This window comes from Tauraco erythrolophus, chromosome W, assembly GCF_009769465.1.
Source record: "Tauraco erythrolophus isolate bTauEry1 chromosome W, bTauEry1.pri, whole genome shotgun sequence".
Classification (NCBI taxonomy): domain Eukaryota; kingdom Metazoa; phylum Chordata; class Aves; order Musophagiformes; family Musophagidae; genus Tauraco; species Tauraco erythrolophus.
Genome location: NC_141497.1, coordinates 4,659,443 through 4,803,621, shown reverse-complemented (window position 1 = coordinate 4,803,621; position 144,179 = coordinate 4,659,443). Strand labels below are relative to the sequence as shown.

The 144,179-nt window shown below is 45.0% G+C and overlaps 1 protein-coding gene across 6 annotated transcripts; it reads left to right on the top strand.

Moving 5' to 3' along the window:
* The first annotated feature begins 47,488 nt into the window (after positions 1 to 47,488).
* LOC147526181 (E3 SUMO-protein ligase PIAS2-like) lies at positions 47,489 to 111,111 on the top strand. 6 transcript variants are annotated; one of them, XR_015222960.1, is made up of 15 exons: positions 47,489 to 47,568; positions 62,746 to 63,211; positions 67,062 to 67,146; positions 67,775 to 67,825; positions 67,938 to 68,028; positions 71,429 to 71,563; positions 95,781 to 95,886; positions 97,226 to 97,299; positions 98,191 to 98,351; positions 99,795 to 99,928; positions 100,367 to 100,538; positions 106,940 to 107,079; positions 108,885 to 108,922; positions 109,751 to 109,810; positions 110,626 to 110,656. XR_015222960.1 is itself a non-coding variant. In XM_086630233.1 (14 exons), the coding sequence occupies exons 1-14, from the start codon at positions 47,545 to 47,547 to the stop codon at positions 110,806 to 110,808; spliced, it is 1,860 nt and encodes a 619-aa protein (XP_086486359.1). In that variant the 5' UTR covers positions 47,489 to 47,544; the 3' UTR covers positions 110,809 to 111,111. The 6 variants fall into 6 exon arrangements, 3 of the variants coding, with proteins under 3 accessions (XP_086486359.1, XP_086486360.1, XP_086486363.1); XR_015222959.1 differs by having other exon boundaries at positions 100,367 to 100,554; XR_015222958.1 differs by having other exon boundaries at positions 108,885 to 109,810.
* The last annotated feature ends 33,068 nt before the right edge of the window (positions 111,112 to 144,179 follow it).

Here is a 144,179-nt window from a genome sequence, read left to right as displayed (position 1 = left end):
ATTGTTGGGTAACAGAACAAATCCACATACGGCACTTCACTCCATTTACCCTCTCTCCAATAAAACAACATTAGCTGTAATATAGTGTTATAACTCAAAGTTCTGTTTGTTGGTCATTTTTCCAGATCCTCTAAAACATATAAAGGCCACCAATGATTACAATATTCAATCATCTGACTTTTACATGGGTCATCATGCAATTCACCTCAATGTGTTAACAAACACCCCAACGGTGATGTTTTTGGTATCTTTTCATCCGATACCAAAATCCTAGAACTTTTGCTCTTAAACAATTTTGCAAATCTGGATGCCATCGCACAACAAAATACTTTAAAAAACAATTATCAAACGAAACACACTAAAACAATCCTAACCTATACCTTATGCTTTATAATTTTTCTGCCTCTTTTACTTGATTAAATCTTGAATACTATATCAGAGGTTTTGCAACAGTAACAGTGAAAAAACGCTATTTACACTATGCAAGATTTTATATGCTGCAAGAAAATGTGTGAGAAGCTCTGTAACAGGAGGAAAATTCTCCCCTAACCATCTATCAAAAGATAGTCGGTAATTAGTATATGCCCTGAAGCACTCACTAAATTAATTTAATTTAATTCATCAAACTTTCAAAATCTTCTATTAATTTTTCTATTTGCCTTAGTGATATTTTGTGGCTTTGCATTCCAGAGACTAATTGTTCTGCAGAAAATATCATATCCTCAGTACAAACACTTGGAATAAATTCTCCTCTCCAATAAAAACAGGCAGTCCTCAGAGACTGAAGAAAAATTACGTTGTTGTGGTTTAGCCTAGCCAGCAGCTAAACTACCACATGGTCACTCGCTCACTCCTCCCCCTCAGTGAGGTGGAGAGGAGAAAAATGTAACAAAAGGCTTGAGGGTCAAGATAAGAACAGGGAGGGAGCACCCACCAACCGTGGCCCCCGGGACAAATCAATATAATTCATTAACGGCTCCTTCAGAGAGGATAACAAGAAACAAAGCCAGATCTCAAAAACATCTTCCTCCCACCCCTCTCTTCTTCCTCCTCCCCCAGCGGCACAGGGGGACAAGGAATGGGGATAGGGGGGCTGCAGGTCAGTTCATCACACATTGTTTCTGCTGCTTCTTTCTCCTCAGAGGGAGGACTACTTACTCTCTTTCCCCTGCTCTATTGGGGCCCCTCCTCACGGGAAAATAGTCCACAGACTTCTCCAATGTGAGTCCTTCCTGCAGGATGTAATCCTTACCCATCAGATTGCTCCAGCACGGGCTTTTCCCACAGAGTCATGGCTTCTTAGGGAACAGCCACCTGTTCCAGCGTGGGGTCCTCCATGGAATTAAGATGCATCTCTGCCTCGTTGTCAGTCTCCAGCAGCATGGTGGGTCCTTCCCACAGAGACAATTCTCTAAGAACTCCCTTAGGCACAGGCGTTTCTGTTCCAGCATGGGGTCTCCCACGGGTTGCGGGTGGATCTTTGCTCTACCATGTCTCTCATGGGCTGCAGGGGGGACGCCTGTGTTGTGGGTTAGGCCAAATCCCACACACAGCCGGTCACTCCCCCTCCCCCACCCCCAGGAATGAGGGAGAGAATTAAAGGAGAAACGGGAAACCCGTGGGTTGAGATAAGAACAATTTAATACAGATGATTTAATACACAGTGTAGATGCTCACCACCCCCTCGTATGCGAAGCCCGTCTCGTCCCGAAGCTGCAATCCCGGATGAACGCGAGGCCCCGAAATAGAGAGGGGCGAGAGAGAGAGAGAGAGTACTCTGAGAGTGGGAGTACTGGGAGAGAGAGAAAGAAAAACACAATAGAGCAAAAGCGCAGCAAGCGCGAAAGAGCAGAAGCGGCGAAAGAGCCAAAGCGCAAAAGCCCTTCTGTCCGGCTGTCCCTCACTTTTATACTGGGCATGACGCTGCATGATACGGAATACTAATTGGCCAGTTTGGCCCTCAATCTTAAGTTCCACCACAAATCACAAGGGGAATCGTGTCCCCCTTGTCCCAACTATGCTCCCCCCTTATCCCGCCGTGCTTCTGCACTCCGGCGCACTGAAAAGTCCTTGGAGTCTCACATACAACCACAAACATCAGCTTGCTCTCAACATTCTTCTCGGAGCGAGCCTCTGAGTAAAACCAAAACACGGAGCTCTTCTAGCTGCTAAAAAGAAGAGCTAACCCTGTCCCAGCTAAAACCAGGAGAAGAGGTTAGAGGTTCTCCTCCCCCTCTGCTCTGCCCTGGTGAGGCCGCATCTGGAATATTGTGTCCAGTTCTGGGCCCCTCAGTTCAAGAAGGACAGGGAACTGCTTGAGAGAGTCCAGCGCAGGGCCACAAAGATGATTAAGGGAGTGGAGCATCTCCCTTATGAGGAAAGGCTGAGGGAGCTGGGTCTCTTTAGCTTGGAGGAGACTGAGGGGAGACCTCATTAATGTTTATAAATATATAAAGAGTGACTGTCATGAGGATGGAGCCAGGCTCTTCTCACTGGCATCCAATGATAGGACAAGGGGAAATGGATATAAGCTGGAACATAGGAGGTTCCGCTTAAACATGAGGAAGAACTTCTTCCCAGTAAGGGTAACACAACACTGGAACAGGCTGCCCAGAGAGGTTGTGGAGTCTCCTTCTCTGGAGATGTTCAAAACCCGCCTGGACGCGTTCTTGTGTGATCTGATCTAGGTGGTCCTGCTCAGGCAGGGGGATTGGACTAGATGATCCTTTGAGGTCCCTTCCAATTCCTAACATTCTGTGATTCTGTGATTCTGTAAGGTCCAACTTCAAAAAATAGAGTATTTGGCATAGGTGGCGTTGTGCTAGATGGACTTGTTGTCGTGTTGGGGCTGGGAGTGATTGTTGTCACTGGTTCAATAATGCCCATTTTAAATTTAAATGTGAGTGCCATGTCACCTTTCTGAGTATTCCAGAGGCAGATTATAAAGACAGGCTGGGTTAATGTAAAATTGCTCCAGCATTCCAGTTTTTTGTTTTCGAGGGCACAAAGATTCTTTGTGAGCACAGAATTATTGGTTCCTTCTACAGTAATTTGAGTCGCTTTCTCATGGATGGTTCCATTGATCATTCGGCAGCCTATTTGGATCCCTTCTCCGATTGTTCCCATCAAGAGGGGAGCCTCATTGCCCCTGTCCCAGCCCCACTCATGTTCTGAGTAGTCACTTCTCAGGCTTTGTTAGTGCGACAGGGAAATGCTTCAGGCCATCCGGAATAGGTATCTGTTAATACTAACAGATATCTATACTCCCCCTTTTCTAGGCAATTCCGAGAAATCTATTTGCCAATTTTGGCCTGGAACACATCCTTTGCCAATGTTTCCAAGCTTTACCCGGTTCTTTACCTTTGAGTTATTCTTTAAACAGGTTTCACATCTCCTAACCACATTTTTCACAGTTTGAAATAAACTTCGGGCTATTATTTGCTTAGAGAGAGAATTATATAAAGCTTCTGTTCCCCAATGAGTTTTGCCATGCTCAGTTTTTATCAACATCCATAGTATTCTAAAGGGAACTATTATTTGATTGTCCTCTACTGTTGCCCATCCTGATGGATTAACCTTAGCTTTTAAATCTTTGATAAGCTTTTTATCTTTTTCATCATATTTTACCTTTTCAGGTAGTGATAAAGATTTTTCTGGGATCAAAGTTAATACCTCACCTTGTTCCGCTGCTTGCCTCGCTTTATGATCAGCCAGTTCGTTACCCACCTCCTTGTCAGTGTTACCTTTTGATGTCCTTTACAATGCATGATGGCCACAGCTGTTGGAAGCTGAACTGCTTCTAAAATTCGCAATATCATATCGGCATGTTTGATACCTTTTCCTTGTGTGGTTAAAAGTCCTCATTCTTTCCAGATCGCTTCATGAGCATGTCCTACACCAAAGGCAGACTTGGAATCTGTCCATATATTTACTCGCAGTCCTTCGGCAAGCTCCAGCGCTCTCACCAAGGCAATTATTTCTGCCCTCTGTGCAGACGTACCTTTTGGGAGAGATCTTGCTTCTATTACCTGATCAGTTGTTGTCACCACATACCCGGCCATTCGGACGCCATTCTTCACAAAGCTGCTCCCATCTGTGTACCAGGTATGATCGGCCTCTTCCAGTGGTTCTTCTTTCAGGTCTGGTCTGCTCGCATAGAGAGTTTCAATTGTCTCTATGCAGTCATGTACGATGGGGTCAGTTTCCTGTTTATCACTCAGGAAAGACGCAGGGTTAACTATTGTAGATGTAATGATTTCCACATCGTCCTGCTCCATCAGGACTGCCTGATATTTTAAAACCTTGACCGTGATAACCAATGTCCGCCTTTCTGTTCTAAAACAGAAATTACTGCATGGGAAGTATAAATGATCATTTTCTGCCCCAGGGTAAACTTGCGAGCCTCTTGAATGATTACGACGACAGCTGCCACTGCCCGGAGGCATCCTGGCCATTCTTTGCTGACTTCATCCAGTTGTTTGGAAAAATATACTACTGCTCACTTGTAGGGTCCCAGCCTTTGGGCTAAAATTCCCAGGGCCACTCCTCGTCTTTCATATGCAAACAGCCAAAAAAGTTTAGTCACGTCTTGTGGAGGAGTTCCTCTCCGAGACTGGCCATAATATTCTCTCGGGTATGGACAATCCCTGCTTGGGCCCCAGAGCGCAAGGTTACCAACTAGATTACCTTTGTCCTTCAAGTTAACTCAATGGCCTTAAAAGGAAATGTAGATTGATTGCCTGCCAAGATGCACGCCTCCTGGATGCCTCTCCGATGACCGCAATGAGGAGACTAAAGGGATGAGCTTATTACCTGTGGTCTGCTAATGCTGCCCTATCACTATAACCCACGAGAGTGTGTTTACGCTAAGCAAGCCAATTGTAGAATGTAGTCGTGTCACGCCATGTTCTGCTATATAACCTGTGTGTTGTTTGTAATAAACGAGCATGATTTCTAACCATATTGGTGTACGGTCATGACTCGGGTCTGTCCACAGTAGGGATCCTGCTACAACGTCTGGCAAGCCCAAAGCAGGGGCTCTCATCAGTTCTAATTTTAATTCTTTGAAGGCTCTTTTGGCCTCGTCAGTCCAGATTAATTGTTTCTGATTGTCTTTTAGTAGTTCATATAAAGGTTTCACTAACAGTCCATAATTATGAATCCATAAACAACACCAACCTGTCATTCCCAGAAAAGTTCGAAGTTCCTTTACCGTAGGTGGTTCTGGAGTCTTGCAGATGGCCTCCTTCTTTTCATTTCCGAGCTGTCGTTGTCCTTTGGAAATCAGGTATCCCAAGTAGATCACTTCCCTCTGCAGGATTTGGGCTTTCTGTAATGACACTCGATAACCACTTAATCCAAGGAAGTTTAATAAACTCACAGTCCATTGTTTACACTCTTCTCTCTTTTCTGTAGCTATCAAAATATCATCCACATATTGTAAAAGAATGCCATTGCCTGGAGGCCTTTCCCAAAGTTCCAATTCCCTTGCTAATTGGTTCCCAAAAATTGTAGGGCTGTTTTTAAATCCTTGAGGTAACACTGTCCAAGCGAGTTGAGTTTTACGTCCCGAATCGGGATTTTCCCATTCAAAAGCAAATAGATTACAGCTTTCAGGGGCCAAGGTGAGGCAAAAGAATGCATCCTTTAAATCCAGAACTGTGAACCATTCATGTGTTTCTTTCAGGCTAGTTAATAAGGTGTACGGGTTTGCTACTACTGGATACAGATCCTCCACAATTCTGTTTACTGCCCTTAAACCTTGTACTATTCTGTATTTCCCATCTGGTTTCTTTACTGGTGAAATTGGGGTATTATATTCTGATTCACATTCAATCAGTAACCCAAACTTTTGGAATTTTTCAATTGTTTCTTTTATGCCCCTTCGGTCTTCCAACCTTAAAGGATATTGTTTTATTCTAAACGTACCAGAACCAGGTTTTACTTCCACCTTTATCGGTGCAGCGTTCTTTGCTTTATCTGGAATCTCAGAAGCCCATACCCCTGGATACACTTGATCTAGGATTTCTTCAATCTCTGAGGTACCCTCAGTTTGTTTTTCAATTTGGATCATAGCCAAAGGAATAAAGGAATTGGTGAATCCCTATTTGTTTTCCAATCTGAAATTTAATTGGCTGTAAAAAGAAAGCCTTTTTCTGCCGGCCAGTGGCTCCTATTACAGTTACAAAATCATGATCTACAGGTATTAGTTCTTGATTCAATACAGAATATGAGAAACCCGTATCTATTAAAAATTCTACCTCCTCATTCTGGTTCCCTAGCTTTAATTTAACCAGTGGATCCGCCAGGGTAGATTCCCCAGGTCCCCGTCATTTAGCTTCAGCAACCACCTGAGGTTTTAATTTAGGGCATTGCTTTCTCCAGTGTCCTCGTTTTCCACAGTAGGCACACTGAATGTTGTTTGGAAACCCCCTCGAGATCCCCGAGGAGGCCCTCCTCTGCCTCTGCTTCCAGGGGGTCCTTGGGGTCCTGCACTTTGTTGTTGTAATGCCGAGATTGTTGCTGTGGCTAATGCTCTACTTAATTTTCTCCTTTCATTGCTTTCTCTGTTCCTGTACACCCTCCCTGCTGCTTCAATTAATTTTTCTGAATCCCGCACTTCAGGCTCTTTTAGTTTTTGGAGTTTTCTTCTGTTGACTGGCCCAAAAACAACGATACCAATTGTTGCTGCCCTACATCAGATGAGGGGTCTAAGGTGGTATATTTACACATCACCAATCGTAATCTGTCTGAGAATTCTGTGGTGGTTTCAGTTTGCCCTTGCTTTACAGCATAAAGTGCTGACCAATTTACAGCCTTTGGGATTGCATTCTCTAATCCAAATTTTATCCAATTTTGATATCGCTCTAATGTACGATAGTCTGTATTATCATCCGGATCCCAATGCGAGTCAGTCAGAGGAACACACGGATCGACTCCCCCTGCCAGCGTTCCGGCTGTAATTTGAGCCTGCACATGAGTTCAGGCTGTTCTTAGAATTAACTGTTTCTCAGTTTCAGTCATTGCATTTAACATTACATCTGTATCTTTCTAGTCCGGATCTTAAGTATTAATTTAAACCAGTGCCAAAACAAGGTGAGGGGGGGCTGTAAATTTATAGCACATTCTTTTTGCCACTCAGGATGATTTCTTAAAGAGAAAAAATATCAGCATATACCACCTCATCCCATTTATAATTTCTTCTGAGAAACAGCATCAATTGCAATGAAGTATTACAATTCCATTATAAGTATTATAAGCATTATAGTTATACTATAAGTATTATAGTATAATATAATATATATTATATATATAGTATTGGTATATATTATAAATATTATTATTCAGCCATTTTTCCTCATCTTCCAATTTATATAACAGCCACCACCGATTACAGTATTTAACTAATGTTTTCTAATTTACGTTTCCTCCCAGGGGACCCCCAATATCTTTCCAATGTGCCAGGACACATCCTAACGAACTCTTTTAAAATTTCCCCGCTCTGTTGGTTACCCATTATTTACTGGATTATTATTATCCCAATCCTGTTGTTACCAAACAAACAACTAGTATTAAAATCACACCTCCTAGATATAACCAATTATCATTAAAATAACACGTTCACTCTTATTTTCAATCGCTTCGTCCATCTCCAGCTGTTTCCCTCGCGGGAGGACAGGACCGCGGATCAAGACTCCGCACTCGCTTCCTACTAAAAGTACGTCTCAGTCACACACACACAAACAGGACAAAAACAAGCTTTACAACTACAACGAAAATATCCAACCATACAAACAATTAATACACCTCTTAGAATCACACAAACAAACACATAGGATTCAATCATTAATATTTCAGCTTCCAGATGGTTTCCAGTGGGACTGGAATCCACAATTGTAGTCACTTAAATAACCAAAGTGTACTTTTAAGGCACCTCTGGTGCGACTGGAACCCACAATTGTAACCAAAGTATACCTTTAAGGCACTGGCTGCCCAGTATACGCTGTCCTGCGCACCTCTCAGCTTACGGCTTACGGAGAGCTACCCCGAGTGGGACTGGAACCCACAACTGTAATCGCTCCCATAACCAAAGTATACCTTTGAGGCGCTAGCTGCCCGGTATATGCTGTCCTGCTTACGGCTTACGGAGAGCTACCCTAATGGACTGGTTCCCAACCCAAAAGAATACCTTTTCTAAGATGGTCCTTGTCCTTGTCTGTTCCCACAGTGATCCGATTGAAATCCCCAGGGGCACCCAAGGGAGTCCTGTTCTCAGCGAGTCCTGCAGCCGAACAGAGAGGGTCCCATCTGGGGTGCCAAGTCTGATACCTGAAAAGGAAACTGAACTTTCCAAGACTCGTTCTGGAGTTTTAGAAAGCAGGTATTCTTTATTGCAGCGCTGGGTGCACGGGGGATTTCTCCTCCTAGCGTGCACACCCAGCTTCTGGACAGAAAATTAGTTATACACTACAATCATGCATAATTCATAACATATTTACATATTCTTAAACAATTGATTAATTTTCTCTCGCTTTACATGCAAATTACTTCACATGCTCAGTTTTCCTCCTCCGTCCCTTTCTTTTGGGTCTGGGGTGTAATTAGGGTAGGTGGTCTGTGAGTCGGTGGTCACGACCTCCCCCTGCTGGAATTACCTTTTCCCCCAAGTCACTGCATGTTCACAGTTCAGAAAAAGATGAGAACAAAGTTTATGCAGTTTCTGGGATGTTCCCTCCAAGGGCAGACAGTTCTTGATAAAGAGTCTCCCTTTTAATCACTCCTGGCAGCTTCAAGGATGGTCATCTTGTTAGTTTCTTTAGGTATGTGTAAATCACCTACTGCTGACTAAACCCTTCATGAAACTTTTACACAAAAACTTTAACACCTTTATTGTTGGGTAACAACACAACCTAAAACTTGGTCTCTGGTCTCAGAATCCCTCCCAAAATTACCTTTTTATGAGCAATCCTGCCCTACTCATGCACAGTGGGAACATGGATTTGTGTATGCATGCACAGCACCCAACACCTTTCTGGGAAGGATTTTTAGCAGTCCTGCAGTGCAGCTCATCTTACTCTAGTTGAATTTGACCAGCAGATGGAAACAAAAGAACAGGTTAAGAAATTTAGCAAACTCCTGCTGCTTCTGGGCTTCCTCAAGCTCGACCCATGGAGGCATGGTGGGGGAGTACAGCCCTGACTTATGGAAAAGGGAGCTGAGGGAGGAAGGGATATGGACTTGTCTCCTTTTGCTGTATCTGCTCCTGACATGACCATGCAATGGGCTCGGATAGGGACTGAGGAGAGAAAGGGGGCCAGCCTGCCCTGCCCTAGCGGACAGGACAAGCACTTCTGATACCATAAGAGTCAGCAGAGAAAAACCCTCTAAGACTTATTTTGAAGTTTTAGAAGGCAGGCATTCTTTATTGCAGCGCTGGGGATCATTCCTCCACAAGTGCTCCGCCAGATTCACAAAATCGAAGGGATTATATGTTACACAATCATACATATTCATAGAATTTCTGAGAACTAATTTACTTAAACATGAGATTTCCTGGAAATCATTAATATGTATAAATGTCCATCTTGCATGCACAGTTGTCTGCCTCGGTGGTCTTGGAGGGTCTTGAATAATCTTCCTCATGTCACTGAAAATCCAGACAGAAACTTTCTAACACAGTTTGCAGTGTTAGATAGCGACATTACTTTATTGCGGCACCGGGTGCATGGGGGATATCTCCTCCTGGCATGCACACCTGGCCCCTGGACAGAAACTTAGTTATGCACTACAATCATACATATTCATAACATGTTTACATATTCATTGTTATTCTCTTAAACGATTGGTTAATTTTCTCTTGCTTTACACGTAAGTTACTTCACATGCTCAGTTCTCTTCCTCCGCCCCTTTCTTTTGGGTCTGGGGTATGTTTAGGGCAGGTGGTCCATGAGTCGGTGGTGGCGATCTCCCCCTGCCGGAATTACCTTTTCCCCCAAGTCACTGCTGCACATGTTCACAGCTCAGAAAAACATGAGAACAAAGTTTATACATTTCCTGGGATGTTCCCTTCAAGGGCAGACAGTTCTTGATAAAGAGTCTCCCTTTTAATCACTTCTGGCAGCTTCAAGGATGCTCATCTTGTTATGTTCTTTAGGTATGTGCAAACCGCCTACTAAACCCCTCATGAAATTCTTACAAGTTTTAACCCCTTCATTGTTGGATAACACTCACTTGTCCATTAGTTGACCTTTTTCTTGATTCTGCGCAGTGAGAATTTTTCTACCGGCTTTGGACGGCACATTTGAAAGAACATTTGTTAGCAGCTTCATTATCTACAATTCTTTGATTATCTTCCTTTAACATAACCAGTGTTGCCTCAGTAGTCTGAATTATGTGCAAAAGGGTTAAAAGGCTATCACCTTCCCAGAGAGTGAAAAGAAACACGGTCTAATCAGCTAATAACTTCATTTGTGTCCTTGGTTGGGGATCTTTTTCACTTCATTCCTGCAAAAGGAAGAGAAATGAGAAGGGAGGACCGTGTAAGCCCCTACCCTTAAAGAGAGCCAGGACCACCATCCCGCCGATGAGCCTAAAGAGCTCCAAGCCCTGCACAACCAGCTCCCTCTCGATCGCCATGGCACCACCACCGCCTCCCCACGCGCCTGCGCACCGCTCGTCGCGCATGCGCGGAAGTGCACCGGCGCGGTTTCCATAGCAACGGCGACGCGCGGCCGCCCGGCCTGCCAGTTCTTACCGCCTCCCTTGCCTGGTAGGTGGTTCTCAGCGTTTGGCAGGAGAGCTCCATCGGGGAGGGCAGCAGACTCGGCCACGGGCGAGTACAGTCCGCGAGGAAAGTCACAGTGAACTCCAAACAACACCCAAAGTCCGCACTCCACGGAGGCCAGCGGGCGCCATGAGGAAGAAGCCCGCCTCACCTCCCTCATGCAGCCAATCGAGACACCGGAGAGTGAAAGATTGCCCGAAGAACTGCCCAATCACGAGTGGAGCAGGGTTGGTCATTTAAAGGATGGTCCAATCACGGTGAGGAGGAGAGGTGGGGCTGACAGTATTGCTGACCAATCGTCTCTAGGCTCACCTGAGCAAGGAGGCAGAGTCGTTTGTCAAGCTGAGGGGTTGGAGGTGGTCTAGACCAAATCAAGCCAAACCAGCCTAGCCTACTGTTAAACATGTCCAGCTCACCCGGACAGGCGAGGTGCGTCTGAGAAGAAGCAGAGTGCGATTTGTCCCTCGCATCAAGGATGGTGATGGGCCTTAAAACGGAGGTTGCTGGTGCTGAGGGAACATAGGGCTGTGAGAAGGGCCCTCTTCAGGGCATCTGAAAGCCGTTGTTAAACTTGACTGACTGATTGCCATAGCCCCCTAGGTTGGTGATTTACTGTTGGGGTGATTTGTGCCTGATGGAAACTGTTTCTTCTCAGTCCAATTGGAGGAGAACATTAAAAAAAAAAATCCTGAAAATACATGGAATGAAGGTGTCGTGGTTTAGCCTGGCCAGCAGCTCAGCCACCACTCAGCCGCTCACTCACTCTTCTCCCTCAGTGAGGTGGAGAGGAGAAAAATGTAATGAAAGGCCTGAGGGTCCAGAAAAGAATCATAGAATGGTTAGGGCTGGAAGGGACCTTCAAAGGTCATCTAGTCCAACCCCCCTGCAAGGAACAGGGATATCTCCAACTAGATCAGGTTGCTCAGGGCCTCATCCAACCTGGCCTTGAACGTCTCCAGGGATGGAGCATCCACCACCTCTCTGGGCAACCTGTTCCAGTGTTCTACAACTCTCATGGTAAAAAATTTTTTCCTAATATCCAATCTGAATCTACCTCCCTCTATTTTAAAACCATTACCCCTTGTCCTATCACAACAGGCCCTCCTGAACAGCCTCTCCCCATCTTTCCTGTAGGCCCCCTTGAGGTACTGGAAGACCGCTATAAGGTCACCCCAGAGCCTCCTCTTCTCCAGGCTGAACAGCCCCAACTCTTTCAGCCTGTCCTCATAGGAAAGGTGCTCCAGCCCTCTTATCATCTTCGTGGCCCTCCTCTGGACCCTCTCCAACTGGTCCATGTCCTTCTTATGTTGGGGGCTCCAGAACTGGACGCAGTACTCCAGGTGAGGTCTCACAAGGGCAGAGTAGAGGGGAAGAATCACCTCTCTCGACCTGCTGGCCACGCTCCTCTTGATGCAGCCCAGGATGCGGTTGGCCTTCTGGGCCGCAAGAACAGGGAGGGAGCACCCACCAACCATGGCCCCGGGCAAAACAGACTCAGTTTGGGGACAAATCAATTTAATTCGTTACAAGTTCATTCAGAGAAGAAAAAGCCAGATCTTAAAAACAACACCTCCCTCCCACCCCTCCCTTCTTCCCAGCTTTCTGTCTCCTCCCCCAGCAGCACAGGGAGACAGGGACTGGGGGGAGTTGCAGGTCAGTTTGTCACACATTGTTTCTGCCGCTCCTTTCCTAGAGGAGGAAGAGGAGTCCTTACACTCTTTTCCCCCTGCTCCAATGGATCCCCTCCTCACAGGACAGTCCACAGACTTCTCCAATGTGAGTCCTTCCCGCAGGATGCAATCCTTACCCATCAGATTGCTCCAGTGCAGGCTTCTTCCCCACAGAGTCACGGCTTCTTAGGGAGCTGCCACCTGCTCTGGTGTGAGGTTCTCCATGGGGCTTCAGATGCCTCTCCATCAGCCTTTTACAACTTCCTTCAGGCATCTCTGCTCCAGTTTGGGGTTCTCCAAGAGCTGCAGGTCTTGCAGCTCTTAATCTCTGTTCCACCATTAATCTCCACAGGCTCCTTTGTCCCCATCTTAAATAGGACATTTGCAGAGGTGCTGATTGGCTCAGCCCTGGCCTGAGGGGATGGGGGGGGTCTGACCTGTCCAACCAGTTTTGAAGCCGAGAGGGGGAGGAAGCTTTTCACAGCTACTTACAGGGGCTGTTTCCACAGCCCCTCCTGCACAGCCAAAACCCCATCACATAAAGTCAGCACATTAAGCCTTTCACAGCCACTTACAGGGGCCATTTCTGCAGCCTCTCCCATAAACCCAGTACAGGAGGTTAGAGCATGCCAACGGCTTGCTTGGTGACAGACACAACAGGGCACAAAGTGGGACAGCAATGGTCAAAATGAGGAAGAGCAATCTTCTGCAAACACCCTGTCTTCTGGTATGTGAGCACTTACCAGTCAGGCAGCTGCAGGTGCAAGCTCTCCCCAAGTCCTGCCTGTTGGAGACCAACAGCTACTCAGTTCCACCAGCTGTTCTTGGACAGGGTAACTACCAGGTTCTTCACATCCATGCCATGCTATGCTTACTTAGCATCCTAAAACCTGTGTTCTCCAGACATCCAGACCTTCCTCCAAATGCTGTCTCCTCAGTATAACCGTCAGTACCCCAAAAGGCCTTAGCCTTTTGGTGCAACCTTGTTCCTACTCAGGAATGCTTCTCCAGCCCTTTTCTTAAACCTTCCCAGTCAAGTATACACCAACATAAGCTTTCTGTTCTCTCAAACTCCCTTTGCTAAGTATCTCTAACTGCACATACCTCTTATTAGAATCCTTCTCTCTTTCCTTTCAATATGTCCCAATCTCAAAGATGTCCTAAGCAAAACCATGACTTCAGTGTATGTTAACAGCTCAGTTACTACAAATGTAATGTACTTTTGTCCTGTTAAACATGTAATTTAATACATATCTTTTTTTATTAAATTTGTCCCATAAGACATGAAGCTTTCAAAGTAGATCAGATTAATGTTCCTGAATCCAACTTAGGTCCTCTCCTACTAGACTTTGTGTTTAATTTTGTGGCCTTAATGTGGTAGTAGAGTAGGTAATGCGTTTGTTTTCCATTATTGGGTGCTCCTGGTTTATGGCTCTGAAAGAGAAGTTCCTATAATTGAAATTAGGATCCAACCCATCCCAATTAGGTTTCCAAGATCATATCACTACTGTTAAGAGAATAGCCTGGGTTCTTGGCTTAGCTTGACTGGAGAGAGTTTTCTACCATGTCTCTTAAAGGGGTAGTGGTATCTTAATATGTGTTTTGCTACTGTTTTGATGGATAAAGAGAGAGAGTCTTCAATCCTTAGAATACAAACTTGAGGGTAATTTTCACCATATGTTTGTGAATGAATCTTTTAAACTGTCCTTGGAGACAAACTCACACTCACAGTCACGGAGGCTGTGTTCAGGACTGTGAAATCCCCACGAAAGCTCAGGTGGTTAAATCTGCAAGGGCAGACTTCTGCAGCTGAACAGTGCTGGTTGGCAGGATCAATGTGTCCCCAAGCACACCCAACAGCCTACAAAGAAACCTTGCTAGGGCACTCATTGCTGCAGTGATATCCTATCAGATGGGAGTACAAGTTGGCTGCCTTGAAGAAGGGCAGATTGTCTGCTCCTCTGATGGTTAATGCTGGGCTGAGTTTTAAAGCTTGTATTGCAAAATCAGAAAGGCCTCAAGGGGAGAGCATGGGAAATGCTTTAGGAGCTGCAGCAGGGGGTTGTGAGAGAAGGAGGAGGGGAAGGAAGAAGTATTGGAAGTAGAGGTGCAAGAAGAAGCAGCAGCAGCAGAAGTATTGGAAGCTGAAAGAATGTCTGACACTTAAGGTAGGTTTCTTAAAAGTTTGGTGGAAAGAGAAATGTTGGAAAGGTTGAAACTTTGGTAAGCTGCTAAGGTGGCCTGGTATCTGAGGAGTGTAAATCTGGAGTTGATGTGTGTGTGAGGATTTTTGAAAAACTAGTGGGATTTTGAAGAACTAGAGCAAAAGGGGAGACTGATTCTAGCTACTGGAAAATCCAGAAGAGGGAGATTTGAGAGAAACCTTGGTGTGGGGATAACAGAGTGGGAGAGGATAGGTCTATGCTCTATGTTTTTGTGGAGTAGGGACCTAGGAAAAAGCTTGAGGAAGACCAGAAGTATGGAGTACTTGTTTTTTTCAAGGGTATGGCGTCAGTGATGAGAAAGGTTGTGATGGAAAGCTGGGGGAAAACAAAATATAATGATGAGAAGAACTCTGAGGAACTCTTTTCTTCAAGCAAAAAATTAAGATAAGCTAATACATAAACTTTTATTATCTTATGCATGTGAGGTGTTAAAACACAAACTATAATCTATTTGCTCTTATCCCAGTGGATATTGGGGATGAGATGAATGGGAAGGTTGAAAGATGTGGTTATGAAGTGAGAGGTGAGTGTACATGAGAAAAAGAAACACCCGGCTCTGGTGTGAGTTTGAACATTGATGTGTTTCCCAGTTGTCGTGGGTTATGTTGAACCGCCCCACACACAGCCGGTCACTCCCCCTCCCCCACCCCCAGGAATGAGGGAGAGAATTAAAGGATAAACGTGAAACCCGTGGGTTGAGATAAGAGTGATTTAATACAGATGATTTAATACAATGTAGGTGCTCACCACCCCTCGTATGCGAAGCCCGTCTCGTCCCGAAAACTGCAAATCCCGGACGAACGCGAGGCCCCGAAATAGAGAGGGGCAGAGAGGGAGAGAAAGAGAGAGAGAGAGAAAGAAAAAAAACCAGCAGAGCAACAGCGCAGCAAGCGCAAAAGAGCAAAAGTGCAAAAAGAGCAAAAGCGCAAAAGCCCTTCTTCCCGGCTGACCCTCGCTTTTATACTGGGCATGACGCTGCATGATATGGAATACTAATTGGCCAGTTTGGCCCTCAGTCTTAAGTTCCACACAAATGACAAGGGGAATCGTGTCCCCCTTGTCCCAGCTGTGCTCCCCCCTTATCCTGTCGTGTTTCTGTACTCCGCACACTGAAAAGTCCTTGGAGTTTCACTTCCAACCACAAACATCAGCTTGCTATCAACATTCTTCTCAGAGTGAGCGTCTGAGTGAAACCAAAACAGGGAGCTCTTCTGGCTGTTAAAAAAAAACTCTGTCCCAGCTAAAACTGGGACAGTATCCACCCCTTATTCCATACCATGCATGTCATGCTCAAACCTTACATATATACTATTCCCTTAGCCATGGGTCATCCCTCCAAAATGTGTCTTCATCTGTTACAACAGTCTCTCAGGGCAGGAAAGATGACGTGGAATTCGCTCAGTCGGTAGAACGGATGACATGTAGTCTTTGTTGCGTGTGGCGCCTGGAGCTCGTAGTTGGTGTATCCGGCCGCTGTCTGCAGGTTGAAGATGTTGATCTTGAAGAAGTTGCTGGTTGTTTGGAATCAGTTCTGATTCTGACGAAGTTCATTCTTCATTAACCTGGATGATTCTTAATATAATGACATTAGTACAATGTGACAACCATAGTGATGATGGTATGCAGGGACAGGGTTATTCAGCAATTAATATCACACAATTCAATTCATTTTATCATCTATTTTCACCCAACATCAAATCCCCTTGAGGTACACATCGGACTTCCCCGTCCTTCTGCATCACCCACCAAGTACACCCAGGTCCCTGAGCAAAAGCAATCCCACGAATGGGTTTACCTTTACCCGAGGCAGGAATAACCCAAACTGTCTTCCCGAGTATATTCCTCATGTGCACTACAGGGACTTTGTCTCCTTCTACAGTACGTAGAAGTTCTGATTGCGCAGGACCAGCTCGATTGGCAGATCCTCTAGTGTTAACTAACCAGGTGGCTTTTGCTAAATGCGTATCCCAATGTTTGAAGGTTCCACCACCCATTGCTTTCAGTGTGGTTTTTAGCAATCCATTATATCGTTCAATCTTCCCAGAAGCTGGTGCATGATAGGGGATGTGATATACCCACTCGATGCCATGCTCTTTGGCCCAGGTGTCTATAAGATTGTTACGGAAATGAGTCCCGTTGTCCGACTCAATTCTTTCTGGGGTGCCATGCCGCCACAAGACTTGCTTTTCAAGGCCCAAGATCGTGTTCCGGGCGGTGGCATGGGGCACAGCATAGGTTTCCAGCCATCCAGTGGTCGCTTCCACCATTGTAAGCACATAACGCTTGCCACTGCGAGTTTGTGGAAGTGTGACATAGTCAATTTGCCAAGCCTCTCCATATTGATATTTCGACCAACGCCCTCCATACCAAAGAGGTTTCAACCGCTTGGCTTGCTTGATTGCAGCACACGTTTCACATTCATGGATCACCTCTGCAATGGTGTCCATAGTTAGGTCCACCCCTCGATCACGAGCCCATTTGTATGTGGCGTCCCTTCCTTGATGGCCTGAGGCATCATGGGCCCAACGAGCTAGAAATTTTTCACCTTTATGTTGCCAGTCCAGATCCACCTGAGCCACTTTAATCTTGGCGGCCTGATCCACCTGTTGATTGTTTTCATGTTCTTCTGTGGCCCGACTCTTGGGTACATGGGCATCTACATGTCGTACTTTCACAATCAGCTTCTCTACTCGAGCAGCAATGTCTTTCCACAACGGGGCAGCCCAGATGGGTTTACCTCTGCGTTGCCAGCTGCTCTGCTTCCATTGCCGTAGCCATCCCCACAGGGCATTTGCTACCATCCAAGAGTCGGTATAGAGATAGAGCATTGGCCACTTTTCTCGTTCAGCGATGTCTAAAGCCAGTTGGATGGCTTTCACCTCTGCGAACTGGCTTGATTCTCCTTCTCCTTCGGTAGCTTCTGCGACCTGTCGAGTAGGACTCCATACAGCAGCTTTCCATTTTCGATGTTTTCCTACAAGGCGACAGGACCCGTCGGTAAACAGAGCGTATTTCTTCTCATTGTCTGATAGTTCATTATAAGGTGGAGCCTCCTCAGCACGTGTCACCTCCTCCTCCTCTGGTGACATTCCAAAGTCTTTACCTTCAGCCCAGTTAGTGATCACTTCCAAAATTCCTGGGCGATTGAGGTTTCCTATCCGAGCTCTTTGTGTGATCAGCGCGATCCACTTGCTCCATGTGGCATCAGTTGCGTGGTGTGTAGACGGGACGCTCCCTTTGAACATCCAGCCGAGCACTGGCAATCGGGGTGCCAGGAGCAACTGTGCTTCCGTACCAATCACTTCAGAAGCAGCTCGGACTCCTTCATATGCTGCCAATATCTCTTTTTCAGTTGGAGTATAGTTGGTTTCGGATCCTTTGTATCCTCGACTCCAAAACCCAAGAGGTCGACCTCGCGTCTCCCCTGGCGCTTTTTGCCAGAGACTCCAGGTGGGACTGTGAAATATGTTCCTTTGATTCGTGTCAATATGGTGGTAAGGAGCGGGGTGTGCCTTATTTAAGAGAAGTGATTATCTTAGTTTAAGATCTCTGTGAAATGCAAAAACATAAACTTGCGAAATTCCTCATGATGCTGCTGACCGCCAGAGTGACACACAGGATGCTCTGGCACTGCAGAACAAAGAGCTCTGGTGACAGTTCATCGTGATGCAAAACGAGATAAAAGGAAATGGTGAAAAGGTAGAAAAGGATGGAGAGCATAGATGCTGGGAAACTCTCTTCAGGTGGTCACCTTCAGCTCCAGGATTTTTCAGTCATTTAAAATACCCTGTGACAATACTGTTAATAGCTGCAGCTGCTTTAATATTGCTACTGACACTGTTGTACATATGGGTTTGGCGTGTATATTTTCAGTGCACAAAGTGTTATATCAATGGGGAAACTTATGCAAGTGAAAGGATTTACTTGATCTAATAAAAAGGGGGGGGGGCTGACAGAGGGAATATAGAAATACTAACAAAATCACATAAGAAGGTATATATTAGTTATTGTTTAAATATTAAATACTAACAAGTTAATTGTTTAAACACTCAATACTAACTGCTACACTAACTGCTGTATGAATTATTGCTTGCCTTAATTAAAGTGTGAAGTCTCAGTCCCTGCTGGCTGCCCAGGGAGGAGGTTGGTGAGAGAGATAAGACAGATGCCAGCAAAGTCGTAACTCAGGACCCACACATCTGTAGGGAGGAAGGGAGACAAAAACTAGCCTATGAGGGCAAGATAAGGACTAACAAGAACTACAACCAGATGTCCACTCAAGGACGGACCAGGCTGGAACCGGTTTGGTTCTGCAAACGCAGCCAAATCGGGAATTTTAGAGAAGAGGTGAAAAGTGCACAGTGAGGAAGACCTACGGCCTTCATCCTGAAGACCCCTGCCCACGTGAGGAAGACCTCCGGCCTTCATCCTGAAGACCCCTGCCCACGACCATCAGGAGGCGTGTCGAGGAGGAGCCTGAGGCGGATCCTGAGGCGGGGACTATAGAAATGATCTCATGGGAAAAAACTGACCTTTTTGGGGGGGCTATGAATATTCTTGTATAAATACAAGAAAAACTGCCACGGCGGGTGTGCGTCTTGGTGGAGCGGAGACTCCCGGCGCACCCAGCGCTGTTTGCTTGCCTTTATTCGCTTAATAAATTGTAAACTTTGATTGGAGTTCTGTTTGGGACTCACTCATTTATCACAATTGGGGGCTCGTCCGGGATGGTCTTAGTTCCTGAAGTCTGACCTGATCTAGGAGGGGCGCCTCACCATTTACTTTTTTGGTGACTCCTGGTCGGGTTGGGTCGGGACTGACACCATCCTGAACCTGAATAGAAGCAAGCAAAGAATTTTATTTTTATACGAGCTCAGCTCCCTTGCCGGCTTCAGTAGTTTTGTTTTGCCCGTAATTCTCTGCGCGCAGACCCGAGCGACCGTTTGGTATAATCCCAAACGAAGACAGCGGAGCTGTGAGTAACGCCGCGTGTGATTGTGGTGTGCGTATACTGTTTGGTTCGATCCCGAACCGACCGTGCGTACACCGTTCGGTTATATCCCGAACGACAATCCGAATGACGGAGTCGTAAGAAGACGACGGAGGTGTAAGTATTTAAGGCGTTGATCGTTCGGTTGGGTGGGATACGGTTGCCTGTGTGTGTATGTGTGTGTGTAAGAGTGTGACTGAGACGGAACGTAGTTCCGAAGCGAGTGCGGAGGTCTTCTAACCGCGGTTCCAATCTCCCGCGAGGGACTTGGCCGGTGAAGGACCGAAGCGATTCCTATAGGACTCGTGGGTGGGTGATAGATCATTAACCCCCTGCCAGACACTCATACCAGCAACCAAGGGCTGTAGGAATTGTCACACACTCATATCAGCCACCAAGGGCTGTAGGAATTGCCACACATTCATACCAGCAATCAAGGGCTGTAGGAATTGCCACAGTAAAATTCCTAGATGGGTCAAAACAAGTCAAAGACCCAGGATCAGGAAAAAGGGAGCAAATTACCAGATATACCGGTAGAAAGTCCATTAGGACTAATGATCAGAAATTGGGATGAAAGGGGCCCCAGAAAAGAAAAAGATAAATTAAAATTGATTCACTATTGTATGATTACATGGCCAAAAAAACCTTTAAAGCCACATGTTTTCTGGCCCGTTTTTGGATCCTTTGATGATTGGATTTGCGAAGCTTTAAATATATATGTTAATTCAAAAGAACCTTTCAGTCAGGAGGAAAGCGAATATGCAAAATTATGGATCAGGACTCCAGGTCCTTTTTCAGCCCCAATACTTACATTAAAAACGGATAAAAAGTTCGAGGAAAAAAAAAGGAGATAAAAGCAAAGAAAAAAAAAAGGAGACGATAAATGGGAGCCGCTGGATAATTTACCGCCACCATATCTTAACAATCCGCCTCCTGTGGTGGTTTCCCCCCCGGTGGCCGTAATATCCCCATCAGAACTGTCTATACCTCTGCCACCTCCACCGACAGCACCGGAGCTGGAAAAACCCCGGCTGCTTGTACAAGAAGTAAGATTGCCGTACCCAAGGGAGCCTCTTTATATCCTTTACGAGAGGTTCCTCTCGGGGGTCCTCAGGGGGGTATAGGGTTCGTAGCAGTCCCATTAAATACCACAGACATAAGAAATTTTAAGAAAGAAATGGGAACCCTATTGGATAATCCCCTCGAAGTAGCAGAAAAATTGGATCAATTCCTAGGTCCTAATACTTATACCTGGGAAGAAATACAATCCATTTTAGGGATTTTATTTACTGCTGAAGAAAAAGGAATGATTAGACAAGCTGGAATGAGAATTTGGGAAAGACAAAATCAAGCAGGACCCCCGGGAGACCAGAAATGGCCTAATGTGGATCCCCACTGGGATCATCAACAACCCCAGGGGAGACAAAACATGAGGGATCTGAGAACGTTGATCATACAAGGAATAAGGGAAGCGGTTCTCCGAGGGCAAAATATTAATAAAGCATTTAATGAACAACAAGGGAAAGATGGATCTCCAACAGAATGGTTGGAGAGGCTAAGAAAAAAGCCTACAAATGTATTCAGGAATTGATCTGAATACAGTAGCTGGGACCGCATTACTTAGAACGCAACTTGTAGCTAAATCCTGGAAAGATATTGATACCTGAAAAGGAAACTGAACTTTCCAAGACTTGTTTTAAAGTTTTAGAAAGCAGGTATTCTTTATTGCAGCGCTGGGTGCACGGGGGATTTCTCCTCCTAGCGTGCACACCGGCTTCTGGACAGAAAATTAGTTATACACTACAATCATGCATAATTCATAACATATTTACATATTCTTAAACAATTGGTTAATTTTCTCTCGCTTTTCATGTAAATCACTTCGCATGCTCAGTTTTCCTCCTCCGCCCCTTTCTTTTGGGTCTGGGGTGTAATTAGGGTAGGTGGTCCGTGAGTCGGTGGTCGCGATCTCCCCCTGCCGGAATTACCTTTTCCCCCAAGTCACTGCATGTTCATAGTTTAGAAAAACATGATAACAAAGTTTATGCAGTTTCTGCAGTTTCTGGGATGTTCCCTCCAAGGGCAGACAGTTCTTGATAAAGAGTCTCTGTTTTAATCACTGCTGGCAGCTTCAAGGATGGACGTCTTGTTAGTTTCTTTAGGTATGTGTAAATCACCTACTGCCGACTGAACCCTTCATGAAACTGCTACACAAAACTTTAACCCTTTTATTGTTGGGTAACAATTCCCCCCTTTTCTTTATCCTTGCGAATTCTTTCGCAAAATTTCATATTGTTCATGTTTAAGAATTGTGAGTAGTACCCAAACTCTCCTAGTCAACTTGGTTAATTGGTATCAGAACATAAAGTTTACAATTGTTAGTATTGTTACTGCTACTAATACTACAAGCAAAGGATGTATTAATAAGTGCAGCACTCTAGTTGCTGATGGTGAATACCCTATAAAAATATTCCACCAATGATGTTCTCCATCTTTCCTCACTCGTTCCAGGACGTGGTGTATTTCTTCAGCGTCGTCTTAAGTCTTCATGTTGCACCAGTCTTTTCAGCAATGCTGAGTTCATTCCAATAGGGGTAGGCCGCAGGTCATGATACAATGTATAGTTAGATTTTAGTAATTGATAAGATGTGATGGGAGCTAAATAAGTAAAATCGCATCCTGTGATAGTTACAAAATTACAGATACAAAGGTTAGAGTGATCATTCATATTTCTAGTAATGTTATCTACCAAAATGGAATTACAGGAAGTTCTTAGGCAAACACAGCCATTACCTATATATACAAGTACAGTTTTAGGTTTTTCGTCAGGATGTATCTCAAAGTGACAAACATTCTGTTCAGTGTCAAGACAGATGTCTTGAGCTCTGATGGTATTGCTTTCACAAATGAATCCTTGTTGCCCTTGCACAATGCATGTGCTAATGTCAATTGTTTGCCATTTATTCTCACTCTTTCGTGCCCACACTCTGTGTTCCAAGGGATACAGTGTAGTCCCATTGTGATTTAATCCTAATGCAATGATTGGATATATTGTGTATACCGAAGCATTGTGTATAGTTAACACAAAGGCTGTGACCATATCATTTTTGGGATCATAAGTAAAATTAACTAACTGCCACCAAGATTGGAATCTTTTTCAAAATTACTTGCCTTATCCCATATCACTTTCCGAATCTCATTGGGTAAAGTGCCTTCTTCACCTTCCTTTATAATCATAGCTGTTGTGGATTGAATCCACGATTGAGCTTGGATGCAGCTGAGAGCTAAAGAGATATTGTTTTGGGCTGCACCAAATGCATCTATAATGGACTGATGGTCTTTTTCATTTATGTTCTCCCACTGAGGTAATGTACGTGATAAAAGCCACTGTTCACTTCCCAGAGCCAAAAGGGAAGATCGTAAAGGATGTTCCAACTTGTTTAGGTCACTAGTTATTGTAACCAATTTATTCATTAGGACCTCAGAGTCTATATTATTTAGAATTCCCATTCCTGTTCCCAGGATACCGGTAACATCCCTCTTCATTCGTTTTTCGGAGAAGATATTTCGTCTATGTAACCACATTTTCCACCCCATGTAAGAGGTTTTCAGAAATGGTGAACAGGCTGGCTGGATACTGGAGATGTTACTTTGCATTGACAATTCAACTCGTCTGAGGGATCGTGACGGGTTAAACAATATCTGCTGTTGTCCTGTATTCTGAATTACGTAAGGTCCAATTTCAAAAAATAGAGTATTTGGCATAGGTGGCGTTGTGCTAGATGAACTTGTTATCATGTTAGGGCTGGGAGTGATTGTTGTCACTGGTTCAATAATGCCCATTTTGAATTTAAATGTGAGTGCCATGTCACCTTTCTGAGTATTCCAGAGGCAAATTATAAAGACAGGCTGGGTTAATGTAAAGTTGCTCCAGCATTCTAGTTTTTCATTTTCGAGGGCACAAAGATTCTTTGTGAGCACAGAATTATTAGTTCCTTCTACAGTAATTTGAATTGTGTTTTTATTAAGTGATTCATTTTCTACACCTGCCCGCTTGCTTGGGGTCGATAAGGTGTATGCAATTTCCAGTCAATTTCTAAAAATTTACTAACAGATTGCACTACTTGTGATACAAAATGCGGCCCCCTGTCTGAAGAAATTACTTCAGGGACTCCAAACCGAGGGATGATTTCCCTTAGCAAAACTTTAGTCACTTCTCGAGCTTTGTTAGTTCGACAGGGAAATGCTTCAGGCCATCCGGAATAGGTATCTGTTAATACTAACAGATATCTATACCCGCCTTTTCTAGGCAATTCCGAGAAGTCTATTTGCCAATTCTGACCTGGAACACATCCTTTGCCAATGTTTCCAAACTTTACCCGGTTGTCTGCCTTTGAGTTATTCTTTAAACAGGTTTCACATCTACTAACCACATTTTTACAGTTTGAAATAAACTTCGTGCTATTATTTGCTTAGAGAGAGAATTGTATAAAGCTTCTGTTCCCCAATGAGTTTTGCCATGTTCAGTTTTTATCAACATCCATAGTATTCTAAAGGGAACTATTATTCGATTGTCCTCTACTGTTGCCCATCCTGATGGATTAACCTTAGCTTTTAAATCTTTGATAAGCTTTTTATCTTTTTCATCATATTCTACCTTTTCAGGTAGTGATAAGGATTTTTCTGGGATCAAACTTAATACCTCACCTTGTTCCGCTGCTTGCCTCGCTTTACGATCAGCCAATTCGTTACCCACCTCCTTGTCAGTGTTACCTTTTTGATGACCTTTACAATGCATGATGGCCACAGCTGCTGGAAGCTGAACTGCTTCTAAAAGTCGCAGTATCATATCGGCATGTTTAATACCTTTTCCTTGTGTGGTTAAAAGTCCTCGTTCTTTCCAGATCGCTCCATGAGCATGTACTACACCAAAGGCATACCTTGAATCTGTCCATATATTTACTCGCAGCCCTTCAGCGAGCTCCAGCGCTCTCACCAAGGCAATTATTTCTGCCCTCTGTGCAGACGTACCTTTTGGGAGAGATCTTGCTTCTATTACCTGCTCAGTTGTTGTTACCGCATACCCGGCCATTCGGACTCCATTCTTCACAAAGCTGCTCCCGTCTGTGTACCAGGTATGATCGGCCTCTTCCAGTGGTTCTTCTTTCAGGTCCGGTCTACTTGCATAGACAGTTTCAATTGTCTCTATGCAGTCATGTACGATGGGGTCAGTTTCCTGTTTATCACTCAGGAAAGACTCAGGGTTAACGATTGTAGATGTAACGATTTCCACATCATCCTGCTCCATCAGGATCACCTGATATTTTAAGAATCTTGACGGTGATAACCAATGTCCACCTTTCTGTTCTAAGACAGAAATTACTGCGTGGGAAGTATAAACGATCATTTTCTGCCCTTGCGAGCCTCTTGAATGATTACGACGACAGCCGCCACTGCCCGGAGGCATCCTGGCCATCCTTTGCTGACTTCGTCCAATTGTTTGGAAAAATATGCTACTGCTCGCTTGCAGGGTCCCAGCTTTTGGGCTAAAATTCCCAGGGCCACTCCTCGTTTTTCATATGCAAACAGCCAAAAAAGTTTTGTCACATCTGGTAAGCCCAAAGCAGGGGCTCTCATCAGTTCTAATTTTAATTCTTTGAAGGCTCTTTTGGCCTCATCAGTCCAAATTAATTGTTTCTGATTGTCTTTCAGTAGTTCATATAAAGGTTTAACTAACAGTCCATAATTATGAATCCATAAACGACACCAACCTGTCATTCCCAGAAAAGTTCGAAGTTCCTTTACCGTAGTTGGTTCTGGAGTCTTGCAGATGGCCTCCTTCCTTTCATTTCCGAGCTGTCGTTGTCCTTTGGAAATCAGGTATCCCAAATAGATCACTTCCCTCTGCAGGACTTGGGCTTTCTGTAATGACACTCGATAACCACTTAATCCAAGAAAGTTCAGTAAGTTCACAGTCCATTCTTTACACTCTTCTCTCTTTTCTGTAGCTATCAAAATATCATCCACATATTGTAAAAGAATGCCATTACCTGGAGGCCTTTCCCAAAGTTCCAATTCCCTTGCTAATTGGTTCCCAAAAATTGTAGGGCTGTTTTTAAATCCTTGAGGTAACACTGTCCAAGCGAGTTGAGTTTTACGTCCCGAATCGGGGTTTTCCCATTCAAAAGCAAATAAATTACGGCTTTCAGGGGCCAAGGTGAGGCAAAAGAATGCATCCTTTAAATCCAGAACTGTGAACCATTCATACGTTTCCTTCAGACTGGTTAACAAAGTGTACGGGTTTGCTACTACTGGATACAGATCCTCCACAATTCTGTTTATTGCTCTTAAATCTTGTACTATTCTGTATTTCCCATCTGGTTTCTTTACTGGTAAAATTGGGGTATTATATTCTGACTCACATTCAATCAGTAACCCAAATTTTTGGAATTTTTCAATTGTTTCTTTTATGCCCCTTCGGTCTTCCAACCTTAAAGGATATTGTTTTATTCTAACTGCACCAGAACCAGGTTTTACTTCCACCTTTATCGGTGCAGCGTTCTTTGCTTTACCTGGAATCTCAGAAGCCCATACCCCTGGATACACTTGATCTAAAATTTCTTCAATCTCTGCGGTACTCTTAGTTTGGTTTTCAATTTGGATCATAGCCAAACTTAAAACTTCAATTAATCGATCATCTTTTACTTTGAATTCTACCTTACCCTTTTCGAAAATTATTTGTGCTTCCAATTGCTCTAATAGGTCCCGTCCAAGTAAAGGTTTCGGAGATTCTGGTAAATAAAGGAATTGGTGAATCCCTACTTGTTTTCCAATCTGAAATTTAATTGGCTGTAGAAAAAAAGCCTTTTTCTGCTGGCCAGTGGCTCCTATTACAGTTACAAAATCATGATCTACAGGTATTAGTTCTTGATTCAATACAGAATATGAGGCACCCGTATCTATTAAAAATTCCACCTCCTCATTCTGGTTCCCTAGCTTTAATTTAACCAGTGGATCCGCCAGGGTAGGTTCCCCAGGTCCCCGTCATTTAGCTTCAGCAACCACCTCAGGCTTTAATTTAGGGCATTCCTTTTTCCAATGCCCTTGTTTTCCACAGTAAGCACACTGATTTGATCGTAACGTTGTTTGGAAACTCCCTCGAGATCCCCGGCGAGGCCCTCCTCTGCCTCTGCCTCTGCCTCTACTTCCAGGGGATCCTTGGGGTCCTGCACTTTGTTGTTGTAATGCCGAGATTGTTGCTGTGGCTAATGCTCTACTTAATTTTCTCCTTTCATTGCTTTCTCTGTTCCTGTACACCCTCCATGCCTCTTCAATTAATTTTTCTAAATTCCGCACTTCAGGCTCTTTTAGTTTTTGGAGTTTTCTTCTAATATCGTCTGATGACTGACCCAAAAATAACGATACCAATTGTTGCTGCCCTATTTCAGATGAGGGGTCTAAAGTAGTATATTTACGCATCGCCAATCGTAATCTGTCTAAGAATTCCGTGGGGGTTTCGGTTTGCCCTTGTTTTACAGCATAAAGTGCTGACCAGTTTACAGCCTTTGGGATCGCGTTTTCTAATCCAAATTTTATCCAATTTTGATATTGCCTTAATGTGCGCTGGTCTGTATTATCATTCGGATCCCAGTGTGGGTCAATCAGGGGAACATACTGATCGACTCCCCCTGCCATCGTTCCGGCTGTAATTTGAGCCTGCACTTGAGTTCGGGCTGTTTTTAGAATTAACTGTTTCTCAGTTTCAGTCATTGCATCTAACAGTATGTCTATATCTTTCCAGTTTGGGTTTTGATTTTTAACTATGACTCTTAATGGATCATCTCTGTAATTTTTAACCTCTTCCCTCCAGGTGTCCAAATCTCCCATATAAAAAGGGACCTTAATTGTCATCGGTCCTGCCGGCCCCATAGCTTCTCTAAGTGGTGCCTGGAGAATTGGTCCTGTTTTACTACGTGTTCGGGCAGTAATCGGAGTTGATTCCCCCTCTGCTGCAGGGGGTGATGTTGGTGTTGATGCAGGGGGTGATGTTGGTGGTGATCCCCCCACTGCTCCCCCTCCTGAGTTACTGTTCCCATTGTTCCCATCAGGAAACCCCATGGGTAATGCAGGAGGTGGTGATATATAATCTTCAATCCTTTCCTCACTTTCCCGATCTTTTGCTTTCAAACACCTTTCTCCAATACTACATGCTGAACAACATCGTTTCAGCTTTCCTTGTTCCTTCTTTTTATCTTTCTCTAGTGCCAAAACAAAGGGGTCTTTAGGAACTAAATTTATACCACATTCCTTTTGCCACTCAGGATGATCTCTTAAAGTGAAAAACATATCAGCATATAACACCTCATCCCATTTTTCATTTCTTCTGAGAAACAGCATCAATTGCAATAGAGTATTATAATTCAAAGTTCCATTATTTGGCCATTTTTCCCCTTCTTCCAATTTATATAACGGCCACCACTGGTTACAGTATTTAACTAAAGTTTTCTTATTTACATTTCCTCCTGGGGGACCCTCAATATCTTTCCAATGTGCTAAGACGCATCCTAACGGACTCTTTTTTAAAATTTCCCCGCTCTGTTGGTTACCCATTATTTGTTGGTTATTATTATCCCAATCCTGTTGTTACCAAACAAACAACTGGAATTAAAATTAAAATAACACGTTCACTCTTATTTTCTATTGCTTCGTCTATCTCCGGCTGTTTCCCCTGCGGGAGGACAGAACCACGGATCAAGACTCCGCACTCGCTTTGTACTAAAAGTACATTTCAGTCACACACACACAGAACAAAAACAAGTCTTACAATTGCAACCACAAAAAATCCAACCATACAATTAATACAACTCTTAGAATCACACAAACAAACACATAGAATTCAATACAGGATTAATATTTCAGCTTCCAGATGGTTTCCGGTGGGACTGGAACCCACAATTGTAGTCACTTAAGTGTGTTTTTTTTTCTGTTGTTCTTAAGGCGCCTTTGGTGGGACTGGAACCCACAATCGTAACCAAAGTATACCTTTAAGGCACTGGCTGCCCGGTATACGCTGTCCTGCGCAAGTCTCAGCTTACGGCTTACGGAAAGCTACCCCGAGTGGGACTGGAACCCACAACTGTAATTGCTCCCACAACTATAACCAAAGTATACCTTTGAGGCGCTAGCTGCCCGGTATACGCTATCTTGCGTACGGCTTACAGAGAGCTACCTTAATGGACCGGTCCCCAAACCAAAAGAATCAAAAGAATACCTTAATACCTTCTCTAAGATGGAAGGTGGTCCTTGTCTGTTCCCGCAGCGATCCGATTGAGGCGAGGAGTCCCTCCGGGGAAATCCCCGGGGGCGCCCGAGGGAGTCCTGTTCTCAGCGGGTCCTGCAGCCGAACAGAGAGGGTCCCATCTGGGGTGCCAAATCTGATACCTGAAAAGGAAACTGAACTTTCCAAGACTTGTTTTAAAGTTTTAGAAAGCAGGTATTCTTTATTGCAGCGCTGGGTGCACGCTAGGAGGAGAAATCCCCCGTGCACCCAGCGCTGCAATAAAGAATACCTGCTTTCTAAAACTTTAAAACAAGTCTTGGAAAGTTCAGTTTCCTTTTCAGGTATCAATATAAGAAAGAAATTAGAAAAATTAGAAGATTGGCAGGAAAGAGGATTAGAGGAATTACTTAGGGAAGCCCAAAAAGTCTATGTTAGAAGAGATGAAGAAAGACAAGCGGCAAAAGCAAAAATCTTTGTAGCAGTGAGAGAAAGTCAGAGGAATAAAGCCCTGTCTGGGGAAGTAAAAATTAGAAAACATACCCCGGGGGCAGCCGGTTAAAAAAAAAAAAAAAAAAAAAAAAAAAAAAAAAAAAAAAAAAATCACGGTTCCCATTTGTTACTACTGTAACAAGAAGGGACATGTTCAAAAGACTGCCGTAAGCGAGAACAAGATAAAAAAAAAAAAAAAAATGTTTAAGGAAGAATAGGGGTGTCAGGGGCTATATATTCTGGGGACTTCAACATCAACAGAGCCCTTGATAAAATTAACAATAGGTCTCCATAAGGAAGAGGTTCTATTTTAATAGATACAGGGGCCAAAATATAAAGAAAAAGGAATTAGAAAAGTAGAAATGGACCCCGTAAGCGTTTACATAATAAATCTACATCGCCCGATTAGAATCAAGCAATACCCTATACCCATGGAGGGTCGAAAGGGGTTAAAACCCGTAGTTGACGGACTTTTAGAAAAATGAACTTTGGAACTATGTATGTCACCTCATAATAAACCCATCCTCCCCGTAAAGAAACCGGATGGGTCATATAGAATGGTGCAAGACCTGAGAGCTGTAGATCAGCGAACAATCATTAAATTCCCTGTGGTAACAAATTCTTATGCTTTACCGAGTCATACACCCCCCCCCCCAAAACATACTAGGTATAGCGTAATAAATTTGAAAGATGCCTTTTGGGTCTGTTCTCTGGGTGAAAGATCCAGAAATTATTTTCCCTTGGAGCGGGAGCCCGGCTGCCCGCGGCTGCTCGCGGAGGTGGCGGCGGGGCCCGGCGCGGCGCACGGCCCCCCCGGGCCGGCCTGACGGCGGCCGCGGCCCGGCGGGGATTTTCCTTCCCGGCGCGCCGGCCGCGCTCGGCCCGCCCCGGGGCCCCTATTGCCGCCGGCGGCGTGACCGGGGCGGGGGCGGCTTTGTGGCGGCCGCGCCTCCCCGTGCGCGGGCGGAGCGGGTCCGGGCCCGTTCGGCTCGGCCCGGCCGGCGCCGGGGGCCGCCGAGCCTGAAGCTATTAAAACACATTGGGGGACAAAGGCATTAAGCGATCGTTTCCTTAAACAATTCGGCTGTAGTGGGATTTACGAAATAACAAAGCAAATTGCACAAAACTGCGTAACTTGCAAAAAGATAAATAAGAAAGTGTTTCGGCAAGTGGCTTCGGGAAAAAGAAAAATAGCTTACAGACCTTTCGAGAGAATGCAGATTAATTTCACTGACCTGCCTAAGGCGGGAAGAACAGAATATTTATTAGTACTAGTAGATCATTTAACACGATGGGTAGAAGCTCACCCTGTAGCACGAGCTGCAGCACAAATGGTAGTAAAAATTTTGTTAAAACACTTGATACCTCGATATGGGATAATCGAGTACATCGATTCTGATCAAGGCACACACTTCACTTTTGAAATAATAAAACTGTTATGTCAATCGTTAGGTATTCAATGGGAGTACCACACTCCATGGCATCCACAAAGTTCGGGAAAAGTGGGAAGGATGAACAAAACAATAAAAAACAACAATTGGCTAAATTAATGAGTGAAACTCAAATGCCTTGGACAAAGTGCTTAGCTTTGGCACTTTTAAATATAAGAACAAAACCACAGAGTGAAACTGGATTATCACCATATGAAATGTTATATGGTATGCCTTATTCCCAAGGAATGCCCTTGGGAAATAATGTAATTGAGGATCATAATATCCAAAAATTTATAATCATTATTGGAAAAAGATTAAAAGAGTTAAGAGAAATTGGAACGATAGCTCAAACACCGCCTTTAAAGTTTGCAATTCACACAATAAAACCGGGAGATAATGTTTTGATGAAAACGTGGAAAGAAGAAACCTTATCTTCCCTTTAGGAGGGACCTTTTCTTGTTTTATTAACCACAGAAACAGCTGTAAGAACTGCTGAAAAGGATGGACACGCGTAGTGAGTAAAGAGTCCAGTAAAGAAGTGGAAAATAACATCTGAACTGGGAGGAACTAAGCTAACCATCTGATGAACTTAAAGAGACCTCCACTGGAGAAATATAAGCTAAGTTACTGTGGGAATTTCATAGCGGTAACTCCAATAAAGTTTAGCAGGAGGTAATATTCCTATAAGCCTCTGGAGAGGAGTTGGCACTTGTGCCTGATCATTGTTTAAATGCTGTTGTTTGTTTGTAAGTGTTAAGTGTTCTGCGCGTTTAATATTTACATAATAGTTCAAATTTTTCGGAACATTCACTGTGGAGCTACCACTCCCTTAATATAAATAGGGAGTAGGACAACAAAACTAAGTATAATATACCAATTAAAAGAGCTAACCTTGTAACCCCTGCAGGTGCTCAGAAAAAGACCACCCCTTCAAGATTAAGGAAGAGGGCAAGACCGGACAGGGAATCAGTGGTGCGGCTTAGAAGGTCTGCCAAGGGCTGCAACCCCTTCGGGCTGTGACCGCCGACCACTATGGCCCTTACCGGACCTCTTCTGAGCCTATATGGGGTGAGTTTCCTGACTCAGGCTGCAGCAAACAATTACAGCCAATGTGTGGTCACTACCAGAAGGGGACGGGTAAACTCCCAAATCTTGGTATATCATACTGTTTATGAATGCAAAGCTCAGAAAATAGGAAGCTGCAAAGAAGAAAACAGAACTGTATGCTATGATCCAAAGGAACTCCCTTATCAATATTGGATGGGAGTAACGACAAATTCAAAAGAAGGCAGACTAATTGGAACAAGTAAGGTAATAACTGATTTGAATACTCCAGTATTGATAACTTTTGACACCTGTGATGCTATTGATGACGACTTGTATAGTAATTGTGGTAACATGGGATGGAGAAAATATTGCAATCAAAGTGAAAAATATATATGTCCCAGACCTAAGACATCCCAACCATCTAATTGTTATATCAACAATTGGGATTATCTTGCCAGGAGCTATTACTATTGTGGGGGCGCAGGTTAAACTTGTGCCTGTTGGAGTACAGCTCCCCCATGGGGATGGCCCCAACAATGTAAGGGGACTCAATTAAAAGCAGAAATTAAAAAAGGAACGGTTGTCTCCAATTGTACAGCCCATTCTTGTAATCCAGTTAACCTAACTATTAGAAATCCAAAACAACGGAAAGACCAGGACATAAGAATTGGACTGTTAATTTATGGACCTGGGGAAGATCTGGGAGCTATTTTTACACATAATAATTAAAGAAAAGACAAGGGAATCAATACAGCACAGATTATTATTCAACGCCTTCTATCATGAAATGAAAAAAGGAGTAAAATATGAAATTCCCACAATAACTAAAAATTTATTTGTAAATCTTGCTGAGAATATTGCTAAATCATTAAATGTAACTAATTGCTATGTTTGTAGAGGAACAAATCAAAGTGAACAATGGCCATGGGAGGCCATGGAAAGCAATATAAGTAGTTCCCAAATATGGAAAAAATAGAAAAGGGAAATAGGAAACAACAATGGGTACTCCACACAAGTATAATTGGAAGGAGTTGCTGGCAAAATCTAAAAGATAACGGAAAACAAGTAGGTAACCTGGAGTGTGAAAGAGGTTACCTATGAAATAAAACTTGAAATAATTGGAGTAAGTGGGGAAACCCACTGGAAATTAATAATCAATTTAAAAATTGGACCAATGGAACCAATATACCAAATGGTTAGCCAGCTCCTGAAGGTCATTATTGGATTTGTGACAAATTAGCTTATGCATTTTTGCTGAAAAATTGGACAGGGTCCTGAGTATTAAAAACCGTAAGACCCAGTTTTTTCCTGTTACCCATAAATCGGGGAGAGTGACTGGGAATTCAAGTGTATACAGAAACCGATGAGTTAAAAAGAAAGCGCTATAAGCGGAATTTGCAAATTGGAAAGATAATGAATAACCACCTGAGAGAATCATTGCCTGTTATGCTCCAACTACACGAGCAGAAAATGGATCTTGGGGTTACAGAACTCCAATATATATGCTGAATAGGATAATAAGATTACAAGCAGTGCTGGAGATAATAGTAAACAAAACTGGGGATGCACTTGGATTAATTGCTAAACAACAAACCAAAATGAGAACGGCTTTGTATCAGAATCGCCTAGCCTTGGACAATTTGTTGGCACAAGAGGGAGGTGTATGCGGAAAATTTAATCTTAGTAATTGTTGTTTGGCAATTGATGATGACGGAAAAGTTATAGATGAACTTGTAAAGGAAATGAAAAAAGTAGCTCACGTCCCAGTTCAAACTTGGAATGGAATCAATCTAGGAGAATTAGGGGGATTTTTTGGAAATTTCGTGAATGGTGATTGGCTAACCAAAATTGGAATAGTTATACTAGGAATATTCGGAGGATTGTTAATAATTCCATGTTTGATACCTTGTGTCATTAGGCTAGTACATTCGGCTATACAGGGAATGCAGATATCTGCAGTACCTGTTAATTCGGAAACACAAAAAGGAAAAACTCATTCCCTGTTAGTAATAAAAACAAAAGAAGCCAAGGGACCGACACCTATTCAGCAAGTGTTGACACGATTGGAAACAAAAACACGAATCAATACCATCAAAAAAGAAAATGAGGGATTGTGAAATATGTTCCTTTGATTCGTGTCAATATGGTGGTAAGGAGCGGGGTGTGCCTTATTTAAGAGAAGTGATTATCTTAGTTTAAGATCTCTGTGAAATGCAAAAACATAAACTTGCGAAATTCCTCATGATGCTGCTGACCGCCAGAGTGACACACAGGATGCTCTGGCACTGCAGAACAAAGAGCTCTGGTGACAGTTCATCGTGATGCAAAACGAGATAAAAGGAAATGGTGAAAAGGTAGAAAAGGATGGAGAGCATAGATGCTGGGAAACTCTCTTCAGGTGGTCACCTTCAGCTCCAGGATTTTTCAGTCATTTAAAATACCCTGTGACAATACTGTTAATAGCTGCAGCTGCTTTAATATTGCTACTGACACTGTTGTACATATGGGTTTGGCGTGTATATTTTCAGTGCACAAAGTGTTATATCAATGGGGAAACTTATGCAAGTGAAAGGATTTACTTGATCTAATAAAAAGGGGGGGGGCTGACAGAGGGAATATAGAAATACTAACAAAATCACATAAGAAGGTATATATTAGTTATTGTTTAAATATTAAATACTAACAAGTTAATTGTTTAAACACTCAATACTAACTGCTACACTAACTGCTGTATGAATTATTGCTTGCCTTAATTAAAGTGTGAAGTCTCAGTCCCTGCTGGCTGCCCAGGGAGGAGGTTGGTGAGAGAGATAAGAGAGATGCCAGCAAAGTCGTAACTCAGGACCCACACATCTGTAGGGAGGAAGGGAGACAAAAACTAGCCTATGAGGGCAAGATAAGGACTAACAAGAACTACAACCAGATGTCCACTCAAGGACGGACCAGGCTGGAACCGGTTTGGTTCTGCAAACGCAGCCAAATCGGGAATTTTAGAGAAGAGGTGAAAAGTGCACAGTGAGGAAGACCTACGGCCTTCATCCTGAAGACCCCTGCCCACGTGAGGAAGACCTCCGGCCTTCATCCTGAAGACCCCTGCCCACGACCATCAGGAGGCGTGTCGAGGAGGAGCCTGAGGCGGATCCTGAGGCGGGGACTATAGAAATGATCTCATGGGAAAAAACTGACCTTTTTGGGGGGGCTATGAATATGTTTGTATAAATACAAGAAAAACTGCCACGGCGGGTGTGCGTCTTGGTGGAGCGGAGACTCCCGGCGCACCCAGCGCTGTTTGCTTGCCTTTATTCGCTTAATAAATTGTAAACTTTGATTGGAGTTCTGTTTGGGACTCACTCATTTATCACAGGACCATTCTCCCCGGCTGCGGTGTAGAGCACGTTTTTGACATCTTGTCCTGTCCGGACTGGTCCCAGGGCTACCGCATGGACTATTTCTTGTTTAATTTGTTCAAAGGCTTGTTTTTGCTCTGGGCCCCTGTCGGAGGACATCTAAGGGTTAACGGACAGGTGAACAATCCAGCCTTTCTTGATGACGTATGCTGGAATGCGGAAGAGCTGTAGAGACGTGGACAACCCCCGGATGCGGAACGGAAAATGGACGCTATAGGGACGCTGCTTCCTTCAGTACAACCAATCACACGAAGAGGCGGGCTATTTGCTTGCAAGGTTATAAAACACGCTGAATGTAAATAAAGGGGGGTTCACTTGTTTGATCACATTGATCGTGTCAGGTGTCCTCATTTTCCCGCAATTGGCGCCCGAACAGGGACCCTCAGATTCCTCACGACAAAGTTGAGAGACTTGGCGAGGAAGAGGGTGGAAGACCGGTCGAATGATCCGCTGCCCCGGCGGAATGAGCAGTGACCTGCGTAGTCACTGAGTGGAAAAAGGTGCACCTTGTTCTAGTCGCTGGATCGACGCTGGAATCTCGCCTAGGAGGATAAGTGAGCGGCCGGGGAGACAGATGGGGTTAGATAAGCAACAAGAGGCTATCCTAAATCTGCTCCAGCATATGCTCTCTGTGAGAAAATTTAAATATGAATCCTTGGCTCTTAAAGGGCAGCTATTGTGGGCTTGGAACACAGACTTGATCCCCGCAGTAGGAGTCGCTTTTGAACTCTCTACGTGGGAAACCATAGGCAGAGAGCTATGGGATGATATCAGCTCGGGGGGAGCGGGTGCGAAGGAGGCGAATAAATATGCTACCCCGTGGAAGTCAATTAAAGAAGCGTTACATAGCATGAAAGCCGAACGAACTGTTGCTACTGCTGTAGGTGCTGTGGCTCCTGAAGCTGCTCTCAGTACAATAACTGGCATCGTCTTCATCCTCCATCTCTTTGGGGTAGTCAGAGTCGTCGTTGTCCTCCTCCTCCTCTATTATCTCCTCCTCCTCTTCACTCTCATGACGAACACTTCCTCTATCTTTTCTACGCGAATTTCTGTGCCTCTAGCACCACCCATGCCTTCTGCTACTAACGTAGAAACCGCAGATTTGGGAGAAAAAAGGGACCCTATAGGGACCACACCCCTAAAAAAGGAACTGCGCCACAATGGCGGCAGCCAAAATGGCGACAGCACGTTTGTTCAACAAAGGGTCCCGGAAGAGAAGGCAGAAGAACTACAAAGGGGTGTGGAAATAGGTGGACCATCTTGTCGACCTAAGTCCCGCCTCTATCCTGACCTCACAGAGCCCCGCCCAGAGCCCCCCCAGCTCCGCCCACAGCTCTGCCCAGAGCCCCGCCCAGAGCTCTGCCCAGAGGCCCCCCCCACAGCCCCGACCAGATCCCCGCCCAGAGCCCCGACCTGGGCTCCGTTCAGAGCTTCACCCAGGGGAGGAACCCATGCCCCCGCTGATTTCATTGGGAGAACAACAGAAAAAAGAACTTTTTGAAGAAGTTTTGCGACAAGTTATGGACAAGCTGTCGCAATTGAAGACATCAGATGCCGATGACAACAATAATCCACAATATTCTTCAGATACTACAGTCCACAATACACCTAATCCTTTTGCTACACCTTTGTCACCACCGATGCCTATGCAACATCTATCTGTGCCGACTGCCCCACCGCCCTTTGCGCCACCAGACGAACAAGAGAGAAGCAGGAGATGGAAGGGAGTTATTCGTGAAGCCTTAATCGAAGGAAATTTTTTGCCATGTGCCTTTCCCATTATCACAGACCATGGGGGAATTAGAAGGTGGGAACCTTTTGACTGGAAAATTTTAGAAAAGGCGCGTTCTGCGATATCACAATATGGGCTTCAATCCGGTTATACTCAACAACTGTTACAATTTATTTTCACAGCAGATGTGCTGATACCACATGACTCACAACAAGTTGCTAACATTCTTTTGTCCCCTTCTCAGCAGCTTTTGTTCTCCAGGGCCTGGCAGCAACTATGTGACCGTGAAGCTGCACGACCTCGGCAGCAGGGAGACCCTCTATATGGTGTTCAAGCACAAATGCTGATGGGTCAAGGTCCTTTTGCAAACACGAATTTACAACAAGGCTTTCTGGCAGAAGTATTGCAGTTGTCACAGCAATTAGCTTACCAAGCAATGATTTCAATTAGAGAACCGGGGAAAGTATATTCTTTTGCAAATATTAAACAAGGCCCCCAGGAAAGTTTTCCTTCCTTTATTGATCGTTTACATCAGGCTGTTCGAAGTCATCCTGATTTGGACGATACAATGAAGGAACAAGTCTTTAAAATGTTTGCCTTTGAGAATGCCAATGATAAAGCAAAAAGGATCATAAGCACATTACCTAGAGATGCCCAAGTGGCAGATATGTTAGAAGTTATAGAACGCACCACTGGTCCTGCATCTCTAGTTGCTGCTGCGGTATATGGTGCTATTCGTCCTCTGTTAGAGAAAAAAGGGGGAGGAGCCAAGCGAAAGAAATGCTTCAATTGTGGGAAATTAGGCCACTACAGAAACCAATGTAAACAGCCACAACAACAGCAGCAACGGGGTAGCAGGAAATGGTGCAAAAATTGCAAAATGGATAATCATAATACCTACGAGTGCCGGATGCAGGGAAACTGGAAACCGAGCGCGCCAGCCGCGCGCGCGATGATAGTAAATCAGGGGGCGACACCATTGTCAAGTCTGAATTTAAGCCAGAGCCAAAGTCAGGAATTTGTTCCCTCCGTGCCGCCACCGCAGGAAGTGCCGGAGTGGATGTGGAAACCGCAGTAGATTCAACACTCGTATCTGACAAGGTAGTAGTAATAGACACAAACGTAAAGGGACCACTAGGGGAGGGGTTATCAGCTTTACTAGTTGGTCGTTCATCTACATCACGTCAAGGCATTTTTGTTCTACCAGGAGTTATTGATGCAGACTACACAGGGATTATTAAGATCATGGTTTACACGTTAACTCCACCTGTTTTTATTCCAAAGGGCAGTAAAATTGCTCAATTAGTGCCTTTCCGTAGCTGCGTGCCTTTATCTGATGATGTTGAACGAGGAGAAGGAGGATTCGGCTCCACTGGGCAACCAGAGGTATATTTTGCTTTGGATTTGAAAAGGACGAAACCCGAAATGATGGTAACAATGTTAGGGCCAGATGGTGTTAAAATAACAAGGAAGATGTTAATTGATCCAGGTGCTGATGTCACAATCATAGCTGCACACAATTGGCCGGCCCATTGGCCGACCCTTGATTCACAATTAGGAGTATTTGGTATTGGGGGAACTCAATCCACCAGAATCAGCCAATATGTGATTTCATTCATTTTTCCAGATGGTGCGCAGGTGTCTACTAAGCCATATGTCATGAATACATCCATCACATTGGTTGGTAGAGACTTGTTGAGCCAGATGAAAGCACAGATCGTGACCCGGCCTTTTTAGCTGCGGCCACTGGGGAGCAGCCTGTCCTCAAATTACATTGGAAAACGAACGACCCAGTGTGGATTGATCAGTGGCTGCTCTCCCAAGAAAAGCTGCTCAAAGTTCAGGAATTAGTATACGAACAGTTATGTGCAGGCCATATTGTGCCATCAACAAGTCCCTGGAACACCCCAATTTTCATAATACCAAAAAAGAGCGGAAAGTGGAGATTGTTGCACGATCTACGTGCAGTCAATGCAATTATGGAGGACATGGGAACCTTACAACCAGGTTTGCCGTCCCCATCAATGATTCCAGAAAAGTGGAAGTTGTTAGTGATTGACTTAAAAGATTGTTTTTTCACAATACCATTACATCCAGATGATGCGGAACGTTTTGCATTTATGGTACCTGCTGTAAATAGAGCCGAGCCAGCAAAAAGATATCATTGGGTTGTGTTGCCGCAAGGCATGAAAAATTCACCTGCAATATGCCAGATGTTCGTTGCATGGGCCTTAGATCCAATTCGGAAGAGATACCCGCAGTACTTAATATATCATTATATGGATGATATATTGATTGCTGGGGAAAAACTTGAAGCCAAAACGCTTATACCTGAACTTATTACACAGCTGGAAGGAAAGGGACTAAAAATTGCTCCGGAGAAAGTCCAAGAAAAGGCACCGTGGCATTATCTGGGATGGATTATCACAGAATCTCAGATAAGACCACAAAAGATTGAACTGAAAACAAACATTAAAACATTGTCGGATGTGCAAAGGCTGGTCGGTGAAATTCAGTGGATACGTAATATTTGTGGAATTACAAATGATGACCTAAGTCCTCTAATTCAGTTATTGGGGACAAGCAGCCATGCAAATGAATCTAGAGAAATTGGACCAACCCAAAAAATAGCTTTGCAAACAATTTCAGCGAAATTAACTTCTCAATATGAATCAAGGTTCGTCAAGGATGAACCAATAACATTAGTAGTTGTCAATTCTAGTCAAAAGAGAAAGTATCCATTTGCTCTTTTTATGCGATGGGACAAATCAAAAAAGGACCCTTTATCAATTTTGGAATGGGTTTTCCTACCCATGCAACCGCACAAAACTGTCACAACAAGAATAGAATTGTTTGCCCTTCTGATAATGAAGGGACGGACGCGTCTATTAGAAATAGCAGGGAAAGATCCAGAAATAATAGTATTGCCAATCGCATCTGTCTGGCTGGAATGGAATTTGCGACACTCTTTAGAATTACAGACGGCACTATGTGAATTTTCAGGTCAACTATGTAATCAGTTTCCTGCTCACAAAATGTTAACGTTTTTGACTGACCAAGATTTTGTTTCAACTCCACAATTGTCAGAGGTTCCTGTAGAAGGACTTAAAATATTCACTGATGCAGGACGGAAATCAAAAAAAGCTGTTAGTACGTGGCAATCTTTATCAGGTGCCTGGGAGGAACATGTTATCGTAGGAGGCCCGAAGGACTCATTACAGACTCTCGAACTGCAAGCAGTGGTATGGACATTTTCAAACTGGACTCAACAACCTATCAATATTGTTTCAGATTCATTATATGTGGCAGGCATAGTACGTCGATTAAAACGGGCTATGATAAAGGCAATATCTAACCCAGTTTTAAGCAAGTTGTTAGGTCAGCTGTTACACTTACTAAATATGCGCTCCCACCACACTTTAAAGACCATGTTGTTAAAACAAAAAGGGGGAACTCAGGGCTGGCTGCCCGGCGATCGATTAATGAAAGCGCTGTATGTCCTGAACTTTTTACGACTGGCGGGAAACAGTGATGAGCCGCCTATGCTGGTACACAGTAAAGGAATGAGCTCATTCTGGAAGGAAAAAACACAAGGCCTAGTAATCTATAAAGATTTAAAAACAGGGAAATGGGAAGGACCAGTAGAATTAAAAGTAACAGGCAGGGGATATATGTGTTTACTTACTGGAAACGGACCACTGTGGGTTCCGGCGAAGTGGGTAAAACCATATATACCCGAAGCAAACCATTTGTTACCGACAGGAAATGTAAGACCAGCTAGGACTTCTGAAACTACAGATAGAGATAGGGAGATCCAAGATTTTACAGATCAAGCAGAAATGACAGAGATGCCAGATGAGGAGAATGGCTCACAAGATTCGTAATAGAAGATTTCATATTGATATATAAACTGTTCTTATGTTTTTAATTGTTTGGCATTCTATGTGTGTGAAAGTTGCTTGTATATATGCTTTGTGTGTTTTCTCCGATCGGAAGGTGTATGGATTCCACCCGTAGCTACTGGAAGGAAAAGAATTGACTGGTACCAAATTAATGACAAAGAATTACTGGACTTAGTTGTGAGCGCGTAACTTTGAAAAAGGAAGCTGGGAGGATTGTTATTGAACAACATGTTGCAATTCACAAAAACCGCTGTTGGCTGGCAGAGCACATACTGGGCAGCCTTGTTGCACGCACTGGCCATGCGTGCAGCAACGCCGTGTCAGTACCTTTGTCATAGACTCTGCTGAGGGTGTAAAAGGGATGGCTCAGAGCGGAGCGGAAGGAGGCTGCAGAGCACACTGTGTGGATAATCAGGGGACGCCCTGAAGGTGCAGCGCCTGCCTCCCTTCTCCGCAATGACCCTGCTGATTGATACCCTCCTGCTCAGCGGAATCTTGGGCATAGTTGAAATGGTAAGGCTCCCAGGAAGGGAAACAATATGCTAGTAACTGCTTCTGCAAGGCTGTACCGAAAAGAAATGTCAGCAACTGCTTCTGCAAGGCTGTACCAAAAAGATTTGTCAGTAAGTGTTTCTGTAAGGTTATGATAGAGTTTGACAAGGTATTTTTCCTTTTTTCTTTCACATATAAGGGAAGAATTATGTGTACACCTGGAATAGGCGAAGCATGCATGTTTGTAATAGCTAGTGTATTCCAGAGTAGATTTTAGGCTTCGACATTTCCACCAGAGTGAAAAGCCTTCTATTAGTTTTAGTAGCTAACACAATGTTTCTCTTAATAACTTTTGTCTGTTACACTTGCTAACGAAAATGACTGAATGGGTTGTAAAATAAGTCTGGATTGTTCAAAAACAAGAAGGGGGATGTGTCGGAGGACATCTAAGGGTTAACGGACAGGTGAACAATCCAGCCTTTCTTGATGACGTATGCTGGAATGCGGAAGAGCTGTAGAGACGTGGACAACCCCCGGATGCGGAACGGAAAATGGACGCTATAGTGACGCTGCTTCCTTCAGTACAACCAATCACACGAAGAGGCGGGCTATTTGCTTGCAAGGTTATAAAACACGCTGAATGTAAATAAAGGGGGGTTCACTTGTTTGATCACATTGATCGTGTCAGGTGTCCTCATTTTCCCGCAGGCCCCATTCAAAATTATTCCTCTTTCGGGTTATTTGGTAGAGGGGTTTTACAATCTGGCTGTAGTCAGGAATATGCATTCGCCAGAAACCCACAATGCCTAAGAAAGCTTGTGCTTCCTTTTTGTTGGTTGGTGGGGACATAGCTGTTATTTTATTAATCACGTCCATCGGAATCTGACGACGCCCATCTTGCCATTTTATTCCCAAAAACTGAATCTCCTGGGCAGGTCCCTTGACTTTACTCTGTTTTATGGCAAAGCCTGCTTTCAGAAGGATTTGGATTATCTTTTCACCTTTCTCAAAAACTTCTTCTGCTGTGTTGCCCCATACAATGATGTCATCAATGTATTGCAGATGTTCTGGGGCATCACCCTGTTCCAGTGTGGTCTGGATCAGTCCATGGCAAATAGTGGGGCTGTGTTTCCACCCCTGGGGCAGTCGATTCCAGGTATACTGGATGCCCCTCCAAGTGAAAGCAAACTGTGGCCTGCATTCCGGTGCCAAAGGAATTGAGAAAAACGCATTAGCGATATCAATTGTAGCGTACCACCTGGCTGCCTTTGACTCCAGTTCATACTGAAGTTCCAGCATATCTGGCACGGCAGCACTCAATGGTGGTGTAACTTCATTCAAGCCACGATAGTCTACCGTCAGCCTCCACTCACCATTGGACTTACGCACAGGCCATATAGGGCTGTTAAAAGGGGAGCGGGTCTTTGTGATGACTCCTTGACTCTCCAGTTGACGAATCAACTTATGGATAGGAATTAGAGAGTCTCGGTTGGTACGATATTGCCGTCGGTGCACTGTTGTATTAGCAATTGGCACCTGCTGTTCTTCGACCCTCAGTAACCCCACAGCAGAAGGGTCCGTTGAGAGACCAGGCAAAGTAGACAGCTGCCTGCCTTCTTCTGTCTCTACTGCAGCTATGCCAAAAGCCCACCGATACCCTTTTGGGTCTTTGAAATACCCTCTCTTAAAATAATCTATGCCAAGGATGCACGGGGCTTCTGGGCCAGTTACAATAGGGTGTTTTTGCCACTGCTTTCCAGTTAGGCTCACTTCAGCCTCTAACACAGTCAGTTGTTGAGACCCCCCTGTCACTCCAGAAATAGAGATGGATTCTGCCCCTCTGAAGTTCGATGGTATCAAAGTGCATTGGGCACCAGTATCCACTAAAGCCTTATACTTTCTGGGGTATGATGTGCCAGGCCACCGAATCCACACAGTCCAGTACACTCGATTATCCCTCTCCTCCACCTGGCTGGAGGCAGGGCCCCTCTAATGCCTGTTATCATATTCATCAGAGGAATCAGCAGGATTGGAGTCAGGATGGCTAGGAGGATCAGCCCTCCCATTTTGACTAGTGGACTGCTCACTGTAGACTGGGGCAACAGCTGTCCTGGAGGAATTGGAGAAAGTTCTATTCCTGTTGGTTCTTCCTCCCAACTGGCGTACCCTGGCCTCTAAAGCGGAGGTGGGTTTTCCATCCCACCTTCTCATGTCTTCTCCATGATCACGGAGGTAGAACCATAGCTCACCCCGTGATCTGTACCGTCTCTCTTGTCTCTCTCGAGGAGGGGAACGCCTGGTTCTGACAGCTGAAATTCTAGAACGTTCAGGTGGTGGGAAATCTACTTTTTCTCTTAATTCTCGGACCTCTTCAGACAGCTTTTCCACAGCCGCAACACAGGTTCGTATAGAAGTGTCATCATCATATCGTCGGAGGTAGGTGACCAGATTACCTACGGATAGTGGTGCTTCATCGTCCCCGAAGTCCATTATTGCCAATGAGGTGGAATATGCGGCTGGCGCACTCCGTATAATCTTCTGCCACATTGGTCGTGTGCACCGGACGTCATCTGGATCTTCGAGTCTTGGTCCGCTTCTCGAGTCAAGATAAATCAACTCTCGCACAGCCAGTTCTCTCAGATACTGAATAGCTTTTTCTATGTTGGTCCACTTGCTTACATTACATGGCACCTCGTCCTTGTAGGGGTACCTTTCCTTTATGGCTGCCAGGAGTCGTCTCCAGAGGCTGCGGACTTGTGTCTGCCTTCCAATTGCTTTATCAATGCCTCCATCCATGGCAAGGGCTCCCAGCTGCCTAGCTTCACTACCATCTAACTCCAGACTATTGGCTCCCATGTCCCAGCATCTGAGCAACCAAGAGACAATGGGCTCACCTTTAAGGCGGCCATAATCTTTTCGAATATCTCGCAGCTCGCTCATTTTTAGAGATCTGGTGGTTATCGTCTCATCTATGATGTCACTCCTCCTCCATTGAGATTTCCTCTGGGGCGAAACAGAACGCTCCCGCTTCATTTCTCGTGATGGCCCTGGTCGCTCTTCATCATCATCATCATCCTCTCCTCTGCGTTCTGACTTTCGCAGACATTTCCTTGGTTTCTCTTCCTCCAATCGTTGTGATGGCCCCGGTTGTTCTTCTTTGTCTGGTTGCTTTGATGGTCCTGGTTGCTCTTCCTCATTTGGTTGTTGTGATGGCCCTGATTCCTCTTCTTCGTCGTCTAACTTTTGTATACATTTTCTTTTCCTTACGGGGGCAACTGATACCGTTGTAGTCTGAGTAGCTATAGTGCTTGTCATGGGAGTTGAGATGGCAAGCACAATAACCCGAGAAATAAATTGATATACACCCCTAAATGGCCGATTGATTTTGAATATATAGATAATTAAACATATATTCAGGAGACCTTGCAGGACAATCAAACCGGTTAAATTATTCCAATGATGTTCGGCATTATCAAAATCAACGTAAGCTTTTGTGAATGAAAAGTCACCGGTATAATTGGCGATGATATCCGCCAGGTGACGCTCAAAATTAATAAACGAGTTCCACATCACCATCCCCCTCTGCACCGCCGAATACAAAGACTGAGCCAGTCCCAGCACCGATGATCTTATCAGAGTTACACCGTACAGTATAGCAAAACCCTTAATTACCGATAACATACTTTTCATGCCGGTCCAACACCCAGAGCCAGAAAACCGCATAAACATTCCGCCTAACATCATATAGGGTAGATAAGACAATAAATTATGAATGTCCGGTAACATGTACGCAAGCATAACAAACAGCATTCCGGCCAGCCACATCGTTATCTCAACCCCTTCGTGCCCCACGTTGGGCGCCAATTAAGACTGTCGTGGGTTATGTTGAACCGCCCCACACACAGCCGGTCACTCCCCCTCCCCCACCCCCAGGAATGAGGGAGAGAATTAAAGGATAAACGTGAAACCCGTGGGTTGAGATAAGAGTGATTTAATACAGATGATTTAATACAATGTAGGTGCTCACCACCCCTCGTATGCGAAGCCCGTCTCGTCCCGAAAACTGCAAATCCCGGACGAACGCGAGGCCCCGAAATAGAGAGGGGCAGAGAGGGAGAGAAAGAGAGAGAGAGAGAAAGAAAAAAAACCAGCAGAGCAACAGCGCAGCAAGCGCAAAAGAGCAAAAGTGCAAAAAGAGCAAAAGCGCAAAAGCCCTTCTTCCCGGCTGACCCTCGCTTTTATACTGGGCATGACGCTGCATGATATGGAATACTAATTGGCCAGTTTGGCCCTCAGTCTTAAGTTCCACACAAATGACAAGGGGAATCGTGTCCCCCTTGTCCCAGCTGTGCTCCCCCCTTATCCTGCCGTGTTTCTGTACTCCGCACACTGAAAAGTCCTTGGAGTTTCACTTCCAACCACAAACATCAGCTTGCTATCAACATTCTTCTCAGAGTGAGCCTCTGAGTGAAACCAAAACAGGGAGCTCTTCTGGCTGTTAAAAAAAAACTCTGTCCCAGCTAAAACTGGGACACCAGTGTATTTGAAAGAAGAAGAGAGAAGGCTTTGTTCTGGCCTGTGCTGGTGTGTGCTTTAATGATTTAAGAGATCCTAAGCTGCAGATTGCCTCTTTAGTCTGATATTGAATTGTAGGGAAAAAGAAATATTTGATGGACTTGGGAGTTGCACTCGCACAGCAATATGGCAGACAGCATGCTTTATTTGGCTGCAAATTCCTGGTTTTGACTAACAAAAGGGGTTTGAAATTAATAAAGTTCTTATGTTTAAATCTTCAAGGAAATTGCTATTATAAGACCAAGCACAGGACCAGCTATCTGTGGTTATGGTTAAAAACTTTAGTAGAACTAAGGGTTTATTTTGGACTAGTTGATAGTAAATAAAAAGGAAAGCCTGCCTCAAAAGGCTATTGCAAAATTACTACTAATAATGTTAATTATTGAGTTCCTATGTGTCCAGATCTTGTAGCGATATTGAGTGACCATAGCCAGTGTGTACGGTAGGCATCAGTATCCTCTATAAAAGCTCAACTATTTGTTCCCAAAATTGTCTGCCAGAACCCTCCTAGCAGAGCTTGCTGCTGACATAGCCTGTTTCTTGGTCCTATAAGAAGCTCCTGGTTTCGTGTACTCATATTTATTCTGTGATGTCTTATGGTTGTACTTACCACTCTGAATACATCAATCGTGCAAAAACTTTAATGAAACTGAATATTGTGACTAGGTAATTATTGTGACTAGATAATGACCTCTGACTGCTTTTGAAAATATTTTTCTCAGCTGCACCTCGATGTTTATTTTTCTGTAAACGTCTCAACATTTCCCTTACAGCAGGAAACCTATTATCCAGTTTTGAAGCTTACTGCCGGTGACATTTTTGCTTTATTTTTTATGAATAAAATGTGTCACATCATCATTATAATACAAATTATGAGAATGTTTTTGATTAGATGGATAAAATTAAGCAAGCTATAAAATCACAGTGCAAATCCAACCTTTCCGTTTAACACACTCCAATGGCAAGAATGTATTATTTGCTGTTCTTCCTTTTTGTGAATATAATAATTCTGTTTAATCGCTGAGTGAGCATGTCCTCCGCGGTGTTAATTCTGGAGAGAGGGAGAGCGGCAGCCTCGAGAGGTGCGATCCCGCCGGGTGCTCCCTTCTCGTGTTAATGTTCCCGGAGCGCTTGGCTTTCATGAGAGGCTTTGAGATGCTGCCGGATCCCCGCTGGCTTGAGAAGCTGCCTCTTCCCTACCGCTCCGCGGGTTTGGGCCTGCGGGGGTCGCGGAAGGGCCGGGCTCGGTAAGGGGCGCTGTGGCCCGGTACCGGCGGAGGTGCGTGTACAAAAAAAAAAAAAAAAAAAAAGTCCCTTTTTCCCTCACTATTTCCCTCAGGGACGCCCCGCTGGGCGGAGAGACGGCCCCGCAGGCGGGCGAGCGGCCCCGGGAGGCGGCGCGGAGTCACCCCTATCTCCTCCACCTGGGGCCGCCCTCCCCCGTCACGTGCCGGAGGCGCGTACAGGGTGCACGATGGTGGCGGCTGGGCCTAGCAGTGGCGGTAGCAGCGGGTAGAAAATGGCGGATTTCGAAGAGCTGCGGGTGAGGAGGGAGAGAGGAGGTGACGGCGGGAGAAACGCGGGCCAAGATGTCGCCTGGTCGTTCTCGTGGTGGGGAGGCCCCTCGCCAATCCCCCTTCTCCGGCCTTTCCTTATGGGGAGTTCCCGCCGCACCACTCGGTGCTTGCCGGGGGAGGGGGAGTTGGTGAACTGTCAGCGCCTCTCGCTAAGGCGGCAGCCTGTAACGGCCCGCCGAAAACTACCGGGGCCTCGCGGCTGCCTGCGCTTTCCTCAGGGAGGAAGCGCGCCCACCCTGAAACGCGGTTGGGGGGCGGCGGGAGCCGGCGGCGCTGCTGCTGGCTCTGTCTGTGAAAGACCATTCCTGTCACTTCCCTGGGGGTGGGGTGTTTGGCGAGCTTGCTTTCCATTTCCTCCGTGTGGGTTGTGCTGTTGGTGGGGTTCTTACCCCCCTGACGTTTTGAAAGCCGTTTCGGCTGTTGCATGCAGCCCGACCGGGCGAGAAGCCGAGCCCCGGCCCGGTGCCGGAGGCTCGCATGGCGCCTGGCGGAGCTCCGCGCCCTCGGGAGAGCACAGCGCCGTGGTGCCCTTACTGGAAACCGAAGGGAGAATGCTGAATAATTACTGAATTTTTGAAAATACTAATAATTATTGAATTTTTGAAAATTTATTAACCGCTTTCTAACCGGGAAGACTGTGCCTGTGAAGCATGAAATCAGTATTATTTCTTTTGAGAACTGTTTTATCTTCAGTTGAATGCCTTTTGTATTGCACTTGTGGACTTTCTGCCATAGATTTTTCAGTGGGGGATGGCCTTTCATGTCTTAAGGTGTATACACAAAGAGCTGACTACATCGTTTCTGTTTTTCCTTATGTTTTTTGAACAATCTGCGAGTCTTTGTTCAGAAGGAGAATGTTGTCTTTCTGCAGCATCCACACCTGCAGGAGTACTGCCGAGGGAATACTACATGCACACTGGACACCTTCCCCCCACCCCCTCTCCGACCTAGACTTTCCTACAGAAGGAATAAAAGCCAGTTAAATAGGAACCACTGTGAGTTAGGCTTTAGTGTAGAGAAAGGTCTGATGGCTGAACTAACTGTAGTCTGACCAACAGTGGGAAATATGCTGCAATCACCAGAGAATTTCCTACACTAAGACTTTTTCCAACACTAACTGGGCTTGGGTTGAAGTAGATGTAGTGTAGCTGAGGTGCTCAGTTATAAAAAGCTCACAGAAAGAGTTGTGTTTATTTGAGGGCAACAGTGCTCTATCTCAATCTTAAGTTTAAGAAGGGTTGGCTTATTTTTTCTTGTTAAATGTGTGTTGGTTTTGTGTTTTTTTTTAAACTTGTTTGTGTTTACACATTTTCTTGTTTAGTGTCCTCACTCATTTTCATCCTTCTTTACAAGGTCTCTTAAAGGGTGTAGCTAAGTAGGTGGCTAAACCCCCAGCATGAACTTTGTAGCAGAGAGAACTCTTTGTATAGTTCTTCTCCAGGCTTGAGTCAGAACTGTGATATGTGTTTTTCCAAAGCGCTGTAATCACTTATGCATGAGTATTGATAGAATCTGTCTGGAAATTGGGTACCTAAATACCTTTGAAATTATATATGCACCTGAGTTGTTTGCCAAAAGTAACAGGAAGTATGGGGGAGGAGGAACTGGGTTTCAGGCCGACTACAGGACTGTCCTTTCTTCACTCAAAATAATAGGTATCAGTAATTAAAAAGAATACTAGTCTGAAGAAATGTCTTTTGATGTTTTCATTCATCTTATTTGTAAACTGGAGTGCCTGTGAAATGAATCTGCTAGCCTGGGGTTTCTCTAAATGTCTATTCAACGTCCAGCTGATAATAATTCATGGTCCATTTTGGGAAAGGTCTAGATATTTTTTTGGAAGAGAATATAGTAGACTGCTTCATGTCTTCAAGGCCTTTACTGCCAATTTTTTTTTTTTTAAGAGGATACATTTGGATGTGTCTGCTTGAATACCAGGCACTTGGTTTGCAGGTTTAAGTTTGTTTGGTTTTTTTTATTATTTTTTTTTTTCAGATAACCAATTCTTCCTGCTTTTGGCCAAAGAAGGGAGACACCTTTTCCCCCTAATAGATAGGAGTGACCTTACAATACTGCCATAAAAATGTTTTGTACCTTGATCTTTAAAGCAGTGTTTTTTCATGCTCTCTTGTTGATTGCAATTTTCTGTAGTATGTGATCTCTACCTGCCTTATAAAAGGCTGCTACAGCAATTTGGAGAGTTTAATTTATTTTAGTAAATCATTAAGGACTGACTAAAGGCAGGAGGTCAGGGTTCTCTCTTAAATCCTGTTTTTGAGGGAAACATGCAGGGACAGCATTTTTCTATTCTCAGGGCAAAGGATTATTTTAATATTTGTTAGTACCATCCCTGCCATCCTCTGGATCTTCAGAGTAAAAGTTCTGAGGAGCTATGACCAAAGGGATATAACTGAGAGGCTGTATTGAAAGAAAACAAAGAAACTCAAAGGAACCTGCTGTAACATCATTCCTTTTGGAAATCTTCAGTTTTGTTAAAGGATTTAGAAGTAGCTGTAACCACAGTCGCTACTTGTCAAAATATTGGTGAAAATGTCCAGTGTAAGGCTTGTCCTTCCAGACCTTCAGATTAGCCCTTAATTAGTAGTGTTTATTGAATTCTATAGATTAACAGTTTCTGGAATATTAGGGAGTTGATGAGAAGATGTAGTGAGCACAACTGTATCTTTCTTGTATTTTGAGATACAGTTTCCAGACCTGCTGTTCACAGATGCGTCTTTAAACATGGCTCATACCTTTATCCACAATCCTCGTTCATGAGCAGCCCAATGGATATCAAAGGGATTACACAGACATAGAAGGATGTGAAACAGAAGTCAGCAGTCTGGTGTGGAGGCCAGAGGTGGCATGTGAACACGTTTTTGAACAGAATTGGCCCAGGAGTGGCCAGCTTCTTCTGAGAGCCATCTGTAAGAAAATGATTCCAGCTCCCAACAAGTTCTGAACTCACTGAGATTTGGCTTGCAGCTATGGTTTGCATCCTGGCAAAATACTGCAGATAAGAGGATCAGTCATATATTATTACTGAGAGAGAGAGAAAAAAACATCTCTTGGGTCCCTTAAGTTTCTGCTGGCATCCTGACTCTAATTTGGAAACAAATAATAGAGTGTACACTATCCTTGAAACATTGCAGATCCCTAGTTTAGAAGATAACAGCTTCAGTCTCATAGTTTGTATTTAATTGGGTTTTGAAGTAATGTGTTAGTTTCATCTTTATGAAAAAAAAAAAGCAGCCCTTTATAGGCAAATGAATATGTCTGTAACAAAACTAATTTGTGTGACACTAGTGGTCAGTTTCATGGCCATTGTGGGGAAAAAAAACCTCCTTTTAGTGAGAAGAGATGGAAGTGTGCTCATATGTCCTATGTGGAAGGGGAGATTATGCAAAATTTACTGGAAAATCAGGGTTTGTAAATGCTGAAAGTCCATCCCACTTTTAATTTTTGCTCTTGCACACCCAGTGCTGAAGTCATGCAACTCAAATAGGAAGAGCAATATGGTTCAGATACTATATTAAAATACAGAAATTGAAGTCTCATTCTTGTATGTATTGGATCTCTTGTTCATACCAGATTTAGTGTCTTTCCACTCCTCTTGCTTTATTTTTCCAGTCTGAATGGACAGCATTTACCTGTTTGCCAGGTAAAGCAGTGCTTAGTGCTAAATTGTTAGCCAAGAAGAAAACACTGAGAGCTATTTTCATGTGTCCTCTTAAAGCTCACTGCCAAATACTCTGTTGTACTCTGTTTTATTTTAGCTGTGTTAATAACATTGTATATGCTAACCAGTTTGGGGATTTGATGTAGAAATCAAATTCCACATCTTGATCTGGAGTAAACTTAAAATGATGGACAGAATAGATATCGAGAAGTTTCTGTTGGTGATGTAGTGATCTTTAGGTTGCAATTAACATTGAGTGTATTAAATAAGATAACCTCTGATAAAATACTGTTAATAAGCTATGATGATATACTGTTATCTTGTATCTGTATGTAATTTCCCTGTTCTTTCTAGATGCATAGTCACTTTTTCAGACCAGCGAGGCTTATTGTGGTACCTTAGAAGTTTGTTGTATCTAGAATAATTAACAATTAATGGTTGTGCTGAGCTACAGTGATGGAGGAGAGGAAGGAGATAATATAGTTTATGGTACTTAAAAAATGAGGCTGCGATGAAATGAGTCTAGCTGTTTTGTGTTCACATAAGACACTCAAGTATTTGATTTAGGATTTTCACTGTTATATTAAGTGCATGCAACTTTGAATACTAATGCCTAATTTAGGAGCCAGGCTAAAGTTAGTCCAAAGAAAAATCCCTATAATACTGAGGACCTGATGGTCATGCAGTTTGTACCAACTGTTATGTTCTTCAGAGCTGCTCTTACTGTGCTGTACTACTTATACAGATTTAACTAGTGACGTCTTTGTTCTTTCCCAGGACTTGCAGTTTTTTATCTATAGTTACATCAGTTTTCAGAATATGTTTATACTTGTATTTAGAGTCGGCATAGATGTCTGCAACCATCCCAAGACACAACTTGCTCTTTCTTAGCAGTATTACATGTTTCTAGCCCACTGTAAATCAGCATGTATGCAAATTTATTGCAAAAGATGTCACAAATGTGCTTCTCTGCTATGAGTGTCCAGAAAAGGGCTTAAAGTCAGGAGTGAGGATTTGTGGGGTTGGTCCTTGGTGCGTTCCCTTCCCTGTATAGTCTTCAGCCACTTCAGAAAACATCTGGAAGCCAGTGTGGCTGAAGCAGAGCTTTTAGGTAGAGACTGATTAGACCTTTTGAGTCTACTTGGATTGCTTCTGCAGGTTCAAGTGTAGGGTTTGCTACTTGAGCAGTTGCAGTTGCCCTAGAAGCTACAGTCGTTGGTGCTTATTGTAGACACATGTCAAGAATTTAACAGGTATTCTTGATTACCCTTCATTCATATATGTAAGTACAATGACTGTTAAAATTGCAGGTAGTTTTGGCAGGGGGAGTGTGGAGAATCATGTACCTCTTGTTTGAGAGAGATGTTTGATCCCTTTGCTCTGAAACATGCCTGCCCTTAATTTCAGTGGTGCGTCAGCATTTCCTTGACTCCTTAACATCATCATCATCCTTGTGAAATGAATGCTATTTCAGATTGTCACATTATGACACAAGGTCAGGTCAACAGAGATCAGGGAGCAATTTGACCAGTCTACGGGCTTCCCAAGAAAGACGAGACCCTTGTACCCGACCTGCCTGCACCCCTGGGCAGCCCACTAAGTTGGAGGGTGTTCACCTGACCTGTTCAGGGACCTCACGGGCAGCGCAATGGGCCAAATTGCTTATATTCTCTATATCAGTTATGGAGTTTCCAGAAACTTATATTTTTATATATATATGATACATTTTGTTACATATGCTTGTGACAGGATACAGATTCAAAGATAGCTGGTGATAGCGAAAACAGATTTGATTTGGAATAATATAAAACCAGAACTGATCAGTGATAACACTAAATAGCTGCAAGGTGTTAGTAACTAAGCGCGCGTAACACAGAGCTCTTACCCAATAGGCGTCCCTATGGGGGGAGAGGAGAGGTCCAGCCCGTTGACTGATCCCAGACGTTTCTATGGGAGTCTTCTCCCTAACATCCCCTTTCTCTTTCGCCATTTTATACTATTTCTTTACTTTCAGGTGGAGCTTGAGTGACTTTAGTCATACATACTCTTGCGCAGCCTGGAGGTGGGTAGCTTTTGAGGTGGAGGTGTATTTTGGTATTATATTGACGTTATAATGAGCAAAGTTCAGCTTCAGGACACGATTTCACCATCATTGCCGAGGCAGTAGTTGCGATCCATCTTCCTTGATAGTAAATATGTGGTTATCTTCGCCAGACATTCTTTATCCACAATAACAGGGATGAGCTGTGGTACCTCCGTACCACTCTGCTCCCCACATCACAGATATTGCGCATTCCGTCTGACTAGATGCAGGCCTTGTCCGTTCCAAATGCGTTCTGTTCCTGGGAGCAGCAACTGTGTCTTATCTCAAGGCTGCTCTAATATTGCAGCTCATGTTAAGATGTAAGCTGAACTTTGGGGGACAATATTCTCCCATTCCTCTCCAATTTCTGTTATTTTTCCACACAGATATACCTGTGGCTTAATGCTTTAGAACAATATTTCTGCTTTTGAATCATGGTTGCTATAGTTTAACAATAAGAAACAAAAACCCCTGTGAAACTTCTTATGACCTTCAAGTATGAATTTCTGGGGGAAAAAAAGTTTCTGGAATATAAAAGTACTTGAATTATCCAGTCTGATTTCCTTCCTTGAAGTTCTGTCAAACTATTATTTGTGTTCATGGTTAAACATTAAAAATAAAATGGCTTTGGTCTTGTGTTAGAAAAGTTTTATTGGACTATGCAACTGTAAAGAACTTAAGAGAAAATTGATAGCATTTACTTGACACAGCTTGAATATCTAATCTTAATTCAGTGATGTGAAAAGCATGTTAATAGCTAGGCTGCGGTCTTCTGCAATATTGCTGGAACCTCAAAAGAAAATAACTTGGTAGAGTTTGTTGGAAGTAGGGTCTGTCTTGCACCATGATTATAAATGCCTCTTGAGCATATGTTATGCCTTTGTAAAACCTTGTTGACTATAACAAGTGTCCCCTTTGATATACCTGTAAATGGAGTAATAAGCTAAAACATGTAGATCAGACTAGCTGTGTTTTCACACGCATGGTGGTTGTTGACTTAAAGGCAACGTAGAATCAGCTTTAGGGGGGAAAATGTTGCAAAAGCCATTGTTTAATTACTTCCAGTAAAACTCACTTTTGCAAGGCTTTTCAGAAGCATATGTAAGATTTTTGTGTTGATGGACAGAACTATGTATTTTTTTTATACTCTCAAGCATTTTTAATGAAGGTGTCAATTTAAAATCTTGTTGACTATGGTATTGAAGCCAGCCTGTGTCTTCTAATAAAATGAAATCCATCTTGTAACAATGCTAGTTTGTGAAATTTCCACATAAAATGTTAGCTGTTTCAAGGCACGATTGACTGCACATTTCACCTTGATTAACTTGCAGGAATGCACAGAAGGCAGTAGGTAGGGTAATAGACAGTATTTTGCAATACATGCTGTTTCTTTAATATCAATGTAAAGGATTGTTTTATTCATTTGCATTCTGGTTATGGAATCCAGAATCATGCTTATATCTGAAATAAAGGAGCTGATGTTGCTATCAAGCTTATGCAACTATCTATGGAAGCATGCAACATGAAGTTCTCAGTAAATTCTTGAATATCAGTATTATCTCTTACAATTAACACAATTTCTCTTTTATGTGGCATGACACAGCTGTTACAGTACTTCAAGCTATTTTTTATGAATACTGAAACACTTTATTTTCTTCACCCTGTTTGACAGTGAGACTAAGGAAAAGTAGCAGGAGAAGGCCAGGTGGAAACTAACCTCCAGCAGTTTACAAACTGGATGGAGGTCTGTCTCTATCTCCTCTTTCCTTGAATTGTTTTGCTGTTGAGAGAAGTTGCTGGGATGAAATTAAGGTGACATCTGTTGTTGGTCTCTTCTTCAGAAGTTAGGGTGAGCCACTCAACACCTTGTGTGATGCTGCTTTCACTGGCAATTGCATCCGTCTTGCACCATTGATAGATGGGATGTTGGGGAAATAACAGTCTGAAGACTGCTGAGTTAGCTCCCTGATAGCTACTTGATAGAAGCATCACCATACCCAAATTGACTGTCTGGAAATGTTGAAATTCAGTATGTGAAATAAGATACTCTCACCTCCTCAACAATGAGGAAAGGGTGTGCCTGATGAGAGTACTACCATAGTATTTTTAGATTATTGTTCTGATATGCACGGATAATGTGGCCCTTGAAAAGGCAGGTCATGGTTGCTTGCTCCTGCTGTCTTGTAATGGCACAGGTTGAGTTTTTATCTGTCTCAGTTCCCTGATCTGTCTTACTGTAAAAACGATTCTCTCAACATTGAGAGAATAGGGAGTAAGCAGCTGGGGATGCAGAGGGAATTCAGACCTTTTTTGGTGGCTGACTGCATGGTTATAGCATAGTTGTGTTAAAACCTCAGTTGAGATCAGATCTATGTTAGAATACATGGGTGTAAACTCTGTAACGGCATAGTAGAGATTGAGGAAGGTAACCGCAAAACACTGCGTTTTGAGTTGTATCCCTTCTGAAATCAACACCCAAAGCTTTAAATATTGTATATTGGATGACTAAGTCAGCAATGTGCTTTTGAACCGTTTTTAAAAATACCTTCTGTTAGGGCCTTTATCTGCCAGTCCTTGAGTCTGTATGGTACAGCAGTGCAGATTAAAGTCAGATGTTCTTTCATCTTTAAAACTTATCCTCCTTGTTATGGTAGAAGAGTCCTACAGAAACAGGAAGGAAGTTGCTTAGAAGGCTTCTGGACAATTTTATACCTCTCTGAAAAGAGAGCTTGCTCACAAAAACGTGAGATGATGTGCCTATGCTAAGTCATACTCATACCCTAAGTTACTCATTCCCTGGAGGGAAGAGTGGCACAAGAAAGCTGGTTAATATTCAAGGATCACCTCCTCCAAGCTCAGGAGCGGTGCATCCCAACAAAGAGAAAGTCAGGTAGGAACACCAGGAGGCCAGCATGGATGAATAAGGAGCTCCTAGACCAACTCGGGCACAAAAAGAAAGCCTATAGGGGGTGGAAGCAAGGACAAATAGCCTGGGAAGAATACAGAGAGATTGTCCGAGTAACCAGAGATCAGGTTAGGAAAGCTAAAGCCCTGATAGAGTTAAATCTGGCCAGGGACATCAAGGGTAACAAGAAAAACTTCTATAGATATGTCAGTGATAAAAAGAGATCTAGGGAAAATGTAGGCCCTCTCCAGAAGGAAATGGGGGACCTGGTCACCCAGGATATGGAGAAGGCTGAGGTTCTCAACGACTTCTTTGCCTCAGTCTTCACTGGCAAGAGCTCTAGCGGCATGGCCCAAGTCACGGAAGGCAAAGGCAGGGACTGTGAGAATGAAGAACCGCCCACTGTAGGAGAAGACCAGGTTCGAGACCATCTTAAGAACCTGAAGGTGGACAAGTCCATGGGACCTGATGAGGTGCATCCACGGGTCCTGAGGGAACTGGCAGATGAAGTTGCTAAGCCACTATCCATCATTTCAGAAGTCATGGCAATCTGGTGAAGTTCCCACTGACTGGAAAAGGGGAAACATAGCCCCCATCTTTAAAAAGGGGAAAAAAGAAGACCCAGGGAACTACAGGCCAGTCAGTCTCACCTCTGTGCCCGGCAAGATCATGGAGCAGATTGTCCCGGCGACTATGCTAAGGCACATAGAAAATAAGGAGGTGATTGGTGACAGCCAACATGGCTTCACTAAGGGCAAATCGTGCCTGACTAATTTGGTGGCCTTCTACGATGAGGTTACAGCATTGATGGATAGGGGAAGAGCAACTGACATCATCTACCTGGACTTATCCAAAGCATTTGATACTGTCCCACACGACATCCTTGTCTCTAAACTGGAACGACATGGTCTTGATGGATGGACCCCTCAGTGGATAAGGAATTGACTGGATGGTTGCACTCAAAGAGTTGTGGTCAACGGTTCAATGTCCACGTGGAGGCCTGTGACGAGTGGTGTTCCTCAGGGGTCAGTACTGGGGCCAGTGCTATTTAACATCTTTGTTGGAGACATGGACAGTGGGATCAAGTGCACCCTCAGCAAGTTTGCAGATGACACCAAGTTGTGTGGTGTTGTGGACACGCTGGAGGGAAGGGATGCCATCCAGAGGGACCGTGAGAGGCTGGAGAGGTGGGCCTGTGAGAACCTCATGAAGTTCAACAAGGCCAAGTGCAAGGTCCTGCACGTGGGTCGGGGCAATCCCAAGCACAAGTACAGGCTGGGTGGAGAATGGATTGAGAGCAGCCCTGAGGAAAAGGACTTGGGAGTGCTGGTGGATGAGAAGCTCAACATGAGCCGGTGTGATAGTTTGATGGGGGGGGTGTTCTGGTGGCAGGGGAGGGGATTTGCTCCCTGTGCCACCAGATCTGAGTCCCATCCCCCCCCTGGGGAGGTTGAGCCAAATCGGCGCCTCTGCGAATTGCCCTATTTAAGTTGGGACAAAGGGGCGGGAAAGGGCTTTTGCTCAGGAGCGAGGAGAGAGCAGGAGGGCGCTGCCCTGGCTCCCGGCCGGGCGGCTGCCCGGGCCCGGGCCGGCGCCATGTGCTCAAGATGGCGCCGGGGAGCCGCATGGGGGACTCGGTAAGCGCCCCGCTCCCGGGGTGCCTGCCGGGCCGAGCTCCCCCAGAGAGGATTAAGATCTAAGAGAAAACAACCACAACGACTGGGTCAGCCAAGATGGAGCAGGAGGAGGTGTACTGGAGCTGAGGCTTCCCTTGCAATTGGTGTGAAGATGGCAGGCGGCCCCCCTGCAGCCAGGGTGTACTCGGCGGAGCAGAAGCCCACTCGTGGCCCGTGGAGAAACCCACGTCGGAAAGGAGATGCCTGAGCCCGGGAGAGGTCGTGGAGCAGGGGATGCGCGACCAGGTACTGTTAACAATGGGGCATGGAATGCACGACGAGGTCGTGGAGGCATCTGGAATCCATGGGACGGCCGACGCGAGTGGCAGCAGCTCCCTAAGAGGCCGAGACTGGTAAAGCCCAAACTGGTGCGATCCATGGGGAGGATTGCAATCCTGCGGGCAGGACTCATACTGGAAAAGTTTGGGGACTTTTTCTTTGTGAGTAGGGGATCCACCGAAGCAAGGGAAAAATGGTGTAAAGACTCCTCCTCCTTTAAGAAAGGCGCGGCAGTGAACAACATGGATGAACTGACCTGCACTCCCCCATTCCCTGTCCCCCTATGCCGCCAGGGGGGAAGGTAGAGCCAGGAAGGAAAGAAAATAGGGGGTGGGGAGGTGTTGTTTTAAGATCTGGCCTTGTTTTCTTTTTTCTCCTCTCAAGTAACCGGTTTCGTTCCCTTGTCTCCTGTTAAGTAACTGTTAATAAATTGTTTTGTTTTATTAAGAAAGCCTGAGTCATGTTTTGCCCGGGACTATGGTTGGTGGGTGCTCCCTCTCGGTTCTTGTCTCGACCCTCAGTCCAAAAACCACGACAGCTGGCAATGTGCGCTGGCAGCCCAGAAAGCCAACTGTATCCTGGGCTGTATCAAAAGGAGTGTGGCCAGCAGGTCGAGGAAAGTGATTCTGCCCCTCTACTCTGCTCTCGTGAGACCCCACCTGGAATACTGTGTTCAGCTCTGTAGTCCCCAACACAAGAAGGACATGGAGCTACTGGAACGAGTCCAGAGGAGGGCCACGAAGATGATCAGAGGGCTGGAGCACCTCTGCTATCAAGATAGGCTGAGAGAGTTGGGGCTGTTCATCCTGGAGAAGAGAAGGCTCCGGGGTGATCTTATAGCAGCTTTCCAGTACCTAAAGGGGGCCTACAGGAAAGCTGGAGAGGGACTTTTTACAAGGGCATGTAGTGATAGGACAAGGGGCAATGGATTTAAACTGAAAGAGGGCAGATTTAGGTTAGATGTAAGAAAGAAATTCTTTACATTGAGGGTGGTGAGATACTGGAACAGGTTGCCCAGAGAAGTTGTGGATGCCCCATCCCTGGCAGTGTTCAAGGCCAGGTTGGATGAGGCTTTGGGCAACCTGGTGTAGTGGAGGATTTCCCTGCCCATGGCAGGGGAGTTGGAACTAGATGATCTTTGAGGTCCCTTCCAACCCTAACCATTCTATGATTTGTAGTAGTGTGGGAAGAAGATCACTGCTTCTTGCATAGTGAACTACTTTATTTCTGTTTGTTTTGTTTTGTTTTTTTTAAATGAGAATCTTTCTGTTTACGAACTTTACAGTTCAATCCTCAGTCTTCCACAACTAACTCCGATAACCAAGTAAATAGTATTATTTCCTTTGAAGAGATCTTTGTGTCCCATGGTGCCAGAATGTGATACAAAAGGGACAGGAAGTTTTCTGTGATGTTCTAGAATAATTAGTTATGTTGGTTAAACAGTTTGTTAGTATGATATAATGTAGCTTTTTAGAAAGTGTCCACCTTGCTGTGCCATCCTTTCAAGAGTGAAACCTGATGTACCTGTCTCTGTTCATGCATGCATTTAACACGCTGCACAAAATAAAGGATGTTTCAGAATAAACTATGCAGAACTTAAACAGTTGTTTATTTTATTTTTTAAAATGTGTTGGAAGACAGGTGATAATACTGATTCATCTGTTTGATTGTTTGTTTTTTTTTTTCATGAAGTGAGACAGATATTTTGTGTTAGAGCTTATGCTTCTGCCTGTGAATTTAAGATAGCACTGTGCAGGTTACATTAAGATTTTGTTGTTGCTGTTGTTTGAGTGTGGAAACAATTAGAAGTCTTTGAAATCATTAACGCAACCTAACTCAACCTTCATCCTGGACACTTTGTTTCTTCACTTTAACTATACTCTTGTGTCACTGTTCTGAGTTTATGTGGTAGCGTTTTGGTAGCAGGGGACAGGCTGCAGGGATAGCCCCTGTAAGGAGCTGCAAGAAGTTTCTCCAGCTCCAAAACCAGTGGGACCTGTCTCTGGCCAGGGCTGAGCCAATCAGTGCCTCTGTGAATGACATATTTAAGAAGGAGACAAAGTGTCGTGGTTTTAGGCTGATCCAGCAACTAAAACTCACACAGTCTCTCCTTCTCCAGTAAAGTAGAGAGGAGAGAAAAAAAAAAACAAAGGGACTGAGGGTTGAGACAAGAACAGAGGGAGCACCCACCAACCATGGTCCTGGGCAAAACAGACAGGGCTTTCTCAAAGCAAAACAGTTTATTAATGATTACTTAGAAGGACAAAGGGAAACAAAACCAATTACTCGAGAGGACAGAAAGAAACAAAACCAGATCTTAAAACCGACACCTTCCCCCCCCCGCCCCCTTTCCTTTTCCTCCCGGCTCTACCTCCTCCCCCCAGCAGCACAGGGGGCAGGGACTGGGGGAGTGCAGGTCAGTTCATTCCGTGCTGTTACTGCTGCTTCTTTCTTAAAGGAGAAGGAGTCCTTACACCCTTTTCCCCTGCTCCAATGGATCCCCTACCCACGAGGAAAAATCCACAAACTTCTCCAGCGTGAGTCCAGCCCACTGGAAACAATCCTTCCCCACAGATTGCTCCGGTGTGGGATTTACCACAGTCTCGGGTACTTAGGGAGCTGTAGCCACTCGCTCCGGCATGGGTCGTCACGCAGACTCCAGATGCCTCTCTGCCTTGTCGTGCACCCCAACACGACCATCCTCAGGCTCAGGCATCTTCTCCCCACGGGCTGCGAGTGGGTCTCTGCTCCACTGAGGCCGTCCTGGTTGCAGGGGGGCCGCCTGCTATCTCACCACCAGCCGCAGGGGAAACTCGGCTCCGGCACACCTCCTCCTGCTCCATCATCACTGACCTGCTGTTGATGCAGCTGTTTCTCTCAGATCTCAGTCCTCTCCAGGTGAACTCAGCCCAGTGGGCACCCTGGGAGTGGGGTGCCCCCGAGTTCCCCAGCTGGCTCCGCTGCCACCATCCTCCGTGGGCGGTGCCGGCCCGACGCAGGCAGCTGCCTGGCCGGGAGCCAGGGAGCGGGGGCAGTGCCCTCCTCCCTTCTCTGGTCGATCCTGGGCGAAGCACCTTTTCCGGTTCCCTTGTCCTGACTTAAATAGGGCAATTCGCAGAGGCGCCCTATTGGCTCAACCCCGAGGGGGATGGCAGTCTGATCTGGTGGCCAGAACTAAGCCTAACCCGGTTCCAAAACCAGGGAGGTCGCAGGGACCAAAACCCCTCTCCTGCCACCAGAACCACCCCCCCCCCCATCAAACCATGACACAAAGAAACCCTCTGAGCCATGCAGGGCCTGCAGTGAAGAAAGAGGGGAGATAGAAGGAGGGGGATGGACCCTGGCCCCCAGCCTCCCAGGCAGGTGGCTGCCTGCGCTGAGCCACCACCACTCAACTGGTGATGGCTGCAATGGTGCAGCTTGGAGAGCTCTGAAGCAACCTGCTCCCAGGGTGCCCACTGGGCAGAATTTATTCCTGCTGAGGCTGCTGAGATTTGTCAGCCTGGTGTGGCTGCAGCAGAGAGAGGACTGAGATGTGAGAGAAACAACTATGCAGGCACTGAGGTCAGTGAAGATGGAGCAGGAGGAGGTGTGCTGGAGCTGAGATTCCCCTGCAGCCTGTGGTGAGATGGCAGCGGCCCCCCTGCAGCCCATGAGAGACACGGTGGAGCAGAGACCCACCTGCAGTCCATGAGGAACCCCATGCCAGAGCAGAGATGCCTGTGCCCAAAATAGTTCATAGAGAATTGTCTCTGTGGGAAAGGATCCCACGCTGCTGGAGACTGACAATGGAGCAGAGATGCATCTGCAGTCTGTGGGAAGGGACTCCATGCCAGAGTGGGTGGCTGCACCCTAAGAAGCCATGACTCTGTGGGAAAAGCCTGTGCTGGAGCAATCTGATGGGTAAGGATTGCATCCTGCGGGAAGGACTCATGTTGGAGAAGTTCTTGAAGGACTGTCTCGTGTGAGGAGGGATCCCATGTTGGAGCAGGGGATGAGTGTAAGGAGTGCTCCCCCTGAGGAGGAAGGAGCAGCAGAAACAGTGTGTGTGTGACAAACACCTGCAACCCCCATTCCTCATCCTCCTGCACTGCTGGGGGGAGGAGGTAGAGCTGGGAAGAAGGGAGAGATGAGGGGGAAGGTGTTTTTAAGATCTGTCTTTGTTTCTCCTTATCCTCTCTGAAGTAACTGATAACAAATTAAATTTTGTTGTTCCCAAGCCTGTTTTGCCCAGGACCATGGTTGGTGGGTGCTCTCTCCCTGTTCTTATCTCGACCCTCAGGCCTTTTGTTACATATTTCTCCTCTCCACTCCATCTAGGGGGAGGAGTGAGTGAACGAGCAGCTGTGTGGTAGCTTAGCTGCTGGCTGGGCTAAGCCACAACAGTTGGGTAAGGATAGTACTTAAGATGACAGGTATGAAACTAGAATGATGGAAGTTCAGATGCTTCATCATGCTCCTCAAAAAGGCCTAAATAGGGTGCTGTTGTTTCACCTGTGCTTGTCTCTGTTTTCTTTCTAGAATATGGTGTCAAGTTTTCGTGTTTCTGAACTACAAGTGTTGTTGGGATTTGCTGGGCGTAATAAAAGTGGACGGAAGCATGACCTCCTGATGAGGGCATTGCACTTACTGAAGAGTGGCTGCAGCCCAGCAGTTCAGATAAAAATCCGAGAATTGTATAGGCGTCGGTACCCAAGGACAATTGAAGGACTTTCGGACTTATCAGCTATAAAACCTGCGATTTTCAATTTGGACAGTAGTTCCTCTTTTGTCGAGCCTGTTGCTGGCATTCACTCGCTCCCTTCCACTTCAGTCACGCCTCAGTCTCCTTCCTTGCCTGTCAGTTCTGTGCTCCTCCAAGACTCTAAGCCTCACTTTGAGATGCAGCAGCCATCCCCTCCGATTCCACCTGTTCATCCCGATGTTCAACTGAAAAGCCTACCTTTTTATGATGTGCTTGATGTGCTGATAAAACCTACAAGTCTAGGTAAGCATTTAATAGCTCTGCAGATTGCTTAGTACTGTCATAAGCAACACATTTCATGAATTAAGTCCAGACTTAAATTGATTTTTGCAGCTGGGGAAAAGTGGAAAGTCCCTTCCCTTCTTTTTTTTCTGCCTTTGCCCTCTCTTCACCACCTGTCCACAAAAGCGCCAAGCCACACTTGAGAAAATAGTGTTCTCTTCTGTAAATATTATATGATTAAAGATCTTTGTCTTTTTGAATATTAAGTAATAGAGTAGAATAGTTCAGTTGGAAGGTACCTACAATGATCATCTAACTACCTGACTGCTTCAGGGGTGACCAAAAGTTAAAAGAGTAATAGTTAAGGGCATTGTACAAATGTCTCTTAAACACTGACAGGCTTGGGGCATCAACTGCCTCTCTAGGAAGCCTGTTCCAGTGTTTGACCACTCTCTTGGTAAAGAAATATTTTCTAATGTCTAGTCTGAACCTCCCCTGAAGTTATTTTTGGCTGAAAGATTTCGACCTGAAGTCTCTGCATGGTATAAATGGGGAACACATCTGTCGGGGCCAATAGGAAAAGGATTTCAGGGTCAGTAATTAATGAGTTGCAACAACATAAGGAGAACAAGTTTGCTGGTTTGTTAGTTTGCATTTATCTCACTGCAACAATTCTGCAGGTTCTGGCATCTGACACTGAAATAGATACTTTGTGCAACAAATGTTCAGTGTTATACTCTATTTAGTGAAGGTTTCTCAGCCTACCAGTTGTTGCCATACTCTACATTAAAATGTAGAATGGACCTTTGTCTTCCAAATAACCCGAAGTCTCAGTTTAGCTTCCTCAAATGCCTCACTCTTAAATGTGTTTAATTGTTTAGAAATGTTTTCTGTCTTGATGTTCAACCTGTCTTACCTTACATGGTAGAAAATGTTCCCTAGCTATTTAGCAATATTGTTTAGAAATGCTTCAGCATTTTGCAAGCTGTTTGCGTCCTCTTAAACATTTTAGTTTCTTAACTGATAATAGAGTCTCTTAGGTTGTGACTTGTACCTCAGTGAGGCATGTACTGATGATTGGTCATCCTTGAGTACCTAAAGCAGCAAACATTGCTAACAATGCCTGTTGTCACTTCTGTTTGTGTGTCATGACACCCTGTTAGAGAAGAGTTTAATATCGAACCTGTGTATTGGTACAATAGCTGCTGTGGTGTTGGATAGCTCTATGGCTCATGCTACCATTACCTTTATAGAGATAATCTGTCAGTGCCATGATGTCCTGGCTAACTCCTGCTTATGTTCACTGTGTGCAGTAGCTGAGTATCTTAACTAGCTTCCTGAATTATTCTGTATTATGGAACAACTGTTGGCTCATAGTTAACCAGTTTGGTTGCCAGCCACATTGTCACCCTGTCCCATATAACGCAGTGTGTACTCTGCATTATATTCCCCACCTGGAATACTGCGTTCAGCTCTGGAGTCCCCAGCACAAGAAGGACATGGAGCTGCTGGAGCGAGTCCAGAGGAGGGCCACAAAGATGATCCAAGGGCTGGAGGACCTCTCCTATGAAGATGGGCTGAGAGAGTTGGGGCTGTTCAGCCTGGAGAAGAGAAGGCTCTGGGGTGATCTTATTGCAGCCTTCCAGTACTTAAAGGGAGCCTACAGGAAAGCTGGAGAGGGACTTTATATAAGGGCATGTAGTGATAGGACAATGTTGCTCACCAGCCTAAGCTGCAGCTCCAAGGATGTCAGTGCATCTCCCACAGCCAGGAGGAAATGGCCTGCCTTTTGTAGGCAGGGCCTAAACCTTAATTAGGTAATTACCAATTCAAGCCAGCTGGGTGATAGCCATAGGACAAGGGGCAATGGCTTTAAACTGAAAGAGGGGAGATTTAGATTAGATATAAGGAAGAAATTTTTCACTCAGAGGGTGGTGAGGCAGTGGAACAGGTTGCCCAGAGAAGTTTTAGATGCCCCATCCCTGGAAGTGTTCAAGGCCAGGTTGGATGAGGCTTTGGGCAACCTGGTGTAGTGGAGCGTTTCCCTGCCCATGGCAGGGGGGTTGGAACTAGATGATCTTTGAGGTTCCTTCCAACCCTAACCATTCTGTGATTCTATTTCTGTTATGCAGTTACCTTTTGTTTTCTGGTCAATGATATGTAGAGGTGGCAGTGATATGCTAGAAATTACAGCTGTTTTCCTCAACCTTGGAAATGATCCTTTTTTCCTGAAAGGAGAATGCTTCCTTAGGGGTGTCACTATGTTAGAGGTGCCTGTAAATTCCTCTTTCCTTTGAAGACTGAAGGCTCTTTGTTGCATGTTGCCTGGTTTTCATAGGAGTGAGGATTATCTAGTCCTGTAACATTTGGGTTCTCTTAGGACATGGGTGAGGGGGACAAGATTAATTTAACTGAGAACTTGCTTGCCTTCAAACTCTTTCCAGAGCACAGTACCTGAAGGTGACAGCAGCCAGAGCTACAACTCAGATCTGTGTGAGGAGGAGTGGGGAAATAAGATATGAGGAATGGCTTGATATGCAAATAATGGATCCTTTTGATGTTAGAAGGATATGAACATTGGCTGAAAAATCACTCTAACGTGGATTCACAAGCAAATTTGGAAATGAGGCTTTATTTAATGTTTTTAGATTGATATGGATAGCTTATTGTCCCAATCACTTGAGTCTACTAACAAGTTTTTTGTGTTTGAGAATTAAGGATTCAGAAACCAAATAGGTCAGAGAGCTAGGAGTATAGCTCACTTCACTGTGACTCTCTTAAAGGGATGAGTAGGTATTTGCACTAATATGAGAACATAAGAGCAGGTGTAGGTGTGGGGTTTAATTTTAACCCACACTCAATAACAAAATATCTCCAAAATTATTTTTTGCATGTGCTCAAGTATTATTTTTAAAATATAAAACGCTGTCTGTGGGGTGTGTGCATGTACATATGTGTACATTGTAGCTGTTTTGAATTATTTGAAGATCTTGATGTGTATATTTGCTCCACCTGGGTTCTATTTCATGTTTGTGTCCTTTTTGTGTGTGTTTTCTGGGCATGGAGATAATCTTCTGAGTGTCACAGTATACAAGACAGTCTAGCTCTTCCAAATTTGCCTGGCTTAGTTGTGTTATTTTTTCATTTGTCCTCCTTGCTGGTTACTTCAAGCTGTTGGACAAGTCCAATCTACCTTTATTTCAGGTCAAGATTTCTAACTTTTCAAGTGAAACGAAAGTAGAAAAGTAATATGTACATACTATGAACCCTTAATACTAAAATATTACTGCTTCCCATCACTGACAGACAAGATTCTGATAAGAAAGTTGTATGTATTTATTTTTTTGCCAAATGCTAGTGAGAGGTAATTCCCAGACACGAAGTCTAGCTGGCTTCTCTGGCATTAGGAAGGGTTGTACTCCCTCCCTTCCTCTCCAAAGGCATAGTTACCTTTAGCTGTTTCTGAATCGAGTAATTTTCCAGCTGTCTATTAATATCTTCTGTTGCACATTCTCTTCTTGTAGTACCTTCAAATAGTTGTAAACATCTTCTCTATGGTACTCTTTTCGTCAGGTATCCAGTGTTATATTTTGTTGTGTGTTTGTTGGAACCTTTCTCCCTTGGGAGAAAGTATTATAATGTGGCTTGCCAAGCTTCTTTAGTACTGAAGTGTAATGTGATATTAAGCCATTTGAATATAGTTGAATTAATTATTTTTTCCATTGTTTTCCTGTTGAGTTACATGCAGTTCAACAACAATTTGATTATATTGACTTGTGCCTTGTTCCAGGAAAAACTAAATTTCAGATCCTGTTTTAATCAATGATTTTAATCATGATTAAACCTCTTTTGTGTCTCTTTTTTTTTCTAGTACAGAGCAGTATTCAGAGATTCCAAGAGAAGTTTTTTATCTTTGCTTTAACACCTCAGCAGGTCAGAGAAATCTGTATTTCCAGGTAAGAAGTAAGAGTGTGGCATAGTGTAGGTAAACACTTCTGCAAAATTTCAGGAGAAAGTGTGAGTGTTCTGGTTTGTTTTATGCATTGCTTACGCTTGCAGATGCGAAGTGATAATCTTCACTGAAGTTATGCTGAGTTTCTGTTCTGTTCAGGAACTACTGTGCACAGAATTTATGTGCAGTTGGGGTAAATCCTACACCACTAAAGAGTTAACAATTGCTCAATTCCAAATAATTGTGACTTAGAGAGGTGGAAAGTTTTTCTTCCCTGCATGTTTCCTGGCTGCAGGAATGGAAGGCTGCTTTTATCTTTTGTCCCAGAGTTTGTGTCATTACAAGACCTATGGTATAAGCCAAGAGAATTCATAGGATTTTTTCCTCTCTGGCAGCATCATATTTTATTGTTACTATAAACTCTTGACAGAGGATGATGATCCTAAAGTCCTGCTTAACTTGCAGTAGCTAAACAGAGATGTCGCTCGTAAGACTTGTTCATAGCTCAACAAAAAGAAAAATAAGAGCAAAGTTTAGTGATGTTGGGGCAGATGTGCCAACTCTTTCTGCACATGACTGGAATATGAGATCTGCTGTCTAAATGAGTACTTCTCTTTTTTTCTTTGTCACAGAGACTTCTTGCCAGGGGGCAGGAGAGATTACACAGTCCAAGTTCAACTGAGGTACTTTTTTCACAGTGTTAAATTGGCTAATGTAACATAAGTCTAGATGTTTGTGGAGACATATAAATGTAGTGACATTTGAAAATGACGCTTTCTCTTTTGGGGGATATAGGTTATGCCTAGCAGAGACAAGCTGCCCTCAAGAAGATAATTACCCTAATAGTTTGTGTATTAAAGTAAATGGGAAGCTACTTCCATTGCCGGTAAGCCTGTATGTATTTGTGGCTTTGACTTGTGCTGTGTGTGTTTTCTGTAATGTTAACTTGCTAAAACAATCAAGTTGCTTATTGTTATCACTCAAATTTCTCTGGTCACTAATATTAGGCATATGGTTTGTACATTTGCTGTGCACGATAGCCATTACTACTATTAATCATGTTACAGCCACTGCATAGATTGTTTTAGCTACCTATAGCAAAACTCATTTGTTGCAGTTAACACAACAAAATATGTCAAAAACAAACCAGTGTCTGCATGAGGAATCTTCCTCATAGGTCTTCAAACTGAGTTTGACTTGATTGGTAGTAGTCCTTGCTGTTTGGGCTATCTATATTTGTGATTGGCTTGAGTACCTTCTTGTGTACAAGTCTGTATGCTGCTCTGCATCTGTCTGGTTAGAGCAGAATTCATTGCAGGGATGAACAACAGGCATGTTTTTGGGTTCCTAGCATTTGTTAATACTGGAACAGAATGGTATTGGCAGTCACACGCTTTATTAGTGTCTGATGTTGCAAAAGTTAGTATGTAGGCAGGGTCACCTCAAGGCTTGAATATATACAAAAAGAGAAAAGCACTCTCATTCTTGAAAAATCTCTGAAACAGGTATCTCTGTGCAATAGAAAAGAGAGAAACTCTTATGCAACCCATTCTGAAATAGTTCTGGAAGCTATAGAAGATGGAAAAAGTAGTAGTACAGATTTTTTTTCAGCAGTGGGTTTGGAAAAATGCTGTGCGGGGAGAGGAGGTGTGAAACCTCTTTTCAGAATGTTTGTCACCTTCTTGGTGTGTCATGTGTGTTGTCCTGTACCCTCCCTCCTGCCATATATGACCATGACTGCTGCTTTTTTTTTCTTTTTTGCCTCTACTCAGCTTGAGACTCTCTAGCTTCTTTCCCCCCTACTTCTTTAACCATAGCATCACTGTTCTGTCTGTCTTCAGTATGTAAGAGGATTTCTTTCATATGATTTCTGGTCAGTATTTTCTGCAAATGCCAGTTATGTTCTCTGTGATAAACTTGCAGGATTTTTTCCTTTCTTCTGCAGATTGTCTTCCTTTATTTAAGCAACCCACTAAAAAGAATTGGGTCTCATGTTATCCCATGGACATCAATGTCTGCTGTTTCTCAGTCTTGCTAACATAGTTTATGCCCTGCTATGCCATGTTATGCTGTCCATTTTGTGTGCAACATACATCAGTTGTAGCAAAAATTGTTTGTAATCTTGGATCCTTGCTTTGCTTTAGATCTAAACCCTGCACATCATAAAATTACTCTCTAATCTATTAATCAAAAGCTTTAGGTGAGAAAGTGAATTAATTACTATTGTCTTGGCAACTTCCTTTCCTCTTCTCTTTCAGTATGAGCTGAATGACAAATATAGTCTCAGTCTGAGTGCTCCTGCAAATGTGTGTTTTTTTTTTTTTATTGGTTGGTTGCTGTCTGTATCCCTCTCATAGTTCCTTTCTGTTGTAGGAAATGTAAGATAACTTATTTACCTCAAAGACCACTCTTGTCCAACTCAGTAGTGTTGGTGTTAGGTAATTAATCAGTGATGCCAGCCTCTATTACCAACTTGTACAATTTTTAAGTGAGTACTGTTCTGTATTTCCCTTGTATAGCAGTTCATGCTTCTGCAGAGGTCTGTAAATTTTTCTTGGTCATCTCCTTGGCTGTAATCCTTCCCAGAAACTTCAGAGAAATGCTGCCAGTGTGCCAGTACTGTTTCAGGTTGCGCCAACTCACGTTAACATGGTGTTTTCTTGTATTTCTGCAACTATCTGTGTCCTCCTCTTATAGTGTTGGTTCTGACTTAAAAGGAGTAAATGTAGAGCCTTGCATGCTGGTGTCTTGGCAAGTAAGAACGATTTGATACATAATGTACTACAGCAGGTGCTTCTCCTGGTGACTTTTTTTGTAGCCAAGACAAAATGCAAAAGTCCAGAAAGGTAATTTGTTTTTCTTCCCAGGGGACCTCCATAGACCACTGCAGGTCTCTTTCAAAGGACAAAATCAAATATATCAGGGCATAGCCAGGTCAAAGGGCAAGCATACTTTCTGTTAGAGATTTTTTTTTTTTTTTTTTTTTTGCTCTAGCAGATTCCACTTGCTTTGACTAATATGATTCTTGCAAGAAGCATGGAAGACTTAAAGACCCAAATAATTTTGGCACTTGCTAGCCACTGGAATCGCAGCCTAACTAAACAGTGCTAGACCATGCTGGTTGTGATAGGCAAGCAGAGTGCTCTTTACTTAACTCCTAGAAGACTAGGAAGGGAAGGTTTTAAAGCGTTCTAAGAGTATGAGATTGAATCTGATCTCAAGGTCACTGCTCTGTGGATGAAAACATCAAAAACTTGACTGAAATGAAGTACATGAGCTGCTGAGTCTGTCTCTGAAAAAGAAAAAAAGTTAGGAAATATAAGAGAACATGCATCCTTGCTCTCTTGAAAGCAAAGCAGCTTCATTTTAGGTTGGAGACAGCAGGATTATTGTGGCTGGTAGAATATGTGTGGAAATACTCTCCTAAATATTGCAGGGATGGTGTGTTTGTCCACATAAGCTCATTATAAAATCACCATAGTAGAGAAAGGCCTACTACAGCAAAGCAATTGGGGGATATACTCTATAAATGGCTGCAGCTGTTATGTCTGATTAAAGAAATGACAAATCATTCATTCTTTTAAATGTGAAATTGTCAGCAGTCCTCATACATCTGCTGCCTCTATGTTCTGTGGTAAAGCACACATGGTAAGGTTCCTGATAGCTACTGGGTCACTCATCTGGGCTGAGAACCATTTTAGAGAGTGTTCTTCAGTGATTGCTGTCTGCTGCTCTGGCCTGGCAGACCTGCCTATAGAAGCTCTGTGTCACTGTAAGCAAAAGTCCTGTCTGAAATTAATAAAAGTTAGTGATAAAGCACAGCCATGGTTTGGTTGTCAGGTGAAACGTATGGACTAGTAATAGAGCTGCTTTGGAAATCTAGGAAATGATGTGGCAACTGTCGAGTCCTCCCTAGATTAAAGGCAGTGATGATCCTGTGGTATACTTGGCTAATGAGTGGAAGAGGCTTTTTATGCATCAATATTGCTTTTTACTCTTCCATTAAACTTACCTGGACCAAAACTGTGTTCTCATCCACCTTTTCAGCACTTCTGTAAAACCACTTTAAAACCTAAAAAGACTTGAAAATTGTGGCTGACTTATGGTATTAGACTGTCAAAGACTGATATTTCTCAGAGTAAATGTAGAACTTAGTCTCCAGCCTAGAGAGCCTCTAGGTTTACCTGCTTCCCATAGATCTGTTTCAAACAGATCTGTTTTCAAAGTCTGTTTCAGAGTACAGCAGGGAAACTTGGTAACACTTTCATTGCCCTTTCTTCCTATAGGGATATGCTCCACAGCCAAAAAATGGAATTGAACAGAAGCGACCTGGGCGCCCCTTGAATATAACATCTCTAGTTAGGTTGTCATCAGCAGTGCCAAACCAGATTTCCATTTCCTGGGCTTCTGAAATTGGAAAGGTAAGTTGTATGTTCTGTAGGATGTGGAAAGTTGTCTAACCTCATCTAGCATTCCTTCTTCCCCACTGCTTGATGTTGCTGGCAAGGCATATGCCAGCAAGCGTTTAGCATTAGATGGCTGAATGTGCTGAGTTTATGTGGTGGAGTTTTGGTAGCAGGGGAGGGGCTGTGGAGATAGCCCCTGTAAGGAGATGCAAGAAGCTTCCCTGGTTTCAAAACTGGTTGGACTGATCTCTGGCCAGGGCTGAGTGAATTGGCAGCTTTGTGAATGTCATATTTAAGGAGACAAAGAAACCTGTGCCATGTGGGACCTGCAATGAAGAGAGGGGGGACGTGGGGGGCTGGCACCCCCCCTAGCCTCCCAGGTGGGTGGCTGCCTGTGCTGGGCCACCCCCACCACTCAACTCGAGATGGCCACAGTGGTGTGACTTGGAGAGCCCCAAAGTGCCCTGCTCCCAGGGTGCCCGCTGGGTGGAGTTTGCTCCTGCCAGGACCACCAAGGTTTGTCCGGCTGGCGCAGCTACAGAGGAGAGAGAACTGAGGTCTGAGAGAAATAACTATGCAGACATCAAGGTCAGTGAAGATGGAGCAGGAGGAGGTGTGCTGGAGTTGAGATTCCCCTGCAGCCTGTGGAGAACTCCATGCTGGAGCAGAGATGCCTGTGCCTAAGGGAGTTTGTAGAGGATTGTCTCTGTGGGAAGGACTCCTTGTGCTGATGTGCGGAAACAGACTCCACAACTTGGAAAGTTGTAAAGTAGGTATGTTTATTGCAGCGCTGGGTGCACGGGGGATCGCTCCACCACAAACATGCACACCCACCGTAGCAGTTTTCTTGTATTTATACAGACATACTCATCACCCCCTCCCCAAAAGGGCAGTCTCTCCCAGGAGATCATTTCCATAGTCCCCGCATCGGGATCCACCTCAGGCTCCTCCTCAACATGCCTCCTGGTGGTTGTGGGCAGGGGTCTTTGGGATGAAGGCCGTAGGTCTTCCTCACTGTGTGTTTTTTCACTTCTTTCCTAGAATTCCTGTTTTGACTGAGCTTGCAGAGCCAAATCGGTTCCCAGCCTGGCCTGTCCTTGAGTGGACATCTGGTTGTCTCCTACTTGTTATTGTTTGAAGACAAATGTTAGTTCTTGTTAGTCCTTATCTCTCCTCTTGGTCTTTTCTTTCTCCCTATGGGTCACGAGTTACAACCTTACTAGCATTTATTTTGTCTCTTTTACCAGCCTTCTTTTCGGGTAGTTAGTATTTCAAAGCAGGGATTAGTATTTGATAACTTCTAACATTCCACAGAGCTATTTCACAGAGCTATGTATTTCAGAGTCTTATGTAGTCTTATGCCTACTCCTATACCTATCCCCTTATCAGTGCTGCTGGAGACTGATGGTGAAGTAGAGATGAATCTGCAGTCCATGGGAAGGGGCTCCATGCCAGAGCAGGTGGCTACACCCTCAGAAGCCATGACTCTGTGGGAAAAGCCTGTACTGGAGCAATCTGATGGGTAAGGATTGCATCTTGCGGGAAGGACTCATGTTGGATAAGTTCTTGTGAAGTGCGGAAACAGACTCCACAACTCGGAAAGTTGTAAAGTAGGTATGTTTATTGCAGCGCTGGATGCACAGGGGATCGCTCCACCACAAACGTGCACACCCGCCGTAGCAGTTTTTCTTGTATTTATACAGACATACTCATAACCCCCTCCCGAAAAGGGCAGTCTCTCCCAGGAGATCATTTCCATAGCCCCCGCCTCAGGATCCGCCTCAGGCTCCTCCTTGACACACCTCCTGGTGGTGGTGGGCAGGGGTCTTTGGGATGAAGGCCGTAGGTCTTCCTCACTGTGTGTTTTCACTTCTTCCCTAAAATTCCTATTTTGGCTGGGCTTGCAGAGCCAAACCGTTTCCCAGCCTGGCCTGGCCTTGAGTGGACACCTGGTTGTCGTCTCCTGATACGGGGATAGGTATAGGAGTAGGCATAAGACTACATAAGACTATATTAGCTATTATTTCTATGGATAGGTATAAGAATAGGCATAAGACTCTGGGAAATACATAGCTCTGTGAAATAGCTCTGTGAATTGCTAGAAGTTATCAAATACTAATCCCTGCTTTGAAACACTAACTACCCGAAAAGAAGGCCGGTAAGAGAGACAAAATAAATGATGGCAAGGTTGTAACTCGTGACCCATAGGGAGAAAAAACAGACAAAGAGGAGAGATAAGGACTAACGAGAACTAACATTTGTCTTCAAGCAATAACAAGTAGGAGACAACCAGGTGTCCACTCAAGGCCAGGGAAACGGTTTGGCTCTACAGGCCCAGTCAAAACAAGAGTTTTAGAGAAGAAGTGAAAACACACAGCGAGGAAGACCTACGGCTTTCATCCCAAAGACCCCTGCCCACGACCACCAGGAGGCGTGTCAAGGAGGAGCCTGAGGCAGGGGCTATGGAAATCATCTCCAGGGAGAGACTGCCCTTTTGGGGGAGGGGGTGATGAGTATGTCTGTATAAATACAAGAAAAACTGCTACGGTGGGTGTGCACATTTGTGGTGGAGCGATCCCCTGTGCACCCAGCACTGCAATAAACATACCTACTTTACAACTTTCCAAGTTGTGGAGTCTGTTTCCGCACATCACTACTTGTTATTGTTTGAAGACAAATGTTAGTTCTTGTTAGTCCTTATCTCTCCTCTTTGTCTGTTTTTCTCCCTATGGGTCACGAGTTACAACCTTGCCATCATTTATTGTGTCTCTCTTACCGGCCTTCTTTTCGGGTAGTTAGTGTTTCAAAGCAGGGATTAGTGTTTGATAACTTCTAACAATTCACAGAGCTATTTCACAGAGCTATGTATTTCCCAGAATCTTATGCCGTCTTATGCCTATTCTTATACCTATCCATAGAAATAATAGCTAATATAGTCTTATGTAGTCTTATGCCTACTCCTATACCTATCCCCCTATCAGTCCCTCCTTTTCTATTAAATCAAGTAAATTCTTTTACTTGCCTAAGTTTCCCGATTGATATAACGCTTTGTGCATTGAAGATACCCTTCGAAACACACACCAAATCCATATGTACAGCAGTGTTAGTAACAACATCAAGGCAGCTGTAGCTATTAACAGTATAATAACAGGATGTATTAGATGATTGAAAAATCCTCACCATCCAAAAAGTGCTTCCCACTATTTATGTTCTCCATCCTTCTCTACTCTTTTTACAATTTTCTTTATCTCATTTGCATCATAATGAACTGTCAGCAGAGTTTTCTGTCCGCTATTTCTAATTTCTCCAGTATTTGCATTAAACCAGGATGCTGTAGCAATTTCTTTGTCAAAGTTAGACTTGTTCCTATAGGTGTGGGTATTAACTCGTAGATCAATGTATAGTCTGATTTTAGAATATGATGGGATGTGACAGGAGCAGAATAATGCAAGTCACATCCTGTGGTTCGAGTGAAATTACAGATGCAGAAGTTTGAATGATTTTTAGTGCTTACTTCCGTTTCTTCTACAAATATGGAGCTACATTTTGTTCGTAGACATGCACAACCTTTCCCTGCATATATTATGATTGTCTTTGAGCCAACATCAGGGAGAATTTCAAAATGACACACCTTTTGATCAGTATCAAGACAGATATCTTGTGCTCATATGGTATTACTTTCACTTAGAAATCCTTGTTGTTCTCGCACAATGCAGGATTTTAGATCTACTGTTTGTCATCTGTCTCTTACCCTTTGGGCCCATGTTCTGTGTTCGAAAGGATAAAGCAGGGTTCTGTCATGGTATATCCCCAAAACTATGATGGGATGGATTACAGTTGTTAGAGCATTACGAATGGTTAGTACAAAGGCTGTAACTGTGTGCATGGTGGGGTTACAAGTAAAATTTACCATATTCCACCAGGATTGAAGCTCTCTTTCTTTACTTGTGGCACCATCCCAGACTACCTTTCGGATTTCAGTGGGAAATATCCCTTCTTCTCCTTCTCTTATAATAGAGGTGATACTATAGTATCTGATTGCATCCATAGTTGGGCCTGAACACAACTCAGGGCTAGTGAGATATTGGCTTGTAGCCCGTCAATCACATCTACAATTATATTGTGGTCTCTTATGTTTGTTTGTTGCCAGTCTGGTAAGATTTGTCATGCTAACCACTGGTGAGCTCCTAAAGTCAATAACGAGGATTGTAAGGGCCATTGCAGTTTTGACAGATCTGTAGTGACAGCGGCCGGCTTGTTCATTATGACTTCTGAGTCTATGGTATTCAGAACTCCCAACCCTGTTCCTAATAGCCCCGTCAGGTCTCTTGGTTTTCGTCTTTGAGAAATACCTTTCCTCTTTCTTAGCCAAGTAGTCCATCCTTCATAAGAGGTTTGTAAGAAAGGAGAACACAACGGTTGGATTTCTGAAATGTTAATTTGCATTGATAACTCAACCCTTTTGAGAGACCATTCTGGGTTGAATAACACTTGCTGCTGTCCTTTGTTTCTTGTTACATATGGACCAATTTGATAAATTTTGGGTTCTAGCTTAGGTACTGGCATAGGTCGTGTGGTAGACATATCTCTTTACAATGTGTAACTATCGCAGCGGGCATTGTTGTAACTGGCCCAGCGTTTATTTTAAATTTAAATGAGAGTCCAATAGCACTGTTGGCTCAGAGACAAGCCACTTCAGTGGTTTGCACTAGTGTGAAATTATGCCAACAATCTAATTCTTTAGAAGCACATTATTTGTGGGAGTAATTGAGATAGTACTTTTAGTAATTTGGGATGCCTTTTTATGGGTGGGGCAACTAATAATTTGGCATCCTACTTTGATTTTTTTTTTTCCCTACATTTCCCTGAAGTTGGTGAATTCCCTTTGTATCCTTACTCCATTCTTGTTTTAAATATTCTTGATTTCCATACATAACCACAGTAGATAGATTTAAACCTTCTCGAGCAGAGTATTTCCCCATGGATCCAATATACCTACCAAGGCCACTTGTCACGGACTGCCTGTATCCTCTCACAGTGGGTCGCAACCAAACAGCTGTTGCGACCACGATGTATCTCACAATCAGAAGGCTGATCCAAACTCGCTATTATCTCACTCCAGCAGAGAGCTCTGACTCACACTCTCCAGGGGCTCCTACCACTCCAGTCTCCAGGAGGGAACTGCCCCCCTCCCTCTTGGGAGTGCCCCGCCTTTAAACCTCCCATAGGTCACGTGGTCTCCAGCTGACCGACGTGATTCACAGCACCTGTCTCGACAAGGCACAGGTGCTTCCCATGTAACAGCCAGGAACTTCCTTAACAACTCCCTTTTTTTTTATTTTTGAAAAAAAGGCATCTCATAGCTTTAGGGATTCCATCATTCTGATTCCGTTTTTTTGTCGCCGTTTGTCAGATACCTTGGGGCAAAACCATGGGGGAGTCATTCTTATATTTTTTTGTCATACCAGGTCAGCGGTGGATATATCCACTGTTCTGATGAAGTTGGATACATCCACCCCGGCTGTTCTGGCTGCTTAACCTGCGGCTGCCGTAACATTCCCTCAGGGGTCTTTTCTGGATTGGTCTGCGGCTCCTGCGTTGCTCCCGCAAAGAGCTTGCTAGGGCTGTATGTCACGTATTTCTTAGTTCTTCTTTTGTCATTTTTTGACCAGCCATTGGTGTAAATCCTTGATCTACAGTTTTTTGCAAAATGGCCCATCTTTCCACATTTATAACACTTCAGTTTCTTATTATATGAGGCCATCAAGGTGGTGGCTAGTACAGTCATTTCATGCTCTACAGACCCGACCTTAGCACACGCAATGACCATTTCCTCTAAAGAGGGGTCCCCTGGCAGTACTTCAATAACTCTTCAGCAATCAGTGTTGGCATTATCCCTTGCCAGTTGTTTTGTCAATAGGGCCCGTAGACTGCTGTCATATATTTGTTTTTCTATTGCCCCTTGCAACCTTTCTACGAACTGTAGAAAAGGTTCCTTGTTCCCTTGTTTAATCATAGAGTATCTCACTTGGGGCTCCGCCATTTCTGTGGTGCGCATGAGGGCCTGCATCCCTATTTGTTTGAGCTGCTCAAGAATTTGGGGATGCCATTGGGCTTGTATTGCCGGATTGCTAAATACTTGACCCGTTCCCATCAGGACATCTGTACCAACAGCATAGCATGGGTCGCCTTGAGGTAACTGTATATTGTGTAGTGCCTGACGATCGGCCAACTGCCTCCAAGTGCTCATAAAAATGGAGCGTTGAACTGGCTGGAACATAACCTGAGCCAGATGTTGAAAGTCATACGGCACCAATATCTCTAGGTTTAGCAATCGCAATAATTGTGTTGCTGCTGGGGAATTTGGCCCATATTGTGCTACTGCCTTTTGTATATCCTGTATGACTTTCCATGACCAGCCCAAGTGTTGATTGGGCTGGTTAGAACCCGGGAGGGCCAGTTCCACAGGGAATACACTCGGCCTTCCCCCCATTTCCATCATGGATAATTTTTTATTACTGACTGGTAACCCCAAGACTTGAACCAAGTCCCAGTCCCCAGCCTCTATTGCTTTCATTTTTACCTTGTTCCAGAAACGGACTGGGTCACGAGGTTGAACTGTCGCTGCAGGGGTTCCCAAGGGATCAGGTTCCAATAAACAGACAGATTCTAGCGACTTTTCCCCTGGTGGAGAAACCAGTGGTAACTCCCCAGCTGAGCTGTCACTTGCTTTGAAAGTTTCTCCTAAAATCTCTTTTACTGCAGGGGGGGTCATGGCCTGCTGCAATATCTCCACTACAGCTGCTAACTGCTGGGATACTCCTTGCAGTATTGTCACGGCCTGGCACACTAGTGCTGGCTGCATAGCTCATACCTGTGTCATATATGTTGCTGGATATGAAGTTGCCAGGGGTGGGGCCATTAGATCAAGCGGCGGAGCCGTAGGCGTGACACATCCTGAGGAGGAAGGGGGGGCTGCTGGGGCAAAGGGTGGGGGGCGCTCCAATATCTCCTGCAGGGTAGGGCAGAGTTCCTGCATAGTCCCCGCAACTTTATTGATCTCCGTGAACAGCAAGGATACATCTAATTCGCTGTCCACACTGTCTGGGGCCAGTCCTCGTTCAGACAGTTCATTGTTTCCTTCATACCCTTCGCTCACTGATGCATAGTCTGTTAATTCATCTTCCTCCTTTTCTGCCACCCCCTTTTGAATTATATTATCCAGGGCCCTCCACGTACACAGCAGGTCAGTATCAGTTAAGTCCTTTTTTCCAAGGACTACTTCACAAAGTAGCTTATATCCCAACCTTTTCCAAAGTTCTAGGTTAAAGGTGAAAGTAAGGCTAACCAGGTCTTCGTGTCCCACTGCCCAGTTAAGTAAATTATATAAATCTTCATTACTTATATTGGCCCCCGCAGCCATTCCCGCAGATTTAAGGAAAGTGAAGGTCTGATTTTCCTTTACAAAGTTTTGTCCCATTTTCCGTTCCCAGCAGCTCACCTTGTTCCAGATGTCTAAGTCGAAGCTGATCAATTCACAGCTCTCCTGCTGCTCTCAAGCTTCACTGGGCTCTACCACACTTCATTCTGCAGTCCAAGTAGTTCCCATTCCAACAAATCACATCGGGGTCACCAGATGTCACAGACTGCCTGTATCTTCTCACAGTGGGTCGCAACCAAACAGCTGTTGCAACCACAATGTATCTCACGATCAGAAGGCTAATCCAAACTCACTATTATCTCACTCCAGCAGAGAGCTCTGACTCACACGCTCCAGAAGGGGAGTGCCCCGCCTTTAAACCTCCCATAGGTCACGTGGTCTCCGGCTGACCAACGTGATTCACAGCACCTGTCTCAACAAGGCACAGGTGCTTCCCATGTAACAGCCAGGAACTTCCTTAACAGCCACTCAGTATCATTCTGGCTACAAGTGCTTTCCCACCCCTGAATTATAATTATGACTGTGAGAAAAGTAATTTCCCTGGTTGGACTTGCGTGACCTTCCATGGAGATCTATGGACTCTTTACTCTGGTGTGATGAATCCAGGCATTCTGCTCCTTGATCTTGATTGCTGTGTAGGAGGTGAGGAGTACTTGGAATGGTCCTTCCCACTGTGGTTCCAAAGTTCTTCCTGCAAGAGACTTGACATATACAAAATCTCCAGGTTGTATATTATGTACAGGTCCATCTAGACCTCTGCTCCGAGTTCCAAATACATGTTTTTCAATTTTCTGAGTTGTTTGCTTAATGCCACCATATAGGAAGTCATAATTCCTTCACCAATTTGTGAAGACACCCCCTTTTGTACTCCATAAGGCCGCCCATATAAAATCTCAAATGGGCTCAGCCCTTCTTTTGCTCTGGGTTTGGTTCGTATTCATAAAATTGCCAGAGGCAGAGATTGGGGCCAAGCCAAATTAGTTTCCTGTCCCAATTTAACAATTTGTTTTTTAATCAAATGATTCATTTTCTCTACTTGGCCACTCGATTGTGGCCGATATGGAGTATGTAATTGCCAATCTATTCCTAGATGGTGACTAATTTGTTGCACTACCTTAGAGATGAAGTGTGGTTCCTCTGTCTGAGGATATTACTGCTGGGACTCCAAACCTGGGTATTATTTCTTGGAGTAATGCTTTGGTTATTTCTCGAGCTTTAGCTGTTCTACACGGAAAGGTTTCTGGCCAGCCTGAAAAGGTATCAGTTAGTACAAGCAAATATCGATACCCCCTATTTCTAGGAAGTTCCGAGAAATCAATTTGCCAATGTTGTCCTGGAGCATTCCCTTTCCCAATTTGGCCCATTTCTGGCTGTGCAATGGTCTTTGGACTAGTCTGGAGGCAGAGATCACATTGCTGACTTACTTGTCTGACAGCGGTATACAGATTTCGAGCCACTATACTTTTGATAAGATATTTGTATAATGCTTCCACCCCACAATGGCCTTTCTTGTGTTCTTCTCGGGCTAATGGCCAAACCATATAAGAAGGAACTATAAGTTTTCTGTGTGGTGTCATGGCCCACCCATCCTTATTATATGATCCTTCTAGATCTGTAATGAGTTTACGGTCATCTTTTGTATACTCTGGCTTACCTTCTAAAGATATGCATCCATTGGGGATTAATGCCCCTTCTACCTGTATCTCTTTTCTAGCAGCCTGTTTTGCCTCTCTATCCACCAGTTCATTTCCTCTTTCCAATTCTGTGCTCACCTTCTGGTGTGCCCTGATGTGCATAATTGCCACTCTTTCAGGAAGTTGTACTGCATTAAAAGTTTTAAAGTCTCTCTGCATGCTTGATAGCTTTTCCTTCAGCTCTTTCTAGAGCTCGAGTCAGGGTTATGATTTCAGCTTTCTGTGCCAAGGTGTCAGTTGGTAATGGTCCCGATTCTATTACCTTTTCAGAATTGGTGACGGCGTATCCCGAATGTCGCATTCCACTCATAACATAACTGCTTCCGTCTGTGAACCAGTGTTCTACCCACTTCATGGGGGCATCTTTGAAGTCAGCGCTGCTGGAGTGCGTCGCCTCAATTGTTTCGAGACAGTCACGATTCACTCGTTCTCCAGTGTTCCCACTGAGAAATCAAGCTGGGTTAACAATGTTAGTAGTTATAATTTCAACATCATCCTGTTCGGCCATGATGGCTCGATACCTCAGGAACCTCTGCGGGGAGAGCCAATGTCCCCCTTTTGCTTCAAGGATTGTGGACACCAGGTGGGACACGAAAACAGTCATTTTCTGGCCTAAGGTAAACTTCCGGGCCTCTTGGATATTCAGGATGACTGCTGCCACTGCCCTCAGGCAACTGGGCCATCCTTTTGCGGCAACATCCAGTTGTTTGGAAAAGTACGCCACAGCTCATCTGCATGGTCCCAGGTCCCATGCCAGTATCCCTAATGCTATTCTCTGAGAAAAATGGTTTACTCACATCAGGAAGTCCCAATGCTGGCGCTGACATGAGGGCTTTTTTCAGCTGGTGGAATGCTCGGTTCAACTCCGTATCCCACTGGAGGTAATTTTGGCTGGATGTTACTGAAGAGTACAGCAGTTTAATAAGCAAGCCATAGTTGTATATCCAGAGCCGACACCACCCCATCATTCCTAAGAAAGTTCGTAGCTCTTTCACGGTCTGTGGTTGGGGATCTGGCATATGGCTTCTTTCCGGGCTTGACCCAGGAAACGCTGACCAGCACTGATTTCATACCCAGGATATGTAACTTGTTGCAATGTTACTTGTGCCTTTCTCTGAGAAACCCAGTACCCCTGGAGCCCAAGAAAATTTAGTAAACTTACAGTCCAGATGACACAGGATTCTCTGGTCTTGGTCGCGGTAAGGAGGTCGTCTACATATTGTAATACTTTTCTTTCTTCTTGTGGTGGTTCCCATGACTCTAGGTCTTTTGTTGGCTGGTTCCTGAAAATCGTAGGGCTGTTCTTAAAACCTTGTGGCAACACGTCCAGGTGAGCTGGGTCTTTCGACCACTCTTGGGATTTTCCCATTCAAAAGTAAAGATTTTTCTGACTGGCTTCATGGAGAGGGAGGCAAAAGAAGGCATCTTTTAAATCTAAAACTGTAAACCAAGTCAAATCAGGAGTCAGAGTGGTTAACAGGTTATATGGATTAGCAACCACAGGGTATTGATCCTCTGTTATTTTGTTTCTATGATTGGATGAATCCCTTCCCTATCTTCCTTTTTAGTGGGTATTGTTTAATTCTTACCGCTCTGTGTTCGCTTTTCAAATTTATTACCACTGGCTGGGCATTTGTGGCACATCCCGGAACATCAGTTGCCCAAACTCCTGGATACACCCGGTCAGTGATTTCCGTGTCGATTTTCCTTCTGTGGGAATATTAACTAAAAGCAAGCTCATTATTTGTACATACTGATGATCATTTACATCCAGAGTAATTTCACCTTTTTTGAATTTTATTGTGGCTCCCAATTGTTCTAATAGATCTCTTCCCAAAAGGGCTTTTGGGGAGTTTGGCATATACAAGAATTTATGAATGCCCACTTGCTTACCCAGTTTATATTTTAAAGGTTCAAAAAGTAAGCCTTTTCACTCTGGCCAGTTGCTCCTTTTACTACAATGTAATAATTTCCTAAAGGCATTAAGGCTTAACTTAAAACGTATCTAGTAAAAATTCCATTTCCTTTTGTTCCTCCCGTAGCCTCATAGTGATCTTTTGCAAGATCCCCGGCAGTTTTTATGACTAATTGTTTCTTTGTCTCAGTTAACATTCTGACAATAATTGCCTATCATTCCAATCAGGGTTGTGCTGCTTTATTATGATTTTGGGTGGTGCTTACTGGATCGCTGTGATATTCCTGAGCAGCTGTCTTCCATTCCCTTAAATCATTATAGGAAAATGGTACCTTAATTCTTATTGTCCCACCATCCGGTCCTACTACTTCCCGGAGGGGTGCCTGCAGAATTGTTGCTGTTGGCTACTCTGTTGCTGCCGGCTGTTTTTTCTTAGTGCGGGAGGATATCGGGCTGTCTGGAGGAATAGGGGTCTCGTTTGAATCCTCATTCCGCTCCTGAGACTGAGGGGGAGGCTTGAAAATATTGTTTAGATCTTGTTCTGAGTCCTGGTGGGTTTTACTTATTCTAGTACACCTTTGTCCAATGCTGCAGGCTGAGCAGCAGCCTCTTAATTTATTTTTGTTCTCCCTCTTGTTTTCTTTTTCTAATGCGAGGACTATAGGATCTCGTGGAGGCGTTAGTCCGCAATCTCTCTGTCATTCAGGGTTATTTCGGAGAACAAAGAGCATATCTGTGTATTTAACTTTATCCCATTTTTCTTCCCTTCTTAGGAACAACACATTAATTGTAAAAACGTGTCATAGTTTAGTGTTCCACCCTCACTGGGCCATTTAGCTTCATTTTCTAGCTTATAAAGCAGCCACCATTGGTTACAATATTTGATTAGTTTCTTTATATTCTCCATGCCTCCTTGTCCCACTATATCTTTCCAGTGTGTTAATACACATCCCAAAGGGGATTTTTCATAAGGTTTACTTTTTCCTCCCCCCATTTCACTTACTTTCTCTTTACTCCATTTCTCCCTTTTAACTGCACCTTAATATTCTGTCTGATGCTCATGTGAATAATAATACAATTTTTAGTTTGTCACTCGCTTTGTCCGTCTCTGGCTGTTTCCCTCATGGGAGAACTGAACCGCGGATTCAGACTCTGCACTGGCTTTGTGCACAATTACACGTCTCACTCACACGTGCACTTTTACGATATCACATGCTTCACTCGTCTCCGGCCGCTCTCCTCGTGGAGAACACAGAACCATGGATCAGAATGCCACACTTGCTCCACAGCCGGGCTGCGTCTCACTCGCTTAAACACTCACTCAGTGATTAATCACACAATCACACATTTCAGGGCTGGCCCAGCAAACTTATACAAACATTAAAAGGCCTTATCACATGCGCTGATGTTAGATGATATAAACTTTGAATGGTATAAACTTTACGAAATACACGGTACCAGATTTTACAACAGATAGCAGTATATAGAGATTTCAAATCGTCCCCGTTGCTTTCTGACACCTCTCACCCTTTTCAGGGTATAGGGCCAGGTGTGGCTGGAACGAAATGTCCTCTCTTGTTACTTGCACAAAACACAGAACGACAGGAACAAGAGAACGTATGACAGAGCAGATAACAGACAATTACCAATCCAGCTATTACCCCTCCTGCAGCTGCCAATATTCCATAAGCCATATGACTGTGAGGTTGTGCTACTTACCCACCCCTCTGTGTCAGACTCAGTGTTCGGGCGCCCGAGTGAAGTGGCGAAACGGCGCCTCACCCTATAGGGAAGTAGCGACAGCCTCGGAGTTTGCTCGATCTACCCCCAAGATCACTAGCGGCCTGCCAGTCCCTGGTTCTTGCTGGCCCAGTCTCTTGATCTGGATTCCAGCTCACCAGTCCCTGATTTCAGTCTCTGGTTCTTGCTGGCACAGATTCCAGCTCACCAGTCTCTGATCCTCTAAGGCAGCAAACTCCCCAGGGCCCTCCTTACCGCAGGGCACCCTGCCCTGCCCGGGGACAATGCTGCACGCCGGACATATCCACACGCTTTACCAGCAGCCCCACACGCCGGACGTCTCCGGCCATTCTTACCCAAACATACCATTTGTCCGCGGCTCAGGAAGTCCTTGTCTGCCTCTGGGTAATCGGCTGAGGAGAGGAGGCTCCTCCGAGGAAAGTTCTCGGGGCGCGCTGAGGGGCGTCCGCTCCGCAGTCGGCTCCACAGTCGAGCAGAGAGTCTCCTGGATGGCTCGCCAAAACCGACGTGCAGAAACAGACTCCACAACTCGGAAAGTTGTAAAGTAGGTATGTTTATTGCAGCGCTGGGTGCACGGGGGATCGCTCCACCACAAACGTGCACACCTGCCGTAGCAGTTTTCTTGTATTTATACAGACATACTCATCACCCCCTCCCCAAAAGGGCAGTCTCTCCCAGGAGATCATTTCCATAGCCCCTGCCTCAGGATCCGCCTCAGGCTCCTCCTCGACATGCCTCCTGGTGGTCGTGTGCGGAAGCGGGATTTGAAGACCCCAGAGACGACTCAATATGAGTTAGCTGCAGGAATCTCGTTTATTGCGCAGTTCTTATTGCTTATATAGACAACTTTTGTCAGTCATCTTGAGACCACACCTTTTCTACAGCATTATTGGATGATACATATGCTTGTCGTGTTTAACAGGCTATTTCAAAAAACACCCGCCTAGCGAAGCTCTGCTCTAAGCAAACACTACTCCCTTATCATAATGCATAGTTTTCCTATCCTTAACTTCAAGGGCATTCCGCCCCTGAGGCCTAACTTCCCAGCTCCCGTCTTTATTCACACAGGGTTTTCTTCGTGCAGTCTCTTCAAAGATCCACACTCCAACAAATTCCCCCTTTCTTTTCTTGCACGAATAAAACCCTGTGTAGGAGGCTGGCAATTCCAGTTAATAGCATATTGTTTTGGTACAGCCTTGCAAAAGCAGTTTCTAGCATACTACTTCCCTTTCCGAGGGCTTTACTATTTCCACTATACCCAAGATTCCGCTGAGCAGGAGGGTGTCAATCGGCAGGGTCGTTGTGGAGAAGAGAGGCAGGCACAGCACCTTCAGGGCGTCCCCTGTTTATCCACACAGTGTGCTCTGCAGCCTCCCTCAGCTCCGCTCTGAGCCATCCCTTTTCACCCTCAGCAGAGTCTATGACAAAGGTACTGACACGGCGTTGCCGCACGCGTGGCCAGTGCGTGCAACAAGGCTGCCCAGTATGTGCTCTGCCGGCTAACAGCGGCTTTTGCGAATCGCAACATGTTGTTCAATAACAATCCTCCCAGCTTCTCTTTTCAAAGTTACATACTCACAACTAAGTCCAGTTTGTAATTCTTTGTCATTAATTCGGTACCAGTTAATTCTTTTCTTTCCAGTAGCTACGGGTGGAATCCATACACCTTCTGATTGGAGAAAACACACAAAGCATATATACAAGCAACTTTCACACACGTAATACACCAAACAATAAGAAAACATAAAAACAGTTTACATATCAGTATGCAATCTTCTATTACAATTCTTTTGAGCCATTTTCCTCATTCTGCGTCTCTGTCATTGCTTTACGTTTCTTGCTGGTAACCAGTATGGACCTGTGGGAAAGAGAACACAAGCATACCCTCTTCCCCATGTAAGCAGAGGCACAGGGCCTTCCCATGAGTTGAGCCCAGTTTCTTATAATATACTGTTGTTTTTTCGTACAAAAATGGCACTGGGTTTAAAATTATGATCCACAGCCGTAGTATGTTGCCTAGAAACAGACGAATTAAGAAAATTTAAAACATATGTAGCTTTGTCTGAGGATTCTTGTGGGGAAATATATGGAAGGCTCCCCCTTTTTTGTTTTTCCTTTTTATTTTTTTTTTTTTTTTTTTTTTTTTAGAATCAATTACCCTTTTGAGTACAAACAATCGTGATTTGTGGTGGATGATCATCATCTCAGCTAGTGCACATAATCCTCGTGATGTAAGACCAAAGACACTAATAGGAATTAAATGCACCAACGTGTCAGTGATTACTGTTGACCAAAACATTTAGCTGCCAATATCTCTGCTTTATAGTGTTCCCAGCCCACATTCTGACACGCCTTTACTAAATCTGCAATCGTTTTTGCCCAATTTCCGATAAGATCAAGAGCTCGTTGGCAGTCTGTGTTAGCATTTTCAATGGCTAACTGGAATATCAACACATCTGCAGTAGCCGGATTTTCTGTTTATCTCTGAACTGCCATTTGTAGCTGATCAAGGAAATGCTCATAAGGTTCCTGTGCTCCCTGCCGAATGGAAGCAGAGGAAGCCTCCCCTGTCCCAAAAATCAGGGACATGTCTTAATGCTCTCTTAGCCAATTCAGTCAGTTGTTGGAAAGCCACTTGCTGTAACCCTGCCTGTGCCTGATTTTGACATGTGTGACATTTTATTCGTCCCAAAATATTTAGCTCTCGATTTAAGAGATTTAACACCTATAACACTTTAGCTATTGTTTCATTGGGAGATTTCCCCATCATTCTTGTTTTAAAAGCATATTCTCCAAAGTACCATGTGCGTGTTCTATGATCGGTTGCCCAGTAGGATTGTACGGAATACCAGTAACATGCTCAATACCTTATGATGACAAAAATACATATGTCTGATAAGAAGTGTATGCCAAAGTTCCTGCGAGCGTAAACCACGAGGACTAACACCATTCAGTGGTGGCACGATCATATTTTAACAGCTACTACACAATTGTACGATTGAGCGGGCTTGCTCTCTTGTTATACCAAATTGTCACCTAATAGCATCAGCATTCTGATGGTAGAAGTCATGCAAGATGTTTGCCTGCACGAGCGAGTTTGGTACCAGAGCTGCACTCGTGAGAGGCTCAGCTCGCCTGTTCCCTTCTGCTATAGGCCCTGGCAGCGTGGTGTGCGCTCGCAGATGTACAATGGAATACGCATGTTTACGGTTTTGCAACACTGATATTAATTGTTGAAATTGCTGGAACAAAGGAGGATTAGTTATTCCCCGCAATGCCGATCGAGCCGATCCAAGTTAAGATGTGCTGTCTCTTGGTACAACCTGGGCCCCGGGCCTCAGCCGGGCGGGGGGGGCGGGGCCAAGCGGCCGCTCTCCAGGCGCGGCCGGCGGGGGGGGGAACGGGGTGGGGGACGGACGGGGACGACGACCCAGCAGCCCTGTGCCGGCCGCCCCCCTTGTTGTTGCTGTTGTTGTTGCCGCGTCTCCGTCCCTTCCAGCCGCGGCTCGCTCCGCACACGAGCGGCAGCGCCGAGGCAAACGCCGCGCCCGCGGCCCCGGCCGGCAGCAGCAGCGGCGTTCCCGGGGCGCGGTGGGCGGCGCGGCGCGGGGGTCCGCTGTACCGACTTCGTTGGAAGAGGGGGAAAGGAATAAGTCTGTCTGTCGTTCGGGGCCCTGGATCAAAAGGATTCGATGATGACTTTTCCAGGCCGGCAGCTCCGCACAGCTCCTCTGCCGGTGGGGCCGCGGGGGAGGCAGGGATGGGGCTGCTGGCTCTGCCGGTGCCAGCGGGGCTGCCGGGGCTACCGGGGGAGGCAGACGCTGATGTTCCCTCGCCCTCGCTCTCTCCCGCCGTGCCCTTCAAGGCCTCGAACACAGCACACCAAGCTGTCAGCTGTTGCTGCAGGGCAGCATCCCCACGGGTGGCTGCGTCCCAAAGTTTAACGTCTATAGTGTCCCAAGTCCTTGTCATGTATATATTTGAAGAATTTGCCTCTGGTATGTGAGCTGATACCCAAACCAGGAGTACCAGGAGTTTTATCAAGTCAGAACTGTTAATGGTGCTGTTCTGTTTCTCTAGCACTTTTGTCAACACCTTAACTACAGACTTATGTTCTGTTAAAGCCATGCTTCCCATCGTTCCCAGTTGCTTACCTCCTCCTGTTGAGGCAGGTGTCGCTTATTTTTTTTCTTCGGTCGCTTACTTCTTCTTTCTTTTGGTTCCTAATTCGTGACAGTAGATCTGCTCCGGCTTTCCTCTATAGGCCGCCTGTAGTCACTCGTCCTTCCTTCTGCGAAATTAGCACACTCGTTCAAAACAAGTATAGGGTCCCGAACGTGAGGTTAGCTCATTGTCCGAGAATATCCCGAACGTGATTTTAGCTCATTCTTCGGGAATGTGTCGAACGTGAGCTTGGCTCATTCTCCGGCGCGACAGTGGATCCACTCTGGCTTTCCTCTATAGGCCGCCTGTAGTCGCTCGTCCTTCCTTCCGCGAAACACTCGTTCACGACAAGTAATAAATATTCCGAACGTGAGTTTAGCTCATTCTTCGGGAATCTCCCGAACGTGAGTTTAGCTCATTCTCCGGAATGTCCCGAACGTGAGTTTAGCTCATTCTTCAGGTATATCCTGAACGTGAGTTTAGCTCATTCTCCGGGTCCCGAACGCGAGTCCAGCTCATTCTCCGGGTATACCCCGAACGTGAGTCCAGCTCATTCTCCGGGGCCGTGGCTTGCCCCACGTTGGGCGCCACTGCGGAAGCGGGATTTGAAGACCCCAGAGACGACTCAATATGAGTTAGCTGCAGGAATCTCGTTTATTGCGCAGTTCTTATTGCTTATATAGACAACTTTTGTCAGTCATCTTGAGACCACACCTTTTCTACAGCATTATTGGATGATACATATGCTTGTCGTGTTTAACAGGCTATTTCAAAAAACACCCGCCTAGCGAAGCTCTGCTCTAAGCAAACACTACTCCCTTATCATACTGCATAGTTTTCTTATCCTCTACTTCAAGGGCATTCCGCCCCTGAGGCCTAACTTCCCAGCTCCCGTCTTTATTCACACAGGGTTTTCTTCATGCAGTCTCTTCAAAGATCCACACTCCAACAGTCGTGGGCAGGGGTCTTTGGGATGAAGGCCGTAGGTCTTCCTCACTGTGTATTTTTCACTTCTTCCCTAAAATTCCTGTTTTGGCTGGGCTTGCAGAGCCAAACCATTTCCCAGCCTGGCCTGGCCTTGAGTGAACACCTGGTTGTCTCCTACTTGTTATTGTTTGAAGACAAATGTTAGTTCTTGTTAGTCCTTATCTCTCCTCTTTGTCTGTTTTTCTCCCTATGGGTCACGAGTTACAACCTTGCCATCATTTATTTTGTCTCTCTTACCGGCCTTCTTTCTGGATAGCATTCCACAGCAGGGATTAGTATTTGATAACTTCTAACATTTCACAGAGCTATTTCACAGAGCTATGTATTCCAGAGTTTTATGCAGTCTTGTGTCTACTCTTATACCTATCCATAGAAATAATAGTTAATATAGTTTTATACCTATCCCCCTATCAGTCTTGCCAGGCACAGAGGTGAGACTGACTGGCCTGTAGTTCCCTGGGTCTTCTTTTTTCTCCTTTTTAATGATGGGGGCTATGTTTCCCCTTTTCCAGTCAGTGGGAACTTCACCAGACTGCCACGGCTTCTGAAATATGATGGATAGTGGCTTAGCAACTTCATCTGCCAGTTCCCTCAGGACCCGTGGGTGCCCCTCATCAGGTCCCATGGACTTGTCCACCTTCAGGTTCTTTAGATGGTCTCAGACCTGATCTTCTCCTACGGTGGGTGGTTCTTCATTCTCCCAGTCCCTGCCTTTGCCTTCTGTGACTCGGGCTGTGCAGCTGGAGTTCTTGCCAGTGAAGACTGAGGCAAAGAAATCATTGAGAACCTCAGCCTTCTCCATATCTCGGGTAGCCAGGTCCCCCGTTTCCTTCTGGAGAGGGCCTACGTTTTCCCTAGATTTCTTTTTATCACTGACATATCTATAGAAGTTTTTCTTGTTGCCCTTGATGTCCCTGGCCAGATTTAACTCTATCAGGGCTTTAGCTTTCCTAACCTGATCTCTGGTTGCTTGGACAGTCGCTCTGTATTCTTCCCAGGTTACCTGTCCTTGCTTCCACCCTCTGTAGGCCTTCTTTTTGTGCCCGAGTTGGTTCAGGAGCTCCTTGTTCATCCATGCAGGCCTCCTGGTGTTCCTACCTGACTTTCTCTTTGTTGGGATGCACCGCTCCTGAGCTTGGAGGAGGTGATCCTTGAATATTAGCCAGCTTTCTTGTGCCCCTCTTCCCTTCAGGGCTTCATCCCATTGTACTCTACAGAGGAGATCCCTGAAGAGGCCAAAGTCTGCTCTCCTGAAATCCAGGGTAGTGAGCCTGCTGTGCACCCTCCTTGCTTCCCTAAGTATCTTGAATTCCACCATTTCATGATCGCTGCAGCCAAGGCTGTCCTTGAGCGTCACGTTCCCTACCAGCCCTTCTTTGTTGGTGAGAACAAGGTCCAGCAAAGCATCTCTCCTCGTGCTTCCTCTACCACTTGGAGAAGGAAGTTATCATCCATGCATTCCAGGAACCTCCTGGATTGCCTGTGCCCTGCTGTGTTGTCCTTCCAACAGATATCAGGGTGGTTGAAGTCCCCCATGAGGACCAGGGCTCGTTAATGTGAGGCAGCTCCTATCTGTCTGTAGAGGGCCTCATCTACTTGGTCCTCCTGGTCAGGTGGTCTGTAGCAGACCCCTACTACTATGTCCCCTGTCCCTGCTCTCCCATTAATCCTGACCCATAAGCTCTCAGTTGGGACCTCATCCATCCCCAGGTGCAGCTCCAAGCACTCCAGCTGGTCTTTGACATAGAGGGTAACCCCTCCTTCTCTTCTCCCCTGCCTATCCTTCCTAAAGAGCCTGTACCCTTCTATTGTGACGGTCCAGTCATAGGATTCATCCCTTCACGTCTCCGTGATACTAATAAGATCATATCCCAACAGACGCGCACACACTTCTAACTCCTCTTGCTTATTCCCCATGCTGCGTGCATTGGCATAAAGGCATTTAAGTTGGGCCCCAGATGAATCTGACTTCCTGGCTGGAGCGGCTGGAATTCCCTTCTTCTGTTCTTCAGGTACTTCTAGCATATCTTTATCAATCTTGATATTACCCCCCTCCCCCTTTGAATCGAGTTTAAAGCCCTGTCAATGAGCCCTGCTAGCTGTTGCACCAAGACCCTCGCTCCCCTCTGAGAAAGACAAGTCCTATCTGGTGCCAGTAGGCCTAGTGCCATGTGGCCCATGCCATTATCAAAAAAGCAAAAATTGTGGCGATGACACCAGCCACGGAGCCACTTATTAATCGACTGAATGCACTTGCTTCTTCCAGTGTCATTGCTCTCAACTGGAAGGATGGACGAAAATATTACCTGTGCTCCAGATTCTATGTTTCAAAGTGAGATTTCAGTATAAACTTGTATACACTAAAATGTAAAAAAAAAAAAATGGAGAGAAAGCTCATGTTCAGAAAATAAATGAAGGGCAGTACTGACAGCAGAATTGCTTTGTGTGGTTTTGTTTGTTGTGTTTGTTTTTGGTTTTTTTTCCAATACAGAGGTGAGGGGAAATATCTAAGCCATTTCTTCCCAATCATAAAGCACAAGAATCTTGAAATTACTGCAGGGTTGTACGTTGTGGTCTCGGCCTCCGCCTCTCCTGCTGACCCCTGCTTTCTTTCTTCCCTGTATCTGCCAAAACATATTCTCATGGAAGCAGATGAATTGCCATGAGACGTATCAAGTGAGTTCTCTGGTTTAATGTTGGTGCCCTGCTCTAAGTATCAGAACTTGTATAGCAAGCTGTCACTATTCATCCTCTAAATGAGACCCTTGGGGGCAGTGTGGAGTGGCAGTGGGCTCACATGGAAAGGGCTTATTGGCATATACTTGACTGAGCAAAGGAGGCATTAATCCCACAGAGATGGTCAAACTTGACGGTATAGAATTCTTTCTGTAGACAATAAACAGTGCAGTGTATGGTCATTATTTAAGGCAGAAAAAAAAAATCTGTTTTTTCTTAATGGTTTCCCATGCATTTAGATAACTATCTGCTCATCTAGGTAAGAATTTGTTTTTTCCTGTAGGGTGGTAAAGGAGGAGCAGGGCGCAGTAGGTGGTGGTGTTTAAAATTCTTGTGCAGGACCCAGACAGTATAGGAGCCATATAAGATGGCTGGCAGGGAGTAGAAATAAGAGATTGTAGGTTGTGTTTGTTATACAGATGAAATCATTATTATTCTGCAGAAGTGGGACTTACAGAATTTTCTCTTCATTAGTGACCTTGAAGATAGAGTGAACACTGAAAAAAAGCTGGCAAATGGTGTGAATTGTTGACCTTCTATGATGAGGTTATAGCATTGGTGGATAAGGGAAGAGCAACTGACATCATCTATCTGGACTTGTCCAAAGCATTTGACACTGTCCCGCATGTCTCTAAACTGGAGAGACAGGGATTTGATGGATGGACTACTCAGTGGATAAGGAATTGGCTGGATGGTCACACTCAAAGAGTTGTGGTCAACGGTTCAATGTCCAAGTGGAGGCCAGTGACGAGTGGTGTTCCTCAGGGGTCAGTACTGGGGCCAGTGCTATTTAACATCTTTGTTGGTGACATAGACAGTGGGATCGAGCGCACCCTCAACAAGTTTGCAGATGACACCAAGTTGTGTGGTGTTGTGGACACGCTGGAGGGAAGGGATGCCATCCAGAGGGACCGTGAGAGGCTGGAGAGGTGGGCCTGTGAGAACCTCATGAAGTTCAACAAGGCCAAGTGCAAGGTCCTGCACGTGGGTCGGGGCAATCCCAAGCACAAGTACAGGCTGGGTGGAGAATGGATTGAGAGCAGCCCTGAGGAAAAGGACTTGGGAGTGCTGGTGGATGAGAAGTTCAACATGAGCCGGCAATGTGCGCTGGCAGCCCAGAAAGCCAGCTGTATCGTGGGCTGTATCAAAAGGAGCATGGCCAGCAGGTCGAGGGAGGGGATTCTGCCCCTCTACTCTGCTCTCGTGAGACCCCACCTGGAATACTGTGTTCAGCTCTGGAGTCCCCAACACAAAAAGGACATGGAGCTGCTGGAGCAGGTCCAGAGGAGGGCCACGAAGATGATTCAAGGGCTGGAGCACCTCTGCTATGAAGACAGGCTGAGAGAGTTGGGGCTGTTCAGCCTGGAGAAGAGAAGGCTCTGGGGTGATCTTATTGCAGCCTTCCAGTACTTAAAGGGGGCCTGCAGGAAAGCTGGAGAGGGACTTTTTACAAGGGCGTGTAGTGATAGGACAAGGGGCAATGGATTTAAACTGAAAGAGGGCAGATTTAGATTAGATATAAGGAAGAAATTTTTCACTCAGAGGGTGGTGAGGCAGTGGAACAGGTTGCCCAGAGAAGTTTTATATGCCCCATCCCTGGAAGTGTCCAAGGCCAGGTTGGATGAGGCTTTGGGCAACCTGGTGTAGTGGAGGGTGTCCCTGCCCATGGCAGGGGGGTTGGAACTAGATGATCTTTGGGGTCCCTTCCAACCCTAACCATTCTATGATTCTGTGATGTCATGGTTTAGGCCGACCCGGCAACTAAACTCCACACAGCCGCTCTCTAACTCCTTTCCCAGTGAAGTGGAGAGGAGAAAAATATAATAAAAGGACTGAGGGTCGAGACAAGAACAGAGAAGGAGCACCCACCAACCATGGTCCCGGGCAAAACAGACTCGAATTTCTCAAAGCAGAGCAATTTATTGAGTCACTTAAAAGGACAAAGGGAAACAAAACCAGTTACTTGAGAGGATAAAGAAAAACAAAGCCAGATCTTAAAAACAACACCTCTCCCCCCTCCTTTCCTTTTCTTCCCAGCTCTACCTCCTCCCCCAGCGGCGCAGGGGGGCAGGGAAGGGGGGAGTGTAGGTCAGTTGTTACTGTCGCTTCTCTCTTAAAGGAGAAGGAGCCCTTACACCACTTTCCCTTGCTCCAGTGGATCACCTACTCACGAGGAAAATCCACAAACTTCTGCAGCGTGAGTCCTACCCGCAGGATGCGATCCTTCCCCATCGGATTGCTCCAGTGTGGACTTTACCACAGTCTCGGATTCTTAGGGAGTTGTTGCCACTCACTCTGGCGTGGGTCGTCACACGGACTCTGGATGCCCCTCTACCTTGTCATGTGTCCCATGCTCCATGACCGTCCTCAGGCCCAGGCGTCTCTTCTCCGGTGTGGGCTTCTCCAGGGGCTGCGAGTGGGTCTCTGCTCCACCGGGTCTGTCCTGGCTGCAGGGGGGCCACCTGCCGTCTCGCCACCGGTTGCAGGGGAAACTCCGCTCTGGCACACCTTGTCCCATTCCATCTTCACTGACCCGGTTTCTGTGTGGCCATTTCTCTCAGATCTCAGTCCTCTCTGGGTGAACTCGGTCCAGCGGGCACCCCGGGAGTGGGGCGCTCCTCGAGTTCCCCAAGTGGCTCCGCCACGGCCATCCCATCCTCAGCGGGTGGTGCCAGCCCGGTGCGGGCAGCTGCCAGGCCAGGAGCTGGGGCATCGCCCTCCTCCCTTCTCTCCTCACTGCCGGGCAAAGCACCTTTTCTGGTTCCTTTGTCCCGACTTAAATAGGGCAATTCGCAGAGGTGCCCGATTGGCTCAACCCCGAGGGGGATGGGAGTCTGATCTTGTGGCCAGAGAAGGGTCTGACCCGGTTCTGGAACCAGGGAAATCACAGGGAGCAAATCCCCTCTTCTGCCACCAGAACCCCCCCACATCAAACCATCGCATATGAATTAGGGAATAGTAGTAGATGCTAAGGAATGTGACCAGCCTCAGAGGAGTGGATATGGTGTAATGAGGCTTGGCTTAAAAGTGCAGAGCAAGGTAAAGAAAAGGTACAAATAAATTGGTGCAGCTGTGTGCCATTCGAAGGTATTGTTTTTGCACCTGAAAGAGTATTAATCTTTTCTTTTGTCACATAATTGTCTTTGAGCTCCCTCCTAACAGATTGACACTGGAAGGATTTAGGAGACAAATATGAAAAGTTCTTAGAAACTGCATGTATGAGAAGGTGTGTCACCAGTCTAAATCATCTTTCCAAGAAAACAGCCCAGACTGTCTTTTGGTTGTGGAGTTTTTCTTTGTTAAGTCACAACTGGAGTAAGATAATTGGACTTGATTGGCAGGAGAATTCTGGCAGAGTATCGGACTCTTTCACAGTAATGAAGTAATCTGTCAATGCTTTTCATAAATATTAAGCAAAAAATCAGCATGTTTTTGTTTTTACTGTATGCTACAACTAGTGTAAATAGTAATCTGTTATCATAGTGGAAGTACTATATGAAATTAATATTTAATCTTTAATCACTCTTTTTGTAGAATTACTCCATGTCTGTCTATCTTGTTCGTCAGCTCACTTCAGCTATGCTTTTGCAGAGGTTAAAAATGAAAGGTATCAGAAACCCCGATCACTCCAGAGCACTGAGTAAGTCAAATTAATATGCCTGTCTGTACTTTTTGTGAGGGTGGCTGGTAGCTCTTTAAAACTGGAGCTGGTAATAGGGGATTTGCAGTGTTTTGAAAGGAAAGTTCATGCCCAGAGTATCAAAGGTTCACTTTGCTGTTGCTGAGGCATCATGTGCTTTTTCAGTGAGGGTCCCTGAGCTGGTAGGGAGGCACACCTAGAGATCCCATCTGAAATGTTCTTACGGGAATGCTATGAGCACCACTTACTGTGGTGGGCTGTGAGGTGCAGGTAGGGTAGATGCCCTAAATATGGGTTCTCTTCACTTGCATATGATGCTGATTGTCTTGTCTTTGTACCTCACTCACTGATGATTATTTTATTTATCTCTCCGCATGTCGGGTTGAGTTTGTTCTACTAATTGTTGTGGCTGTTTGTTATTGCATCTGCTGCACATCAAACAATCTTGTGATGCAGTGTTTGCCAGTTACTTATCAATGGTGAAACCATTGTTGTTTGATATGGCTATGAACTAGTTTCCTAGATGCTTATTTTTATTTTGTTTAGATAGCTGGAAACAAAGTTGTTTTGGGTTAGGCTGCTCCAGCAACCAAACCTCACACACAGCCAGTCACTCACCCTCCCCCACCCCCAGGAATGAGGGAGAGAATTAAAGGAGAAACGGGAAACCTGTGGGTTAAGATAAGAACAATTTAATACAGATGATTTAATACACAGTGTAGATGCTCACCACCCCCTCGTATGCGAAGCCCGTCTCGTCCCGAAGCTGCAATCCCAGACGAGCGCGAGGCCCCGAAATAGAGAGGGGCAGAGAGAGAGAGAGAGTACTCCGAGAGTGGGAGTACTGGGAGAGAGAGAGAGAAAAAAGCAATAGAGCAAAAGCGCAGCAAGCGCAAAAGAGCAGAAGCGGCGAAAGAGCCAAAGCGCAAAAGCCCTTCTGTCCGGCTGACCCTCACTTTTATACTGGGCATGACGCTGCATGATATGGAATACTAATTGGCCAGTTTGGCCCTCAGTCTTAAGTTCCACCACAAATCACAAGGGGAATCGTGTCCCCCTTGTCCCAGCTATGCTCCCCCCTTATCCCGCCGTGTTTCTGCACTCTGGCACACTGAAAAGTCCTTGGAGTTTCACGTCCAACCACAAACATCAGCTTGCTATCAACATTCTTCTCAGAGTGAGCCTCTGAGTAAAACCAAAACATGGAGCTCTTCTAGCTGTTAAAAAGAAGAGCTAACTGTCCCAGCTAAAACCAGGACAAAAGTACATACACTGGTGAATCAAGATTAGCATTTTAAATAATGATGTCTGTGTATAACTTCTTAATTTATTTCAATAGTTAAAGAAAAACTAACTGCAGATCCTGATAGTGAGATTGCCACAACCAGTCTCCGGGTATCCCTGATGTGTCCTGTAAGTATGGCTGGAAATTACCATATACAGATTTGTATTTTCATCTTTAGTGCAGAGTTGGGCTGCTTTTAAAAGGCCCCACTTTAGAAATGTCACTAGCTTTTGTTATATACTGATTCATTAATATAAAATTAGTGGGGAGAAGAGTGCATCTACAAGCACCTGATTGTAGCAGCATTCAACCAACTATGGTTTAGAACTGTGAATGCCTCAGTTATAATGCAGTCAGAATCAAGTTGCTACTCGTGTGTATAGTGAGGTCTTTAGAAGGAGTAATCTTGTATATTGAGGCATTGAGACTAATTAGACAGGGTGACAATAATTAAAGGATACAGTGATAAATAAAACTTTGAATTTCCTCATCTTGGTGGTATTGCTTATATTGCCAGCTACTATAACAAACAAAAAAAATTGTTCATTGTGTAACAAGATAACACTGCCTTGGGGCTTCTCTTCCCAGGTAGAAACTGGCCTCGTGTTAGTGACTGGTCCGTGAAGTCAAATGTTAAAATGAGTATTATGCTGTTCTGAGTCTAACATAAATGGAGCTCACAAAACCCCTTGAAATATTTGGCTAAAAGAAAATTATAAAAGCGAGTGTTTCAATAGGTCTTCTAATAAAAATAAAATACTAGAAATAACATTACAGGCCCATTAGAAATGTTTCTGACTGTTTTCAACTCAGTGAAGACTTTAAGTAGCTTCATTGTTCCTTTTAAGTGCACTATACATGCTTTGATAGGGTGGATTTGCCTGCAGTGACCTTAGCACTGGGCACCTCTCTAGTGAGAAGAGAGTTACTTCACCAACTGCCTCTGATTTCATCAGTTAGCCATCCAGGCCTGCTTCACTGTCTTCTCTTCTGACACTCTCTAAATGCATCTCCTGCAGCTGGGGAAAATGCGATTGACAATCCCATGCCGGGCTGTTACTTGCACACACCTGCAATGTTTTGATGCTGCTCTTTATCTTCAAATGAATGAAAAGAAGCCTACCTGGATCTGCCCTGTCTGTGACAAAAAGGCAGCTTATGAGAGCCTAATACTAGATGGGTAAGAGACTGGGTTTCCAGATTACAGAATTACTTAAGTTTTTTCATTATGCACTTGATAGCTACTTTTGTGACTTGAGGTTTAGCTATTTCATACTGTCCTGGTTTTAGCTGGCTACTCAAACCCCGGCTTCTGGTGCTTGGCACAAACGCAGGTGCTGTACTCAAGCCCCTGTGATAAGCACTGTAGCTACTCAGACCGCATTATTGGTTGTCCCACATTGGGCACCACAAAGGACTGTTGTGATTTAGCCCAACCAGCAACTAAAGGCCACACAGCTGCTCACTCACCCTCCCCCACCCCCAGGGGATGGGGAAGAGAATTAAAGGGGAAAAGGGAAGGAGAGTCATGGGTTGAGAAAGAACAATTTAATACTGCTACTACTATATGAATATATATATGTACAAGGATAAATATATACAAATGAGTGATGTACGGTGTAATTGCTCACCACCCCTTTCACGAGGCCCGTCTCGTCCCGAACTAACGATCCCGAAACAGATAAGTCCTGACATTGCAATCCTGAACGAGTGAGAGGCCTGAAAAGAGAGAGAGAGAGCATTCTGAGAGTGAGAGCCCTGGGAAGAGCAAAGGCCTTTCTTTCATGTTAACCCTCATTTTTATACTGGGCATGACATTGCATGATATGGAATATTCCATTGGCCAATTTGGCCCTCAATCCTAAATCTAAGTACAAATCATAAGGGGAGTTGTGGACCCCCTGTCCTGACCATGCTCCCCCCTATCCTGTTGTGCTCCTGCACACTGGCAAGAACCCGGCAGCTGAAAAGTCCTTGAGACCTCAGTGCCAACTATAAACATCAGTGCGCTATCAGTGTTCTTCTCATAACGAGTCTCAGACTAAAACCAAAACACAGAGCTCTTCTAGCTGCTAAAATGAATTAACTCTGTCCCAGTCGAAACCAGGGCACATACTATTTTATTTGTCAAATAGACTGGGAGGAACCATTAGACTCTGTTAGTTTCTTTTCCCATGAAATGAACTACATAAACATATCTCCTAACTGCATCATCAATCTCTCAAGCCTCAGTATATCTCCTCTGGAGAAATCCAAATGTGACATCTAAGGATAGGTCTCCCTTTTACATTAACCTATCTGAAGCTATTAACTTTAAAATTTTAACTTAAATTTATAAGCTGTGTCAAACTTTGAATCAAAGGATGATGATTTCTGCTTCTGTATGAAAATCTATGAATTGCAGTAATGTTGGAGTGGAATGTGGGTAGGTTGGAATACTGTTTTAGGTCTTGATGTCTGGATATCTGCAAAGGCTGTAATTACAGGCTTTCAGGTAAGATGAACTAGGGAGAGAGTACATGCAATGGGTCAAAGGTGATAATAATTAACTTTTCAACTGTGTTTTTTTTTCACTTGAAAAATTTCACTTGGAATCAAAATTGAAACCACTCAACTTTTTCAGGCTCTTTATAGAAATTCTTAATGAATGTTCAGATGTGGATGAGATCAAATTCCAAGAAGATGGCTTCTGGTGCCCCATGAGGCCAAAGAAAGAAGCTGTGAAAGTCTCAAGTCCACAGTGCACCAAAATAGAAAGTATGTACATCTGGGTACTGGTTGCAAACAAACAAAAATTCTTGGAGACTTAGTTATAGCTGGGATAACGTATATGGATGTTGATGTTTTTGTGGGAGGTTTAATACTTCCCAACTTATTTTCATTTAAACTTAGAGTTGTATCTGAAAGTGTGCATTTGCAGGTTTTGTCTTTGTTTTTTATAATAGCACTTAAGAAAACAAAAGGTTGATCTTGTTTTAGGTCCTTAAACTGATAAGTTAATCTTAAAGCTTGTGCTTTAATGTTCTCAACATGATACAGAATGCTACTAATAAAACTCTTCCTGGGCCATAACATTCTCTGTAATGGCCAGGAAGATGAGCTAAAACAGGATTTGAGTTCCTGGTTCTGTTGCAAATAGAAACTGCTGATGTCAACAGCCTTTAAAAAACAGTGATATCTTATTTTCTCATTTAGGTTCCAGTGTTGTTAGCAACCTGTGTTCTGTGATGGTGGCCAATGAGGTAAACAAGAAGAAAGTTGATGTTATTGACTTGACAATAGAAAGCTCTTCTGATGAAGAGGAAGATCCTTCTGCCAAAAGGAAGTGCATATTTATGTCTGAAACACAAGGAAGCCCAACCAAAGGGTTCGTCAATTTTAAAGTTAGTTGTTATTCTGTAATGTCTCAGATAAACTGATGTGTAGATGAATGGACTTGTAATCTCTCCACACTTCCAGAAGAGAATTTCTAGGGCCTCTCCTTGCAGAAGGTTGTATTGATACAGTACCTTTGTACAGGTAAAACACTATTAAATAGTTTTACATCTCACAAAAGACTTATTTTGACTGTTACTGTGTTTGCAGGGATATTTCTCCATAGAAAAGGAAGCTGATTTAAGCTAATGGACAGGATTCTTCTGAGAAAGCAGATTATGCCAAGTGGAGGAGCTTTATGCATTCTTGCTAAGTTAGTGTCATCTTAAAGGCTTTTCTCTCGCTGTGTGTTATACCCTTTATCTAATCTGCTCTGGTGCCCAGGAAACCAGGCTGCGTTGTGTGTTTCTTTCATCCTGTCAGTCTTGGAAGGGAGGCTCTTTGCTGTTTTGAATCAAGACAAGCTTTTCCTCCATTTCTCCATTAAACTCTGGAATGTCTTGGATGCTGTTGTTGGCCATGGTTATCAGTCAGCCCTGCACCTTGGTTAGCACAACCAATGACTTCTCAAGTCTTCTGTCAACTTCTCCATCTTTGTAGTCATGCCTGACTTCAGCAGCAGGCTTAACCAGCTTCTTTACTTTTGTGCTGCTTTCCATCTGTCCTAATCTATGTAGCTCAGCTGCCGTTACTGTTTGTGGCTTCCATAAAGTTCTTGCTCTTGGCCCATAGGGTGCAGGAGACCTGCAGGGAGAGAGGGGCACTGGTTAGGCTCACCAGTAGTCACTGCTTCATGAGGCAATTCCAAGTGTCAGCTTTTAGTAATGGCTTATTGATTAGTCCTGCTGCATGCATGAAGTGTATGTCTGTGTCTCTCAACATAGTGGCTTATGTCTTGTACTAAAATAATAACAAAACCAAACCCCTTCTGTTTTGCCAGCTCTTGAAGTAATGAGCAGGTGTACTGTGTGTCTAGTCCACAGGAATGTGTGGTCTTTGGTGAGCAAATAGTTGGTCATCTTCAACAACTTTCAGCAGTGATACTGAAATGCTGTTGCTTGTTGTGAGGACTGTGGAGGAGTCCTTCTGCAAGAGACTCTGTTTCTTATTTTTATAAGAAAAAATAGCTACAAATATATCTCTTAATGAAGTTTCAGAAGGCACCAAGACTTCCTTCCATGCTCCTGTGTTTGTCCAAGATGGCTACCTGCAACCATAATTGTAGAAGGACTGAATTTTCTTGTTGATCTGTGACCAATGTATTTTCCTTACTGTTTGGGTATGGAAATGGTATGTTTTCATTCTTCAAATCCAAGTCAAAGCTAGGCTTTTGGGGAATAGCTTATTTCTTGTAAACAATGTTACCTGAATGCTAGTTTTGGCAAAACTGTGGGGTATCTTCCTGTAGGCAGAAGCAATGTAGGCTGAAGTATAAGAGGTTCTTGAGAAGGGAGAGTCTGAAATCCAAGCTTCTGAAATCAGAAGTAGTATAAATGCACCAATGCAGCAGTTTGAGGAGGAAGATGTGAGTGGATAACACTCATGGCTGGTGGGCTGGAGAGAGCGATGTGGAGCAGCTGGGAGTGGGTCTCTGTCTGTTTCCCCCTGACTTGGAGTTTATGAAAAATTTTATGCATGTGGCTGGTGCCTGAAAGCCTGTGGTGTTGTCTGTAACAGTGCCGTGAAGTTGTCACGTTTTGAGGTCAAAAGACCAGTCTATCAGCTCCCAAGTCAGGCGAGACCCTTGAGTCCGACTCCCCCTGCCCTCTCTTGGCAGCTCAGTGAGTTGGAGGGTGATTCGTCTGACTTATCGTGGGATCCGTCACTAATAGACAAACAGGAGGTAATTTGGCCAGTATACCAGCTCCCAAGTTAGGCGAGACCCTTGGGTCCGACTCCCCCTGCCTTCCCTTGGCAGCTCAGTAGGTCGGAGGGTGATTCACCCACTTATTAAGGGATCGTCACTAGTAGTACTATGGGCCCACTCCTTATAATAATTCAAAAGTTTCCGGAAACATGCATATATATTTTATTTGTGACAGAATACAGGTTCGAGGATAGCCGGTGATAGTGACTGACTACAAAAACAACTTTAATTGAAATACTGCAGTGATAATATAAAACGATTACTGATCAGTGATAATACTAAATAGCTAGCAAGATGTTAGTAAGTAATTAAGTAAGTGCACATAACACAGAGTTCTTACCCAATAGGCGTCCCTATGGGGGGGAGAAGAGAGGTTCAGCCCGTCGACTGATCCCAGACGTTCCGATGGGGGGGCTTCTCCCTAACATCCCCTTTGTTTGCTGCTATTTTATACTTTTTTCATATCTTTTAGGTGGAGCTCGAGTGACTCTAGTCATACATAACTTTTATTAGGATTGGTGTAAATTTCTCTCGTGAGGGGTGTTCACAAATTAGGATTGGTGTAAATTGCTTGTTTGAGGGGTGTTCGCAGCTCGGAGGTGGGTGGAGGTGTGACTTAGTAGCTGAAGGACACAATTTCGCCATCACTGCTGAGGCAGCGGTTGTGATTCACTTCCCTCAATGGCATTTTTATGGTTATCTTTACCAGGCGCCTCTCATCCCTGATAACAGGGATGAGCCGTGATACCTCCGTACCACTCTACTCCCCATTTCAAGGGTATTCATAGAATCATAGAATCATAGAATGGTTAGGGCTGGAAGGGACCTTCAAAGGTCATCTAGTCCAACCCCCCTGCAAGGAACAGGGATATCTCCAACTAGATCAGGTTGCTCAGGGCCTTGTCCAACCTGGCCTTGAACGTCTCCAGGGATGGAGCATCCACCACCTCTCTGGGCAACCTGTTCCAGTGTTCTACCACTCTCATAGTAAAAAATTTTTTCCTAATATCCAACCTGAACCTACCTCCCTCTATTTTAAAACCATTACCCCTTGTCCTATCATAACTGGCCCTCCTGAACAGCCTCTCCCCATCTTTCCTGTAGGCCCCCTTGAGGTACTGGAAGACCGCTATAAGGTCACCCCGGAGCCTCCTCTTCTCCAGGCTGAACAGCCCCAACTCTTTCAGCCTGTCCTCATAGGAAAGGTGCTCCAGCCCTCTTATCATCTTCGTGGCCCTCCTCTGGACCCTCTCCAACTGGTCCATGTCCTTCTTATGTTGGGGACTCCAGAACTGGACGCAGTACTCCAAGTGAGGTCTCACGAGGGCAGAGTAGAGGGGGAGAATCACCTCCCTCGACCTGCTGGCCACGCTCCTCTTGATGCAGCCCAGGACGCGGTTGGCCTTCTGGGCTGCAAGAGCACATTGCCGGCTCATATTGAGCTTCTCGTCCACCAGTACTCCCAAGTCCTTCTCCTCAGGGCTGCTCTCGATCCAATCACCACCCAGTCTGTATTTATGCCTGGGATTGCCACGACCCAGATGTAGGACCTTGCATTTGGCCTGGTTAAACTTCATGAGGTTGACACGGGCCCACCTCTCCAGCCTGTCAAGGTCCCTCTGGATGGCATCCCTCCCTTCCAGCGTGTCGACGGCACCACACAGCTTGGTGTCATCGGCGAACTTGCTGAGGGTGCACTCCATGCCACTGTCCACGTCACCGACAAAGATGTTGAAGAGGGCCGGGCCCAACACGGACCCCTGAGGGACGCCACTCGTGACCGGTCTCCACTTGGACATTGAGCCGTTGACCACTACTCTCTGAGTGCGGCCATTGAGCCAATTCCTTATCCACCGAGTGGTCCATCCATCAAACCCATGACTCTCTAATTTAGAGAGAAGAATGTCGTGCGGGACAGTGTCAAAAGCTTTGCACAAGTCCAGGTAGATGACATCCATTGGTCGACCCTTGTCCACCGATGCTGTCACCCCATCGTAAAAGGCCACCAAGTTGGTCAGGCACGATCTGCCTTTGGTGAAGCCATGTTGGCTGTCACCCACCACCTCCTTGCTCTCCATGTGCCTTAGCATGGTTCCCAGGAGAATCTGCTCCATGACCTTGCCAGGCACAGAGGTGAGGCTGACCGGTCTGTAGTTGCCCGGGTCCTCCTTGTTCCCCTTTTTAAAAATGGGGGTTATGTTCCCTCTCTTCCAGTCATCGGGGACCTCGCCAGACCGCCACGACTTCTCGAATACAATAGCCAGTGGCTTGGCAACTTCATCCGCCAGTTCCTTCAGGACCCGCGGATGGATCTCATCAGGTCCCATGGACTTGTGCACCTTCAAGTTCCTCAGATGTTCTCGAACCTGGTCTTCAAGTACAGTGGGCGGTGGTTCATCCTCACAGTCCCTGCTAGTTCTTTCCACAGCTTGGGTGGTAAGACAAGAGGCTTTACCATTGAAGACTGAGGCAAAAAATTCATTGAGTACCTCAGCCTTCTCTATGTCCCGGGTAACCAGAGCACCAGTATCCTTCCGGAGGGGGCCTACATTCTCTTTGGACTTCCTTTTGTCCCCTACATACCTATAGAAGCATTTCTTGTTGCTTTTTATATCCCTTGCCAAATTCAATTCCTTCAGGGCTTTAGCCTTCCTCACTTGATCCCTGGTCACTCTTACAGCTTCTCTGTATTCCTCCCAGGCTATCTGTCTCCGCTTCCACCCTCTGTAGGCTAACCTCTTCATTTTCAGTTGGTCCAGGAGCTCCTTGCTCATCCACGCCGGCCTCCTGGTCTTTTTGCCCGACTTGTTCTTCGTCGGGATGCACCTCTGCTGAGCTTGGAGAAGGTGCTCCTTGAATGTGGACCAACTTTCCTGGGCCCCTTGTCCCTCCAGGGCCACCTCCCACGGCACTTTGCCCATCAGGTGCTTCAAGAGGCCGAAGTCCGCCTTCTTGAAGTCTAGGGTACAGAGCTTGCTGAATGGTTTCCTTGCTGCCCCATGGATCTTGAACTCCACTGTGTCGTGGTCACTGCAGCCAAGGCTATCCTTAAGTTTCACATCGCCCACCAGTCCCTCCCTGTTGGTGAGCACAAGGTCAAGCATGGCACCCCTCCTTGTCGGCTCCTCTATCATCTGCAGGAGGAAGTTGTCATCCACGCATTCCAGGAACCTCCTGGACTGCCCGTGCCCTGCCGTATTGTCTCTCCAACAGATGTCAGGGTGGTTGAAGTCCCCCATGAGGACCAGGGCTTGTGACCGCGAGGCTGCTCCTATCTGGCTATAAAGCGCCTCATCTGCTCTGTCCTCCTGGCCAGGTGGCCTGTAACAGACTCCTACCGTAACGTCCCCTATCCATCTCCGTCCTCTAATCTTGACCCATAAGCTCTCTGTCAGCTCCTCCTCCGACCCCAGGTGAAGCTCCACGCACTCCAGCCGGTTGCTGACGTAGAGAGCAACACCCCCTCCTCGTCTCCCCTTCCTGTCCTTTCTAAAAAGCTTATACCCCTCCATGTTGACACTCCAGTCATAGGAGTCGTCCCACCACGTCTCCGTGATGCCAATAAGGTCGTAGCCCTGCTCATGTACACGCATCTCTAGTTCATCCTGTTTATTTCCCATGCTGCGTGCGTTGGTGTACATACACTTTAGCTGGGCTCCCGACAAAGCCGACTCGCTGGCTGGAGTGACAGGGGTTCTCTTGGGTGGCAGCATAAGTTCATTTGAACTTATTTGAACTTATTGCGTGGGCCTTGTTCGTTGCTTCTTGTCCCCGATAACAGGGCTGAGCCATGATACCTTCGTATCACTCTACTCCCCATTTCAAGGATATTGAGGCCTTGTTTGTTCCTGAGAGCAGCAGCTGTGCTTCATGTCAGAGCTGCTCTAATATTAGCTGAATTCTGGGGAACAATATTCTCCCATTCCCCTCCAATTTCAGTCATTTTCCCACAGAAGTAATCGGGCAGAAGGTGGGGATGCAGAAGGGTTTTAACTGGTTGCATGCTCCTGGAGAACTGAACTTAACTTGGACTCAGGCTGTGAGTGAAGATGGGTTTGATGTTTAACTCCCACACGTGTAATCTATGCTACAGGGGCTGAATAATGGTCAGTCATGCCCTTGGCGTGACAGGTTAGCACCGAGGAATAGTTATGTGGAAAAACTTGAAATGAGTGCTCTCTTCCTGGCTCTGGCTATCTGCACATCTCTCCCAGGGTACTCCACAGATACAGATATCCATTTCTGTATCTGAATGGTAGAGTGTTATAAATGACTCCAGCACTGTACTTTGTTTTAATGCCAACTTGCTCTTATGTCACAGCTGCTGTTGAGAGCCAAGATACAGTCATGTTATTTTGAAGACTTTTATGAAAGAGGAAATTAGAGTGGAATACTGTGTAGTGAGTAGCCATGCTATAGTTATGTTGTTACATATTGACCTTGTGAACGAGAGTGCACGGCAGTGCATAATTTCTTTTCTGTAACTAACAGCCCGGTTGTTTGTAATTTCCCATGCTATTTAACAGGGTTCTCATGTATCAGCCATCTACTGTCAGAGCGCCCAGCGTGACAACGGTCAATGCTGCTGCTATTCCTTCTTCATTAACAGACTACCCAGTACCATTCCATCATCCATCAATATCCAATATTTCATCAGACTTGTCAGGTAGGTGGTGGATACTTTTAACCTATATTCTGACAGCCTTATTAATTTGCGGGGCGGGTAAAAATTGGAGAGTTGATCAACTTTTTTTTTTTTTAACGGAACAAGACTATATGCAGTATTGCACTGATGTGATGTCTAGACAAGTCCAGTACAGGCTGTCTTTCCAGTTTCAGATTGCACTTTGCAAGAGTGATGTGAAAAACATTGTTTCTGGAGTACAAATTGGTACTTTGGAATGGCAGCCAGAAATACTCCTTGCTATATTCAGTTAGACTTTGTGTAAACATTCAGTTGTTACTTTTTGTAGATGCAAGGGAGAGTAGCTGCTTATTTAAGTTATTGAGGTGTGATGGCATTGACCAATCCCAACTCTAGATGTAGAGATACTCTGCTAGCTGATTCTAGTGGTGCTCTGTCTAAACTTTATGAAAAAAGTTGAGGTGAGCTACAATATGTAAGCTGACCTCTATTGACTTTCTTTACCTAGACATACCCTAAATGCCTATGATGTATTCTTCAACACTGCTGCTAAATATCAGACAAAAGGTGGGGATACTGATTGTTTTCTATCCTGGCTCCTTGAAAAGAACACTCTATATAGGACTCTGGGGGTTCTTTTTGCTGGCTATAATGAACCCAGAGCCCAGGAAATGGTGACTTGTGGTGACAGGTGTCACATTGGCCTTCTGTACTTCCCTCTTCCCGCTTCATTGCCTGTCTCCATTTCTCCCCTGCAACATCTCTGGGTTTTTTCCTCTTCTTTCAGCACCAGTTTGGCAATGGGATGGATATCATTCCCCTTGTTTCTCTGTCCATTTTGATTCCCTTACTGTTCCTTCCCTCCACTTCTCCTTTGTTAAGAAATTGATTGTTTTCCCAAATTGGATAGGAGAGTAAGCTGAGAGAACAGAAGTCTAGAACTGTTTTGTCCATCTCTATCAACTGAAGTTCTAGAAATGTGCAAGAACAAAAGAAGTTGTCAATTCTGTAAAAGCAGCTGAGCTTAAATCTCCTTCAAAATTTTCCTCTAATGGAGAAGAGGAGAGATGCCACTGGCCAGAACAGATTTGGAGGTGAGGGGGGAGGGAGGGAGGAAGCTTACCATTTCTTTCTGTTGACATAGCAAACACAAGGCCAATATTTAGAAACAAAACAAAAAAGGCTGTAATTTCTCATTGGTTTCATAATTTTAAATATCTTGCCTAAATGCTTACATGCTAATGATGTGTAAGACGGATGCTAGTTGTCATTACTCTTAGAAGGATATACCTTGAACTACTTGTAGTTTCCTCTTCTTCATTCCTTTTATTTGTCTAGACACAAAATGGGGATGATATTAGAAATGTTTCCTTATTGGCTGCCTGTGGGTGGAGGAAGAGACCTGCTGCTTGTTTTTGGACTTGTGCATGTTGTGACTTTACTTCATTCCAGCATCTTTAATGTGATGACACTCTTAATGTCCCAGTTTGGCCAAGTCAGGTACAATATGCAGTGAAACTTGCATTATGAACCAACAGCTCCAAATGGCAACCTCCATCTAAGCAACCACATTGAACCACCCTGCAATATCCAGTGAATAATACATCATTATGTCATTCTCATTCTTAAAAAGAGCTACTTGTACTAGATAACTCGTTTTTGCTGCTGCCTGAAGTAGTTGTTGAGAGTGGTGTCACAGTGGTATATTCCATTTAGAAACTGTGTAACAATTGCAAAATCTGTTCTATGACCACAAAAAAGTTCCTTAAAGTTGTGTATGAATAAAAGGCGCACGCATCAATTTATTATCCTTCTTTTCTTTCTAGGTCTGGATTTTCTTTCACTAATCCCAGTTGATTCACAGGTATGTTTCTCAACTGCTATGGGGTTAATTTCCAAGTCTGATTTTTGTGACATACTGCTCGGGTAACTATCAGGATGCTGTCATCATCCATACCATGTTTGCAGTCCACTTGCTTAGACCTAACCACAGACCAGGAAAATCCATTTTTCCAACAAGAGGTGGTAATGAAGATGCATTAAGGATTCAGTTTAGCCTCACTATGATAAATCCAGGCATGGAAACTTGCTCTTTATTGATAGCTTGCCTTTCTAAAGTGGATACTTGCACAGCACTAATTTGAATACACCCATCATGTACTTCACACTCGTAGTTCGTACTGTGTATCTGTAGGCCAGATTAAGCTCTGTAAATATACTCCACTGATTGCTGTTTCTGTTGGTTTTGATATTAGTAGGAGATTAAGTTTTAAAGAAAAAATCTTCATTAATTTAATGGGTACATGACTGAACACTTTTATAATAAATCCCTCCATGTAACGCCTAAACCCCATTGGCTTTGGATTATATGGAAATTTTGTAGGTCAAAAGTAACTAGACAGTGCTTTTCCTTCCCTGGAAACTTAAACTTTATGCAGTTAGGGAGAATGATTCTTACTGTAACTAGATTCTTACACAGACAGACTACAGCCTTGAAATGTGAGGGAATATTGGCTCCCTAACGAAGACAAGAGGATCTGAAGTAGACCCTCTGTTTCACCTCTGTCACTAGAAGGCGACAGTAATAGGAATCTGCTGTAGAGTTGACTTTCTGGTGCCTTAAAAACAAAGGATGAACTTCCTCCTTTTCTTTTCACTTACTGCACCTTGCAATACTCTGCCTGACCTTGAGATCTGAACTGCCAAAAGTGGGAATAACAGAAGCTTGTTCATGTGGGAGACTTGGAAGCAGGTATGCTGCTATGAAGTGTCCCCTTTAGACAGTTCAGACAGTTCAGGCTCAGCTCCAAACACATGCCCAAGATTGGAATCCACAGGGTAAGAGAAAGTAAGGCGTGTTGAACAACGTGTGTTCATGGAGGTGTCTTATATTACCCTCTTTGGCAGCTGGCGACCTTGTTCTGTTTCTAAATGCTTAGAATGTTCAGCTCTGGCTTGAGAAGGCTTGTCTTCCACTTCAGGAAATTGAAATCAACTTAGTAATTTTTCTTAATTAGACTTGATCAGGGCTCATTTATCACTGCTAAAATGTTTAGAGACCTGCATGTATCATTGCAGGTATATACTATGAAAATGTTGATTAGTATAGCTCCTGCCATTTGAGGGGATGAAATTATTCTAACCTCCATCAAAGTAGCAAAAAGCATTCTACTACCTTTTGTGATGAAAGGAGCCTGAAATAGGCAGTCGTGCCCAGTAGCTATAGGCAGTGAACATTCTCCAAATGCTAAGGGTTGTGGGTGTTTTTTTTGTGATCATTATGTGGTCATGATAGTGTTCCTTAATGCACTAGTAAATGCTCAAGCTAACTAGTTAGTAAGGATAAAAAAAAAAAGGGGGGAGGGAGGATGAGGGAGAAGGGCTTGTGGCTACCACCTCTGCTTGGCTTACTTGCTGGTTTGCAGAACTCTGGTTCTTGCTTTGCATGTGTTAATGAGGTTCTCCTAGTAATGTGTTTGATGCTTGTTGTAGGGAAGATGTATCTTCAGAGCATACGTTTCCCTTGTGCAGTTAGTCTCTTCATTCTTCGTTGTTTGTTTCAAGCAGTACTGTCCTCCTATGTTTTTGGATAGTCTCACTTCAACCTTAACAAGCAGCACGCCTGGAAGCATCATCACATCAACCAGTCACCAGGAGAGTAGCACGCACGTTAGCTCCTCTAGCAGGAGCGACACAGGAGTGATAACCAGCAGCGGAGGCAGCGTTCCCGATATCATCTCACTGGACTGAAACAAGGGGCAGCATGGGACTCCAGGAGAAATAGCACAGAGCCACTGCTTGTATCTCTAGAACTTCAGCATCTCAAAAGTTATTCTGATATTTATTGAAAGGATTTGCCTTCTGGAAAATGGAGTAAATTCATCTACACTAAGAACAGAAATGAGAGTTTGTGGGTTTTTTTCCTTGCTCGTTAAACAGTTGATATAGAAAAGGCCCCTTCAGAACAGGTTTTTATGCTTTTGGCTTGTTCTAGGAAAACTAATTTTTGTTGCTGGGTGGATTCCACAAATGTTTTTTTAATTTTGTTGTAAAACACAGCAATAATGTAAAAAAAACAGGCTGCTAGAAACCACTAGCCACTATACTTTTGATAAGATATTTGTATAATGCTTCCACCCCACAGTGGCCTTTCTTGTGTTCTTCTCGGGCTAATGGCCAAACCATATAAGAAGGAACTATAAGTTTTCTGTGTGGTGTCGTGGCCCACCCATCCTCATTATGTGGTCCTTCTAGATCTGTAATGAGTTTACGGTCATCTTTTGTATACTCTGGCTTACCTTCTAAAGATACGCATCCGTCGGGGATTAATGCCCCTTCTACCTGTATCTCTTTTCTAGCAGCCTGTTTTGCCTCTCTATCCACCAGTTCATTTCCTCTTTCCAATTCTGTGCTCACCTTCTGGTGTGCCCTGATGTGCATAATTGCCACTCTTTCAGGAAGTTGTACTGCATTAAAAGTTTTAAAATCTCTTCTGCATGCTTGATAGCTTTTCCTTGGGAATTTAGCAGTCCCCTCTCTTTCCATAATGCTCCGTGGGCGTGTACAACTCCAAAGGCATTTTTAGAATCAGTCCAAATATTCACAGCTTTTCCTTGAGCTCTTTCTAGAGCTCGAGTCACGGCTATGATTTCGGCTTTCTGTGCCGAGGTGTCAGCTGGGAATGGTCCCGATTCTATTACCTTTTCAGAAGTGGTGACGGCGTATCCCGAATGTCGCTTTCCACTCATAACATAAATGCTTCCATCTGTGAACCAGTGTTCTACCTCCTTCAAGGGGGCATCTTTGAAGTCAGCGCAGCTGGAGTGCATAGCCTCAATTGTTTCGAGACAGTCATGATTCACTCGTTCTCCAGTGTTCCCACTGAGAAATGAAGCTGGGTTAACAATGTTAGTAGTTATAATTTCAACATCATCCTGTTCGACCATGATGGCTCGATACCTCAGGAACCTCTGCGGGGAGAGCCAATGTCCCCCTTTTGCTTCGAGGACCGCAGACACTGTGTGGGACACGAAAACAGTCATTTTCTGGCCTAAGGTAAACTTCCAGGCCTCTTGAATATTCAGGATGACTGCTGCCACCGCTCTCAGGCAACTGGGCAATCCTTTTGCAGCGGCATCCAGTTGTTTGGAAAAGCACGCCACAGCTTGTCTGTATGGTCCCAGGTCCTGTGCCAGTATCCCTAATGCTATTCCCTGCTTCTCATGGGAAAATAAGAAAAATGGTTTACTCACATCAGGGAGTCCCAATGCTGGCGCTGACATCAGGGCCTTTTTCAGCTGGTGGAATGCCCGGTTCGACTCTGTATCCCACTGGAGGTACTTTTGGCTGGATGTTACTAAAGAATACAGCGGTTTAACAAGCAAGCCACAGTTGTATATCCAGAGCCGACATCACCCCGTCATTCCCAAGAAAGTTTGTAGTTCTTTCACAATCTGTGGTTGGGGGGGTCTGGCATATGGCTTCTTTCCGGGCCAGGAAACGCTGACCGGCACTAATTTCATACCCAAGGTATGTAACTTGTTGTAACGTCACTTGTGCCTTTTTCTGAGACACCTGGTACGCCTGGAGCCCAAGAAAATTTAGTAAACTTACAGTCCAGATAACGCAGGATTCTCTGGTCTTGGTCACGATAAGGTCCAGGGTTTTGCTAGTTGGTTCCCGAAGATCGTAGGGCTGTTCTTAAAACCTTGTGGCAACACCGTCCAGGTGAGCTGGGTCTTTCAACCACTCTTGGGATTTTCCCATTCAAAAGCAAAGATTTTCTGACTGGCTTCATGGAGAGGGAGGCAAAAGAAGGCATCTTTTAAATCTAAAACTGCAAACCAAGTCAAATCAGGAGTCAGGGTGGTTAACAGGGTATATGGATTAGCAACCACGAGGTATTGATCTTCCGTTATTTTGTTAATGGCTCTCAGATCTTGAACTATCCTATAGGTGCCATCTGGTTTTCGAACCGGGAGGATAGGAGTATTAAACTCTGATTCACATTCTCTTAATAAACCGAACTCTAGGAATCGTTCTATGATTGGATGAATCCCTTCCCTATCTTTCTTTTTTAGTGGGTATTGGAAAAGGATGACGGAGAGAATTAAAGGAGAAACGGGAAACCCGTGGGTTGAGATAAGAACAATTTAATACAGATGATTTAATACACAGTGTAGATGCTCACCACCCCCTCTTATCCGAATCTCGTCTCGTCCCAAAGCTGCAATCCCAGACGAACATGAGGACCTGAAATAGAGAGGGGCAGAGAGAGAGAGAGAGTACTCCGAGAGTGGGAGTACTGGAAGAGAGAGGGGAAAAAAGGCAATAGAGCAAAAGCGCAGCAAGCGCAAAAGAGCAAAAGCGCAAAAAGCCCTTCTTTCTGGCTGTCCCTCACCTTTACACTGGGCATGACGCTGCATGATATGGAATACTAATTGGCCAGTTTGGCCCTCAATCTTAAGTTCCACCACAAATCACAAGGGGAATCGTGGCCCCCTTGTCCTGGCTATGCTCCCCCCTTATCCCGCTGTGCTTCTGCACTCCTGCCAGAACACGGCACCCTGAAAAGTCCTTGGAGTTTCATGTCCAACTACAAAAATCAGCTTGCTATCAACATTCTTCTCAGAGCGAGCCTCTGAGTAAAACCAAAACACGGAGCTCTTCTAGCTGCTAAAAAGAAGAGCTAACTCTCTCCCAGCTGAAACCAGGATAATGGGTAAGACATCCTAGAAAATAATCCTGCACTAGAGAAAGTAATTCCTATTTTATCTCCTTACAGCTACCATAGAAAGCACACACCTCACTTGATCATCTGGTGAGGGGTGAAAGTTTCAGAGAGGGCCACCAAGGACTTTATCATCTAAATTTGAGTTTAAAGGATTTTTTTCTATCTCCTCTTGAAGTTATCAAACCAGAAATTCAACTATAGCTCAATTGTGCATAGGTTGGAGTTTTTGGTGGTGGGGAGGTGTCCTAATTCTAACACGACAACACAGAGATGGTGTGATGCAGGCTTTGCATAGATAGTTTGTCCCCTCCTCAGCCCAAAGAAGTCATAGCTTAGCATTGTGTTGCATTTGTGAAAAACATTAAATTAGGAAAAAAACCCAAAACCAATCCCATTTACTGAGGCATCCCCTACATCCCCAGGTAAGGGGGAAGTGAGGAACAAGAGACATACAACACAAGTCATGGCTATTTCACAAAGCTTTATTATCTTCAATGAAGTTTATTACAGGCCTCAGTGAAAATATTAAAAATTCACCAATGCATACACTTCTGCACCTCTATTCAGGTAGTTGTTGTTCTAGAGTGGTTAAGTGCCTTTTTTATTAAAAAAGTTAACCTTGTGGCAACACCGTCCAGGTGAGCTGGGTCTTTCAACCACTCTTGGGATTTTCCCATTCAAAAGCAAAGATTTTCTGACTGGCTTCATGGAGAGGGAGGCAAAAGAAGGCATCTTTTAAATCTAAAACTGCAAACCAAGTCAAATCAGGAGTTAGGGTGGTTAATAGTGTATATGGATTAGCAACCACGGAGTGTAAGTCTTCTGCTATTTTGTTAACCGCTCTCAAATCTTGAACTATTCTATAGGTGCCATCTGGTTTTCGAACCGGGAGGATAGGAGTATTAAACTCTGATTCACATTCTCTTAATAAACCTAACTCTAGGAAGCGTTCTATGATTGGACGAATCCCTTCCCTATCTTCCTTTGTTAGTGGGTATTGTTTAATTCTTACCGCTCTGTGTTCGTTTTTCAAATTTATTACCACCAGCTGGGCATTTTTGGCACATCCCGGGACATCAGTTGCCCAAACCCCGGGATATACCTGGTCGGTGATTTCCGCGTCGATTTTTCCTTCTGTGGGAACATTAACTAAAAGCAAGCTCATTATTTGTACATATTGATGATCATTTACCTCCAGAGTAATTTCACCTTTCTTAAATTTTATTGTGGCTCCCAATTGTTCTAATAAATCTTTTCCCAAAAGGGCTTTTGGGGAGTTCGTCATATACAAGAATTTATGAATGCCCACTTGCTTACCCAGTTTGCATTTTAAAGGTTCAAAAAAGTAAGCCTTTTCACTCTGGCCAGTTGCTCCTTTTACTACAATGTAATCATTTCCTAAAGGAATCAAGGCCTGATTTAAAACTGAATGCGTTGCCCCCGTATCTATTAAAAATTCCATTTCCTTTTGTTCCTCCCCTAGCCTCATAGTGATCTTTTGCAAGATCCCTGTCAGTTTTTATGACTAATTGTTTCTTTGTCTCAGTTAACATTCTAGCAATAATTGCATATCATTCCAATCAGGGTTGTGCTGCTTTATTATGAATCTAAGATTTTGGGTGGTGCTTACTGGATCGCTGCGATATTCCTGAGCAGCTGTCTTCCATTCCCTTAAATCATTATAGGAAAATGGTACCTTAATTCTTATTGTCCCACCATCCGGTCCTACTACTTCCCGGAGGGGTGCCTGCAGAATTGTTGCTGTTGGCTACTCTGTTGCTGCCGGCTGTTTTTTCTTAGTGCGGGAGGATATCGGGCTGTCTGGAGGAGTAGGGGTCTCGTTTGAGTCCTCATTCCGCTCCTGAGACTGAGGGGGAAGCTTGAAAATATTGTTTAGATCTTGTTCTGAGTCCTGGTGGGTTTTACTTATTCTAGTACACCTTCGTCCAATGCTGCAGGCTGAGCAGCATCTTTTTAATTTATTTTTGTTCTCCCTCTTGTTTTCTTTTTCTAATGCGAGGACTATAGGATCTCGTGGAGGCGTTAGTCCGCAATCTCTCTGTCATTCAGGGTTATTTCGGAGAACAAAGAGCATATCTGTGTATTTAACTTTATCCCATTTTTCTTCCCTTCTTAGGAACAACACATTAATTGTAAAAACGTGTCATAGTTTAGTGTTCCACCCTCACTGGGCCATTTAGCTTCATTTTCTAGCTTATAAAGCAGCCACCATTGGTTACAATATTTGATTAGTTTCTTTGTATTCTCCGTGCCTCCTTGTCCCACTATATCTTTCCAGTGTGTTAATATACATCCCAAAGGGGATTTTTCATAAAGTTTACTTTTTCCTCCCCCCATTTCACTTGCTTTCCCTTTACTCTGTGTCATGGTTTGATGTGGAGGGGGTGGAGGTTCTGGTGGCAGGAGAGGGGTTTTGGTCCCTGTGACCTCCCCGGTTTTGGAACCGGGTTAGGCTTAGTTCTGGCCACCAGATCAGACTGCCATCCCCCTCGGGGTTGAGCCAATAGGGCGCCTCTGCGAATTGCCCTATTTAAGTCAGGACAAAGGAACCGGAAAAGGTGCTTTGCCCAGGAGCGAGGAGAGAAGGGAGGAAGACACTGCCCCCGCTCCCTGGCTCCTGGCAGGGCAGCTGCCTGCGTCGGGCCGGTGCCGCCCACGGAGAATGGCGGCGGCAGAGCCAGCTGGGGAACTCGGGGGCACCCCACTCCCGGGGTGCCCACTGGGCTGAGTTCACCTGGAGAGGACTGAGATCTGAGAGAAATAGCTGCATCGACACCAGGTCAGTGAGGATGGAGCGGGAGGAGGTGTGCCGGAGCCGAGTTTCCCCTGCGGCTGGTGGTGAGATAGCAGGCAGCCCCCCTGCAACCAGGATGGCCTTGATGGAGTAGAGACCCACTCGCAGCCCGTGGAGAGAAGATGCCTGAGCCTGAGGATGGTCGTGTTGGGGTGCACGGCAAGGCAGAGAGGCATCTGAAGTCTGCGTGACGACCCACGCCAGAGCGAGTGGCTACAGCTCCCTAAGTATCTGAGACTGTGGTAAAGCCCACACCGGAGCAATCTGTGGGGAAGGATTGTTTCCAGTGGGCTGGACTCACACTGGAGAAATTTGTGGATTTTTCCTCGTGGGTAGGGGATCCATTGGAGCAGGGGAAAAGGGTGTAAGGACTCCTTCTTCTTTAAGAAAGAGGCAGCAGTAACAGCACGGAATGAACTGACCTGCACTCCCCCAATCCCTGCCCCCTGTGCTGCTGGGGGGAGGAGGTAGAGCCGGGAGGAAAAGGAAAGGCGGGGGGAAGGTGTCGGTTTTAAGATCTGGTTTTGTTTCTTTCTGTCCTCTCAAGTAACTGGTTTTGTTTCCCTTTGTCCTTCTAAGTAACCATTAATAAATTGTTTTGCTTTTAAGAAAGCCCTGTCTATTTTGCCCAGGACCATGGTTGGTGGGTGCTCCCTCTGATCTTGTCTCATCCCTCAGTCCCTTTATTATATTTTTCTCCTCTCCACTTTACTGGAGAAGGAGAAACTGTGTGAGTTTTAGTTGCTGGATCAGCCTAAAACCACGACACTCTGTTTCTCCCTTTTAACTGCACCTAAACATTCTGCCTGATGCTCGTGTGTATAATACAGTTTCTAAGTTTGTCACTCGCTTCATCCATCTCCCGCTGTTTCCCTTGCAGGAGAACAGAACCGCGGATTCAGACTCCGCACTCGCTTCATGCGCAATTGCACGTCTCACTCACACATAGATTTTTACGTTATTGTGCACTTGATTCAACTTGATCAGAACTCCACACTCACTCCGCAGCCGGGCTGCGTCTCCCACGCTCACTCAGTGATTAATCACACAATCGCACATTTCGGGGCTGGCCCAGCAAACTTATACAAACACCAAAGGCCTTATTACATGCGCTGACGTTAGATGGTATAAACTTTGAATGGTATAAACTTTAGGAAATACACGGTACCAGATTTTACAACAGATAGCAGTATGTAGAGATTTCAAATCGTCCCCATTGCTTTCTGACACCTCTCACCCTTTTCAGGGCGTAGGGCCAGGTGTGGCTGGAACGAAATGTCCTCTCTTGTTACTTACACAAAACACGGAACGACAGGAACAAGAGAACATATAACAGAGCAGATAACAGACAATTACCAATCCAGCTATTACCCCTCCTGCAGCTGCCAATATTCCATAAGCCATATGACTGTGAGGTTGTGCTACTTACCCACCCCTCTGTGTCAGACTCAGTGTTCGGGCGTCCGAGTGAAGCGGTGAAACGGCGCCTCACCCTATAGGGAAGTAGCGACAGCCTCGGAGTTTGCGCAATCTGCTCGCAAGATCGCTAGCGGCCTGCCAGTCCCTGGTTCTTGCCGGCCCAGTCTCTGGATCTGGATTCCAGCTCACCAGTCTCTGGTTTCAGTCTCTGGTTCTTGCTGGCACAGATTCCAGCTCACCAGTCTCTGATCCTCTAAGGCAGCAAACTCCCCAGGGCCCTCCTTACCGCAGGGCACCCTGCCCTGCCCGGGGACAACGCTGCACGCCGGACGTCTCCGCACGCTTTACCAGCAGCCCCACACGCCGGACGTCTCCGGCCATTCTTACCCGAACATACCGTTTGTCCGCGGCTCAGGAAGTCCTTGTCTGCCTCTGGGTAATCGGCTGAGGAGAGGAGGCTCCTCCGAGGAAAGTTCTCGGGGCGCGCTGAGGGGCGTCCGCTCCGCAGTCAGCTCCGCAGTCAGCTCCACAGTCGAGCAGAGAGTCTCCTGGCTGGCTCGCCAAAACCGACGTGCAGAAACAGACTCCACAACTCGGAAAGTTGTAAAGTAGGTATGTTTATTGCAGCACTGGGTGCACGGGGGATCGCTCCACCACAAACGTGCACACCTGCCGTAGCAGTTTTCTTGTATTTATACAGACATACTCATAACCCCCTCCCCAAAAGGGCAGTCTCTCCCAGGAGATCATTTCCATAGCCCCCGCCTCAGGATCCGCCTCAGGCTCCTCCTCGACATGCCTCCTGGTGGTCGTGGGCAGGGGTCTTTGGGATGAAGGCTGTAGGTCTTCCTCACTGTGTATTTTTCACTTCTTCCCTAGAATTCCTGTTTTGGCTGAGCTTGCAGAGCCAAACTGGTTCCCAGCCTGGCCTGTCCTTGAGTGGACACCTGGTTGTCTCCTACTTGTTATTGCTTGAAGACAAATGTTAGTTCTTGCTAGTCCTTATCTCTCCTCTTTGTCTTTTCTTTCTCCCTACGGGTCATGAGTTACAACCTTGCTAGCATTTATTTTGTCTCTCTTACCAGCCTTCTTTTCGGGTAGTTAGTATTTCAAAGCAGGGATTAGTATTTGATAACTTCTAACAATTCACAGAGCTATTTCACAGAGCTATTTATTTCACAGAGTCTTATGTAGTCTTATGCCTTTTCTTATACCTATCCATAGAAATAATAGCTAATATAGTTTTATATGGTCTTATGCCTCCTCCTATACCTATCCCCCTATCGCTATCGCTGCAACCATTACCCCTCCTATCATCATTAATCAGAGGGATCTGCAACAAGTCCTACTTTTATAAAGCTTGGACACCAAAACCAGGCAGCATAACTTCGTAGCTAAGTAGACTGTCCAGGCTTTGCCTCTTATCCATTAGTGCATGTCTGTGAATAAACTGGAATACTGGTCCAGAATCTGTTTCAGGATCTCATGTGAAATTTCCTTGGTGCAAGGAGAGCTGGGCTGTTGCTGAAAATGGAAGATCACTTGCTTACTACAGAGTCCTCCAACCCCCATGATACAATCTCTTTCTCACATCAGTAAGATGTCTTAAGGAGCACCTCGGTCTCACCCTTCAGCTTGAAAAAGAAAATAAGACATGGGGCGGGCAGCGGGAGGAGGCAAGCTGTCTGAGCCAGCACGGGGAGGGGTCACCTGCCCCATCTGGAGCCGGCCGCCAGCGCTGCCCACGCTAATTGGATGTTCCCTGGATGGAGGATTTCCTCCCCTCCCAACTGCGTGAGTCATGAAGGCAGGCTCTGCTGCGCTTCAAAGTTTGCCAAGCAGCAGCTAGGTTTAATTTCTTTAAGGATCTGGGAAGTAGGGGGGCGGGGGTTGGCAGGGGCTGGAGGGGGACCGTTTCCAAGCATGGGAAGACAGACTGCTGGAGCCTCACGCCAGCTCAGAGGCAGAAGAAATCGAGGTGGTGGACTCCGAGGATGTCCTACCTATGGCCGCAGAGGATTTTGATCCCAACAACAATGGCTACATCAGCACCGAGAAGTTTCGCTCCCTTCTCCAGAGACACGGCTCGGAGCTGGACCCCCACAAGCTGGAGGTCCTACTGGCCCTGGCAGACAGCAACTCTGAGGGGAGGATCTGCTACTAGGACTTTGTCAACCTGATGAGCAACAAAAGGTCAAATAGTTTCCGGCAAGCCATCCTTCAGGGGAACAGGAGGCTCTGCAGCAAGGCACTGCTGGAGGAAACGGGGCTGAGTCTTTCACAGAGGCTGATCTGGCATGTTGCATATGAGACCCTGACACGAGAGAGAGATTGCAAGTGGTACTACAACAGCTCGGAAATGAAAGGAAAGAGGCCATCTGCAAGACTCCAGAACCAACTACGGTAAAGGAACTTCAAACTTTTCTAGGAATGACAGGTTGGTGTCGCTTATGGAAACAATTAATCTGGACTGATGAGGCCAAAAGAGCATTAAACTTTCTTGGCTGTTTGCAGTAATTTCTGTTTTAGAACAGAAAGGCAGACATTGGTTATCACCGTCTGTCGGAGAAGTCTTCTGGCTGCTGCGTGAGTTAAATGAGAAGCACCTGTGGCTCATTAAAACAGGTGCTGTGAGTTACTCTAGGAAGCTGGAAGCCACGTGACTTGTGGTTGGTTAAAGGCGAGGCACTTCTTCCCAGAAGGGGGGCATTTTCTTCCTGGTTGTTGGAGAGGTGTGAGCCCTTAGAGAGCAGTATTCTGAAGCTCTCTTGTGGTATCTAAAGATCTTCTGATTGAGATACGTTGTGATCGCAATGATCCTTTGTTGCGACTCAGTGTGACAAGATGCCTTTGGTTTGTGGCATCTGGTCACCCCAATGTGATCCATCAGGACATGAACTTCTGGACTGCAGGGTGAGGTGCGGTAGAAATGAAGCCCAGTGTAGCTGAGAGTGGTGGGGAAGCTGCGAATGGATCAACTTAGACCTTCAACACCTGGAACAGGTGAGCTGCTGGGAACAGGAATAAGGGGACTAAACCTTGTAAAAGAGAATCAGACCTATGCCACCCTTAAGTCTGTGATAATGTCTGTGGGGGCCAATATAAGTGATGAGGATCTTTATAAATTACTGAACTGGGTGGCAGAGCATGAAGGCCTAGTGGATCTTAGTATCGCCTTGAGCTCTGGAAAAAGCTGGAGGATAAGTTACTCCTTGAAGCAGTGTTTGAGCATAAGGACTTGACTGACCTGCTACGTACATGGGGGGCCCTAGATGACATAATACAAAAAGGGGTGGCAGAAGGAGAAGAAAATGAATTATCAGACTATGCATCTGTGGGTGAAGGTTTTGAAGGAGATGACAAGCTATCTGAGGGAGGACTGACCCCAGATAGTGTGGATAGTGAATCTGTCATATCTTCGCTGTTCACGGAGATTGAGAAAGTCGCAGGGACTGTGCAGGGACTCTGCCCCTCCCTGCAGGATTATCTGGCACTGAAATACCCCTCCACAGAGGGCAAAGTGTTGAAGCATCCCCCACCCTTTGCCCCAACAGCCCCCCCCTTCATCCATCTTGCCTACAGCTCCGCCACTCAAGCAAATATCTCCGGCAAATTCGTATCCTGCAGTGTATCCAGCACAGGTGGTGCAAATAGTGCAGCCAATAATGATACAGCAGGTTATGACAATACTGCGAGGAGTGTCCCAGCAACTAGCAGTTGTGGTGGAAATGTTGCAGCAGGCTATAACACCCTCTGCAGTAAGTGAGGTTGTGAGAGAGACCTCTAAAGTGAGTGACAGTTCAGCTGGGAAGTTGCCGCCTGTGCCGAAGCCGAGGAAAAGGCTGCTGAGATCCGCTTGCATAGTAGAGCCAGACTCCCTGAGAGCATATGTATCCCCCGCAGAACAGCAAAAAGCGTCGGAAAAATCAGATTTTGCTGAGACACCCTCTGTTTCTAAGGGGGTGAGAAAACAGGGGGGTCTACCGTATTGGCCTCCCTTACCACAATCATGGATGTTGCTGCCTGCCACAGTGACAGTTCAGCCGCGTGACGCAGTTCGTTTTTTGGGACGAGGTTAGGATGAAGGCAATGGAGGCCGGGGACTGGAACTTAACTGAAGCACTGGGGACACCGGTCAATAAAGATTCATCTGTAACTGAAATGGGGGGAGGGCCGAGTGTATTCCTTGTGGAACTGGCCCTCCCGGGCTCTAACTTTCCATGACCAGAACATTTGATTTCCCAAATCAACATTTGGGCTGGTCATGGAAAGTCATTCAGGATATACAGAAGGTGGTGGCTTGATATGGACCAAATTCCCCAGCAGTGGCACAATTGTTACGATTAATAAATCTAGAAGAAATCTAGAAGTATTGGTGCCATATGACTTTCAACATCTGGCTCAGGTTATGTTCCAGCTGGTGCAACGCTCCGTCTTTATGAGTGTTTGGAGGCAGTTGGCTGACCATTGGGCACTGCAGAACATGCAGTTGCCCCAAGGCGACCCGTGCTATGCCGTAGGTACCGATGTGTTAATGGGAACGGGTCAGGTATTTAATAACCCGGCAATTCAAGCGCAATGGCATCCCCAAATTCTTGAGCAGGTTAAGCAAATAGGGATGCAGGCATTGATGCGCACAGCAGAAATGGCGGAGCCTAAAGCAAAGTACTCAACAATTAAACAAGGGGTCAGAGAACCTTTCCTACAGCTTGTGGAAAGGTTACAAGGGGCTATAGAAAAACAAGTATTTGACAACAGATTGCGGGCCCTGTTGACAAAGCAGTTGGCAAAGGATAGTGCCAACCTAGATTGCCAGAGAATTATTGAAACATTGTCAGGGGACCCCTCTTTAGAAGAAATGGTCATTGCGTGTGCTAAAGTCGGGTCTGTAGAACGTGAAATGACTACGCTAGCCACTGCCCTGACTACCTCACGTATTAAGAAACAGAGGTGCTACAGATGTAGAAAGATAGGTCGTTTTGCTAAACACTGCAAATCAAAGGTTTATACTAATGGCCAGCCAAAACCAGGAAATGGCAGAAAGAGAACGAGAAGGTGTGTGCAGATGTCCCACAGTCCCGACAAACCCTTTGCGGGAGCATTGTGGCAGCTGCAGACCAATCCGGCAATAAATCATCAGGAAAAGCGGCCAGGATGGAGGTATCCATCGCCACCAGAGGAATGGATATATCCACTGCCGACATGGTATCAGAAGTAAGAAAGACCCCCCATATGATTCTGGTTTACGGAGCTGTCTAGGAAAAGTCCGCATTGTTTAAGGCTATTGGGCTTTTTAAAAAAAGAGGGGGAATTGTAGGAGAAGTCTTCTGGCTGCTGTGCGAGTTAAATGAGAAGCACCGGTGGCTCGTTAAAACAGGTGCTGTGAGTTACTCTAGGAAGCCGAAAGCCATGTGACTTGTGGCTGGTTAAAGGTGAGGCACTTCCTCCCAGAAGGGGGGCATTTCCCTCCTGGTTGTTGGAGAGGTGTGAGCCCTTAGAGAGCAGTGGTCTGAAGCTCTCTCGTGATATCGGAAGACCTTTTGATTGAGATACGTTGTGATCGCAATGACCCTTTGTTGCGACTCAGTGCGACAAGATGCCTTCGGTTCGTGGCAACCATCAAGACTTTCAAAATATCAGGCAGTCCTGATGGAGCAGGATGATGTGAAAATTGTTACATCTACAATCGTTAACCCTGCCTCTTTCCTGAGTGATAAACAGGAAACTGACCCCATCGTACATGACTGCATAGAGACAATTGAAACTGCCTGTGCGAGCAGACCAGACCTGAAAGAAGAACCACTGGAAGAGGCCAATCATACCTGGCATGTGGATGGGAGCAGCTTTGTGAAGAATGGAGTCCGAATGGCCGGGTATGCGGTGACAACAACTGATCAGGTAATAGAAGCAAGATCTCTCCCAAAAGGTACGTCTGCACAGAGGGCAGAAATAATTGCCTTGGTGAGAGTGCTGGAGCTTGCCGAAGGACTGTGAGTAAATATATGGACAGATTCCAAGTCTGCCTTTGGTGTAGTACATGCTCATGGAGCGATCTGGAAAGAACGAGGACTTTTAACCACACAAGGAAAAGATATTAAACATGCCGATATGATATTGTGACTTTTAGAAGCAGTTCAGCTTCCAACAGCTGTGGCCATCATGCATTGTAAAGGACACCAAAAAGGTAATACTGACAAGGAGGTGGGTAACGAATTGGCTGATCATAAGGCGAGGCAAGTAGCGGAACAAGGTGAGGTATTAAGTTTGATCCCGGAAAAATCTTTATCACTACCTGAAATGGTAGAATATGATGAAAAAGATAAAAAGCTTATCAAAGATTTAAAAGCTAAGGTTAATCCATCAGGATGGACAACAGTAGAGGACAATTAAGTAATAGTTCCCTTTAGAATACTATGGATGTTGATAAAAACTGAGCATGGCAAAACTCATTGGGGAACAGAAGCTTTATATAATTCTCTCTCTAAGCAAATAACAGCCCGAAGTTTATTTCAAACTGTGAAACATGTGGTTAGGAGATGTGAAGCCTATTTAAAGAATAACCCAAAGGTAGACAACCGGGTAAAGTTTGGAAACATTGGCAAAGGATGTGTTCCAGGCCAAAATTGGCAAATAGACTTCTCGGAATTGCCTAGAAAAGGGGGGGGTATAGATATCTGTTAGTATTAACAGATACCTATTCTGGATGGCCTGAAGCATTTCCCTGTCGAACTAACAAAGCCCGAGAAGTGATTAAAGTTTTGTTTGGAATCCCTGAAGTAATCTCTTCAGAGGGCCACATTTTGTATCACAAGTAGTGCAATCTGTTAGTAAATTTCTAGAAATTGACTGGAAATTGCATGCACTTTATTGCCTCCAAGCAAGCGGGCAGGTGGAGAAAATGAATCACTTAATAAAAACACAATTAAGCAAGATTTGTCAAGAAACCAACTTGAGATGGGATCAGGCCCTTCCAATTGCCTTCTTAAGGCTTCGAACTAAACCAAGAACCAAAGAAAAATTGAGTCCCTTTGAAATCTTATATGGGAAACCATTTCAAACTAGATATCAAGGGCAAGATCTCAGTCAAGTTGGAGAAATGGGCTTACAACAATATTTGATAGCATTAGGAAAACAATTGGAAGAAGTAAACAAAGTAGTAATGTCCACCAGGGCACAGGGATTAGATTCTCCAGTGCATGCATTCAAACCTGGAGATGGGGTTTATGTTAAAACCATTTCAGGTCACCCCCTTGAGGAAAAATGGAATGGACCATTCCAGATATTGCTGACAACCTACATGGGCGATCAAGATCAGAGAACGACCTGCTTGGATTCATTACTCCTGGGTGAAGAAAGCACCTGAGGAACAATGGACAGCAGAAGCCACAGGACCAACTACAATAAGACTGACCTGGTGTTAATTGTCGCAGTTCTGATAAGTATGATTGAAATGGTAAACACTTCCACCCTAAGTTAGCCATGGTCTCACGCCTACCTTAAGTCTACAGGAAGCATGAGACCATCTTTCAAACAATTGAACTTAAATTTAGCTACTGTAGTTATGCATGGAATGCAAATAGAACATGAGTGGGGCTGGGACAGGGACAATGAGGCTCCCCTCTTGATGGGAACAATTGGAGAAGGGATCCAAATAGGCTGCCAAATGATCAATGGAACCATCCATGAGAAGGCAACCCAAATTACTGTAGAAGGAACCAATAATTCTGTGCTCACAAAGAATCTTTGTGCCCTTGAAAAGGAAAACTAGAATGCTGGAGCAATTTTACGTTAACCCAGCCTGTCTTTATAATCTGCCTCTGGAATACTCAGAAAGGTGACATGGATGGGCATGAAAGAGTAAGAATAAATGGCAAACTATTGACACTAGCACATGTTGTGCACGGGCAACAAGGATTCATTTGTGAAGGCAATACCATCAGAGCTCAAGACATCTGTCTTGACACTGAACAGAACGTTTGTCTTTTTGAAATATATCCTGATGAAAATCCTAAAACTGTACTTGTGTATATATAGGAAATGGATGTGTTTGCATGAGAACTTCCTGTTATTAACGTATTAATACATCCTTTGCTTGTAGTGCTAGTAGCAGTAACAATACTACAATTGTAAACTTTACAAATTAATCAAACTGACTAGAAGAGTTTGGGTGCTACTCACAGTTCTTAAATATGAACAATATATGAATTTTTGCGAAAGAATTCGCAAGGATAAAGAAAAGGGGGGAACTGTTACTCAACAATAAAGGGGTTAAAGTGTAAGAGTTTCATGAAGGGTTTAGTCGGCAGTAGGTGATTTACACATACCTAAAGAAACAAGACGTCCATCCTTGAAGCTGTCAGCAGTGATTATAAAAGGAGACTCTTTATCAAGAACTATCTGCCCTTGGAGGGAACATCCCAGAAACTGCATAAACTTTGTTCTCATCTTTCTGAACTGTGAACATGCAGTGACTTGGGGGGAAAAGGTAATTCTGGCAGGGGGAGATAGTGACCACCGACTCACAGACCACCTACCCTAAATACACCCCAGACCCAAAAGAAAGGGGTGGAGGAAGAGAACTGAGCATATGAAGTAATTGACATGTAAAGTGAGAGAAAATTAACCAATTGTTTAAGAATATGTAAATGTTATTAATATGCATGATTGTAGTATATAACTAATTTTCTGTCAAGAAGCTGGGTGTGCACGCTTCTATTAAAATTTGGGCAAAAACATTTGCAGATTTAATAAAGGCGTGTCAGAATGTGGGCTTGGAACACTATAAGGCAGAGATATTGGCAGCTGCTTTGACACAACAGATGGTTACGGCCCAAGCAGCTGCTAAATGTTTCTTCTGTGGACAAGAAGGGCATATCAAAAAAGATTGACCTAAAAATAGAAATCAAAGCAAAATGGGAGTTCTGACTCAACTCTGTCCACGTTGTTATAAGGGTTATCACTGGGGAAACCAATGTTGATCTAAGTTTGATAAGCAAGGCAATCCTATTTTGGGAAATGGGAAGAGGGGGTGTGCAACCCAGTGCCCTGAAAACACATAACAGGGTCAAACAACCTGTAATGTACCATGTTTGGACACAGCATCCAGGTGGGTTGAACAATCTGTTGCTGTCGGTGCCCTTCAGCCTATGGAATCATACACACAGTTACAGTTGGGGTTTGATCTTGATGATTTAAGCCTGTGTCCTGGTTTCAGCTGGGACAGAGTTAGTTATTTTTAGCAGCTAGAAGAGCTCTGTGTTTTGGTTTTAGTCTGAGACTTGACTGTGTTCTTGATGAAGTTGGGAAGAATGCTGATAAAAAGGAAAAGGGAGTGTGAGCAGCTGGCATGGGGAGTGTGAGAAGCTGACATTCAGCTTAGCAGATAGAAAATAATGCTTTTTTAGGCATAGCCAGTAGCAAAGCTAAAACAGGCGCATGCACTACTGGTTGTAACCAACCATAACTAAGCAAAGGATGTGTGGCCACATCATGGCTGGAAAAATGATCTATAAAAGCTGCTTGTAAACTGTAATAAACATCTCTAGGATCACATCTACAGAGTTCGTGCGTTAACCCACCGCACCAGCCCTCCACCTCAGGGAGTGCAGGGCTGGATTTGGCCACAGCAGAATCAACAGTGATCACTGACATGTCAGTGCATTTAATTCCTACTGGTGTCTTTGGTCCTATACCACAAGGATTAGGTGCACTATTGCTGGGATGATCATCCACCACGAAATCAGGATTGTTTGTACTCCTAGGGGTAATTGAATCTGATTATAAAGGAGAAATAAAAATCATGGCATGGACTCCTTCACCAGCATGCACTGTTCCAGCTGGAGAAAGAATAACACAATTGCTTTTGATACCTCGAAACACCACATCACCTCCATTATGTAACATAGATAGAGGTATAGGAGCATTTGGTAGTACAGGCCAACCAAAAATTTTTTGAATACAGAAAGTCACAGCTGCGCAACCTCTTTTTACAGTAACCATTAATGGGAAGGCTTTTCTGGCCTAGTTGACACAGGGGCTGATGTATCTATAGTGAAAAAATCTGACTGGCCGCCCTCTTGGTCTCCAATACAAGCCCTGGCAGTTCTGATCGGAGTAGGTGGAACACAGATCCCACAGCAGAGTGCACAGTCCTTGCTAGTAGTAGGCCCAGGTAACAAACAAGCTATTTTGAAATCATATGTTCTTGATGTCTACATTATGGGGTTGGGATTTGTTGAATCAGTGGTGTCGGAGTGCAGATCCTTGAAGAGACTGCACGAAGAAAATCCTGTGTAAATAGAGACTGGAGCTCTAAAGTTAGGCCTCAAGGGCAGAATGCCCTTGAAGTTAAGGATAAGAAAACTATGCAGTATGATAAGGGAGTAGTGTTTGCTTAGAGCAGAGCTTCGCTAGGCGGGTGTCTGTTTGAAATAAGCTGTTAAATATGACAAGCATATGTATCATCCAATAATGGTGTAGAAAAGGTGTGGTCTCAGGATTATTGGCAAATACTGTCTATATAAGCAATAAGAACTGCGCAATAAACGAGACTTCCTGCAGCTAACTCATATTGAGTCGTCTCAGTACTTCTCCAAATCCCTTCTCCGCATTATGGCGCCCGAACAGGGACGGGAAAAAAATGAGCTGGACTCATCGTTTCACTCGGGACATTTATTACTTGTTTTGAACGAGTGTTATTTTAGCGGAGAAGGGACGGCGACCTACAGGCGGCCCATCGGGGAAAGCCGGGCGGATCTACTTCAGGCGGCCTATACGGGAAAGCCGACGATCCGCAGGATCCACATTCAGGCGGCCCATCGGGGAAAGCCGTGCAGATCTGCATACAGGCGGCCTATAGGGGAAAGCCGGAAGATCTGTAGGATCCACTGTCGCGGTAAGACGATGGAACGGGACGTTGCATTGTCGTTGTTGGGAAGCTTCTTAGAGAAGCGTGGATTAAAACTTGGAAAAAGATATTGGCCCCCCCTGATTGCAGGGGGGTATGCAAAAGATATTATCGTGAAACACAAAGAATTAGGAACCAAAGGAAAGAAGAAGTAAGCGACTGAAGAAAAAAAAATAAGCGACAACTGCCTCAACAGGAGGAGGTAAGCGACTGGGAACAATGGGAAGCATGGCTTTAACAGAACATAAGTCTGTAGTTAAAGTGCTGACAAAGTGCTAGAGAAACCAGCACTATTAACAGTTCTGACTTGATAAAACCCCCGGTACTCCTGGTTTGGGTATCAGCCCATGTACCGGAGGCAAGCTCTTCAAATATATACATGACAAGGATTTGGGACACTATAGACGTTAAACTTTGGTGTGCAGCCACCTGTGGGGATGCTGCTGGCCTGGAAAAGTCATCATCGAATCTTTTGATCCAGGGCCCCGAACGAAAGACAGACTTATTTCTTTCCCCCTCTTCCAACGAAGTCGGTACACCGGCACCCCCGCGCCGCGCCGCCCACCGCGCCCGGCGGCGCCCCGGGAACGCCGCTGCTGCTGCCGGCCGGGGCCGCGGGCGCGGCGTTGGCCTCGGCGCTGCCGCTCGTGCGCGGAGCGAGCCGCGGCTGGAAAGGACGGAGACGCGCGGCGGGCCCCGCTGCGCCGGTTCGTTCGCAGCTGATGGTCCCTCGGCGGGAGGGGGCGGCGGCGGTTACGGAGCGCGAGCGGCCGGAGCTGCGGCAATAACAACAGCAACAACAACAAGGGGGGGCCGGCACAGGGCCGCTGGGTCGTCATCGCCACCCTGCCCCCCCGCCCGGCTGAGGCGAGGGAGGGCGGACCCACCCCCCCCCCCCCGCCGCTGCTGCCCCCCACCCGTCGGCCGCGCCTGGCGAGCGGCCGCTTGGCCCCGCCCCCCCGCCCGGCTGAGGCCCGGGGCCCAGGTTGTACCGCGAGACAGCACATCGTACCTTGGATCGTCTCGATCGGCATCGCGGGAAATAACTAATTCTCTTCTGTTCCAGCAATTTCAACAGTTAATATAAGTGTTGCAAAACCATAAACATGCGTATTCCATGGTACATCTGCGAGCGCACACCACGCTGCCAGGGCCTATAGCAGAAGGGAGCAGGCGAGCTGAGCCTCTCACGAGTGCAGCTCTGGTACCAAACTCGCTCATGCAGGCAAACATCTTACATGACTGCTACCATCAGACTGCTAATGCTATTAGGTGACAATTTGGTATAACAAGAGAACAAGCCCGCTCAATTGTACAATTGTGTAGTACCTGTCAAAATACGATCGTGCCACCAGTGAATGGTGTTAATCCTCGTGGTTTACGCTCGCAGGAACTTTTGGCATACACTTCGTATCAGACATATGTATTTTTGTCATCATAAGATATTGAGCATGTTATTGGTATTCCTTACAATCCTACTGGGCAACTGATCATAGAATACGCACATGGTACTTTGGAGAATATGCTTTTAAAACAGGAATGATGGGGAAATCTCCCAATGAAACAATAGCTAAAGTGTTATAGGTGTTAAATCTCTTAAATCAAGAGCTAAATATTTTGGGATGAATAAAATGTCACTCATGTCAAAATCAGGCACAGGCAGGGTTACAGCAAATAGCTTTCCAACAACTGACTGAATTGGCTAAGAGAGCATTAAGACGTGTCCCTGATTTTGGGGACAGGGGAGGCTTCCTCTGCTTCCATTCGGCAGGGAGCACAGGAACCTTATGAGCATTTTTTTTTTTTTCTTTGATCAGCTACAAATGGCAGTTCAGAGATAAACAGAAAATCCGGCTACTGCAGATGTGTTGATATTCCAGTTAGCCATTGAAAATGCTAACACAGACTGCCAACAAGCTCTTGATCTTATCAGAAATCAGGCAAAAACGATTGCAGATTTAGTAAAGGCGTGTCACAATGTGGGCTCGGAACACTATAAAGCAGAGATATTGGCAGCTAAATGTTTTGGTCAACAGTAATCACTGACACGTTGGTGCATTTAATTCCTACTGGTGTCTTTGGTCTTATATCACGAGGATTATGTGCACTATTGCTGGGACGATCATCCACCACAAAATTAGGATTGTCTGTACTCCCAAGGGTAATTGATTCTGAGAAAAAAAAAAAAAAAAAAAAAAAAGCCAAACAAACAAACAAAACACCAAAATGCTAGTAACTGCTTCTGCAGGGCTATAATAGAGCTTAGCAAGGTATTCCTTTGCATATAAGGGGATATCCATGTACTATAGGGACTTCAAGAATGTATTTCCCTAACACCACCATGAACCTAAGTCATAGACACACCCAGAATAGCTGCAGCACGCATGCTTATGATAGCTAGTGCGATTCCAGAGCAGAATTTTGGGAACCAGCTAAAATCATTGCAGCTTCAATATTTGCACCAGGAGTTGGAGTGGCACAGGTGTTAACTATACTGAATAAGTTGGGTTGTTGGCTTGCAAAACAAACTAATGCTACAGCTTCTGCTTTATCAATGCTCTTAATTGACAGGATGGTTAAAATCTCTAGTAAAGCAGACATTATATTGCTAGTAGTTCTTTTATGCATAGTAATAATCACCCCCTGCCTATAGTTATGCTCCCAGCAAACGGTACAGAGTACGGTTCATCAAGTAATGGTCATAGAAAAACAAAAAAGGGGAATTGTGGCATCATACACACAGCTACAGTTGAGGTTTGACCTTGATGATTTAAGCCTGTGCTCTTTTCTGAAGTTGGGAAACACCGATAAAGAGGGTGAGAAAGAAAAGGGAGTGTGAACAGCTGGTGCAGGGAGTGTGAGAAGCTGACATGGGAGTTTGGGAAGTTGATATAGAGTGTATGAGAAAATGATGTTTAGTTTAGCAAGTAAAAAATAGCTCCTTTTTAGGCATAGCCAATAGTAAAGTTAAAATAGGTGCGTGCACTATTGTTTGTAATCAATCACAGCTGGGTAAGGGGCGCGTGGACACATCGTGGCTAGAGTAATAATCTATAAAAGCTGCCTGTATAACAACAATAAAGGCCACTCTGCTATCACAAAAGAATTTTGGACACAGACAGTCACAGCTGCACAGCCTCCTTTAACAGTAATCATTAATGGGAAGGCTTTTCTGGCCTAGTTGACACAGGGGCTGATGTATCTATAGTGAAAAATCCTGACCGGCCGCCCTCTCGGCCTCTGATACAAGCCCTGGCAGCTGTGATCAGAGTAGGTGGAACACAGATCCCACAGCAGAGTGCACAGACCTTGTTAGCAGTAGGCCCAGGTAACAAACAAGCTATTTTGAAACCATATGTTTTTGATGTCCCATATACATTATGAGGTCGGGATTTGTTGAATCACTGGAATGTGATGCTAACCTCAAATTTTTAGCACACATCACTGATGTCCAGCCCTGACTCAAGCTGGTAAGCTGGTCTGGGTCGATCAGTGGCCATTAAAAAGCGAGCGGCTGGAGTGAGCTCAAAAATTAGTCGACGAACAGCTCAAATTAGGACATATAATTCTCTCCACTAGCTCATAGAATACTCCAAAATTTGTTATCTCAAAGAAATCAGGAAAACGGAGATTTATGTTAAAAGATTTAAGAGCTATTAATGCAATCATTTCACCAATGGGTGCATTACAACCGGGTGTACCAAATCCTACTATGATTCCAGAATGTTAGCATTTGATGGTGATTGATTTAAAAGATTGGGTTATTTCACCTTTTTACTTTTTTTATTTATTTACACCCTAACAATTGTCCTAGATTTGCCTTTTCAGTTCCAGTGCTTAACAATGAACGACCCACGCAACAATATCATTGGATTGTACTGCTTCAAGGAATGATGAATAATCCTACAGTTTGTCAATTGGTGGTAGGTGATGCTCTCTGTCAGGTCAGACAGCAGATCAGGCTCAGCAGATTGTACGTGCCTGCCCTGACCATCAACGTATTGTGCCTTCAAATACTCCAGCAGGAGTAAATCTAACAGGTTTATGTGCCAATGAATTATGGCAATCTGATATTACTTATATTCAATCATTTAATCGATCTAAATATGTGCATGTAACTGTTGATATGTTTTCTGCCTTTGTTGTTGCTACTGCTCACACTGAAGAAAACCATGGGAGTACCAAAGAAAATTGGGACAGACAGTGATCCAGTATGGTGCCTTTTTACAGGATTGGGGAGTGACTCACATTACCGGTATCCCTCATTTCACCTACGGGACAAGCTGTTATTGAATGAACTCATTTAACGTTAAAACAAATGCTTGATAAACAAAAAAGGGGCAGTCTTCCGTATATTTCCCCACAAGAGTTAAAATTATTAGGATCAAAATTTGTAGGTAGTGCCAGCAACAACCACGTTACACAAACATGTGTTGTTTTAATCTAAGTGACCATGGTGAGTCCATCCACGAACAATTGCAATGGCTTGGAGAGCATTTGGGGAGAATTGTGGTAGAGGATTGTATATTGATATGTAAACTGTCTTTATGTTTCTTATGATTTAGTATATTACGTGTGTGAAAGTTGCTTGTATATATGCTTTGTGTCTTTTCTCCGATCGGAAGGTGTATGGATTCCACCCGTAGCTACTGGAAGGAAAAGCGTTAACTGGTACCGAATTAATGACAAAGAATTACAAACTAGACTTAGTTGTGAGCACGTAACTTTGAAAAAGGAAGCTAGGAGAAATATGTTACAACTTAAAAAATCCGCTGTTGGCCAGCGGAGCACATACCTGGCGGCCTTGTTGCACGCACTGGCCACGCGTGCGGCAACGCCGTGTCAATACCTTTGTCATAGACTCTGCTGAGGGTGTAAAAGGGATGGCTCAGAGCGGAGTGGAGGAAGGCAGCAGAGCACACTGTGTGGATGGACAGGGGACGCCCTGGGGGTGCCGTGCCTGCCTCTCTTCTCTGCGATGACCCTGCCGACTGACACCCTCCTGCTCAGTGGAATCTTGGATATAACGGAAATAGTAAAGCCCTCAGAAAGGGAAGTAGTATGCTAGAAACTGCTTTTGCAAGGCTGTACCAAGACAACATGCTAGTAACTGGGGTTGACAGTCTCGTGCACAGGGTTTTCTTCGTGCAAGAAAAGAAAGGGGGATTTGTCGGAGTGCAGATCCTTGAAGAGACTGCACGAAGAAAATCCTGTGTAAATAGAGACTGGAGCTCTAAAGTTAGGCCTCAAGGGCAGAATGCCCTTGAAGTTAAGGATAAGAAAACTATGCAGTATGATAAGGGAGTAGTGTTTGCTTAGAGCAGAGCTTCGCTAGGCGGGTGTCTGTTTGAAGTAAGCTGTTAAATATGACAAGCGTATGTATCATCCAATAATGGTGTAGAAAAGGTGTGGTCTCAGGATTATTGGCAAATACTGTCTATATAAGCAATAAGAACTGCGCAATAAACGAGACTTCCTGCAGCTAACTCATATTGAGTCGTCTCAGTACTTCTCCAAATCCCTTCTCCGCACAGTGGAATGTGAGGCTAACCACAAATTTTTAGCGCAGGTCACTGATGCCCAGCCCTGACTCAAGATGGCCTGGTTGACTGACAGGCTGGTCTGGGTCGATCAGTGGCCATTAAAAGGTGAGTGGCTGGAGTGGGCTCAAAAATTAGTCGATTAGGAAAAAAAATTAGCTCAAATTAGGGCATATAGTCCCCTCCACTACCCTATAGAATACTCCAATATTTGTTATCCCAAAGAAATCAGGAAAATGGAGATAATTGCAAGATTTAAGAGCTATTAATGCAATCATGTCACCAATGGGTGCATTGCAACCGGGTGTACCAAATCCTACTATGATTCCAGAAACTTGGCATTTGATGGTGATTGATTTAAAAGATTGGGTTTTAATGTTTTTTTACACCCTGACGATTGTCCTAGATTTGCCTTTTCAGTTCCAGTGCTTAACAATGAACGACCCATGCAGCGATATCATTGGATTGTACTGCCTCAGGGCATGATGAATAGTCCCACAATTTGTCAATTGGTGGTAGATGATGCTCTCCGTCAGGTCAGACAGGTACACAAGAAGGTTATATTGTATTGTTATATGGATGATGTTTTGTTGGCTGTGGAAACAAAAGAAGCTTTGCAGCAGGCATTTGAAACCACCGAGCTTGTTTTACGTAAATAGAGCCTACAGATTGCCAAGGAGAAGGTACAATTGGAAGCTCCCTGAAAATACCTAGGGTGGAAACTTTATGAATCACAGATTTTTCCTCCAAGTACTTGATTAGTAGCAAATGTTAATACTTGAATGATCTCCAAAAATTGCTCGGAAGCATTAATCAGATCAGGCCTTTACTTGGCATAACTACTTGTCGTGGTTTAGGCTGATCCGGCAACTAAACTCCACATGACCGCTCTCTCACTCCTTCCCCAGTGAAGTGGAGAGGAGAAAAATATAATAAAAGGACTGAGGGTCGAGACAAGAACAGAGGGAGCACCCACCAACCATGGTCCCGGGCAAAACAGACTCAGCTTGGGAATAAAGCAAAACAATTTATTAACAGTTACTTAAAAAGATAAAGAGAAACAAAACCAGTTACTTGACAGGATAAAAAGAAACAAAGCCAGATCTTGAAAACAACACCTTCCCCCCCCTTTCCTTTTCTTCCCGGCTCTACCTCCTCCCCCAGCGGCGCAGGGGGACAGGGAATGGGGGAGTGCAGATCAGTTCATCCCATGTTGTTACTGCCACTCCTTTTCTTAAAGAAGGAGTCCTTACACCCTTTTTCCCTTGCTCCAGTGGATCCCCTACTCACAAGGAAAAATCCACAGACTTGTCCAGAGTGAGTCCTACCCGCAGGATGCAATCCTTCCCCATCGGATTGCTCCAGTGCGGGCTTTACCACAGTCACGGATTCTTAAGGAGTTGTTGCCACTCGCTCCGGCGTGTGTAGTCCCACGGACTCTAGATGCCTCTCTACCTTGTCGTGCGTCCCATTCTCCACGACCTCCCTCAGTCTCAGGCATCTCTTCTCCAACGTGGGCTTCTCCACGGGCTGTGAGCAGGTCTCTGCTCCACCGAGTCTGTCCTGGCTGCAGGGGGCTGCCTGCCGTCTCGCCACCAGTTGCAGGGGAAACAGCTCCAGCACACCTCGTCCCCTTCCATCTTCACTGACCTGGTGTCTGTGTGGCTGTTTCTCTCGGATCTCAGTCCTCTCTGGGTGAACTTGGTCCAGCGGGCACCCCGGGAGTGGGGCGCTCCCCGAGTTCCCCAGGTGACTCCACCGGGGACATACTCAACGGGTGGCACTAGCCCGGCACAGGCAGCCCCCGGCCGGGAGCCATGGAGCAGGGGCTGCGCCCTCCTCCCTTCTCTCCTCACTGCCAAGCAAAGCACCTTTTCTGGTTCCTTTGCCCCAACTTAAATAGGGCAATTCGCAGAGGCGCCTATTGGCTCAACCCCGAGGGGGATGGAAGTTCAATCTGGTGGCCAGAACCGGGTCTGACCCAGTTCCAAAACCAGGGAAGTCACAGGGAGCAAATCCCCTCTCCTGCCACCAGAACCCTTTTACATCAAACCATCACACCACTGAAGAGCTTTCTCCCTTGTTTAATTTGCTCAAGGGAGACCCTGACTCGATCTCTGTACGCAGACTAACAGAACCTGCTAAACAAGCTCTTCAATTGGTTATAGACAAAATTAACACTACTTTTGCTCATTGAATTAATATAAAACTTCCTGTTCATTTGTGTCGTGGGTTAGGTTGAAACCCCCCCCCCACACACACAGCCGGTCACTCCCCCTCCCCCACCCCCAGGAATGAGGGAGAGAATTAAAGGAGAAACGGGAAACCCGTGGGTTGAGATAAGAATGATTTAATACAGATGATTTAATACAGTGTAGATGCTCACCACCCCCTCGTATGCGAAGCCCGTCTCGTCCCGAAGCTGCAATCCCGGACGAACGCGAGGCCCCGAAATAGAGAGGGGCAGAGAGAGAGAGAAAAAAGAAAGAAAAACAGCAGAGCAACAGCGCAGCAAGCGCAAAAGAGCCAAAGCGCAAAAGCCCTTCTTCCCGGCTGACCCTCACTTTTATACTGGGCATGACGCTGCATGATATGGAATACTAATTGGCCAGTTTGGTCCTCAATCTTAAGTTGCACCACTAATCACAAGGGGAATCGTGTCCCCCTTGTCCCAGCTATGCTCCCCCCTTATCCCGCCGTGCTTCTGCACTCCGGCACACTGAAAAGTCCTTGGAGTTTCACTTCCAACCACAAACATCAGCTTGCTATCAGTTGCGTGGTGTGTAGACGGGACGCTCCCTTTGAACATCCAGCCGAGCACTGGCAATCGGGGTGCCACGGAGCACCTGTGCTTCCGTACCAATCACTTCAGAAGCAGCTCGGACTCCTTCATATGCTGCCAGTATCTCTTTTTCAGTTGGAGTATAGTTGGTTTCGGATCCTTTGTATCCTCGACTCCAAAACCCAAGAGGTCGACCTCGCGTCTCCCCTGGCGCTTTTTGCCAGAGACTCCAGGTAGGACCGTTCTCCCTGACTGCAGTGTAGAGCACGTTTTTGACATCTTGTCCTGTCCGGACTGGTCCCAGGGCTACCGCATGGACTATTTCTTGATTAATTTGTTCAAAGGCTTGTTTTTGCTCTGGGCCCCATTCAAAATTATTCTTCTTCCGGGTTATTTGATAGAGGGGTTTTACAATCTGGCTGTAGTCAGGAACATGCATTCGCCGGAAACCTACAATGTCTAAGAAAGCTTGTGCTTCCTTTTTGTTGGTTGGTGGGGACATAGCTGTTATTTTTTTAATCACATCCATTGGAATCTGACGACGCCCATCTTGCCATTTTATTCCCAAAAACTGAATCTCCTGAGCAGGTCCCTTGACTTTACTCTGTTTTATGGCAAAGCCTGCTTTCAGAAGGATTTGGATTATCTTTTCACCTTTCTCAAAAACTTCTTCTGCTGTGTTGCCCCATACAATGATGTCATCAATGTATTGCAAATGTTCTGGGGCATCACCCTGTTCCAGTGTGGTCTGGATCAGTCCATGGCAAATAGCGGGGCTGTGTTTCCACCCCTGGGGCAGTCGATTCCAGGTATACTGGATGCCCCTCCAAGTGAAAGCAAACTGTGGCCTGCATTCTGGTGCCAAAGGAATTGAGAAAAACGCATTAGCGATATCAATTGTAGCGTACCACCTGGCTGCCTTTGACTCCAGTTCATACTGAAGTTCCAGCATATCTGGCACGACAGCACTCAATGGTGATGTAACTTCATTCAAGCCACGATAGTCTACTGTCAGCTTCCACTCACCATTGGACTTAGGTACAGGCCATATAGGGCTGTTAAAAGGGGAGCGGGTCTTTGTGATGACTCCGTGACTCTCCAGTTGACGAATCAACTTATGGATAGGAATTTGAGAGTCTCGGTTGGTACGATATTGCTGTCGGTGCACTGTTGTATTAGCAATTGGCACCTGTTGTTCTTCGACCCTCAGTAACCCCACAGCAGAAGGGTCCGTTGAGAGACCAGGCAAAGTAGACAGCTGCCTGCCTTCTTCTGTCTCTACTGCAGCTATGCCAAAAGCCCACCGATACCCTTTTGGGTCTTTGAAATACCCTCTCTTAAGATAATCTATGCCAAGGATGCACGGTGCTTCTGGGCCAGTTACAATAGGGTGGTTTTGCCACTGCTCTCCAGTTAGGCTCACTTCAGCCTCTAACACAGTCAGTTGTTGAGACCCCCCTGTCACTCCAGAAATACAGATGGATTCTGCCCCTCTAAAGTTCGACGGTATCAAGGTCCATTGGGCACCAGTATCCACTAAAGCCTTATACTTTCTGGGGTATGATGTGCCAGGCCACCGAATCCACACAGTCCAGTAAACTCGATTATCCCTCTCCTCCACCTGGCTGGAGGCAGGGCCCCTCTAATGCCTGTTATCATATTCATCAGAGGAATCAGCAGGATTAGAGTCAGGGTGGCTAGGAGGATCAGCCCTCCCATTTTGACTAGTGGACTGCTCACTGTAGACTGGGGCAACAGCTGTCCTGGAGGAATTGGAGAAAGTTCTATTCCTGTTGGTTCTTCCTCCCAACTGGTGTACCCTGGCCTCTAAAGCGGAGGTGGGTTTTCCATCCCACCTTCTCATGTCTTCTCCATGATCATGGAGGTAGAACCACAGCTCACCCCGTGATCTGTACCGTCTCTCTTGTCTCTCTCGAGGAGGGGAACGCCTGGTTCTGACAGCTGAAATTCTAGACCGTTCAGGTGGTGGGAAATCTACTTTTTCTCTTAATTCTCGGACCTCCTCAGACAGCTTTTCCACAGCCGCAACACAGGTTCTTATAGAAGTATTATCATCATATCGTCGGAGGTAGGTGACCAGATTACCTACGGATAGTGGTACTTCATCGTCCCCGAAGTCCATTATTGCCAATGAGGTGGAATATGCTGCTGGTGCACTCCGTATAATCTTCTGCCACAGTGGTCGTGTGCACCGGACGTCATCTGGATCTTCGAGTCTTGGTCCGCTTCTCGAGTCAAGATAAATCAACTCTCGCACAGCCAGTTCTCTCAGATACTGAATAGCTTTTTCTATGTTGGTCCACTTGCTTACGTTACATGGCACCTCGTCCTTGTAGGGATACCTTTCCTTTATAGCTGCCAGGAGCCGTCTCCAGAGGCTGCGGACTTGTGTCTGCCTTCCAATTGCTTTATCAATGCCTCCATCCATGGCAAGGGCTCCCAGCTGCCTGGCTTCATTACCATCTAACTCCAGACTATTGGCTCCCATGTCCCAGCATCTGAGCAACCAAGAGACAATGGGCTCACCTTTAAGACGGCCATAATCTTTTCGAATATCTCGCAGCTCGCTCATTTTTAGAGATCTGGTGGTTATCGTCTCATCTATGATGTCACTTCTCCTCCATTGAGATTTTCTCTGGGGCGAAACAGAACGTTCCCGCTTCATTTCTCGTGATGGCCCTGATTGCTCTTCATCATCATCATCCTCTCCTCTGCGTTCTGACTTTCTCACACATTTCCTCGGTTGCTCTTCCTCCAATCGTTGTGATGGCCCTGATTGCTCTTCTTTGTCTGGTTGCTCTGATGGCCCTGGTTGCTCTTCCTCATTTGGTTGTTGTGATGGCCCTGATTGCTCTTCTTCATCTTCTAACTTTTGTATACATTTTCTTTTCCTTACGGGGGCAACTGATACCGTTGTAGTCTGAGTAGCTATAGTGCTTGTCATGGGAGTTGAGATGGCAAGCACAATAACCCGAGAAATAAATTGATATACACCCCTAAATGGCCGATTGACTTTGAATATATAGATAATTAAACATATATTTAGGAGACCTTGCAGGACAATCAAACCGGTTAAATTATTCCAACGATGTTCGGCATTATCAAAATCAACGTAAGCTTTTGTGAATGAAAAGTCACCGGTATAATTGGTGATGATATCCGCCAGGTGACGCTCAAAATTAATAAACGAGCTCCACATCACCATCCCCCTCTGCACCGCCGAATACAAAGACTGAGCTGGTCCCAGCACCGATGACCTTATCAGAGTTACACCGTACAGTATAGCAAAACCCTTAATTACCGATAACATACTTTTCATGCCGGTCCAACACCCAGAGCCAGAAAACCGCATAAACATTCCGCCTTACATCATATAGGTTAAATAAGGCAATAATTTATAAATGTCCGGTAACATGTATGCAAGCATAACAAACAGCATTCCAGCCAGCAACATCGTTATCTCAACCCCTTTGGGCCCCACGTTGGGCGCCAATTACGACTGTCGTGGGTGTGATAAATGAGTGAGTCCCAAACAGAACTCCAATTAAAGTTTACAATTTATTAGGCGAATAAAAGCAAGCAAACAGTGCTAGGTGTGCCGGGAGTCTCTGCTCCACCAAGACGCACACCTGCCGTGGCAGTTTTTCTTGTATTTATACAAACACACTCATAGCCCCCCCAAAAAGGTCAGTTTTTTCCCATGAGATCATTTCTATAGTCCCCGCCTCAGGATCCGCCTCAGGCTCCTCCTCGACACGCCTCCTGGTGGTCGTGGGCCTGGGTCTTCAGGATGAAGGCCGGAGGTCTTCCTCACGTGGGCAGGGGTCTTCAGGATGAAGGCCGTAGGTCTTCCTCACTGTGCACTTTTCACCTCTTCTTTAAAATTCCCGATTTGGCTGCGTTTGCAGAGCCAAACCGGTTCCAGCCTGGCCTGTCCTTGAGTGGACATCTGGTTGTCTCTTACCTATTACTGCCTGAAGACAAATGTTAGTTCTTGTTAGTCCTTATCTTGCCCACATAGGCTAGTTTTTGTCTCCCTTCCTCCCTACAGATGTGTGGGTCATGAGTTACGACTTTGCTGGCATTTGTCTTATCTCTCTCACCAACCTCCTCCCTGGGCAGCCAGCAGGGACTGGGACTTCACACTTTAATTAAGGCAAGCAATAATTCATACAGCAGTTAATGTAGCAGTTAGTATTGAACATTTAAACAATAACTTGTTAGTATTTAAAAGCAAGCAATAACTAATATATACCCTCTTATGTGATTTTGTCTATTTCTATATCCCCTCTGTCAGCCCCCCCTTTTTTATTAAATCAAGTAAATTCTTTTACTTGCATAAGTTTCCTGATTGATATAACACTTTGTGCACTGAAAATATACACACCAAACCCATATGTACAGCAGTGTCAGTAGCAATATTAAAGCAGCTGCAGCTATTAACAGTATTGTCACAGGATATTTTAAATGACTGAAAAATCCTGGAGCTGAAGGTGACCACCTGAAGAGAGTTTCCCAGCATCTATGCTCTCCATCCTTTTCTACTTTTCACCATTTCCTTTTATTTCGTTTTGCATCACGATGAACTGTCACCAGAGCTCTTTGTTCTGCAGTGCCAGAGCATCCTGTGTATCACTTTGGTGGTCGACAGCATCATGAGGAATTTTGCAGGTTTGTGTTTTTGCATTTCACAGAGATCTTAAACTAATATAATCATTTATCTTGAATGGGCACACCCCGTTCCTTACCACCATATTGACACGAATCAAATGAACATATTTCACATGGGTTAGGCTGAACCTCCCCCCCCACACACACAGCCAGTCACTCCCCCTCCCCCACCCCCAGGAATGAGGGAGAGAATTAAAGGAGAAACGGGAAACCCGTGGGTTGAGATAAGAATGGTTTAATACAGATGATTTAATACAGTGTAGGTGCTCACCACCCCCTCCTATGCGAAGCCCGTCTCGTTCCAAAGCTGCAATCCCGGACGAACGCGAGGCCTCGAAATAGAGAGGGGCAGAGAGAGAGAGAGAGAGAGAGAGATAAAAAAGAAAGAAAAACAGCAGAGCAACAGCGCAGCAAGCGCAAAAGAGCAAAAGCGCAAAAGAGCCAAAGCGCAAAAGCCCTTCTTCCCGGCTGCCCCTTGCTTTTATACTGGGCATGACGCTGCATGATATGGAATACTAATTGGCCAGTTTGGCCCTCAGTCTTAAGTTCCACCACAAATCACAAGGGGAATCGTGTCCCCCTTGTCCCAGCTATGCTCCCCCCTTATCCCGCTGTGTTTCTGCACTCTGGCACACTGAAAAGTCCTTGGAGTTTTACTTCCAACCACAAACATCAGCTGGCTATCAACATTCTTCTCAGAGTGAGCCTCTGAGTAAAACCAAAACACGGAGCTCTTCTAGCTGTTAAAAACTCTGTCCCAGCTAAAACTAGGACAGACCTCCCTGGTTTTGGAACCGGGTCAGACCTGGTTCTGGCCACCAGATCAGACTCCCATCCCCCTCAGGCTTGAGCCAATCAGCGGGAAAAAGGGTGTAAGGACTCCTCCTTTAAGAAAAGGAGTGGCAGTAACAACATGGGATGAACTGATCTGCACTCCCCCAGTCCCTGCCCCCTGCGCTGCTGGGGGGAGGAGGTAGAGCCAGGAGGAAAAGGAAAGGGCGGAGGGGGGGGAAGGTGTCCGTTTTAAGATCTGGCTTTGTTTCTTTCTATCCTCTCAAGTAACCGGTTTTGTTTCCCTTTGTCCTTTTAAGTAACCATTAATAAACTGTTTTGCTTTAAGAAAGCCCAGTCTGTTTTGCCCGGGACCGTGGTTGGTGGGTGCTCCCTCTGTTCTTGTCTCATCCCTCAGTCCCTTTATTATTTTTTTTTCCTCTTCTCTACTTTACTGGAGAAGGAGAGACTGTGTGAGTTTTAGTTGCTGGATCAGCCTAAAACCACGACAATGTTGTAGGTATCATCCAACGAATTGACACCACATTTATCAGATCAGTTGATAATTCATCACTGTTTAATCTACTACTTTCCCTGGCAAAAATTGTTAAAAATAGAACGCATGAATATTTTGTATTACATATTTGGTCACACACGTCCTTGCCAGGACCAATTGTAGAAGGTAATGCAGTTGCTGATGCATTAACCATGATGGCTGTATTACCTCCTCATCTAGAACAAGCTCGCTTGTCACATGATTTTTTCCATCAAAATGCTCACTCATTGAAAAAACTGTTTTATTTAACAGCAGATCAAGCTCAGCAAATTGTACGCGCCTGCCCTGACTGTCAATGTATTGTGCCTTTAAATACTCCAGCAGGAGTAAATCCAAGAGGTTTATGTGCCAATGAATTATGGCAAACTGATGTTACTTATATTCAATCTTTTGGTCGAGCTAAATATGTGCATGTAACTGTTGATAATGTTTTCTGCCTTTGTAGTTGCTACTGCTCATACTGGAGAAAACAAAGAATGTCATCACTCACTGGCTTTGCTGCTTTGCAACCACGGGAGTGCCACAGAAAATCAAGACAGACAATGGTCTGGCATATACTTCATGGCGAGTTGGTACCTTTTTACAGGATCGGGGAGTGACTCACACTACCAGTATCCCTCATTCGCCTATGGGACAAGCTATTGTTGAACAAACTCATTTAACGTTAAAACAAATGCTTGATAAACAAAAAAGGGGGAACCTTCTGTATACTTCCCTGCAGGAATCCTTAGACAAAGCTACATATGTTTTAAATTTTCTAAATCTGTCTGCTTCTAGGCAACATATTACAGCTATGGATTGCCATTTTAAAACCAGTGCCATTTTTGCAGAAAAACCAACAGTATATTATAAGGAACTGGGCTCAACTCATGGGATGGCCCTGTGCCTCTGCTTACATGGAGAAGAG

Excerpts from the sequence above, each read along its gene's own strand:
- LOC147526181 (XM_086630234.1), top strand. The coding sequence starts at position 47,545 with ATGGCGGATTTCGAAGAGCTGCGG. Across the intron at positions 47,569-62,745 it reads CGGATTTCGAAGAGCTGCGG|AATATGGTGTCAAGTTTTCG; the intron begins GTGAGGAGGGAG and ends TTTTCTTTCTAG. Across the intron at positions 107,080-108,884 it reads TATTTCATCAGACTTGTCAG|GTCTGGATTTTCTTTCACTA; the intron begins GTAGGTGGTGGA and ends TTTTCTTTCTAG.